Below are 144,179 nucleotides of genomic sequence, written 5' to 3' on the forward strand. Positions count from 1 at the left end.
GTACACTCATATTAAACACAGCCTACATGTGAATTACATGCAACAAATAAGCAATAAAAATACAGCTTTGAGTATGTTATTAATTTTAGTGGGGTTCAGTACATTGCAATTAGATGCTTGAGTTATGTGACCTTGCTAGTTACAAAGATATGCTTTACTAGTACTACTGGTCCTTGAACAAATGAACACTGATCCTATTCATTATTTTGATGTGTTTTAACTTTTACCCATTCATTGGCAAGCTGATATATTGCTTATAACAGCAAGCACTTATTCTTTTCATCCTGGGTAAGGTAATGATGAAAAATAAAATGATGTGGTGACATGGCATCAAACAAACATGCAGTCTGCTCATGGAAATAAATCACTATCAAGCTCTACTGGCTATACTGAAATCATTGGCTTTTGCCTGGGTATGGCTTTCTTTTATGTCTGATTTTCTTTCTTCATCATACTACAACAACTACACATCTGCAGTCTGCACTGATATTAATCCAGTTAAAACTTTACCTCAAGCATTGATATTTACATATACTACAGTATATATAACAGGGTACATTCAACTTCCTGTTGTTTGATTATTTTTACATTTGTGTTTTGTTACTTTGCTCATATACTTCACCACCCAGGCAACTCATCACTTATATGTGACTGTTGCAAGTGTATGCTTCATTCTTTGTCATCAAAATACAAATAAATAAAACGAGACAATGAGAACACCACAATTAGAGGATTTGTAAAGAAAAACACATAGGCCTACAAATGAAACAACAACTGTGACGACTAAAAGTCAAACAACATCAACAACTGGTAGTAATAACCATGGGGCCCTGTTGCAGTGCATGACAGCAAGCGTTGTTTCTGCCCAAAAAAAAGTACCTGTACTCATATTATCCTTTGTAGTCATTTCAACAAGGTTGAATTAAATTTACAAATGTATGTTACAAAAATTTCAGTGTATGGATCTGTCACACTTTGATCACCTTTTGTAGAGATAAATGCAATCAATCGATAGCTTTGTTTTTCGGAAACAAAACCAAGCATGCTTTAAACATGAAAAATATATACAAATCTGTAGCATATTCTCAAGGCATGTACTGCACACCTTAATCAAATGAATAAAAATTTTCATTAGACATTATAAACAATTATTTGATTCATGTCTGCAGTGCATGCCTAGAGAATACACTTGTCATCGTGCATACTACATTACTACAAAGATAAGCAAGTTCTCATACAAGCAGAAAAGCAATAAGACAACCATATGATTTGCTACTTAATCGCCCTCCTGTGATATTGATGAATTTATTGTCTAAAATAAAGGAGAAAATACGAGAAATTGAACAACACAGTAAAAATACTGATAATAATCTCAGAGCTGGGTACAAGTCTCCATCCTGGTAAAAAATACCATGACATCATAGACAGAAATCGACTTAGACACATGGGTTGAAGTGTGTGAACAGTAAAGCAAAGGTAAAGTAGTTTCACCCTATATGTTTAGTCGATTCCTGTCTATGATGTCAATGTCATGGTATTTTACCAGGGCGGAGACTTGTATACCAGCTCCACAATCTTATTAAAAATATGTAACTGAATAGCAAAATTAAACCTATAGGTCTTGTAGCATGATTTGTAGTAACCATCAAGTTTCTTTTTCTTATTAAAAAATACTGATTCTGACCACATTGAAGCATGATAGAAGCTTTCTTTGTGTGATGTTGTCTTGCATAACTGCGATTTACCATCTATAACATCCATTTTACATGCCAATAGGCCTACTATCTTCTCTAAACAATCAATGTGACACATTCTAACTGCTCTGGGTATTTAAAAATCAGTTTATGATGAGCAGTACGGTAACTTACCAGGAGTATGCAAATTCGTAAAAACATAACCTTACCTCACAATTAATACCGTAGGCTTGTTCTTTCTAAAACAAGACAAGATCAAGTCTTTACAGTCGTTGTCTCACAGGTGTAATAAACTGCCAGAGCAATGACCTTCGCAAACTTAGATGCCAATTTTCACTGGCTTACCGCGCCCACACTTTACGACGGTTGAACACGCGAGCGATTCGTAACACTGTCCACCGCGCAGTGGCGAAAATATTTTTTTAAAAGATTAGTGAAGACAGCCAAAAATTGACGTGTGGACTTGCGTTAGTATGTTTTTATTTCCAAAACTGCCTTTCCTCTCCTGACTGGCGTCGCTAAGAAAAAAAGCATTTTTGGGACTTCATAGCCTCTATTGTGTCATAGAGTGTCATAGTAAATTTGTTTGTAAATAACAAAAAATTGATGCAAAATAGGCAAACGCTGTGGGAATCACTGCTCTGTTGCACCAGAAAAACCTTCTTTTCTAACTTAAATTGGTCTTTTCAGGATTTGTTCATTTCCAGTTGCCTACTTGTTCCAAGAAATGAAAAAGTTTTTAAAGGACTGTCGATGTTCAAACGCCGTATTAAAAGATGCCTCACAAACCTTTATAGATCGTGCAAGGCCCAGTGCGTTTTTCAGTAGTCAAATTATTTTTATCTGCCTCGTTCATCTTGAATAATGTAGGCTACACAATTTCATTTAAAAAGATTTTTTCCTTTAATTCCGTACTAAAGTCGATTTTTTCTCTCATGTAATATTTCTTAAAACTTGGCCCAAACAGTAGGCTAGTTTTAATGGATAGGCTGCAAAAATACATTAGGCTACATTTACCAATTTCATGACGAGCCACCACTGAGCCCAACTATTCTTTCTCTTCTTGTCATTTATCAGGTCACCCACAAAAGGTAGGCCTAGTTTGCCACTTAGTGGTGTACGCAAGCAGGGCCGGTGAGAGGATATTTTGGATCGAGTAGCCTACCAATAAAATCCTTGATTGCGACCAAAACCAAGACATTTATAAAACGCATTCAAACAGCATCCAAACAATACGCTGTGTTTCTTCATGTTTTCGGGCCCTTTAAAGAGGTTCCGGGCCCTGGTCCAAAAGTAGCTCCTGTCAACGCTACTGTAGGCTACCCAAGTGGAGAGGTCGTCGTCGTTCGTACGAAGCAGAAAGTTTGTGGTCAACTCAGCCGAAAGGAAGGACTTGGAGCCAACTTTTCGTCGGATCGTCGAGACCTGTTATTCCATTGGGATTGTTGTTTTCGACGCATTCAGTTTGAGCCTCCACTTGTCCAGATAGTCAGCCACCAGTTTCAGGTCAGTTTCAAGTTTTCTTTCCACCTCATGCCAGTTCCTGTGAGCATATAGAAGAGCTAGATCATCCGCATAGCCATACTGTAGCGATGTAGTGCATGGGAGGTCACTTATATAGATATTAAATAGGAGTGGCGATAGTGTTGACCCTTGGGGGACGCCATTTTTCAGGCGGCGTGGTCTGCTGGGTTTTCCCTCGTTGGTGTGCAGTATGAAGGTACGGTTCGAGATGGTCTCTACCAGAAACTTAACCATGTGTCGGTCAGGAATGAGTTGTAATAGTTTCATAGTAAGACCACGGTGCCACACAGTGTCATAGGCTGCTGTAAGATCCACTAGGACAACACCCACCTTCTCACGGGCTTCAAAACCACTTTCGATGTCATCAGTAAGCTTGACAACCTGGTCAGTTGTGCATCGGCCGCGTCGGAATCCAGCTTGTTCTTCTGGCAGTTTTGGGTCAACGATTGGCTCGAGTCTGCTCAGTAAGAGACGCTCAAGTAACTTGTATGGCACACAGAGCAGGGAAATGGGCCTGTAACTTTTAGGGTTATCAGCTGGCTTGTTGGGCTTTCTAATGGCTATGATGTTAGCTTTCCTCCAGATCTTTGGGAGGAGCAACTTCTGCGTCGAAAACAGGAGCAAACTGGGGAGCAACAGGAGGAGGAACAAACAGGAGTTGTTTCTCTGGGCAAGAAACTTAACGGTAATTGCCTCTACCCAGTGATCGATTTCGAGTAATGGGTAGTACCAAATTTAAGTCATAAGTATAGTAGACAACCGGAAACAGACATTGCCGTCGGCTGCAGCGTGGGTCAGGTGTATGTCGGAAGGCGTACACCGATGCATAGCGCTCAAGTCCGCTTTCCCGCAATGCAGGATAAAGATAAACAAACAAACAAACAGGAGGAGCAAACTGAATGCGTCGAAAACAACAATCTCTGCTTTCCATCTAAATAATCGGGAATCTCAGCGTCAACTGTCTGTCTCGCTAAAAGGAAATCCTTTACCATACACAGCAAACCCAACTTACCTTGGAGTAAAACTTGACCGGCAGTTGACCTACAGACCCCACATCGAGTCACTCCGTGCCAAGGTTACCTCGCGAAATAACCTCTTGAGAAGCCTAGCAGGAACAGGATGGGGAGCCCGAGCATCAACCTTGCGTACAAGTGCACTAGCCTTGGTCTACAGCTCAGCCGAATATGCCTCAGCTGTGTGGAACCGCAGCAGACACACAAAAAAGATGGATGTATGCATTAACGACACCTTGCGCATCATCACTGGCTGTCTCCGCCCCACACCTACTGCTTATCTGCCAACTTTGGCTGGCATTGCTCCTGCTCATGTCCGTAGGGAAGAAGCCTCTCACAAACTGGCTCTACATGCGAGACTCGATCCTCAACACCTTCTCCACAGTCACTCCCAAACAAATGGACCAGTCAGACCTCAACGCCTATCATCAAGGCGCCCATTCCATCGATATGCTACACAACTTGTGGATAAGAACTTCAGCTGCATGGAAACATGGGCCCAAGAATGGAACGAGCTGCCACATATCCCTCCCCAGTTTTCAGTTATGCCAGCACTCTCCATCCCTCCTGGAGCAGACCTCTCAAGAAAGGCATGGGTCACATTGAACAGGATCAGATGTGACGTTGGCTGTACTGGAGCTAATCTGTTTAGGTGGGGGTTGCATAATTCGCCGATATGTGTCTGCGGAGCGGTAGAACAAACAATGCAACACATACTCCACGAATGTTCCATCTTACGGCCCCCAAGTGGAATCACTGGTATTCGACAACTGGACCCAACTACCGTATCTTGGCTGCACGAGGAGGCATTGCCAATCTAAGCTACTACAAGTCAAACGAGAGAAGAAGAAGAAGAAGATTCCATTGGGAAGGGAATAGATTGATTGTAATCGTTATCCTCGGACTGGGAAAGCTTCTTGCAGAACTTAATTCTGGCAGTTTCGCATACTTGTAGGCAGGCGCAAATCTAAGAGTTTTTTTCGGGGGGGGTCAGAAAATTTGAAAATCAATTAAAAAGAAAGAAAAAGCTAAACAGATATGAACAATGATACTACGACATATAGCCTACGATATGCTAGAAAATAGACATTAAAACAACCATTTTCATCAATTGTGATCCCGAGGGACTAATAGCAGCTGTTTAGAAGCATATCAAACCATTTGATGCGAAAACATACAATTTTTCACAAAATTTCGGGGGGGGCCCGGGCCCCCCCCATAAATCCGCGCCTGCTTGTAGGCTTTGAATCACTGATGCAAGCCCGGTCACCGAGATTGACAGAGTGAAGTTTCCGATTGTTGAAGTCTTGTTGCCGGGGAACTATTCCATCCATTAGATGCCGCTGAATGGAGAGCAGTCCTCAACGTGCGTTGCTCAAGCGCACACCCCGAGAGTCGAATCAGCGCCGCTTGATCTTGAAGCTTCTTCGTTTCAGAAGTCACGCGCTAACCAATTGAGCTATCGGGGCGGACTGGTAGGAAACCCTAAAATGTTGTGGTTAGCTGTTTGCTCCGTCGCACTGCACTGACACGCAGCAGTTCCTAATGCCCCAGCGTGTCAAACAAGCATTGAAACAGCCAACTCCCGTTCTTAATCGGTTCAGTGTCACCCACTCCCATCTCTGAAGATCAGAACCAAGTGGGAGTAAGGAAAGATATCAAATGGAGCGAAACGGGATTTTATTTTTGATGCAGTGCTCAATTCCTCGAACCAGGCATCTGGCATGCTGAAATCAGCAAGCTGGAGTTTTGCAGAACTGTATGCTTTACAAAGGGCGCCGTGATTGTAGGCGATGTATGATTGGGATATTGAGAGTGGATGCACGATCGTGTGGTAGGCTATGTGGTTCGGATCAGCACAGGCTACCCAAGAAGTTATCTGTGACAAAAAAGTTGAAAAATGGATTACCTGGCATTCATATCCCGAATATTTTGCTTGCTTTTTAGATTACTGTATGCTTTTGTTGGTTATAAGCTTAGTGGGCTAGGGCAGTTTGAAGCAAACACTTCATCATCATCATAATCCATCGTCGGTTTGTTCCCCACTAGTGGGGGTGGCCGTCACCAAGTAGAAATTGATTGGTGAAAAATCCTCTACATCAGTTGTTCAAAACCTTTTTCCTGGGATGCCTTTTTCCTGGCAGCACATTAAAATCACCAACTGGTTTTAGCAGCCTCTTCTGAAATGGTTAAAATGTAGTTATCAGGTAGGCTACCATAGGCCTATAATCTTGAACACGCAGGTAAAAATCTCGGCAAAAAGCCCTCCTTCAAAGGACGAGGTGTATATTGTCGGTCGGTATAAATAGAATGCACGAAAGCACAAATTTCTCTCAAAAAAAAGTTTTCATTTTCGGTGGATAAAATTATTTGTTGTGCTTTCATTTCGACTTTAAACTCTCATTTCATGCCGTTGCAACGTCTTATAATGTAAAACTAGCAAGTTCAGCAGACTGGACAATGCTTTTCATCGAGATTACTTCCACAATTCAGCACTGCTGAAACAATTAGTAAAATTTAGCAAGCAGAAATCAAAGACCAAGTGAATTTCGCCATCATTGCATTGGCTGAACACATGGGCGCACGAACAAGTTTTCACTTGCGCACGATATTGATGTCTAATGAGCATTTTTTTACTAATTTTAAAAGTAAACAGGTCTAACTAAAAACGCGTTGACTCAAACCTGTCACAACCAGGTCGTCACAGTTAACAAAGCAGTATCCAGGTTCCTCACATTCGATCAGATTACTACTTTTTTCCAATCAAAGTTATGTCTGAAATGCTGTGACTTTCCCTTTAGGCTAACGTCCACAAGTCTCCAGTTTGCCAAAAATTTCATCATGACTAATTCTTCTACTACTGTACAGCAAGAACATCGATTATCAGACAACACATGATGATAAATATGAACGATTAAAGATTTAATTCGGCAATTATAAACAATGTGAATTTCTGAACAAAATCATCAAACCAAAGACGTTTGGAAACAACCGGAATCTTCCATGTGTTTAACAGACCATGGTCTGCCAATGCATGCTATCGTTACAAGTGTTTGCAAAATTTACTGACGTCGGCAAATCGTCAAAAAATAGTTTAGCACAGCTAAAAGATTCAAGTTGCCATATTTGTGATGTGTGTAAATAGGGTAAAGTCAAGCTAACAGTGGCCAATTTTAGCATTGATCGTGCCAGGGCAAATGGAACAATGCTGCCCCCTAACGGTTGAACATATATCTGTTGCAACCAGTTAGCAGTCGCTCGTTTTTAATTAGTTAGCTCGATGCAATCGTGTTTGGCATTTGCTATGAACGAGATACAAGATCCGGCGCTTGTATTTCCATAGGCGTCCGATTTTGTTGACGCCACTTCGTTCTGACAACGAGTTAGAAGTGACAACATTGCAATTTTTAAATAAGAAAAAAAATCAAGTGCTTTTTACACATGAAACCGCTTATAATACAGTCCGACCTAGTTAATCCAACTTCGTTAAATCTTTGCAAGGAAGCAGGGGTAAGTAAACGAGGTCTGACTGTACAGAATTACCACGTATTTGTTCATCTATGGCAAAAGAATGGGTGTGTTTCGAGACAGCACAATCTTTGTTTTTATCACATGAACACAGCTGAAAAATTAAAGGAAGTTTCGGTTATTTTGGTTTGATTTTTTTCAATTAAAAAATGATTCTTTAATTGAATTATTGTGGAAAAGCATGTGGCTTGCAATGACGATGTTCTTCCATGCGTTTTACACAGTTCAGTTTTACACATCACACAAAAGAAAAAATATATAACATTTTAACAAACCAGAACAACATCTGGTTCTACACATGAGCACTGAAAGATCATAAAACATAAACAATATAAAATCTGATTCTCGTGGCGTAATCGTCTTCGAGCTACAAGATTCTTTTGAGAGCTTGGCACAGGCTCACTACGCCCTCGTCATCCCATGCTACCTTTGCATGCGTCACAGTTCGTGATAAAGCCTACATCATCAGTAATGACATAGCAAGCCTAGGTTAGTTGTTCGTGCTCTTGATGTCGACGGCCAGACCGTGGCTTCGTAATGTCTGGTGAAGAATTAAGTTCTCTTGCTTCTTTTCTTCGAGCTGCAAAGCAGACACAACAACAGTGAAAAAACAACACAAATGCAATGTAAAATTTTTACCTCAGCTTCCTGGGATTTTACAATAGTTGCTTAATTTTTGAGTACGATGGTAAGAGATATGCTATAAACCCAGTGCTTTAATTTCCGCTTCAGACATCTCATAAGTGCTGGAGTAGTAGAAGCAACTTAGTACATAAAAATTAAATTTAAAGCGAAAAATTGGTAAAAGAAATTTTTGTTGCGTTAAAAAGTATGTTCATTATTTACGTATGCATGATGGCATAGCTAACCTGCAACCTCAAAACCTCCATATCCAGCTGCAACCGTTCAAATTCCTTCATGTGCTCGGCGTATTGTTGGTTGTTAGTTTGAAGTTCCAGGATATACTCGCAAGTCTTTGCCAAGATGCCACCTTTGCTCTGAAAGTGTGACTGTGAATGAATATAGCGCCAAAGTAGAACACAGCTACCGCTCCAGAAAGATGCTTTCTCAACTCAATAAAGAAAACAATTTTGTAAAATAAAAAACTGTGCAAGCATGTTTACCAAGTTTTAAAAAGTTAAACATTTTCACATGTGGTGAAACACAATCCTTTGCAACGGCATAATTGGGAGTCGTGGTAAATTAGCAGCATCTACGCACGTAGGACAAAACAAACACAAAATCGCTTTAGTTTGTAAGATTCAGATAAACGAACGTTTTCCGACATTTAATTGAACGCATGGTGGCGCCATTGTTGCATGAAATAGAACGCACCTGGCCTTGCTTGCTCTGGTCTCCCGCGCAGTCGGGAACCAACTTGGATAACTTGACAATCCAGTTGTTTATTTTATCGCGCCTCCTCCTTTCAACTGCAAGAAGACAAGAGATAACGCATTGACATGCCAACTGTGTCATGCCATGACTGGCACGATTTGCTGACGTTGGATCAACGCCAACCAACGTAAAGCACCATCTCGCCGCAATAGCACGTGACTGCTTATTGTCCGCCAAACTAACGGTACATGGGACGAGGCTGATACACTAATATGTCAGCATTGTATTGGCACAAGGAAATGAAAAACTCCAAGCACCTTCAGATAACGATGATTTCCATCGATTTCACATACATTAAACGTTAACTAATTGATTATAATTATTAGTCATTACATGTTGCAATGTGATCCAAGAAGAACTGCAAACTGTAGAAAAAGCTTGTGAAGCATGAGCACAATAGAACCAACCTTCGTTATGCTGAACTCTTCTCGTAGTATCTCGCACCACAACTGTGTTACGGCCATTGTCCACTTTTCTAAGAAAAATAATGGATTTTATTTTTAATACTAACTTCACAAACCAGTTATAACTAGGTGTTTTTTGCTTCATAAAAACGTCGTTGGAGCAAACTAAAAACTATACAATGAAAATATTGATTTCACTTCTTGTCAGCATAAAGCTTGGTGAGTGGTGACACATCAAGCTAGGGTTCCAAGACTACAATACAAGTACACGTCTACACGACTTAAGGAATAATATCAAGCGTAGTCATCTCTCAATTTACATGATTCTTGGGTGACTAAAGCTTAGTAAATCCATGGGATTGCCGACGGCAACGATCAAGGGATCTTACATTGCTGTACAACACTTTGCACGTCACGCAATCACCAACTTACTGGATGCCAAACTGGCTCCTGGGCGCAATCTGGTGTTTGGATGACTGTGCACTCTGCAGCATATCTTGCGGCGACATCATCACATAGAATTGACCTGAGAGGGGAATTGTCTTAACATTTCATAACAACGTGTTAATTAAACCAAAGACATGTGAGCATAGAGATGACAAGCTAATTTATTTAACCCTGAAATAAACAGATATCATCTTCGTCGTGTGAGCCTCTGGCGCCGAGGGTAATCTTTTAACCACCCTACATTTTCCCTGACAACACTAGAATCTTTGGAATCACCATCGTAGACACACAGACCTTCCACTCCGTCAAGTGGCTTGAAGATGGTATAATCGTTGATGATGTGGTCTGCGGGGCAGGTCTGTTTTTCAGCACAAATGAAGATGGCTTTCTGTGGAAAAGCATACGGCTGTGCTCATGGCAAGCTTATAGGACGATTCCCTTTCATTTAGCTATGATGCGACGACCAAATGAACCACAAGCCAACTTTCCACCAACCTTGGGGTACACCTTGTTGTTCTTGATCGGCCTGAGCAGTAAGATCTTGCCCAGTTGTGGATGATCCACTGACAGACGGGAAGTAAGCGAACTTGGTGGACTGGCCCTCTGACACCGTGTTGGCAGTGGAGCTTTCCCCGCCGTCGTTAAAAGGACTAGTTACAATCGCAACCTGCAAAGCGAAACATGGGGAGTCAAGTTGAGTCTTTGATTTTTCAAGAGAGCTTAAAACGTTGTCAGTTTTCCGTGAGTGAATGCTATAGTTTTTTACTAACATTTTTTACTACAATTATTACGTAATGCGGCATGACACTTAATTCAAATGCAACAAACCAACGTACGTGTTTGGGTAAGATGGTCAGATGTGCAATGTAACACGCTCAGTGGAAGAACCACACGGCTTACCTGCGGCGTGCCGTTTCCGCTGGTTCCTTGCGTTAAAATGTTTGGAAGTCCGTTCGCGCTGACAATGCTTAAAGTCGCTTGCTGGTTATCATCTGAACCTCCAACTTGTACAACTCTGTAAGTGACCTGGAAAACAAAAGTGGCTGCAATTCATCAAGTCATATAAATACAACTGCATAACAGGGAAGAATGGCAAAAGAGCTGCAAAAACTGGCGGACCCCACTAGCGGGGACAAACGCCAGGTCCCATTTACTAAAGAAGGGACAAATGAATGATGGTGATGCACAATGCATTCTAAGAGTATAGAAACTGCCGTTCTGCAGACGTACCTGGCCGTTGTCATTGGAAGGAAATGGATAAGCTTCTAATGGTGCTTGTTGGCCTTCCCCTGTCAAATGAAACAAGTGACAGGTTAGAGTTTGAGAGCACATCAGTATCTTTACCTACAAGCTTTCTTTGATAAATAATAATTAACACTCGTATTAATTTATAGCAGAGTGGCAATAGATAATAATATACAGATATAGAAAATTATGCAATGAATGCCTTAACAATGATTTTAACTTCAGCCGGTGATTCTGATGACTCCAACAGAGCAAATAGCAAAGCGACCTTGCTGCTAGAGAAGTTGATTCGGTCTTTCGGTCACGAAGTTTTGTCGGCAAAATTAGCAAGATTAGTTAAAGATTAAAGAATCATTTACGATTTGTTAAATTTGAACTGTCAGATGAAAGCTCACCAGCTCAGTGGCCTAGTGATTATCGTCTAGGACTCTAGTGCTGGTAGGTCTGGGTGCGATCCCAGGGACGGGTCATACAAGACTTTAAAAACAGTATCGATAATGTTCTTTTTCGCATTACACGTGGAGGTGCAGTAATGTTGCGACATTGATTGTAAATATGATGTAAAAAGTAAAAAACAGCACTGTTGCTAAACGGAATGGCCCGTTTCGGTGAATCCGATTCAGTGAGCCCGATCCCTTAACGGGGGATTTTTTCAATTTTTTTTTTAAATTATCGGGACCGTAACCTAATTATCATTGCCGTTTTAGGGTTAGGGGTTAGAGGTTAGGAACTCACCGAATCAGACTCACCGAATCGGACTCACCGAATCGGACTCACCGAATAGTAGCAGACCCGTTGCTAAAGACTTTGCTTTTTTGTTTAATAATAAATCATAGTGCTAGATGAAAATTCAATGTTACATATTGTTCTAATGTCAGTGAACACATCGGCACAGTAGCTTTCCACCTTCTTCCATCACAATAAAATGGCACTATGACGTCAACGGAGAAGAGAATTGATAGTCCCAAGTTGCATAAGATTGCAGTTGATATTTTTGATGATAACCATGAGACAGGGAAGTGCACCACCATGCAACAACACAATGAAAGGCACCAGCAAACCAACATTTCATCATTAACCAGCTAACATCATTTCCAAAGATCGCAGTAAGAAAAATCACAAACGAAACTGATATATATATTTATATATATATAATCAATTTAGAATTTATCAAGTCTTCCAAAGTGCAACACTTCTGGGTTAAAAAAGTAAGTGGAACAGCACCGTATATCAATGAAAATAAAACTAGCAAGCATATATACTTTACAAGCCACAACCACACACAAAAAGAAATTTAAACTAACAAAATATAAGCAGTTGACTTTGTTGTACCCATAAGTTTATAACGTGTAAAAAACATTGGATTATATATATGGCATGTATTTATTAAACACGCAAAACCATCTTTTAATAGCCAAATTTGATCATCAAATCATCAATTACCGGTACCTTGTGTTAATTCATTTGACGTCTCATCTTCCAAACCATCTCGATGCTTGTCACTGCAATATCAATTCATATAGTTTGTGATAAAAGAAATGTTAAAAGCTACATAGTACATATATACACATTTCTGTAACATATGATGTGAGCAACTCTCACATGCATTGGCAATCGCTTGATATACACTCTCTCTGTGCCATTAACATACCTTTCTTGCTCTGCTAAAATTAACGTTCCAGCAATGTGCACAATAGGGTGTTGCAAATTTTACAACCTATGTTGAAAATATGATTTTCTGACCGGAAATAGCGTGAAACAACACCAAAAAAAATTTTTCGAAAAATTTTAAGGGTTAGGTGCCCCACGCTCAGTCGCTCACCCCGAAAATTTTGCATTTTGCCGCAAATGAACATATTTTTAAACGCATGCAATTTCTACATTTTACATCATAACCACACCATGTTGGGTATCATTTTGATCAGAATTTTATGGAGAACAATCACTAAACTATCAAAAGTTAATTTTCTGCAAGAATGTAAACATTGAAAATTTGGCCTGGCATAATATTTTGACAAAAATCCATTCGAAAAAGGTGGAAAAATTGGAAAATTAGACACAATATGTTTTGAAACATACGGTATATATACACAATACTACGATAGTCTTATCAGTTAAATGCCAAACAGTGTCAAAAGTCATTGGGCTTGTCAATCATCCTTGAAAATCACCATCTCATCCGAAATTTTGAAGCTATCCAACTCTTGTATCATGGGCCAATCTAAATGATGTTTGCTGGTAGCCTACACCTTCTCTTTTTCTTTGAAGTGTCAACTGCACAAGTCTAAAAACATTTTATAGTGGCCCAAAGCATTTTTTCAATAGCTATTAAAAGACCACTGCGTTTCACACTACTGGACAAAACAATTAATTATTATACAACTTAGTTTTAATCTGGTGATATCCCGTTGCCGAGGGTAGCCGATTCACCTCCATCAAAGGCTATGACTGGGGGTCCACGTCTTTTAGGCGCTGACAGTTAGGCGCTGGTCTAATAGGCGCGCACACTGTGGCGTCTGGATATTTAGGTGCGGAGCACTGTGGCGACCGGTTATTTAAGTGCTATTCCTAGTGAAGTCTGTAGATTGTATCAGCTTGGCAGGGAGGGGCGTAGGGCAATGCTTTTCACACAAAATATTATATTGAACAGGAAAATATATTGTTTTGTTAATGCGTGTGCGTTGTTGGTCATGGCTTCAGTGAGTGAAGCTGCTTACACCGGCAATGCTTTTTCCCAAAAAACATTATAGTATAATTTAAGGCAAAAAGGTTACGTAATTTAGCCTACAGTCTTTTCATCGAGAAATTCCAAAGTAAGGGGTTGCCTAGTCAGTTTTGACTGCCAATTCCAATAAGTAAAAGAAAAAAAATCTACTGCGTCCCCATCTTTAAGAAGTCCTCATCTGATAACTGCACTGCCAAAATATTTTTTTTTTAATTAGCCAAAAAAGGACAGGCAAAGACTATGGATCTGCCATCATTTACATTTTTTTGCTTGAAATAAGCTACCTTTTAACCTTGGACGTAGAGATACTTCCTTGGTCATCATGGCAAAAATCCCAAGGCGTGTGTATCGTCCGTGGTCGCAAAAGAGTTAACTAAAAATGAACTCAATAATGTTCGGAAGCTTGAATAATTTATTGATAAAGCTTTCACCAACACAAACTTGGACTAACAACAAACAAAACAATAATAAATCAATAAAACAACAATATATTTTTCTGTTCAATATAACATTTTGTGTGAAAAGCATTGCCGGTTTAAGCAGCTTCACACACGGCAGCCATGATATAATTTTCTGCCAAGCTGATACAATCTACAGACTTTACTAGGAATAGCACTTAAATGACCGCACGCCACATTGCTCCGCACCTAAATATCCAGACGCCACAGTGTGCGCGCCTATTAGACCAGCACCTAACAGTCAGCGCCTAAAAGACTTGCTCCCATGACTGGTATCATGAATGGTATGGTAGCCATGGCAACTGCAAATGTGCTAAACTCATATAGAAAAACCAGGTGTTTACAACAGTGCTTCTTAACCTCTCAACACTGTCGGACCAGCTAAAATATGAAAAACTTTGTGCAAATCATTAACTAGTCAAAGGCACAATTATTTTAAAAGATGTGGGCTGGAAAATTAAAAAGAAAACTGATACAAAACTAATATTCAGTAAGGTCTACGCAAATATTTTAGTGTGTGCTGGAAATAAGTTTACTTTAAAATTGCTCTTTTAGTTTTAAAATAAAGTATTTGCCTAAACCCTTAATGATCTTTGCCTAAAGTGGTTTTGTCGCAAGTGTGAAACAATAATGGCCAAAACTCTCAAGAACATTAGTTAATACATAATTGTTTGGTCCCACACACAAATATGAACACCTGAACAAACAAGATGAACTCCTTGAATTCAGAGCTGATATAATTGCTCTGGTGGAAGCAAAACATGGGGCTACTTAAGCATTTTACATAGTCACTACATACACACAGTCTATAGTCTGATGGGAAACACAGTAGTGGGCCGCAGACCAAGCTGATTCTGTGTATTTGGCCTAGCGGGTCTGCTACTATTCGGCTAGTTCCCTATTCGGCTACAGTCCAATTCGGCTAATCTGATTAGGCCCTATTTTAAATCATAAAATATGACTTCATCTTTGCTTTAAAATACAAAGATTGAACCCGAGTAACTTTGTAAATGCAGTTCAAACAGCTGCTGTAGACATTGAAATTTGATAATTTGTCAATATAGAAGGTAATGAGAGTTCTCACGCTTGAGTCTCATGAAGCATTGGAAGCAATATTTTTATTACTTTCTGTAGCCTAGTATTAGCGCTTGCTGTTTGATGTTAATTTGCATTGTGATATCATCTTGACACATTATTTTGCAACACACAATTTAACACAATAGTTTGCATTGTGTACTAATCGATTTCTCTGCCATGATAAAGTAACAAGTAACGCCGAAACCCAGGTTTATTCTAAACTGCCACTTACGTTTTAACTTCATCTTTTATGTCAAACACTATTTGGCAACTGTCTACAACTGCAACTGTCTTAATTAATTCAACTGTCTTAATTTCAACTCTTTTCAATCCAAGCTGAACGCCACGCATTTGTTGATCCAAACTAATCATTATAACTATTCAATAGTACTAACTTACTTTGGTCACAAGCACGTTTTAAAGTTCGTGTTTTGTCGCTTCTACCTTAAAAACAACTGAACGGACATGACAAATTCAAGCACGTTTTAGCGTTCGTATTTTGTCGCTTCTACCTTTGCTATGTTGACGTGTCTTGTTTTTGATATGATGGTCAGAAATAAAAACAACTGAACTGACATGACGAATTTTAATTTAATAGTTCAAACAGTTTATTTTTATTCCTTTCTGCACGTTCAGCGACGTTAAAACGATGTGAAAACAGTTAGGCTACGGTACCAGATAATTCCCTTTCAAAAACTCGCCGAATAGTAGCAGACCCTTGTTTTCCGCAGGTGCCTCCTATCTTCTAAATGACTTCATTTTGCATAATTGATTTGTGTTTTTTCTCAGGCAATTACGTGTCATGTGATTTTGCCTATCCTCTGCCATGCTATTTCATTTTGACGTGTTTGTTTTTTTCGATTTTGTGAACTGGATGCAATATGCATTATGCATATCAGTTTTGTAAATTGTAATTTCAATTTTTGAAGATTATCAGTCAGTTGGTTAGCCCACTTAAAAAGAGCTAGGTTTGGTTTTTGAATCTTTATCTTTGGACTGACAAAGCCTTGATAGGTTTTTCCTGGTAGTTTCGCATTCTTGTACATCACTGTGTATGGCTGAAAACGTTTAAAATTTTTAGTTTATTTCCATGTTATTATAGACTATTATGTTAAATGTCGTTTGGTTGTTAGGTTTTACTTATACAATTAATCTTTTAACAGCAAATAGCTGTAAGAAAATCAAATCCTTTTTTTTTTGGAAGTTGCTGTTCGTTTTTAATTTAGCATCCCATACAATTTTATGAGATTGGTTTTGACAAATATAATCACTATTATAGGCCTCGAAATTTGTTTTTGCTGTCAGCGGACAAACGTGTCTGGTCTGAGCAGCTATCTCGGCAGACAAATTAAGTCTTACGGCAGACACACCAGTTTTAGCGTCAATCGTCCTGCATTGCTTAATCATTTTATCTTAATAATTCTTCACCATTTGAGAACTATAGGCTACAGTAGATACGGTTTAGAAGGCTTAAAATTTCAGCGAAGTCACTTTGAAAGGCTTTCATCAGACAAATGACGTGCGCTTGAAGAGTCAAAGCGCCGTGTAGCTGCTTAATACACCACATAATTGATTAGCTACCACCGAAAGAGGTCATGTGTCTTCTTGCATCACAATGCTCTGGGCACGAGTCGGAAAACTTCTACACTAACGCTACTATTTTCTGCTGTGCAAAGTTTCACTAGGTATATTTTTGCGTGTCATGCGAGCTGGGTTTTTTTTTTCTCTGAGACTTTTCGGTCATTTGTCCGAAATGACTTGAAAAAATTCAGTCAATTTTAATTGTTTTAGCCATTTTTAGTCAATTCGGTCAAAATGACCGAAAAAATATATAGTCAATTGACTATATAGTTTTTCGGACATTTTGACCGAATTGACTATATTTTTTTCGAACATTTTGCTAAAAAATTGGTCAATGACCGATAAATGACCCAAAAAAAAAACAGCATGCAAGCGAAAGTGAATTTTCCCTGGGCCTTTTCTTTCTTACTGAAATACCAAAACTTAACAAATTTTGCTATAATAGCCTACCGTACTCGTGGTAATCTAATTTTGTAACCAACCTTACCGTACCTTATCAATATTGCTCAGAGATCAAAGCCAGACATTGTGACATAAGACTTAAACTAAGTTGCGCGTGATTACAGTAGTGTAGAAGTAGCCTACCGGTACTACCACCGATTCTTAGTGAAGAATTCACCTTTGTTACGCTGGTTATCAATTGTTGAAGCAACGCAACAACCGAAAGTTTTCTTGCTTGAATGGAAGCTAAGGGATACAGTATTCACATTTTCTAGATGCGCGCTAGAATGCGCAGGAAATTACATTCTCGCAACAATTATTGTTTGTGCTATGCAATGACGATTTGTATCGCTACCGGTAGTTCCTGTGTTATTTCTCGGCGGACAAATATGACCGATGTAGATGGTAGCCTACTTCTCGTGGACATCACATGCTGAGACGGCGGACATGTCCGTCGTGAGTTTCGAGGCCTGCCATTATCCTCAGAATGTCACATTTCTTAGCAAAAGTAGTCAAAAAGTCAATTGCTAACATTATTTCCAGTTAAAGTGGAAATCAGCCTATTTATGGTTGTACCAGTTCAGCAACTTTCACAAATTACAAATTTTGGGTTTAACAAAACCTCCACTAGCAATACATGCAAAAAAACCAAAAGGTTGCAATGATGCATATGCAAAGCCAGAAGTAGGCTATTGTCATTTGCAGGAAAAGTTTCATCAGGTTGAAACTCAATTTGTACTTCACTATGAATCCCTTACAAAGCAAGTACAAATTCAATGTAAGCAGGCAGTAAACATAAAAAACGACAAAACATAATATTCATACCTGTTTTCTAAAGTGTGATCTAACGAAATATCCATTTACAGGTCAAGGCATTTAAATTTCACGCAACTAAATCACGGGGTTAAGTCACGGGTACAAACAAAATCATGTGATTTGCAGCACATTTGATATTCAGGCCTAAAAAAAATATTCATATTCATCCGCCATATAAAACACACATATATTTTTGTCAAATAGAAAATAACGGTAATTAAGTATGATTTTGTCAATCTGTATTTTAAGGTTCATCAAAAAATCTTCAGAAGAATAAAATTTACTTCAAAATTTTGAAAACAATTACTAAATAACTATTTATTATGAGAAAGAAGGCAAATTTAACATTGCTCTGAAATAAAAATAAATGGAAAGGGGAAAGGCGAAACAGCACTACCAAAGTGATAACGTGGTATGGTACTTTACAACTAAAAACGTGATAAAATGAGGTGAGACTGGTGTCGAACTTCAACTAATAAAGCTAATCGTTTTTACTGAAAAGTTAGGCCGAATAAAATTATTTGAACAGCAATGAAATTGACGAAACGAAGCGTTTCGGCGTCGGACTGCCACTGGCGGCTCGTTTATGAAGGTAAAAATCCTACAGTCTACCCTCGCTTTCGATCAATAAATGAGAAAACACGTCAAAATCAATAACTTTCAGTCAGTGGTTTTACATAACTTTTCAACATTAGTTATGGGATGGACGACAAGTGGCTCCTCGTGCCCCATTCATGTGAGTAACATCTGCACCCAAGCAGATGCCGAATCAACCTTGTCAACCAAGAGCCTCCACCCGGACGGCACAGCTGCAAGGGGCAATGGACAAGCAGACGCCCCACCATTTTGCAGCTCAACATAGAAAGCTATACACAACAACCAAGGTCAAAGTTGTTGAGCAGCTTGCCCATAGCCTACCAACCGGCACACTATCGTCATCCTCCTCCAGGAGACCCACTGCACCTCTGCAGATAGGCTAGCTATTCCCAACTACACGCTAACCGGGTCTACCTTAAGCAGGAAGCACGGCATAGCCACGTTTGTGCATGAGAGCCTGAAGTGGACCTTTGTCGACCAATCTCCAACTGATGCCGAGATTGAGTGGGCGTGCATTTGTATCTCAGACTACAACATCGTCAACATCTACAACTACAAGCCCCACCCTTGTGAATGTTGCCACCATCCCTTCCAACGTTCCCCTCCCCCAGTCTCTACGCTGGCGATTCCAACTGCTAGCACATCGACTGGGGCTACAACAACACAAGCAGCGACGGAGAATTGCTGGCTGACTGGGCCTCTACAAACCATCTTGCCCTCTTATTCAATCCAAATTAAGAAACCAGCCAGTTTCCACACCGGCCGCTAGGAAACAGGGACAAACCCTGACTTGGCCTTCACGAGTGTCGACAGCTCTCTTCCAGACAGACGTGTGCTTGAGAAGATCCCGCGGTCCCAACACCGGCCGTCTCTCACCACAGCCCCAAAACTTATGGCTCCTGTCCCGAGTTTACCGGTGAAGCGATGGAACTTCAAAAATGCCGATTGAAATCAATACAGCCTCCCGGCCAATGAGTCTGCTGCAAAATTACTATCGCTTAAAACATGCAACGCAGACGAGGCATAGCCTAGGCCTACCAGGACTTCTGCAATGCCATAATAACTGCGGCAAAGGCCACAAAACCACGTGGCCATCGAACCAACTATGCACCATGCTGGGACTTTGAGTGTGAGGATCTCTATCGCTCATAGGCCTACCTAGGCGCCACACCTGGTGCTGCTTCTAACACCGCCGCCGCCAGACTACTTGCGCGGCTAAACACAAAGAAGCTTGAGCGACAGAACGAAGCTGTCCAAACCATCGACTTCTCGCACTCAAACCGCAAAGCATGGAACATCATCAACAACCTCACTAGGCGCTCAGCAAACTCCCCTCGCCAGTGCCCCGTTTCTGCTAATTCGTGCCAGCCGCTCAACTTCTGATCAACGAAACTGATGAACAAGACATCTCTGCGGCTACTTGGGCGGACCATAAATGGAATTCTGAATGGAAGTCAAGCACCACCAGACCCTATTCGTTCGTCCCCGACGCCGACACACGCCCCATCGGCCTGACACTACCAAGACAGGCATGGGTGCGCCTCAACCGTCTCCGTACGGGCGTCGGACTTTTCCGCTCAACCATGCGCCAATGGGGAATGGCCTCTTCCTCCTCCTGTGAATGTGGTGCCGTGGAGCAGACCGCAGACCACATCATCAATGACTACACTATCTTCAAGCCACCTAACGGAGTGGAAGGTTTGCGTGTTATGGATGATGAAACCAAAGATTGGCTGCTCTCTAGTAGCCTTCCAGTGTAGTCCGGGAACATCGTGAATCTCGTGAATCTGGGGGGGGGTGAAAGGATAAACCCTCTGCCCCAGAGGCTCTCACGACGACGAACATTGGTTTTGCATAGTTTTTCCGTTGTGAGATTATCCTACTTTCTTGTTCTTTTTTTGTCCACCTTGAGCTTCTTCGTGGTGAGCTCACGCATCAAAAGTATTCTCCTCACAACCAGAACCGTGTGAGCACCATCTTGCCTTTCCTTCCCAAAATCCACAAGTGGGTCCTTATGTTTAGTAATGGTTCTTAAAAAATAGGACAAAAAACCGTTTGGTGGTGGGCGCAAATTCGTTTAATGTAGGAAAAAATTCACATTCACCATTTCAGCAGAGTAAACTACGATACCGGTACTACTTTAAGATTTCTTAGAAAACAAAAGTAATTAGTCGAAAATTTAGTACCGGTAGCTGATGAGTAGCCTATAAATACAATAGCCGACAATGCAATCACAATGCACACTTTATATGCAATCATACGTCGCTTTGTATGTAACCAAATTCATCAAATTAAAATTGGATTAGGGATGAGGCGAATGCCCTCCTGCACTCATTTTTTCTGTGGATAGGGGGCAGAGGAAAAATGGTGTCTTTTTGAGGTCATGTAGAAGCTACTGCACATGTTGCAACAAAACAATTTCTGCTATTCGTTTTTAGCCTAATTAAGTTAAGTTATAATCTTTTTTCTTTTTTGCCTCAAAATAATATTCACGACACAAAATTCTGTATCACAGTAGGTTAGGCCTACATCAATATAACAAAGTATGATGCCCTTTCGTGCCATTGTTCTTTGTAAACCGGACACTTTTATCATTACTCGATAATGAGCTGATGATGGCGTATGAGCGATCTTTCCAGGCTAGATTGGAGGGCAGGAAATCTTCAGCCACTCAGCAGTCTCGTCGTCCAGGACCCTCAGACCATGTGCACCGTGTGGAGGCAGGTGGGTTAGGCAGTGGTGGATGACATGGTCTGCTGTCTGTTCCGTGGCACCACACTTGCATTCTGATGAAGGAGCCAGGCCCCACTTGTGCATGTCCGAACGAAAGCGGCCGATGCCAGTTCGCAGGCGCTTAAGCCTGACCCACGCAAGCCTTGCGAGGGACATCCCTGGTGGACGGGGATCGGCGTCGGGTATGAAGTCACGGAGCGTTGAGGTGTGATTTTGCCACTCCGTGTTCCAGATGTGGTTCGTCTAGTGTGCCGCACTTAAACCAAGTTTTTCTGCGTTCTTAAGTAGTTGTTGTGCGGCAGGCACAAAGGGGCGTCTTGATTTCAACCGCTGCTTTATAGGTGGTGGTCGCTTGAATGTTGCATGGAGGAGATGGTCGGGGTCCAAAGCGCGGCGAGCGAGAGAAATCATGGCTCCTTTACGGCGTAGCTCAGCGGGTTGGATGCCTGCTAGGATGGGTAGGCTGTCCGTTGGAGTGGGACGCAGACATCCAGTCACAGTACGCAGTGCGCCGTTGATGGCTGTATCAATCTGGTGAGTGTGAGAACTACGACACCAGACCGGCGCGCAGTACTCAGCGGTGGAATAAACAAGGGCTAGGGTAGCTGTACGAAGAGTTTTAGCACCAGCTACCCAGCCGGAACCCGCCAATCGCCTCAAAAGTGCGACGCGTGTAGATAGTTTTTTTGTGCAGTGACTTCAAGTGCCGGCGGTACGTGAGTGACCTGTCTAGGGTTATGCCGAGGTATGTAGGTTCGGCACAGTAGGGCAAGCGTTCCCCATCAATGTTGATGTTTATCTCACGCTTTGCCTCCCGGTTGTTCAGGTGGAAGGCCACCGACACTGTGACTTGCTGAGCTGTAGCTTCCATTTCTGGAGGTATGCTGATAATGTTTGCATGTCTTGGCTGAGGTTCCTCTCCACTGACTGCCAGTTTCCTGCTGAGTGCAGGAGTGCCAGGTCGTCTGCGTAAGCATATTTCCTGGAGATGGTGGGTGGCAAGTCGTAGGTGTATATGTTGAACAGGAGAGGAGCCAAGACTGAGCCCTGTGGGACGCCGTTTTTAAGTCGGCGTAGTCTGCTTTGACGACCGCTACCGGTTGTGAGGGTAAAACTGCGGTTTCGCACAAGTTCCATCATCATATGGACCATGTGTCTGTCAGGGAGCAGACGGAGTAACTTGCAGGTAAGGCCGCTATGCCATACGGTATCATAGGCAGCCGCGAGATCAACAAACACGGCGCCAGCCTTCTTCTTAACCGAGAAGCTGTCCTCAATGTCTGGGTCATACTGTAAGTGTGACCTGATCTTCGGTTGATCGTCCGTGTCGGAAACCAGCTTGTTCACGGGGGAGCTGCGGATCTATTATTGGTTCGACACGGGCGTAGATGAGTCTCTCGAGGATCTTGAAGGGGATGCAGAGCAGTGAGATTGGACGGTAGCTCTTTGGGTTCCCTGGGGGCTTCTTCGGCTTAGGAACTGCAACCACAAGGGCTCTTTTCCAGATTCTTGGAATTCTTAGGTGGCGCAAACAGCAGGAAAGGAAGTCTTTTAACCTGAGCAGATAATGAGCTGATAGATGAGCATTATCGCTATATCTTATATTAAAACTTAAAAAGAGATCTTTCAGCAATAAGAGTGCCCTTTTTTCATAATCCTGCACCTAGCCAAAAATTGTTCCAGCGCCCCTGAGTAAAGTAGTAGGCCTAGGCTTCGAGTATGGATAGCTTGTTTTTAGTTTTCGTTTAAATTAAACCTTTCAATGGTATCACAAACGTATATATTTCGCACTGTTTATTCTTTTAATCGTAAAGGGTCGCGGAAAACTTTAGGAGATAAAAAGGGGTTGCAAACAAAAAAGTTTGGGAAGCCCTGGCCTAGACTAGGCCTACTTGTCTATCTACTGCGGAGTTGCCTATCATTTATTAACTTACTTCATTAGGCCTACCGTACGTAAGGAGTCTCATCAGGACCGTTGAGAGAACAATTTGGGCCTAATGCGGATAAATAGCCTTCCCACGTATAAACAAAATATTTCTAAAGAAAACAATAGAATTCTCAAGCATCAGTGGTGTTTTCTTCATTCTAAGGCCCCCTGAAAAAGTATATAGAAGTAAGCCTAAGTAACCTATTGTCCGTGCATCACCCAATGGCCTACCTGACCGAGGCGGTTCTAAAAGATAAAGGCTAAATCTTGTCCCAAATTACAATATAGCCGTTTATCAGAAAAACATTAATCGAGAAAGAATTATCCTACGTGCATTAGGTAAGTGTCGAACCGATTGCCATTCGATTGCCGTCAGTGGAGTTCTCCTTTCTTATCCGCGCAGCCAACTCTATCGGTAAAACTTTATTTCAAGTTTCCAAGGTAGGCCTATACACAACTCGAAAATGAGGTAGCTAATCCAGCTTGTAACATTCGACATTCTTTGCAATCGACATAATTAGCTTTTGCATTTTTGCCCTTTAGTTGCTGAAAAAATACATTTCGTAGAAAAATCTTCAGCCCAGCTGATTCAAAAGTACAGACGTTCTCAATAGTTTCATTCAGTCAATTAACTAGTAGGAAATTATCCTAAATTCAATTCACTGACAATGCAGCAGTCAAACAGTTCTACTTGCTTAAGTTGCTTGTTTAAGGCAGATAGACGTAGCCTACGGATCCCAGTTCAATATTGCTCAACCGACATATCAACCTTTAATGCGTTTTCAGAAGCTGAGCATGATCCTGAAGAGGCTTACAATAGGTTACACTGATGGTTCAGTAACCGCACCTGTAGGTCTACAGCAGTTTTTAGTAATTTTTTAAAGTAACAATAGCCTACATGTGAAGAAACTGGAACGAATAGGCGTGGTTGACAGGGACAAAGGCAGTAAAATGCCCTCCCTCAAAAACTGCACAAGCTGGCATCCCCAGCGTTTGTTTATAAATTAGGCTACGTTTAAAAAGTCAAAGATATTTGCAAAAATGATTTGAAGTGCCTCTTTCAGCTATTTCAGTACCTTGAGGGAGCAGTCACCTGGATAAGTTTAGGCAGCCAACTATTTAACAATCCTACCCTAGGCCTACGTCTCTGAGTGAAATCTATTAAAAATGAGAAACAATATTTATTTTTAAATTAACATTTGTTTTTCTACTTTAGATTGAAAGTGTAAGGGATGAATGATTCATCCGATCAGACGATACTTTCCATCATTTATAGATTTGCCAGAGAAAACAATTTGAAAAAAAGTCAACATGAACTTGGAAAACTGTTAACAGCAGAACAAAAAAACAAAAAATATCCGGATTTGCGCGAGATAGTCAACACGTGGACTGGTTGTAGGAACTGCGATGCCAATGAAATTGTTGAAAACGATACCGCCGACAATTTTTCAGCCAAGAAAATAAAGGTGTCGAAACTAAAAAAGCGTAAGCGCGAACAGCGATTGGAATGTTGCACGTCTCCAGCAACTAGTTCCACTTCTGTGTCGCTTCTCCCTAAATCTACTTCCCGAAAAGATAAGTTGACCTTGAATCGCAGACAAAAGATCGTGGCAAATAAAATAAAACAAAAATATGAGAAAGCACCTGATAAAATTCTTGCATCAAAAAAAACAAATTTTGACACATTGTTTGCTCGGAATATGGAATCAACAACTGCTTTGAAAGATTCTTCTACTCCACAGAAGAAAACTAGAGCAAGTACAAACACAGAAATGACCTATTTTTCATCGCCACTGATTGGTGATTCTGGAATAGAAAGTACTGATACCTTTGATGCCGAAGACTTTGGCCTTACCATAAACATCAACCACCAAGACTCATCCAGGCCTACGCACGAAACATCAAATTTAAACCACTTAAAGAAGCGCCTTGACAAGGTCATACGGATGAGAAAAAATTTGCAACTTGAAGCAAGAATCTTCAAGAAGAAAACTCTAAGGCTAGATACGGAATTGCACTCCATTCATGCGGAAATAAAATTCCACACCAAAGTTGTCGATGAATGGCACCGAGACCGACTTAGAGACTTGCAACAGATGACTCAAATGGTGGATAGCATTTGTCTGATCCCATCAGCTGACTAGTAGATCGTGCTGAATTGGCAATTTTTTGTGATAACAAATTTAGTTCTTAGTTCATTTTCTATATTTATGTTGCGGTGACGAATCTGTTTGTTCGTTGTTATTAAAATTCGAAAAACGATTTAATTGTGTAAAGAACAATAGGCCTATGATGTGAAATGGACTTTGGTTGGCTATGCCGGTTGGCAATTGGCATACAAATTTAAAAATCAATAAAATATTGGGGACAGCAACAGGAAAAGGCTTATGAGGAGATGAAGATTTGTTTAATTAGCACAAAGAACCAAGCGTTGATAGCCTAATATCTTTTACGTACGGTAGCCTAGAACCATATTGACAATAAAGTATGAAGCTTAAAATGGTTAGGGCATTCAATTTTGATTTTGCGTCATCAGCTGGGTCATTACGTGACATGTTTTGTTGATGGCACTAATGGTCAAAGCAGTCATCAGTTCAGGAACAGTAGCTTGCACTTGGCAACCCTAACTACTTGCGGACAAGATGTTTGTGGGTAGCCACTTTAACAAGTCGAAATTCTGCCACTAAACTTGACTAGAATGAAACCGCCAACCAATCATAAGCCACGGTTTAAGTGACGTAAAAAATGGCGAAAAGAAGATGATAGAAAGCAAATTAAGTGATGGTTTTTTTGTCAGCTGGTTGGCTTAGGGCTAGAAAGTACTCATTTCATTGACGCGGGTTCGATTTCCACCACTGCTACTGCTCTTTTTCTTCTGTAATTACCAAATAAACTTCAAAACAAGCATCAACTCTCTGGATGAGTGCTAGAAGGGTCACAATTGGACGGTAGCCTCTTATAACATGTTCTGATTGGTTGGCGGTTGCATTGTAGTCATTCGCAGTGGCAGAATTTCGACTTGTTAAAGTGGCTACCATGTTTGTGCTCAGCTTAAAGTGGTTTCAGCCACAACTTGCTTTTCACGTAAGTTCTTTTACCAGCCTGCAAATAAGCACTTAACATCTATTTACATTGATTCAACGTCTGCGGACATTTTGTTCGCTGGATAAATAGGTTTCCCACAAAAAAATTTTAGAGTTATAACCGGTGTAAAAAATCGCATTCAACTTATTGCTGAATCTTAGAAGTCAAAATTCGTGCATAGCTCGCATACGATATCTACGAGTCATCCATGTTCTAGATTCTAGAATCTAGATTCAGAAACTATTTTGCGGCTACAGATATCCAGTCACAAGTGGATGGAAAACGTCAAATCTGAAGGCTAAGATTCACAGCTGTGTGTTCTTTGCTCGGCTAGCCAATCACAACCAACTGTTTCATAATAACTGAACTTCAACAGATTTAGATAATGGTAAAATATTTTTATTGGCAAGTTGCAACAAAACTTAAAAAGGCAAAGTACAAATCTGAAAGCGTAACAAGCAACATTGGTGGGCTTCAAAAGAATGTTGTCATTTATTATTTAATGTCAGCGTTTCTCATTGCGCAGGAAGCAGCTAAAATAGAAAACAATGACAAAAGATCAAAATGTCATGATTTTAAAAATGAATATGCTGCATATGTTACAGTAACATTATTTTTCGTTTAGCAATTCAGTCTTACGGGTTACATCATCAACTTGCAGTTGTACCGTGCATATCATGCATTTTTTTCTAGCAGCAACCAATAAACATCTATCCATGATATTTTCAGCCAGTAAAAGTTATTGATTTGGCCTTGTTTCAACTTTACATGACGTTGAAAGGCGACAAAAAAAAAAAAAAACTTTTGCTGGCGGGGTCCGGGTTTCTTCGAAATGTATTGCAAACACCGGCATGCTCGTATGTTGTAAGGTATGATATTGTCAGTCTGATAAAACTGAATTAAAAGTAATCTCTTGAAGAAATAGGATCAAAATTGCAGCTTACCATGGCACGACACAAGATGCTGGATTGTTTACCGGTTAGAAAATCTTGTAACAGGTTCTTATTCATTGATTCTTCTGTGCGAGCCACGTGAAACACGCCTTTCGAGAAGCATAAAAACTACATTGTTGTTTCGGCGTAGGTAAGATAATTTAAACCAGCACGTTAAGTTGGGCAATAACCACATACATTCTGCGTAGGTTTTCATATACTCAGTTCTCCGCGTATTGGAAAATGTGTTCCAATCGCAGCGTGGTTTCATCAGCAGCAGTACATTAGCTGAGCGGCGAATTGGAGTAAAACAGCAGCTTTTGGCAACCCTAGTATTCACTCAAACGTTTTCATGTACTCTCGGTAACCTTCCGCACCAGTGACGATCGTATCCATCCATATGCGCATGGACTCCGCGGAGGGGGCGACAAAGTAATAGACTCGGTCGTAACATTTCACGCAGAATGTCAACGTAGGATTGGGGCTCTGTAAGTCAAAGTTAATGTTGTTATGAAAAAGAAATACAAATCCACTTTGAAATTATAAGTCCGACATTAACGGGAAACGCTCTTCGACTTTTTCGAAATGCTCTTCTGACAGCAAATCCGTCGTTTTTTATACTGATTTAACATTTGTAGACGTTGAAATCAATGTAAAAAACGGTTTATTTGCTGTCTGGGCCGACTCTAAGAATAAGAAGAAAGTCTGTCAGACTACACCATGTGCATTGTACAATGGCCTACTACATAGTATAGCCTACAGAAGCTGATACTTCCTTAGTTCATGGAATGACATGTTTTGGATTTATAAAAAAATAAAACGAACAGAGAACTTACTTTTTGTGATTTAAGATGATCAAAGAAAACGTCTTCTATGGCTTGAAAGTAAATCATTCCTTTTATTTTCGTTTCATGTTTGTCTGAAAAGTTGCAGACGACTTATTAACCACGCAGGTTTTAAAAAAGCTTCCTTGGTGAAATTTCCATCAGATTACGGTTATAACAATTCTTAAAGCACTACAAATGATCCAGATAGCAAATCCCACTATTTTGTCATAGATTCTACAGACGTTGAATCAGTGTAAAAGAGACGGAGTTTGCTGTCTGGGGTGCAGTGACGATGTCAACGATTGACGTCACTCGTCTGTTGCCGTTGATTTGTAAAGGAACCAGAGAAAGAAAAAGTTAACGAAAAAATGTTAAAATGCGGAGTGATTGCACAAAGCTAACTGAAGAGCAGCTTAATCAAACGCATGAACCTGAAAAGCAAACTAATCCTTTTTAGATTGATTCAACATCTTCAGACGCTGAATCAATGTAAAAATTGACCGATTTGCTAACTGGAAACACCATGCAAAGGTTTGTAGCAAACTTACCACTGTAATAAGTTAAGTTTCTTTTGATTCGATCAAACACAAACCAACGTTTTCTCCAGGTTTTAATTTTTCCTCCCATTTTCGTTAAATAACCTCTGAAAAAAGACATGCTACGTTAGAATAAATCTCGTGATAACACAAATTGAAAAAGAGCTAATTTTTGAAATTGTTTTTTTTTTCATTTTGCATCAGGAGACAACTCCCGATGCAAAATGCAAACATGCCACCTGGTGATGAAAATAGGTTTAAATTTCACCGAAATTTGAAGTGGGAAAATTGAGAGGATGTCTGTTTCTTTGTAACTTGTGTTAATTTACTTTTCTTTCGTAGTTTCGAATTTGCTCGTTGTATGTCCCTAACCAGACTGCAAAATCCATCATTTTGCTGTCTGGGTAATCATTGCATTTTGACAAATATCAGGTAAAGCGGAAATGTGTTAAGCACTTTGTTTTAATAGCTTTGTAAAAACTTTCCCATGAAATTCAACAACTACCTCGCTAATAAAAGTAATTTGCGTTCTTCTGGTGAATATTTACTAGGTTACCTCCTGATGTTAAAGATGATAACTAGCTTTTGTATTTCCGACGTTTCGTCATGTATGTTTTTGTGTTGTGCCATCGTTGCTGAACAGGTTGTGTTAACCTGTTTTAGCCACCTTGAAAAAGTCAGTCGTGCTGACTGACGAAACGTTGGAAATACAAAAGCTAGTTATCATCTTTAACATCAGGAGGTAACCTAGTAAATATTCACCAGAAGAACGCAAATTACTTTTATTATCAAATGCCTGGTAAACAGTCTCTCTCTGTTTTTAACTACCTCGCTAGTTAGGTAAAAGTTTAAAAACGACACCTTTCATTTTAAGTTGAGTTTACAGACAAAGTACTCTATTTAAGCTACTGAAAAAAAGCATCAGCAAATGACAACATAATGCTATGAATACTAACAGATAAAATTTTATTGAAGTCGAAGCTGTATGTTGGCCAGGAGATGCAAAAAACATTTTGCTTCGCTTTACCTACACAATTCAAACGATGTTTCTGTTTCTTTCAAAAATCAATGTAAAAATAACGGATTTTGCTGTCTGGGTATGTACCTGCAAGATGTTGCTTTGAGTGACGTGTACCGACATGAGTCAGGATGGTGGCCACAGGTCTCAATGTGATGTCGCAAGTCGAATTCGTTAGAGCGAACTGGAAGGTATCGTGTCATTGGACGAGTCTGAAAACACAAACAGTCGTAACTTCGTCGTCGTGAACTTCGATGTCATGGGATCCGTTTTGTATGAAAAAAACATGATTTCAATCTCACAAAACAATTTTTAGCATAAGCAGCCCACCTGTCGCTTTTCTCCGTTATTTGAACGCAATTGAACAGAATTGGCCGAATCATCTTTTGATGAAGACGAATCGTCTTTACTACCAACCGTTTGATTGGTGGAATCATTTCTGGAGTTACGGGCTTCCTGTAAACAAGACACAATTTGAAATACAGTACCGCAGCAAGAAAGCTTGGAAATATATACTGTACTATATTATCTATTTAAAAACGCATTACAAGCTACTAGATACAAACTCAAACTGCGTTTGCAAAACAAGTCAGACAAATACGCATTAAGTGCACCGTGCATAAATTCTTTTTCACTTTAATTTTTTTTTATAAAACGCACCAGTCGTTTGGGTTGTAACAATTTTCCAATGAATTATGTGGAATAAACTCAGTATCAAAATCACTCTGCAAATGGCAGTACACCTGTCTACAAGTGCAACCACAATCTAGGCCTACCACCAACCATGTCAGCCAGTAGACGCTTCTTACGAGCTTTGGCTTCAGAAAGTAGCCTTTCCATTTCCAGTACTTTCCCCATGTCAGCACTACAATAAAAATGATTTGGTTGAAGCAGCGACCCCAACAGCAATAAGCATTGATTCAACGTCTGCAGATGTTGAAACGTCTGCAGATGTTGATTCAATGTCTGCAGATGTTGAATCAACGTTAAAAACGGCTGATTTGTTGTCCGGAGAGATCTCTCTTCCAACTTTTTACCCCCCAAAAACGTCAATAAGAAATGTTTAACTTTCTTATTTAATAGCAACAAGGTTTCTTTGTAGCCGAGTGGTTCAAACGTATGGACGACGCTAGAAAAGACACAGGTTCGATACCCCTCAGAGCAAGCTAAGAAGGTTATTTTTTTAATGATATGTTTGAAGATTGAAGGAGAGATTGGGTTTATTGCCTTTCCCTGCACGTCATCTAAATCTTTTAGCTTTTGAAAGGTTTAATGAAAGATTTAAGCTTTTCTGCTATAAACAATAAATTCAGTCACCTATCGTGATTGCTGATTGACCACGCAGAGAATGAAGTATCTCCACTGTCCATTGAGCATATACTCAGGCTGTCTGTAGCTTTCCACCTGCAAGAGAAAGTGTGATCGAAATCGGTTATTTGCATGTTAAAACATGAACTTTTTCCAGGCCTGGCATATATCACCTGAACCCAAACCATATGAATAAACTTTTGCAGTTTTGTCTAATTTAATGCTTCCAAGTGTACCGAACAAGAGTTCAAATACAAAGTGTGAGTAATCTGAAAGTCTAATGTTATGACGGAAACAGTAACCCGTCTTCAGTTTTCAAAAATACATTGTTTGGTAATTCTAATCATTGAAATCCACTTTTCAGAAAACATACTTTGAATTAAAAACTTCAGGCTCACCTTGACGATTCAAGCTCTTCGTTAGGACTCGCTGGCGACTTCGAGTGTCCAGGCACGTTGTTTGTCATTGGGTGGTTAGATGGCGCTAAAGCAACAACTTTTCCATTATTCCTTTGATGAGAATTGGAGGAAACGGGGCCGGAAGTTGACCGAAGATCGAGCGATCTGATGCGTTCTTGTAATGCATCCAATTGATCCGTGTTTCCGTTGATACCGGGAGATTTTGTTACGTTCGAAAAAGAAGATTCTAAAACAGTTGCAACATGCAGATGAATCCAATTATTCGCACAAGTAATTGTGCAATCCGGTTAATTTCATATTTAACTTTTTATTCTGAAAACGCTGACAATCAGCTATTAAGAAAACCAAAAAGAAGCAGTATCTAGCGGTTAAATACATAAAAAGTTCAGAAAATTAATAATGCGATTAACCGAACTTGTCAATGAAGTTTGACTAAATCAATCAAAAACGTTTTGCAATAATCGGAGAAGCCTGACAAATGGTAACGTTCATAAACACTCGGACGAGTCACATATGACATTACTGCATAGCTCAGTATTGTTCATAATGTTCAAGTTGTGGCGAGAGACCGGAAAGGATTCAAGTGGGCTTTTTGTTTGTTTTACCGCAGCAATACAAATACGCAACCTCAAATACTTCACAAACATTAATGGTACAAACAAAATTAAGGAACATGTTAAACACCAATTAAAATAATGGTGATGATAAAATCTTTTGAATAAGGACCTTCTGATGAACCCCCTTTTGGTGTGAAACAGGCTGTAGGTAGAGTGTAGAGGTTTTAGAAGGTAATAACTGTATTTGATGTAATTTGCTCTGCCTGGCTTTTTGCTTGGCATTGAGCAATTTTTGTAGTATTAAAATTATTTATTGTTTAGCCTACATTTTTATGTGTTTCGGTGATTGTACTTGAATGTAAAGCTTCGCTGTTTTAGGATTGTTTACGGATTACACATTATTTCATGCAAAAACAGTTTCATCACATTTCCATGCCTTTTGTGCTCCATATTGCCCACAAAAAAGCGAACACGATGATATAGATGCTCAAACAGCCAAACCGACACAAAATTCCTTTAACCAATACCCATGACCATTGACTATCATAAAAATGCCAATGTATTTTATTTAATAACTAAACACCATCTCTTGTTTGTGCACACTGCACAGTGAGATAAAAAGGATGCATAACCTGCACAACAGCGTGTGAAGTTGCATGGTCAGCAAAAACAACCCACAGAGAAATCGGTCTTTTTTATATTGATTCATCGTTTATAAACTTTGAATTAATGTAAAAAGAGGTATGATTTACCGGCTGGGAAGAAACTGATAAGGTTACACATCAAACTACGCCAATCAAATATATTATGATTAATGACGCAACGTGAATGATGATCGTGATGCAAAACCATGCACCACCGTGAGATTCTACCTTGGCGTCGTTTGTGTGCTGACGTACGCAACGTGCTATAATGCGTGGCTGCTTGGCTCGACACAGCCAGGGCCGCAATACGCGGCCTATATGATAGGATGCCGTCATCTGTGTAATGAATTCCTATAAAATAGGATTAATTTCTTTGAAAAAAAAAACAAGTTTAAAATTAGTAGCTCACTACGCGACAATGGTAAAAGGTTGTGCGAAAACTGTACACCAAGTGGGTAAACAGGGTGATTTCAGGAAGACAAAAAGATCGTGAAACATAGATTGTCAAAACTACTCCTCCAACTCACCTAAGGAAGTGTGGCTTGTTTTGGGTGAACTCGGTTGGACTCGACAGGAGGAAAGGCTCGAAGTGTTCGGGAAACGATGTGACTTGTCTGATTGTGGGCTGGTCTAAAGGTATTCAAAGTAGGCCTACTGTTAAAAACGCAATTCAAATTCAGTTGCAATATATCAGAAAACTCGCTTAGACATTTGAAAGCAATGTTTTCTATTGGAAGAACGTACGTTCAGGCAACATTACTAAACGCATGCTGGTGTGTAGAGACGCAGCCAGTACTTCGTGTGTTAACCTATGGCCAAGGTAAATAAAAATCAAAATGTTGAGTTTGATTAGAATTATGGAAGTCAAATTTGTCTAATACAGTGCTGCAATTTGTCCAACTTGCATAATCAGAAAGAAAACTGCTGATGACTCGATCTTGACTTTCCTTGGACCGCGATACCCAACGTACCATTTTATCCACAAGTCCATCTGGGGATCTTGATGTGTCATTGCTCACTATTCGAGACGGAGATGTAGGAGACAACTGGTCGGAGTTCGACGGGGAACGAGGAGTGTCTTGTGTGGGAATGCCACGATGGGACAGAGATACAGATGCCGGAGATTTGACTGGAGGAGCGTCTTCACCAGTCAGTTGATAATATTTTCTCTCTAAGAAAGTGGCTTCTTCCCGTTGCTAAAACGCAATAAGACAAACCAATTTAGTAAAACGAAGCTTCTATAAGATGGTTGCAGTCTACCTCAAAGGTACGACCTTTGCATTGTATATCATTTTTGAATCTAAGTTATAGTGCCCATGTTGTCAGAAGCAAATTTCATCCGAGTAAGGCTGGACTTATATACTGGTATAGAATGCGAAAATGCATGTTTTTTAGTCATCACAAACTATTAGATATGTGGAGGATTAGCAAGTTGGTCCTTACAAGCATAACAGGTATAATGTCATAGTAAGTGATGACAATGTTTGAGATGAAGATGTTATCATTCAAAAAAGCATACACATTCAATCGTTATATCCCTAGCATAATCTGTACCTCTTGTAGCATTCCTATTGCATTGTCACGTTCTTTGTTCAGCCTCTGATTTTCTAGCCTTTGTTGTTCAATTATCTCAGTTAACTGGCCATCGAGAGTCGTCACTCGACCCTGAAAAAGTGCATGAAAAGTTTTGCTATAATGTCAGAAGAATATGTTATTAGGTAGGCTACAAAGTACAAGCAGAGGTGGAATACAGCAACGTCGACTTGACAAGAGATGGTGCTTTAGACAGGTCGATATGAAAGCAGGGTGTGAAGGCAGTTGCGGCACGTGGAGGTAGACCCGACCACCATCGGTAACGAGGACATCACCGGATTAAAACTGGACTACTACTCCTACAAAGCAAAACTGAGTGATAGGAAAGGACAGTAATACAAAACAAGAGGAATACCGATATGAACTCGATCAACTGACCTTTCTTGTGTCAATTTGAATTTCTAGCTTTTTCTTTTTTCGAATCAACGATCTTTGTATTTGCTCTTTATCCTCATCCAACTTGCTCATCACTTCTAATGCTTGAAATTCCGCGTCTTCAAACTTCTTCGTCTCCTGTTCCATTTCCTCCTGTTGCTGATGAAGAAATACAGACTCGAATGTTTGGCTACTACACAACACAACAAATTTTATAAAAAGGAAAAGAAAACATTACAATCAACAATATTTTCATTTCTTCACTGACGTTTTATAGACTTGAACCATGCACCTTCTGTTTAAATGTTGTGCATTGTTTCCGCGTCACTCCGTATCCAATGCATTTTTTACCTTGTATAGTTTTTCCTCCATAGATCCTCTCATACTCTCTGGACACTTGTCGATTTGCTTCTTCGTTTCGGTGATGTACTTCTCAATTTGACGTAATTTCATTTTCTCTTTCTCAACGATCCCTTGTTGCTGCAAAAGCGGAAAATCAAAACACTCATGTTTTCCTTGGAGACGTTCAACTTGGGCGTTATGGTCGGGGTAACGTCTTTTATGTTTTGTCGCGACTGTGTGGCTGAGTAGCCAAGAACGCCTGCATGATGCTCAAAAAGACACAGGGTATGGTGGGACCCAGTAATGCGCTGAACTTTATCGTGTTTACACCACCCGGATAGCTCAATTAGATAGCTCAACAAAAGTGGAAATGAAAAGATTGGAGAAAAACTCCTGCTTCGTGAGCCACTTTTATACAGTAAACACTTACTAGAGTAGGTTGGCTGCGTTTCTGATTCACGATTCAAAGTTATAGCAAAACCTTAACACCCAAAATATTTCTATTTTACATCTGCATTTGATTGCAGTACCGTGAGAATTCGAAAAACGAGTTCACGAATTCCATGCGTCGCACATTCATAGAACATTTTAAAATTCAGTATCAGTTATAAGGTTACATGACATGAGAAAAGTCTGCCATGGATAGAAAAGCCTGCATCAGTTCCTTAGTGGTTTTACTGAAAAGGTAACCGCAACGGTACTATCGTGCTAACTAATGCAATTGACTTGAATAGCGTACATGGTAATGTGACTGCAATTGAATAGGCTACACAATGACATGGTAGTGTACGTCTAAGTTTTGACGTAGGCTACATAGCAATACAACAACATTTAAAACATGTAAAAAATATAATGAATGACGTAGTTACCAACAAAATTTCCTTGCTAAAAGTTTTGAAATTCTAAATTCAACGCTTTCATTTAATTGGCTTTGTTGTAAAGCATCATCACTTCAATTTGGAGGGGAAAATTTCAAAGATAAGGATAATACAAAATTATAAGGGAGAGGTTACTAACTGGTCATTGTATTGTTAGTGTTTGGTACTTAAATGTTAACGTCCCTGTTAGGAAATTAGTCCTTGTTTACCATGATTCAACGTTTGCAGACGTTTGATCAAAATAAAATGAAGTATTGTTTTGGCTGGGTGATATTCCAAGTTTATAAAAAAACTTACTTTTTCTCTTTGCATCATGTATTCTTCCTCGAGTTGAATGATACGGTCCTTCATGTCCTCGCATTCCTTCTCGTCTCGCAACAAAAGATCTCTCTCCGAACCCAGTTCTCCATCTATGAGTGCTCGCTCCATTTCCAACTGCAATACATGAGCTGTACTAAAAAATGCCAATTTTTGGTGCTTTGCTAAGTTGGTGCATATAAATTAAATGATGTTTAACTTATTCTACAATGCTCGTGAAATGTCGTGCTTTTGACGGTAACGGGGACATCACCGGATTAAAACTGGACTACTACTACTAAATGAACACAAAGAGTCGTTTTTCTTTCAATGTGTTGTCGAGGAAGTTTTCCTAAAAGTCTTTACAAATTAAAATTAGTAGCTACTTTGGTGTGCCACAAGGTTGGAAGTAGGAAAGATTAAAAATATGATAATCAAAAACCTAATATATTTTTTTGAACGACAACACCCAATACCAAGCATCTAGTAAAGTGGCTAGTGAATGTTGAACTTATCCTAGCTGGGTAGTAGATCTATTTGCGGTCTTTGCTGAAGGAGTCTAAAATGACATCATTTTCTCACTAACTGCTATCGGTAGTGACTTGTGAATCGAGTGGCACTCAAGAAACAACAGCAATGTAGGCTATACGATGGTAGATAAAGCGAAAGTGACATTTCTATAAAGTTCTTGTGTTCATACAGATGAAGTCAAGCGTTACGGATAACGGAGAGAACTTCTTCAACTGCCTTGCCTGAACCAGGCATCGACGGCCTCAGATGAATAATTTTAGACCCAATATTCCTATTATATCTTGCATGGATGATTGTGTCTGAAAGCGACCAACAAACAATCATTTTGAGATCTGACAAGCGCTATTTCCGCTCCACAGTAAATGTGGGCTATACGCCGGTAGATAAAGCGCAAGTGACATTTCTATAAAGTTGTTGTGTTCATACCATGGTTCATACAGATGAAGTCAAGCGTTACAGATAACGGAGAAAGCAATCAACAAACAATAATTTTGAGATCTGACAAGCGCTACTTTCGCTTCACAGTAGCAAAGCGACCCAAACAGCAAGCGTCTGCAGACATTGAATCAATGTAAAAATGATGGATTTTGTTGTCTGGTGATGTGTTGTGTGGGAAGAGAAGTCGTTAATATATATAACAGAATTGCAACTAGCCAAATTGTCAGATACAGGGCTGTCGAAAGAATGTGAAAAATAATAAAACTAAAAAGACATTGCGAGACTTCCGTTTTCTTTTTGTGTGTTGGATCCTCCATGTTAACTACGGTGATGGCTGATGGCAACCCTCGTCTATGAGGATGATGGTCATCGCAATAAAAAAAATTGCTAACAATGAGTTCTTGAATGGCTAATAAGGCGATGTGAAAATCAAAAAATTTAAAAAAATCAAAAATCGAATTATCACACAGGGTGACTATTGCTATGTAGAGTATTTCTGTAAAATTTCACGCAAAAATATTCAGTAACCTTAAACATGTAGTCGATTTTGTCTTTGACATTTGTTGCCAGCACAGAGTTGCCAGGTACAATTTTTTTGAAGAAAAAACTTTGTTTATCTTTTTTAAATTGTAAAAATTTCCAACTTTAACAACCACAACAACAATTACATATGATGCGACTGCTAGTTGCCCTTTTAGGTAAAGTCTGGCGGTGTACGGTAAGATATTAAACAATCACCTGGCAACCCTATTTTTGCTTGGTCAGCAAAAACTGATGATATTAAAGCCTTTTTCACTTCCATGGCAAGAGTAGGAATGCACTGTGCATAAGATGACACTTTGGTTTGTTGTAGTAATATGTATTACATAATCACACAACGCACTGCATTAATATTGGATTGTTTTCGCCGATTTACATTTGTTTTTTGACAGATATAGTAACTGCAACTCTCCAATGGTAGCTTACACATCAACCAACTAACTTTATATGTGCTTGTAAAACGTGCACAAACGAATGAAGAATAAAGACAATGAACAAGAAACAGTGGTGAATATCAAAATATTATACTGCAGCCAATGAAAGAAAGTCAGATTTCGTGTCTGCTTTCGGCAAGACCCTACGCGAAGCAATTCTCGCCCGAATGAAACCATCCCGTCGTTGATGGCCAGCAATACTTCCACAGTCGTTAGTGACTTCCCAAATGAGACGCTGCACAGTCTGAGTATGGGCAGGAAAATGAGGGTATTCAAACTTTGTGTTTATCAAACCCTTTAGTTCATCCATGGTCAAGTGTGAAGTAAGGATAGACTCAGTAAGCGTGGCATGGTCCCAATCAAAGAGAACAGTGAGCTGGCATCCAAATTTAATTTTGGTTGGGTAAAAGTGCGGACAGAAACATCACAAGAGTTACTGCCTTTGCGAATATTTTCTAACATGTTCACAGAAAAAGATCGCAGAGCAGGATCATCATTGAATACCGGGGCATTGTCACATTCAGATGTACCAAGTGCAGCTGGTTCGAAAGGAGAGTCAATTTCTTCATCAATTGCTGCAGAAAACTGCTGTTTTTTCCAGTTCTCTTCCTCTATCACTTGTGACTTCTTTGCTGCAGCGAAATCATCTCCTCGCTGTTGTTTGAGGCTCTTGAAAAACAAGTTTTTTGTGTGATTGATAAATGTAAAGAACACAAAATAATCCATGTAAATCAGTTCAGTTTGTTTTTATTTCTGACTGTCACAACGAAAAACAATATATGCCAAACATAACAATTAATACTCTTTCGGACAAATGGCAGTAAAAATCAGTGATAGTCAAGAAAAATCTTCTCGCCATAGCACGACTAGCTTTAGTGAAAGCACAAGCCTGCCTTTACAGACATAGAAATCAGAACATCTGAATCACTTTCCCACGAGGAAATGCTTTAGGAAATCGAAAAATCCTTAAACCACCTACTATCTAGAGTTGGTTGAACTACATCTGCAATGGTGAAGTGGGGTTGTAGAATTGGCAGTAACCCATTCTCCTTCTCATATGGCTCCATTCAACAAATATAACAACAGACCAACCCCAGTACACAACATGGGACATGTCTATGCATGACCCTGTTATCAAAGAATATACTTATAAAAGCCTTACATTTCATAGAAAATTACTAGACAAAAAAGTTTGAAAAGATACCGTATGTAAGAACTTACCTTTTTGTTCACTCTCTTTTGAAGCGTTTTCGTTGTCCTTTTGTCAAGAGGCCCAATTTGGTATAACGGTGCTTCTACTCTACTATAACGTTGGGAGAGGAGAAACCTCCATTGTTTTAGGAATGCGATCTTCATTTGAAAAGAGAATAGTTAGCTTTTTTCCAGCTTCCTGAAAAATTAATTCCTTATGAGTGCTCTGTCTCTGTAAACGTGCAATTAATTATTTCAACACATTAAGGTTTTGAAAAGTGTCTTCTAGTTGGTTATTGTAGCCTACGTGTACTGTTCATTCATGCAAGCCATATATATTATTATTTTTAACAACTACCCTTCATCCATACGAAGATATACGAGTTGGTCTATGTTTTATGTCACTACCAAGCTTAATTAAAACCAGTCAGAGAAAAACTTGCAGTAATAAAGTACTTGAGTATCACCTTTAACAAAGTACAGAATGCAAGAACATATCGTAGTGTTGGTAAATCAGCAGTGAGAAGCTCCTTGGAGGGTCCAATGACAGAAGAGCTTTCCATGCTTCTTACTTTCTTTTTAAAACTTTTAAGGCATGATTTAACAGTTAACAATGCTACCCACAACAAGGTCAGCTTTATGAACTAAAGATAATATGTGAAGAGATTAATGCATTTTTTGAAGAAAAAAAACATAGCCCACTTACAGTACGGTACACAGAACTAACAATTTAAGTGCTGAAAACTTAGTTGTCTGAGCCTTCCGTAATACTATGAACTTTATTAGTGTCATTCTCAAAGCTACATATAAAATATACAGAACCACAAACAGCAACTTCACCTGAATAAGCAGTTCTTATTCCAGAAGACCTGATAATTACAGACACTGCCTCTTAGGCCTACTGTACACAATTTGGAAAACCTAGCCTAAACTAACTTTGAACCGAAGCCTGAATGATTATTTAACAACCAAGCATAAAATCATAGCAAACATTTCGGCTGAACACAACTTCTTATCTGAATTTTGCAGCCTTATCCTCAATAATAATAATCAGCAATTCAGCATCTCAAGGTATAAATCTCTCAGCAGCAGACAGCAATCGCTCGCGCGCGCGTGTGTGCGGCACACAACGCGTTTTCCCTAACTAGCCATTCAGAGCGCGCTATCTGGATCACGTGGATTGATGCGTTGTGATAGTATTTTTTGTGGAATCACCTTGCAAGAATTAGAAAATACTAACCTTAAAACGCTTACATGTTTACGGATACTGGATTTTATTGCATAAAACTTCACAAAAATACTCTACACAACAGTAGTCACCCTGTGTGATAATTCGATTTTGTCCATTCAAATTTCACATCGCCTTAATGGCTAATGAGCCCAATCCTGGGTTTAAAAGTTCGGTTACATTTGGGGCATTTGAGATCCTTTGGGAGAGTTGATTGTGGAATGTGGATGTATTTGACGTTCTTTTCTTTGTATTCTTTTAACCTTTGAGATCTGCTCTTCTCAAACGTAACAGTAATGACTCGAATAGTTCATGGAATGATTTTGTTTGTCTATCCATTTGTTCATTAAATATGACTTTTCTTCCAAAATTTCCAAAACGGGAAGGGAACAGTTTCACAGTAGTTTTCTTCGGAGAGTTTACACTAAATTGTTTTTGGATTAGCAACTTCGTTTTTTACAAACTGTCGCACTATAGTTCTGGCCAATCACAACCAAGTCTCAATAGTAACTAGTAAGATAGACTTTGTGCAATATGCATCGCACGATCGCAGTTTCTCGTGTGACACTCACAATGGAACTGGACGGTAGTTACCCTCCTTACGCATGAAACGCACAAAACAAGAAATCTCACGAAGATTAGGCTGTAAAGAAATAGACCACAGACAAATCACAGGCATTCAATCTCTTGCTATACTTGATCAAATACCTTTGTTTGGTTTACTCTAAATAAAAACTAGGTGACTCCAAAATTATCATTTATGCGAAATGAATTTTGTTTCGTGCGACAACGTCATACTGATGGAAAAATATGCAAAAATTGACCAGATAGTTTAACATCGTCTCCCACTTGTGAAATAAAATGGGAAATCGCTTTGTATGCATTTGTTGGACAATTGCAGCTGAAGAAAAAAGAGCTTCGACAAAAACCACTGTCAATGAATTACTGCGCAATAATGATGACTTTCTAATGCCAGTCTCCAAAACTATGAGATTTTTTTAGACAGATTAATTGCAAACAAATACGCCTGTTTTCTACAATATGCATCTCTACATGACATGATCCACTTGCCAATAAATACAAGTTAGCTTGTACCATGGACTTCTAAATAGTAGAATCTGGACTGGAAACGCAGTGTACAACAGTTAGCCAAACAGGTGGTACAACAGTTGGCCAACAGCCAAGTTTAGGGTTAGTTACTAAGGTATCAAAAAACCTCCCTTAGCGAATAACCCTAACTCGTACAGTGCTGGTACTGTACGAGAAGGGGTGGGTCAACAACTGAAAAAGCAGTAAAGCACTAAAATAAGAACTGGTAACTTTTTGGCCAACTGTTGTACACTGCGTTTCCAGTCCAGATTCTACTATTTAGAAGTCCATGCTTGTACCTATGAAAGGGCAAACATTCGAATATCTTGAAGCACATTCAGCAGTCAGCACCATATTGTTTGGGCTGATGGCCTTGCGGCCTGTTCTTCGAGGAGTTAGGAATTTGTCAAGTTGACGAGCACTGTTTGAAACCAAAACCTTCGGAGGGTGTTTGGTGCCTAGCCTAGTCATCACTACACCAATAAGATCTAGAACAGTGGTTCTCAACCTTATTGTCTTGGTGGACCCCTTTTGGTGTCTTCGAAGCGGTCGCGGACCCCTAAACATTCCAATTTGAAATTTTGGTATATCGCGTTTCCTTATGGAATCATATGTTACATAAGTTTCAAAGCAACACACTTAAAAGAATTTGCTGAATTCGCAACGCACTTGACGATTGATGAGATTGACGAAATTATGTTATGACTTATGAGCTATATGTTGGCACACAGGATCAAACATCGGTAAGCTATATGCTCATTTGATGTTTTTCTATAACTTTTATCAAAAGTTAATAGAATACTTGCGACTGTTACAAAGAATTTCTCCCTTTTTTCATTTGAAATCAATATTAATTCGTTATAATCGCAGTCATTGCAAAACTGTGAGTGGTGATAGACTGCTGACCAACGTTTGCATTTCCAAGATAATCATTGATCAACAATCTGTTGTCTTAAAAGAATTTAGTTGAACATAGCCAACATAGCCTTATTAAAAGGTTTAAGTAATTTATATGATATTTTAGTTCAGAAACCAAACCTTTGTGCAATGTCCTTTGCAATTTCAAACGACGCACCAGTGCGTTGCGACTTACAGTTTAAGAATCACTATAGGCTAATACATAAACAAAGCACAAACAATTTTTAAATTTCTTAATTTATCCGTCATGTTGAAAACTCGGAAACTTTCGCGGACCCCCGGAAATCGCTTCACGGACCCCTTGGGGTCCGCGGACCCCCGGTTGAGAACCACTGATCTAGAAAGACAAACCAGAGGCTCCAGTTTAGTTCTAAAATAAAACGAAATTAGTCTCTCAATATTGTTTTTGTATGGCATTTCGTCTCTTTTCGAAAAAATAACATCCTTACATGTCCTGTCATCACTGCTCTAAATAGCAAATTACAATGAAATATATATAATCAAGTATCGTGAATTGAATTACGTTGTTGTTGCTGCATGGGCTCTACACTTTGAAGAATGACATTTCTAAACCACAAAACACCCACGCCTCTCTTCACAACCACGGTTACGACCAAGTTGGATGATTTCAACTGAAGCAAAACCAAAACATGAAGACGCAATCACACAATTCTTAGACGTAGACAAACATATAGATTTCTCGACACCGCCCTTGCTATAAGAACTCAGCACAGATAGTTAAGCAAATATGCCAAGGCAGCCAAGCAAACATGATTCTTGATCTCACACAAGTGAGTTCTCGTGGTTATGAAATGACTAACTTGTCTAAACAAATCTCATACTTTTTAGTAAATCGCTACAAGCTTTGTCATGTTTATTGCAGCGAGGAGTGTTTTACTTCATAGTTATGCTTTCAGTATCATCGCTACTAGGCATAGCCTTTCAGTCAGTTAAGTATTGTGAGAAGGTTCAGTGAAATAATCGGTCTGAATAAAGTCTTACTTTGCATCACTGAAATTTCCGTTGTTTTTTCCAGAATTATTGTTGGGTTCAACTTCTACTGAAACATTTTTGATCGTTTGCATTGTTTTTCTGCACATTGTATTTCTAAACGTGCAACTGACATTCAGGCTAATAGAGTAATAGCTAATCACAAGGTCACTAGCCTTTCTTCATCAACCGCAACTTGAGCTAAGAAAGACGTTTATAACAAATACGTTTTGCTAGAAAACAAATGCCATTTGTTGAAGAATGAAGTAAGGTGTATTTGTTCACAAACTACACAATACACATCCTTCTCAACCAGCTAATATTGTCGTATTTACATCATTCAAACAACCTTTTTTCTGATTGGGTTGTTTAAAAATTAACAGCTATTGAAATCTATCTTCGTACAAGGTATAGGCTTTCAACGACTGCAAATTTCTAACAAACGCGTAAACGACGGGTTTTACTAGGTATAGACTGAGAAAGATAAGTGAACTGTTGGGAATTAAAGACAATCTGGCTTCACTTTCTAGTCTACGCACTTACCCATGTTACATAGCACTGCATCCTTTTCAGATGAAATCTCACTTGACCACATAAATCACAACTTCAACTAGACAACTCACACTTTCAACAACTTGCTAGCAGACAGACAAAATCGAAATGATGAGAGAATGGCAAACACACTAACGGAGCGAAAAAGTTTGTGTGACAAATGAGTCATCGAGTTCACACGGAAGTGGATCTAATCTACAACAAAGAACTGTCAACCACCTGTGTGCGCGGCATTAATATACGATAAAACAACGTCACTTTGATTAAAAAAATTAACCACTTTGCAGGTCACTTGAAGTTGTGGGAAGCGCAGTGAAATATCATACAAATATAAAATAATTAGCGCCTTGAAATGAAGGCCGTAATTTAATCTTATTTGTTACGCAGATGATAATAAGTTGGCCGTAACAAGTTAACAGACAGAAAAACAGCATTAATACTATGAAGATGTTTTAAAAAATGTAGTTTGAAAACAGATTATGATTCTTTTCACAACCAAAGCAAACTTCACAATCTGCTCTCTAACATTATATCTGTTCGTATCCAATACAATTCAAAAACGTTTTTCTGTACAACTCAAAACGCCAAGTCCTACTGTAAATAGTAGACTAGAAATAATATTCCTATTTATGTTTTAATATGTAACGATTTGCTCAATTCAATCTTCAATTCTACTACTGTAGATTGAATTTCATCCTTTTGAGTGCTATGACAACCCGTATACACAAAAGTGCTTGCCACAAACTGCTCTGGTCGATTTCGGGTTGGAACAAAGCGTAGTTCGTTAATCACAAAATAATTTTCAATCCAATAGCGTTGTAAATCGAAAACGAATAACCGAATAACCCGGTTAAACGTAGAACAGTAGATACCAAAGCGAATAACCGGGTTATTTGTATATTCTTCACAAAGAAATAAAAATTAAATAAACCACGCTCAGGTCTTTGAAGATAAACGCAGGGTGTGCTGGTAACATTAATATATTTTTTTAATTTCCCACTGAAATGCATTTTTGGAAAAATATTGTCCCGTCCTTTCTTGCATTCATTTGTTGCCTGCAAACGTTTAATCAATATAAAATTGACGTTTACGATAAGTGGTATTGATACCACAAACGAGTGTTTAATGCCAAGCGCAATGCTAAGCAGAGCTGGTTCAAGAAGATAGAATCACTATTATCACAGTAACCTTTACAGCCTGTTTCACCCTTTGCGAGATCGTCAGAAAGTTCTTATTGAAATAGAATAAGCACTTTTTGACGAACCCGCAAGGGGTGAAACAGGCCGTAAAGGTTAGTTTGATAATAGTGACTCAATTTACTTAAAAATGAGTTATTTACTGGCTGCGGTATGTAACTTACCTCGCCAACGCATTCGCTCAGCTGCACTTCGATCTCGCAGATTTGTCGTTGGATGGATTCGATTCGGGAGAGAACTTCTTCTAGAAGTTGTTTTATTTCTGCTTCGTCTGCCTGCAATGCAAAGCAAAGGTCACTACATAGCAGATACAAACTTAGGAAAAGACTGGATGAACTATTCACAAGAACTACATCCAGTAAGTAACATTTTTGAAGGGTCACACAGCATCCTTTTACCAGTCACCTATGTTTTTCTTTATTTTATTTTTGATGACCAACACTTGCCCCCCTGGATCGTGATGAGTGGAAGCTGAGGATGTGCCTTACCAGACTCCGTCCTACCCCGACATCTGGGAAATGAGACGGGGAAAAACAGAAAGAAAAATTTCATTAAAAATTCTAACTGACTGGAGTGCAACTAATAAAGAAAAAATTAAAAGTTTGTACGGTATGCGGCAAAGTCTGCGTTACCCAGAAACGTTTTGTATCGATGTTTATGACCATATGGGTACGAAAATGGCAACACGGAAAAAGAGCTGTAGACTTTAAAAACTATATCCTAGTATATACAAGGAGAATGAAACGGTTCCCAGATAAGCAAAGCATCTGTTCAATAGCAACAGTTAGCAAAGTTTTCCATACAACACAAGAACTTGCAAAAAACATCACAATAAAAAATGTAGCATTATGACGTCATAATTTCATCATAAACAGTAGATGATATTCCGGAGGCAAAATTATTTTATTTTTTTGAATTGTAGGTAGCTGTCATTGTCAACAGTGATATAGTAAATGACATGTTCTTTAGGATAAGGCTTTTGGGTCTTTATACGTGGCATACACGCTATGGAAGTTTGGGAAAAAACAGTATAACATTCTGAAAACGGTGAAAAAATAAAACAAAAAAAGAAATCCAAGCAAATTCTGTATCCGTTTATTGTACAAGGTTCTCTAACAAAAAGGAATATAGCAATCCAACCAAGTTGGCTATACGAAACAAAGTGTTATCAGATCAACCCTTAAAGCAAGTCTTCTATAAGCTATCTTGGTTGGATAGCTTAATATACAAAGGTGGGTTTGATAGCAGTTAAAAAGTAACAAGATTCTTTTCCTCCATATCGCCGCAGCATGTTCGTGCTCTATTGAAATGCGAGAATTCTCACGAAAGGTTTCAAATGTATCCCTTTAATAATCTGGTTCAAACTATGTTTTTGTGTTAACAGTAAACAATAGATTTGCAGACAGGTACCTTGTTATATATTTAGTTTTTGAAGTAAAACATGTTGCAGAAGATTGTTTTTGCTTTTAAATGTTCATTTTATTTGAACATTTTTTTTAATTTTTTGTATACGTTTAAGTTAAATACGTTCAAGTAAAAGTATCAAACATAGAAGGGTGACCTGATGTCTAACTATATAATATTACATTTATGTCTTACATTGATTGATGGTAGAGCATTATCTGGTACGGTATATGCTAATGCTGACCAGCTAAAATTTTCTTACAATTTTAAATTGAACATTTGATTTGGTAGAACAACTTGAAGACTGATGAACAGACCGTCTCTTTATACAAAGCGAAACTACACCACCAAAAGGTAATGAATATCAGGTTTTATTAGCTTTCGATAAAACATGATTTCTGAAATGGTTTGTTCCTACATGAAATGTAACCTATTTAAAATGAATTTTTATAAGTTTTAAAAATCGAACTGGGTGAGCCAAATTAGTTACAGTTGCAAACAAAACTGGTTCATTTTTTTAGCCTACTCATTTTCCGTTGTTTTGATCGAATATCTTTGAATGTGATATTATTGTCGCATACTTCAATGGTAGAGTAGGCTACAACATGTTTAAAATGAGTAAAAAAAAAAAAACAATTCTTTCTGTATTTCCAGAGTTTTCGGGTTATGCAGAAGACCCCCGCTGTGTTTGAAAATAAGGATCAGCTTTATCCGATAATATACAACTTTGCTCATATTTGTAAGTTACGCAAAGCAAAGAAGGAAATCGCGAAACTGCTCACGTCCGAGCAGAGATGTAGAAACTACCCAAGTCTTTTCGAAATATACACTCCGTGGGCAAATGAAAACCCACAGCACAAAATGGTCATGCAAACAAGAAGTAGTGCGCGTAAAAGCCACTACATGGAACCCAGTAGTAGTAAAAAGCGCAATCAGGCACACAGCAGTTACAAAGTAGATAAAAACAATAAAGGATGCAGGAAGGATCAAAGCAAAAGCAGATGTCATTCTGCTTGTCCCTTACCAAAACGAAAACAAAAGTCTGCTTACGACTGTGAAGAAAGCGCTGATTGTCACAACGCCACAGCAAACAATTGCTTAAAAAGCGACAGATTTTACAAAGATGATCATGATAACCGCTGCTCGCTGACACCTAAAAGCTATAGAAACAATTACAGAGGAATGTCGACAACGGACGATTGGGTGTTACCGGGACAATCCGACTCTGACAGCCTTGATGACTCAGATGAGGAGAAACCTTGTAGTTTTCGCGATAAAAGCTGCAAGAATAAAGCCACTGGTGGAGGAGGGGGTTGTTCGAGTTCTGTGGAATCAGCATGCGACATAGAAGCGTTACGTCGGATCAATGAAAGTCTTATAAAGCAAAACGAAGCTCTCACAGCGTGCCCGTACAAGACAGCACACGACCTTGATCCAGACCACGGCTTGAGCAAAAAGTACTACGAGGAACGCTGCAAACGCTTGAAGGAAATGATCGCCGAGATGCACGAACTTAAAGAAGAAGCAGTGGCGGAAGCTAGAAGATTAAAAGGAGAGATAAAGAAACTTGAAGATTCGGAAGAAACAGCCACGAGTCGATACAAAGCGATGAAGGCAGACAACCGCAAGTTGAAATGCAAAGTTCAAGCAATGAAAGAAGAACTGCGGTTTCAAATTCATACCAACAATGAAGAAATTAAACGTCTCAATCTACAGATCATTGAAGCCCACAGAAGGGAAACTGAAGCAACGAAGAGGAAAGACAATATACCTTTGTTGCTGGAGAGGGTACGTAATGAATTTGAGGACACGCAGGAAGACATCAAGGAATTGGAAAAGAAACTGAACGAACAATAAAATTTTACGTCTTTTTGTATAATGTTAAACTGTTTGTGCAATTTGCTTGCTAGCGTGAGCCATTTGCCAAAAGAAGCAAAGCGCTATTTGTCCCATCTTTAGGTTTAACGCTTGAAGAAATGTGCAAGTGAGTTCAATGGCAGCCTTTTTTCCTTGCGGTAACGATCTAGCGTTGTTACGACATGGAGTGTACATTGAACAATGTGAACTTAAAGTTTGAGCAACAATTCCGTTTTGTGTTCATTTAACCACTGCAGATGTTTATCTTTGCTATAAAAATACAGGCATTCGCAGTTACACAAATTTTGTGGTGACTGAAACCGGAGTGAAGTTTTCTTTTCTTTTAAAAGCACGACGAACTTCCATCAAAAACAAATACTTTGAAGTTTTTTTTTTAAATAAGGCTGTCTTCAAAACCTTGCTACAGTCGCACCGATCATTGGAGGTCATTGGTAAGATGTAAAGCTATTAATCAATGAACAGTTGATAGCATAGAGCCATGAAGACTGCTTTGAGTTCTCTGAACAATGAAAAAAGTTCATTCATTAAACTTTATATGCACGTGAATGGCTGATGTAACTTTTTGCTGAGAGGGGTTACAAATAGGGTTGATGGAATAAATAAACGAAAAACGGGCAAATAAAAAATGTTATCCAATAAATCAACTCACTGCTGGTAAACGACGTATCTTTGTTTTCGCATCACTGCTGAAAGGATTGGCATTATAAAGAGACTGCAATGTACGCTCCGATTCGATCATGGCTTTCAAAGTTCGTTCTGTTATTCCTACTTGTGACGTTTTTAATCGATTTTCATTCAGCTGGGTTGTGGTGTCGGGTAAAGCTTGCCGGAGAAGGTCATCTTCGAAGGAGGCAAGGCGCCGAAATGTGGATTGTTTCAAATGATCACCAAGTCCGTGCGGTAGTGCTAGAGAGTCATTAATGAGGACATCTTTCTGTTCAGCTGTGTGTCCTGTAGCAAAACGAAACGTTCTTTTTTAACCATAACAACGTCGATGTGGACTTTACAAGCAGATTGAAAGTAGTGCTGCAGCATCCAGATCCCCTGACAGCAAAATCCGTCATTTTTACATTGATTCAACGTCTGAAGACGTTCGGATTTGGCGGTCTGGATCATTCCTTAGGGAAATTAGCAATATGTTTCAAATAGAACAAAATCAAATCTCTAAGCAAATAGTAGCTCATCAAAACAAAACGATGAGTTTCATGGAAAAGAAAACGCTGAACAAAATTGTAATGCCACTTAAGTAAGTGGCATTTTTTAAAGCAACTTTCCAGTGTTTTTTTTTTCACACGCAAGCTGTGCAAGTGATAAGAATATTGAATGAACGGTTTTAATGACATTTAATAATAATTTTTAACTAACAATGAAAAAGACAATCCCAAATCAGAAAACATAACTGTTTTTTCACGTTGATTCAACGTCGACAGACAGTGAATCCATAGGAATAGTATGATTTTTCTGGCTGGGATAAACTATAGGGTTGACATTTGCCAACAGCTTGTCACACACCGCTGTACATCTTAAACTTCAGCTCCGATCGTAAAAGGCAAGAAAAAATATAATTTGACACAAACCTTTCATAGAATGAGTTTCTTTTTTGTCGCTTGTGTCATTGAGAAAGTCTGAGCACATATCCAATATGCTTTTCAATCTATCTTTTTCCTGCAGTAAAAATTAAGTTTTTTTTGTTGCTGACAATTGTCACAAGTATTGTCACTTCTTCGGCCTACAATACACTGCAGAAAATGCAGTAAGATGCTTTTAAACTTCGTACACTTTTCAGAAACATACCGTAGCTATTAAAAAAACAGCTGTTTGAAACACCACGTCAACTGTATTATGTATTTTTGCCATATTGTAAGGCAAATATTTAATACCAAAGACAGGCAAAACACAACAATACCACAGGGTTGAGCATTACAACAATATATTTTACATATTTACAAATAGTTTAACAGTCAAACGTTTTCGGCTTAACTAAAGCCCTCATCAGGAATCTAAAAATATTTATAACATTGCAATAAATCTTGCCTGTCTTTGGTACAAAAAAGCAAACTCTCTCCCGAAACTATAAAATATCTAATAAGTTTAACTTTGGCTTTTAATTGAAAACAAGAAAATGTCTTGCTTTATGTTACTTCTCTTATACTGTGTAATACACTTTTCACTAAGAAATTTCTAAACAAATCCTTAAACTCAATAACAACACTTCTACTACATCAGCTGATGAACTTATAAAAGTTTACTTAGCGGATTGCACAGGTATGACGTCAAAATAACAAACGATAGTGTTGACTGACTCAGCAATCTGACTATGAGCAAAGCTGACTCAAGTAAATTGGCGTCTTGCAAAACCAGAATAATTCGCCCTTTTCTGCTGTCCATTGTGACAGATTAGTCTATATATTGTGATCAATTATTAACAGACAGACCTTGTGCCTGTTTATACCAGCACAAAGTAACATTCCAAACTCCTGTTGTTAAAATTTTATGTATATTTTGCATTTCCAGACGTTAAGTCCTCAATGCCAACAAAACGTCTGACTTTAGACCATTTTTTTTACTCTATTCAAAAGTTAGACTGAAAATAGAACACACGTGTTACAAACGCTCCAAAAATAGCACAGATGTCACAAAGAAGGTCACTCTGATTGCAAGTTTATTGCTAAGCTCTCTCACAAGAATACACAAACAAAAAATAGTGGAATGGTGCAAAAAGCTTTGACGCTCATGTGAGACAGTTGAAGCAACTACGTCACAAAATACAGAACGTAATCAGTTTAAATAAACTTTTAGCTATAGCGAAGTCAAACCACTTGGAAATAACCAAACTGGGGCATTTGAGAAGCAGTTTGTCACATTGCAAAAACAAAAACAATAATAATACAGTAGTTCTGTAAATCTTAAATAGACCATCAGTTATAGTTATCACGCGTAACTAGACCGTAAAAACAAGCTTGTCTGAAATTAAAAATAAAGTTTAGAGCAATCTATTTTTGTACAGTAACTATCGCATTTCATGCAACGCTTAAAGGTTATAAAAAAGTTAATATGGTTTTAATTTGTCTGATTCTAAAAAAGATGAATAAACGAAAATCAATAAAAAATAAGGTTTTTTTCGGTTTACCACGCATGTGGGGAATGTACAGTTTCTTTTTTAATCAAAGTAACACATAAAGACTCACAGCCCATGCAGCGGCTTGGTCTTTCTTCCTGTTCTTTACAGCTTCATCTCTAAGTTCCTTCAAATCCTCTTCATACATTTCAGAATCAAGAGAACTGAGAGATATCGAGCTTCCACGATGATATGCTCTCAAAGAGCGCACAGACACTGCACATATACAGTATACATTCACCTGACATATAGTTTTAGCTTGACATTCGAGTGGCAATGGATTGGAGATGTACTATAAGCACACTGGGAGTTGCATTGAGGAAAGTAATAAAACAAAAACTGGGTAGGCTACGCTCAGGAGAATTAAAGCGAGGAGCAAAAACAGGAGCATCAAATTGACAGCGTAGAAGTATACATTAAAAAATGAAATTTCTTTCAGGGACGTAGCCACGAAGGAAGGGTGGGCCTGGGGACTCCCAAAAACTATCTTACTCCCAAAAATATGTTATTAATACTATTACAAGGTTTCTATGACATTGTATTAAATGTTTAATAGCGTTTCATAAATGTTTGGCTGCATATTGTAGCTATATTTTTAAACAGCCTATTAAAAAGCCTATTAAACAGCTCTTTATTTCAAACATTAAAATGTTTGCATCCCCCAGCAGTTCCTTTTGCCCCCTTAACATTTTCTTTCTAGCTATCACTGTTTTGTTGAAAATCATGCACAAGACGACGGCACGAATAAGTTGCAAAATGAAATCAAACGATTGCAATTGCATACGAAACGACCATCGACCAGCTGCAAATGCTCGAGGCTCTGGTTGTCAGGATAAAAATTCTAGCTAGTGATTTCTACAACCTTTAGTGAGAGTTTGTGGCAGTACGAAAATACGCAGTTGCTTCATACGAGGTTAGTGGCTGCACAGCAGGTCACTTCGAATCAAAACTGATGCAAGTAAAAATTTACAAGAACGTTGATTCATTAATTTGTATACCTTGAGAAGCAAATCGATGCGCAAAATAAGCTTGGTAAACAAACACGGTTTCTTTGGCAGCCTAGACCAAATATCAACTCACGTGATTTTTTTAATTCGCCTTCTACATCAGCTGGAAGTGTAGATGATGACAAACTTCTAGTGTAAAACTTCGACAGTGGCATCGCGACTTCGCTTCTATCAACAAAATACACAAATCAGCAATCAATATCACCACAACTTTACAAATAATAAGCTGTTGCTGTTGATTTTTTTTCTGGATTGCTTCAAAACAACAAACGTAAATCTCATTTAAAGGCATTTGAAAAGGGCGCTAGAAAAAGGTTGATCACTTGTCAGATGAGTTTTTCATGTTAAAACAAGCCAAGATATTACACTAGACGTGACACAATCAGTTTTCAAAGCATCGTTCTCCTGCAATATTGCAGCGAAAGCGTGTAGGTAGTGGATCGTGCCATGAACTTCCGGCACAATCCTATACTCTGTGACGCAGGCGTAAAGATTTTAGCTTAGGTCAGACAAGATTTGTGAAATTCATGTCATCTCGCTGCACATATCGTTTTGATTTTATGAATTAATCATTAACCAACAACATCAGTCAGTGGCGTACGCAGGGGGGGGGGCATTGGGCCATGCCCCCCCCCCCTAAAAATGTTTTAGTAGTTATCGACGTAGATTGAGGCATTTAATATGTTTTACATTGCTCTGTCAAAGCAATTACTGTAACAATGTTGTTTTATAGACTAAGCCAATACGAAATACATGGCCCAATCCGCCTACCCCACCCCAGGTATGCCAATGTAGCATAGTGTTCTGTAAGCCTATTATAGTGATTAGTGAGAGAGAAATGGATATAGTCTAAACTAAAACCATACTGGGATATCATGAAGACGTCTGAGATATCAATGGCCAGTGGCGTAGCCAAGGGGGGGGGGGGGTTACAACCCCACTTGGCACGCGTGTGACGTCACGATATTGAGAATGATGCTTTCAGTCTCTTTATGCTTGGGAATGATGCTTTCAGTCTAAAAAAAACTAGCCTAATTTTAAACAAAACTGCATTAAAAGAGCGAGTTTTGCCAATACCAAACATTCAAACATCTCAGCCAGGAATTAACAACAAGAAAACATAGAGACTTAGCTTTATTTCCGAAAAATGCCGAAGAAAACATGATCTTATCCTTTTGCTATGCCACCTGACAGCGCCATTTTACAGGAATATTCATACCCACATTTTTGTTGAAAATGCTCTCAGAATGCACCAAATTCAAAGTAATTTTTCAAAATTTTCTGGGGGAGGCCCCCCAGACCCCCCGCCGCTGGGTGTCGTCTTAAGTGAAAACGCCGTCGGGCTTCGCCCGCCGGTCGTCAACCCCCCCCCTTTCAAAATTCCTGGCTACGCTACTCTCAATGGCCCCCCCCCCCCCCTTGAGAAAATCCTGCGTACGCCACTGACATCAGTTATATCAAGGTCAATAAATTACCAATTATTACACGTCAGTACTCAGCAGTAAGCTATTTTCTAATCACAAAAACCTCGTTTTATTTTCATTGAAATTAATCATCCTCTCAGCCTTGTTCGTACATTCTGTAGACTGCGAGTGGGCGAAGATTTCTATTTACTGTAGTATTGAAACAAACCATAAAAAAACTTAAAATCTTTAGGCACCACGTTAAAATTAACTTCCACAAATCTTTTCAGTAGCCACAAGGGCGTTGCAATGTTTCAGTTTCACTCACCTGGATGGAGATGGGCTGCGACACCTCAAATTTTTCGAGCTGTTGTCTTTGGTTCGACTTCGAGCAAGTGATGACGTAGAATATTGGCTTCGTTCTGAGCGAGAGCGGACAGACAATCCTGAAGAAAAAATTTGCCATTACAACATCGAAAAAGATTGTGATAAAAATTCAAACAGTGTAGACGTTGCCGAAAAAAAGGTTGAAGTAGTGAGTTATTCTACCTTCCACTTTACATCTATCTACTAGTGCAAGTAGGCTACCACCCTAAACCTAATGCCCTCCCAAAAAATAATAATTGAGGCGTAATAGGCTTATTGGTAAACCATCTCCATTCTCCATCTAAAGAGGAACCCAGTACTCAGCACCAAGGTAGCCAATACCAAAAGCCGAACACTTGTAATTTTTGTATCAGCGTCTCCTTTTCGGCGGTCGGAAGAAGCATAGGCCTACTGCAGAACCGTTAGATACAGTAGTGTGTATGTCGTTAGAGATGTTAGAGGAAAATTTGGGCCGATACCAATGAAATCCCGGGACCCCAAATTAAGGAGAAAAACATAAACATGAATATATTTCTTACGAAATCGATACAAAGCTGTCATGCAAATAGTCAGTTACAATGTAATAATTTGTACACTTAGAAGTCACAAAAACAATGTCAGTAGAACTTAGAAACGGGACGAATCGTGCCCCATTAATCTTGCATATTGTTGACAGCACGTAGGATGGTAATTTTAGATGCGAAATTTGGTTTTGTTTGATGTGTTCGTTGTTGCAAAAACAAATGCACCAACGATTGCCTCAATGCAGATCTTCAAATAAAACTTAATTAATTATTAATGGCTCGTTCTGGCTTTGGTTGATACAACAGAAGTGTGCACGAAAGCTTTTAAAAGCATTTGCGTGTAGAAACATCATTAAGCAACTCATAAGTGCGAATTAGGTTTTTCTTTCATCGATCTCTGACTAATGCCCTGTCGTTATCGCGGCAATGCCACAGGTCATGACAGAGAAAAACTCAACAAAGGTATCGCAATCTTAGCAAAACGCTCTCCAAACACCAATGTATTGTATAATCGCATGTTATTGTTTCAAAGATGTGGAACTTTCAGAAAAGTATCTGGCCCAATGCGTAGCAAACAAACCTTGTCCATGTTTCCGAGGCATGGATGGACTGGAAGGTGCGCTCAAAGACCTTGACTTAGATTTTCCTCTTCTCAGAGCAAGAAGTTCTTGATGCTTTTTTCTCAACTGCTCCGTTGCCATAGCGATAGCGGACCGAGTTGGTTTAACACGACTCGGAGATGGAGTCATCGAGGCCTGGACATTCGGAGAGAGATTGTCGTAAGGCCCGGTGGTATTGACCTATTTGAAAATACAGAAGGGTAGTGTTCGGATTACAACAATGTAATATTATCAATTTACCATAAAAGCAAAACGAAACTACACGATAGAGTCTTACATAACTTTGCCTTTGAAGTTTAAACCAATGAGATTGGAATTCATGTTCAAATCAGATAAAGCCAACTTCACTGGTAGCTAGTCACTAGCCTATAATTTTTGTTTTATTGCGTGTTGTATTCATCGCTACATTCTTAATTCTCATGCCACATCTAAACTTGTAGCGTGCATCGTTCGTTTTATCATAATAGTTGAAATTTATCACGAGCCCGAATTACCATTAAGACGCAGAGACCAGAGTAGTCGCCTGTCACGTTATTCTACAGTATTTTGCGTCCAGTGTGACAATAAACAATACAATGAATTGCAGATGCAATACAGTAAACAGCTGGAAGCAATAAAACACAACTGTAGCCAGAGATGCTTTAACACCATAAGCTCATTAAGTTAATTGCTCTCATTTTGGCATAAGCGTCATGCCAAGACACGGGCGAGTGCTTTTCAAGAGATGCGAACCAAATCGGTCACACAAAAAAGAAGCAAAATACAGTAGAGTCCCTCGCATTTCACAAACCAATCACTTAATAAAAATAAATTTGTTCACTAACAGTGAACAGAAATCAACGCGTCAGTTCAGGCACGAGAGCACTTGTTTATCAGAAGCAAACAATGTTACCAACACATACCAATTCATAATTGGACGAGACTTTTGGTGAGAATGGTTCTTTAGCTTTTGTGTTTTTTGAGGAAGTTGACGCTTCAGGATTTCTGCGGCAAGAAATAAAAGCAAGTTGATTGGAAGAAAATCTACAGTAATCAAAATAAAGGAAAATAGCAAGAGAATATGAGCAGCTGCTCTATAACAGTTACCAGTCATGTGGTCGAAGGAATTCGCCTTCGGCTCTAGTGCTGGTAGATCTTGAGACCGATTCCAGGTCGGGCCATACCAAAGACTTTAAAAACAGTACCGATAGTGTTCTTTTTTGCCTAACGTGGTGAAAATAAGTCGAGTAATAATGTGATGACATCGTAAATCTGATGTAAAAATTAAAAAATAAGCCCTATCGTCAAAAGACCATAGCAGTTGCAGAGCGACAATAAATAAAACCATAACATTATAAACAGTAAAGGATTGGGTTTAAAGTAAAGGTTCTAGCTAAGAACTAAGTTGCATCAATATCGTTATGTGGTATCAAATAGATTTTCAAGTGGTAAACTGAGTAACGCGGAGTTAAGCCACCTTGGTAAAATCCTGGCTGTTTCAGATTGATAAACGCTGTTCGACGTGGAAGGAAATTTTCCTGGACTGGTTACAGTTCTTTCTTGAGTTGTTGCTTTCTTTGCAAAGGACGGTTGTAATCCATTGGGTGGCAGGGAAGAAGCATTGCAGGGATTGGTACATCTTTCTGGCAAACTTTTCTAATAGAAACAAAATTGTCAGTTGATTGAGAAATGCTCCTTCACGCTGGCTGTTAATTTGAAGAAGATTAACGTTTAATTTTTATCAACGATAATCTAAACATACTGGAAATTCCTTGATTTAAATTATATTTTTGTTTTAAGGTCTGCTATTATTGTATAGGAGTAAGAGCTTGCGCAGACATCGAATCAATGCAAAAATTGACTGATTTGCTTTAGGTTATAAGGTTATAAGAAAAAACAACCATTCTGTTTCCAATCTTACAAACGTTTAGCTTTGTCCAAATTCAACATATAATTTGCCTTTACATTAGCAGAAGCATGAGATGATGAAGATGAATTGGTTGCTGTAGACCTTGGAGACGCAGGATTGGACAAAATTGGTACATCGCTTGTGCCATACTCAGATGTTGGACTCCTTGTGAAGACTGCAAAGCAAGAGCGAAATGCATTATCATACGTCATCCATTCGGGAGTGCCCGGACATATGTACATATACTGCAATATACTATCACGTTGTATGCACGGTGTAACCTAATGGTGAATAAAATGTAGCAAAAATAAATATAGTCATAATGTAAACAGAATTGCTAATGCAAATCAAACAGTTTCCAAACAAGCAAAGAAACAGGTTAACAATAAATACGCACGAGGTTTTGAAATGGAATCTTTGTAGTCCGGTGATTTATTTTCATCAAATCCATTTGTAATGAACTTGATATTATTTTGATTATTTGAATTCTTGACTTCATTATTTCCATATCGAAAGGTACCACTGGTTGGCGTTTTACGTGTATTAGCCGGCCTTATTTTAATAGAGGACTTGTGCAATATCACAGGAGTCAAGCAAGCGGTATCATCGGCATTATCATCAACAGCATTGGCCATTCCATTTGGAATCCGGGTGTTTCGGTCACGACTGTCAACGCTAGTCATTGTTCTGTTACTCATCCGTTTTTCCGTTTTATGACCACGCAGGTCAGGCGCCAATCCTCCACTTTCAAATTCAGTGCTTTCAATTCTTAGACTTTGTGAATTTACGTCAAATGGAAAATCAAAGAAATTTTTCCGACCATTGTCATGGGAGTCTATAAAGCAACGCAATGGTTAGTAGAATGCCATGCCACACGGATAGTAATGTAGCCATACATGGTAAACTTTAGCGGCATATGTAACAAGCTAAATATTGCAAAACTACATATTTCTATGTATGTCGCACATTCAAATCATGAAACAAAGCAAGATATATTTTCAACCGTTGATCATTCTACGAATTTACGAGATTTTCAACAGTTTTTTTAACCGATTTTTTTGTGTCTCCATTTCAATGGGAAATTTTTAATATGCAGTAAGAAAAACTAAGAAATTTACATCAATTTTACGTCTTCACACGTTAGGTAGCACGAACCTTTTCTTACAGTGAGTAAACGAGAATTATTCATTTTTCTCCCCACAATTGCACACGAAGAAAAGGTAAATCTGTAGGCTACTGTTTTACATGGCGCAATGCCAATCAAAACAGACTCCCACAAGGACAAGCAAGAATTTACTGTACCTGGTAGAGGGAAGGATTGTTTCTCCGTGTACGGGAAACAATACCGAATATCACTTCTCACTTTTCTAGCCTCGTTATCAGCAACTAAATCATCACAGCGTACTGATGTTGCAGTCAATGTTGGTGGAGTTTCTATTTTTCTAAAACAAGCATCAAATGTTAAGTATCTCCTTCTCAGCTAATAAAATTTCCATTTTTAAATAGCTTTAACGTTTGGCGACGTCGAAACGACATCAAGATAGCAGCTTTTGCTAGCTGGGTTTTAAAATGTTTCCTAAGCAAGGTTGCATGCTTCGCTTTGGTTTTGCATGGAGGACATGCACAATCTTTCCATGCTTCAGGGTTTGCAAATTCAAATTTTGTTCGATATTGAAGTGCAGGTTACAACAAAACTACTTGAATGATGGGAATCTAGTCTTGTCAGATCTATAACTCAGTGGCGAGTAGTACTTGATAAGTAGGCAACGTCTACAGACGTTGAATTAATGTAAAGTTTACGGATTTTGATGTCTGAAAATATGTTGGATGGAACTTATCATGATCAACATCTTTTTCCAGTAAAACAAAGCTAGCTGGATAAGAGACTTGACTACTGCAGATTACCGACACATTTAAAGGATCGTTTTATATCCTGCACTTCTAATAAATATCTGATATAATCTTTGATTGCTAAACCAAGTATAAATTTATTTTTAATGCTTTTATGCATCAATCTTACATATTGAAGCAGTACTCTTGTCAGCATGAAAGATTTATACATAATACAATATTTTTCAACAGGATAATCTCAGCTCAGTACTTATATGGAACTCAATATCTAGCTTTCTAGAAGTACGAATATTGAGAAAATCATAACATTTCCCCGCAGGCACTAATCAAATACTATGTGACACTTGGTGTTTCCTGTGCACTGTGCAGCTCATATACATGCTGAAATTGGGTTGCTGAGTTTCCATTGTATAACATCTGACTTCAACCACAGTAATATGACTGCAACTACCGCAACAGAAATTAGGAAATGCTTTCCATAAGGTCCGATATTTGAGCATTTAAGGGCAAAAGAATGTATTTCAATAGATATAAATATTTAATGAACTTGATGGCAAGATCTCAACGAGACATTTTTGCGTTGTACAGAAGATAATAATTTTCTAATTTTACAATATTGCTGACGAATGCCCAAATAACTACATCTGCATCTTTGTGAATACAACTCGACAATTAGGTATGTTAATATATTTCAAGAATTACCGTTGCGGACAGTTTTAAAACTTTCAATTTGCATTGTTTCACGACTAAAAATTACAATTTGTCTGCTGAACTTACAACTGCTACGTTTCTACCACACTAACTTCAAACTGGGCAACTTTAACATTGTAAACCTGCACTATCTGTTGTTGCGAAAGCAAACATCCGGCTTTGTTGATGACTTCATTTACCCGAACGACGCTTTTAATTTAAAACCGAAAAATCAAACACAATTTCTCACAAGGAAACCAGCAGATGTCTGTTGGTAAAGCTTCAACCAGACAATCTTTCAAACACGAGATAAATGGCAGAGGCGGCTTTTGTTGTCTTAATGGTTATTCAATGCGAAAGATCAGCAGACATGCTTGGCGTGGCACAGCTGTGATCTCATTGTGCAGTGAGATGTTGATTGAACGCATACAAAAACATAGAAATCGTCCCTGCCACCAAGATACTAGTCACATTACACTGAAACACTTATTAAAGGGCATGACGTCATCGCATGACCATGACGCTTCAGCCAACTAGCGTTATAATTTGGTTGCCAAGTCAATATATAGTATCACTATTATTTCCTGTCTACAAATCTAGCCTACTGGTTGGGGAAAATTCTTACGCTACTGCAGTCAATCTATTCACAGATTCTACTTTAATAAGTCAGATTTCTAAGCATTCAATATTCCTGAAATAACTATCAATCACTGAACGCATTGTCACCACTACAGGTTTTTGATCGACTATCAGACCAGACCTAAAAAAAGACTAACTTCAAGCACCTTGCTTGGAAAGGCAGCTGCTTCTTGCACAACGAAATTAAGTGCGACCTACTGAGGCGAAACGTCACGCGCTTTGAGCAATGAAAACCACTCAAAGCCAACCCAGCATACCTAGCGACGTAATTGACGCTGTAACGTGACGAGCTAAGGGAAACCACCTGAAAAGTTTCTGTACAATCGTAAAAATCTAGTTTATTGATAACAAGTTGTTCAAAAAGAATCATTGCAAGTTTACTATTCGCTTGTTTGTGCAATGGATACGTTGTATCGACGTAGTTTAAGCATAAGCGTGTATCACAGGAAAATAATTTACTGTCTGAACAGCTGTTACTTGTGTCATTGCTTTTCCCAAAGGATGAAACTTTCATCGGATTGTCACTGATTGGACTAAACAAATGAAAAATTTAGGTTGCTTGCATAGCTGATTAAAATCCAATATAAAATTATTTATTGATTTCAACTCCAGTCTCAGACTGAATCTGCTTTATTCTTGCATGAAGATATTACATTTTTTTTACAATTTATTTAAAGTATCAAAACGCAAATCGGAGAAATAATGAAGAAAGTTCAGATTTGAGTTTTATGTTTTATTTCCGACGATCTCAGCAAAAAAATATCACTTGCCAATTATATCATATCATAGCAGGGGTCTTGGAAAAAGGTGGAAGCGACAAAACGCGAAAGTTAAAGCGTGTTCGAGACGTTAATGATTTACTAAATGCAAGGATGATTAAAGCTCTGTAAGTGAATTGACAAATATTGTACTTCACTATTCGTATTTCATACGTTGCTTTAGTGTTTGTTTGTAAATTATTCATTTTTTAAGCACTTACTAACGTTTAAAATTTTCTGCCTTTTCTGTTTTATACAAGAAGCACTTTGACTAGAATATACCGCAAAGTTCGTTGGTGCCTTGCAATATTGAAAGGTAGGCTAAATAAACAATCTCTCTCTCTCTCGCTTGTTTCGGTTGATTAAAGCTTGGTCTAACTCTGAAGTTATTCTATATATCCTCAAATTTTGGGCTATGCGATACCAATAAGCCCAGCCTCACGGGTGAAGTACGTGTCTATCGCTGTGAATTCTTGCTACACGCGACTGCTGAGAAGCACATTAAAATACCATGTATTGTACGGTGTTTTTTTAAAAAAAGCATGTAACAACAATTTTTCTAAAAGCACACCCTTCTTGGTGGGCAACAAGGTTTTTGAATCCTTTTGAATCCCAAGATAATTGTTATCACTACTGTATACAGTAGTTGACCGTTTACAAAGTAGGGCTTACAAATGACTCATACTTTTAACCCTTGTATTTACTTAGTAGTTTACTCTCGCAACACAGTAGCAACTTATGTACAACTGCTTTCGATCTAGTAGTTGGGGAAAGCTGACTTGAATCTTTTTTTTATTGAGGTTTGATATGCAGCAAGGTTCTGTACTGCAAACACAAAATAGATTTTCATGATCACTTACCGAAGAGAATTCTTCATTGCATTCTCATGTGACTTCTCTTGAGCTTCTGCAAAAGGATTCACAAAACCATTTTTTCCGCTTGATACGGGCTTATCTCCTGACGATTTGGAGCCAAATTCTTCAATAGTGACCAACAAACTTTCTAAATCGTTCTCTATCGCCCTCATGAGAGAACAACTTTGCGTTGACAGTTGACTGGCGTTGTCTCCTTGCATAGTTTAGTTGAGGCAATTGTTTGCAAGGAATAAAGAGTTAGATTTAATTTTTACTTGCTATTCAAACATCTGCAAAAATATACAAAATTGAGCTGCTTTTGTTACTTGTTACTTCATCGTCAACGCACACCAAATTTACTACCTTTAGCTATTATAATTTCTTAACTGTAGCGTAAACCTGGGCTGAGAACTCCAGCTGACACTTTAAGTGATAAAAAAATAATTAAGAAGTTCAGAAAGATAATAAAGAATATTTTGTATTTCCTGTACCAGGATTTCTGGTCCAGAAATAGCACCAGTAGTGGAAAGAACGAGAATTCCTTATTGCATTTGAAACAACTTTTTAAAACTGATCGTGAAAACTTCACGTTTTGCTAAATATAAAGTTGGAATACCAACAGTACATCAAAAAGTGCAGAGCTAATACTTTTATAACAAACTGAAAATAAAAAATCTGAGCTTGATACAGGCTTGCAAAAACTCAGTGAACATATAAACTCGAATAAATTCTGTTAAAGTTTGGAGCCCTGCCCCTGGGAAAAGTACAAAAGATCAAATAATTAACCCGACTTGTTATGACTACTCAGTGGCGTAGCCAAGGGGGGTTTTGGGGGTTACAACCCCCCCCCCTTTGGCACGCGTGTGACGTCACGATATTGAGAATGATGCTTTCAGTCTAATAAAAAATTGCCTAGTTTTAAACAAAATTGCATTAAAAGAGCGAGTTTTGCCAATACCAAACATTTAAACATCTCAGCCAGGAATTAGCAACAAGAAAACACAGAGACTTAGCTTTATTTCCAAAAACTGCCCAAGAAAACATGATCTTATCCTTTTGCTATGCTACCAGACAGCACCATTTTACAGGAATATTCGTACCCACATTTTTGTTGAAAATGCTCTCAGAATGCACCAAATTCAAAGTAATTTTTCAAAATTTTTTGGGGGAGGCCCCTCAGACCCCCCGCCGCTGGGTGGTCAAACCCCCCCCATTCAAAATTCCTGGCTACGCTACTGTGACTACTTGTTTACTCATTAGTTCGGCCAAGGTTCACTTGTTCAACCATGTAGAAGGTTTAGACTACCTACATGGAAATGCAAGTCTTTTTGTTGCATAAACAACTCCTTTGTAAGCTATATTGGTTTTGTTTCACTTGACAGCACAAAGTGCTTCTATTTGTTTGGAACTGATATAGCAATCTCTGTTAATTTCAATGCATTTTAAGTCTAAGACTCATTCTCAGTAGCGTAGCCAGTAATTTTGAAAGGGGGGGGGGTTTTGACGACCCAGCGGCGGGGGGTCTGGGGGGCCTCCCCCAGAACATTTTGAAAAATTACTTTGAATTTGGTGCATTCTGAGAGCATTTTCAACAAAAATGTGGTTACGAATATTTCTGTAAAATGGTGGTGTCTGGTGGCATAGCAAAAGGATAAGATCATGTTTTCTTCGGCATTTTTCGGAAATAAAGCTAAGTCTCTATGTTTTCTTGTTGCTAATTCCTGGCTGAGATGTTTGGTATTGGCAAAACTTGCTCTTTTAATGTAATTTTGTTTAAAATTAGGCAATTTTTTTAGACTGAAAGCATCATTCTCAATATCGTGACGTCACACGCGTGCCAAAGGGGGGGGTTGTAACCCCCAAAACCCCCCCCCTTGGCTACGCCACTGCTCATTCTTACTGGTTTACTCATGTTCTGCATTTTCTTTCACAATTGTAATTGAGAGTTACATTTTAACTTTACCACCTTTTGATCACGTAAAGTGGAAGACACAATTTTCGTAGAAAGACAACCATGCTGCCCCACTACAGTCGACAGAGCAAATTAAAGTTGATCGATCCAGCGAAAAGTTGTTACAAATACATTACCAGCGAAGAAATAAAAATTGACCAATTTGTCATCGATACAACTGTCATATTTTGTTGATTCTACCTTTATTAACAGTTAATCACGCCAGCTATTTTTTTAAAAGTTTACCCATGGAATATCATATAAACATTTCAAAACGTTTACTTAATGTAGCGCAATTCGTTTTAAACCTACCCTCCAAACAGTGACATTGATTGACATAAAACCGACTGACATGGGAAATCTTTCATATTCGCACTTCCACCAAGAATGAACATTATTCTCCGACTTATCGTTTGTTAGAATGTAGGCTGGCATGTACGCAACATCGTTAGTATTGTTTTTTTGCGGAGCATGTTGCGAAGCATGTTGCGGAGCCTTCTTGACTTGCGCAGCCTTGGCTTTATCACAAGCCTTATCGTCAATACAATCAGCCTACATTTCTTATCGCAGAGCCCAACGCCAACATAAAGCGTTTTCGTCTATTACTCAGCATATAGTAATGTAACTTGTAATGTTCTACAACTAGTAAAAACAGAGTGAGACTGTTCACCAGGCATTTGATAATTAAAAACAACTAGATTGCTTGTGGATCACTATGCCTGCTTTTGTTTCAAACATAGTGATTCAAAATACGATTAGCTGCTGCATTTAACTGTCAAACAAGTTTATCTTTGGGAGCTTGAAAATTTTGCATTGATGCTCTCGAGCCGCCATGGTCTCATAAATTAGTCTCAACTGGTTTAACTCTGAAAGCGAACGTGAGAGAACTAGTTAGTTCAACTAAACAACTGAAGCAAAAACAATTAGCTCACAACAGTAAGAATTACAGAATCGCTGACACTGTATCTGGCACAAACCAATCAGCAACCAACCGAAAACGACTGCTTTCTCCCATTGGGTTTGAATTAAACTCGGGTTTATCATGTTTTTTAGATTTTATGTTGTGTGACATACGGTAATAAATCAACGTTAAAATTCTAATATCAATAAGACTGAATGTGTGACATATGGAAGAAAACCTATACATCAGTTGCAAATAGAACCATGACATTAGGCTAACCACTTTTCCCTCAAGAGCAGTGAACCTTGTAACCTGAACTCTGACACTGCACAACAAATATGTTCTACACATATGTTGCGTAATTTACTGCTATTGGGCGTAATACTAGTAGAAACATTGCCCAGATAGCAAAATTGCCCCTTTTCATTATTTAAACGTCTGCAGATGTTCAATGAAAAAAAATATCAATATAATTTTGCTGGCTGGACAGTGGACAATAATATTGGACATGCAACATGTCATAAAGCTGCCATCAATGAATGAGACAACAAAAACAAAAAAAGCGGCGTTAAAATTACTGTTTATCTTCATGACTCCCCAGCTGTTCCATATTCGTTCTTTTTTTATTTTTGTAAAGGAGAAACTTGAACAAACAAAATGACGTCGATGAAACAAAATTGAACTCAAAACATCGACCGAAACAGAGCAATGATGACCTTCGCGACAGATCAAACAAAGTGGTACTGCTGGTGGAACTGTCAGCGTCATTTCTACGTTAATTTCAATTGAACACCTGCTGAATTTATCGACAAAAGCGAAAGGTTTGTCGGTTCTGAACAGAAATAATATTAGACGATCTCACTTACCTAGAAAAACATAAAATATATCATTACCTAAGCGTAGCGTCTGGCATGTTAGCATCAAAGAGGGGCAGAATGTGCTATTTTTGCCAAACCAGACGATTTTCCCTCTGCTATTGAATCGTTTTCAATCGATATTATTACATTTTTAACGCCAGTCCCATACAGGATTGTGAAGATGGTTTTCAAAAATATGTCGTCACCGTCTAAGTCGAACTGTATGGTAATTTGAAAATTGAAATGTATAAATGCATTTGTTCACTGCAACTTCCCTTAAAAATAAACGCAATTTTCTCATTTTTTTACTGCAACAAAACTTCTCCTGTGACTGTAAAGAACTAGGTAAATAACAGCAAAAGCATTACAATGCTTACAAACTAGAGCTGTTTGAAATGAACTACTCTGGTCGAAACAATAATAATTTTTGCATCAAAAAATATTAACTCCAAACGAAATAGACTTAAGACACAAATATCGTTTGAAAACGTCCCACAGTGCTTTAAAATTGTAAAGTATTTTATTTCAAACAGTGCCAGTATAAACAATGCGCGCATTCCAAGTTTGTTGTAGAGCTGTTCAAAACATAAATATTTTGTAGAAATATTTCATTTGTCGCAACGTATTTTCGTTTCGGATACATTTCGTTTCAAATTATGATGTTTTGAAAAGAGTTTCATTTTATATCCTTTCATGACTTAATAACATCAAATTGACTGAAAAAATATCGATTCCAAAAACCCCAATTTGCACAAGCTGGCTTCCTTCTCATTGTGATACAGTAGACTAGGCTGCATGCCCGGCTTGCCAGCATCCATGGAAATGCACATTACTCTTACATAAACACTTCAGCAATTAATGCGGCTTTCTTGTCTGATTAGTCTATTATTATTCAAGACTTAGTGCGTGGCAAATGGAACTAGGATGGGTTTTACGAAAAAAATTATTGTCGTACCATGCCCAAGGTTAAACCGTGAAAGCAATTGCAAAGAACAACACAATTGCGTTATTGTTGCTCGCCTACTTAATTTAATAACACCGATTTATCATTTCCAAATGGCGCAAATGCAGCACTCTGTGCAAATGTCCTCACACAACCTCGCAAATAAGCAACTTGCTACGATGAAATATCTTGAAAAACATTAGCAACAGCATAAAGTTACGTTAAACTTTGCATCTATAATCTTACAACAGCAGCACCCAATACGGTTTTCATTGCTAGAATTAGTATCCATTTCAAGCCAAAGCCTTTTAGTAACTTAATCCCACTTTATGAAATGCACGCTAAGCTCCCGTAGAAAAGCTAGAGTTTGGTAGAACATTTCGTATTATTATGGCAGCCAATAAACTGCATAGCGAGTATGTGTGAGTGTGATAAACTCAAACAACGTTGCCATATCATATAGCCTCATCTCTAGAGAGAACCCTTATCAATCTACTAAAAACTATTAATCAAAAGCTCGCAAGATTGTATGATATTAATAGTATTCTGAAGTGGCACTTCATGCCGTACGTGGAACTTTACCGGTTGTGCTTAAAATATGGCCTTGAAATTATTCATATTCTAGATAAAGCATGTTACGTACTGTAGCCTATACTACGATATAAAAAACGTTCTTTTAGAAATATGTTTTATCTAAACAGGGGTCGGCAACCTTTTCCCAGACGAGGGCCAAAACACAACCTAACAATATCTTGGAGGAACAAATTAATTTTTCATTAACAATTATCTCACTGTTTCTGATTTTATTAAAACTCGCGAGCTGATGAAGTTTAGATCAGATTAGCAGTTTATAATGAAAGCAGGTATAAAACAACCTGCATTTTCTAGTGCCATACGATAAATGTGATTTTTCATGTTGTGTCAGTGAAAGTTTTCGAACTTCGGGTAGTGGGTTGGACGAATCTTGCGAGTAGTGATCGGGAAGTTCTACTCTACTGCCTACTTCCTCTGGAGATTTTTATTGACAAAATTAGTTGTAGCTTACACACAAATAAAATGCTCCCAAATGCTAAGCAAATGTCATCTGCTCGAGAGCATTCAAGATATCCTTTTATGAAAGTCAAGCTATACCTGTGATCAACTCGTCGTTTGAAATTTTGATTTGAACTGGGCAGGCTACTGTTCTAATCGTAAATCAACTACTTCTGCTCGACACTTCTCTTGGCAGCAACTGCATCTCCCTGCTATATACATCGAATGAAGTGGGCATTCTGGACAATTTGATAGGCCTAGCATTTTCAACAAAAGTAATGACACGAAAGCGGAATAAAAATTAAACTTTTAAATGTCGTATCACAAAAGCAAATGAAACACTTCTGACAAATTTGTCTTCTTGCAGTGTACCAAGGGCACAACTTGCATTTTAAGTTTCTTCAGCTGCTATTGCCATCATAATATTGTTGTTGATAGAATCAAATTTATCACACAATACTGCATAGGCTGCCATCAGGCGGCTGAATGACGACCACAATGTTTCAACAAGTTATTGACAAAATGTCTGGGGACGTTGAATCAATAAAAAAAAAAAAATTGGTAGTCTGGGGATGGGTAAGGCAAAAGAAGTATGCGGCCACCATCTTTATCTCTCATCTAGTGCAAAGTAAACACCAACATCTCTACTCTACTGTATTATGAATGCATCATGAAAAGAGATAAGGATAACAAACCGAGGTTTTAAAATTTAAAACGTATGCGAGACTAGGCCTACTACTTAATAATGTATATCCAAAGTATACTGTATATAAAATGCTTTCTCTGACCTAACCTTCTGGTAAGCGATAGCTACTGAAATGAACGTAAGCATTTCTGAAACTCTCGTAGGTCATAATTATTACGTGTTTGTGATAGGCCTACTATGCTAACCTTTCATCAAGCCAATGGTTTTCTCTTGCAGCAGCCGTGCTGGTAATTCTGCATCGGTCTTCCATCTGAGTCCGACTCACTACTCAGCTTAATTTAAACTGGGTATTTTCAAAAAGAACAAAAAAGCAACAATAAAGAACAAAAAAACAACAAATAGAGTGAAACAAACACTTCATTGTCTGTCTTGCCGCGTTGCTTGCGCGGTACGTCACTGCTAGAACTGTGAACCATGCAAGGCATTGATGGACGACTCTGGTAAACATGGCTGTTAAGCATCAGTCTTTCTAACGTTAATAGCAGTTGAATCCATGTCAAATATTGCTTGAGTTTTGCAATCGGCCACAGTGTAATTGCACTCTAGATCCAGATAATCAATTGTTTTGTTTTATTGCACTGGACTGGTCATGGTTAACAAATTTACGAGCAGGGTCGCGGTGATAAAGTATATCACTGATTTAAAAAGTTACAATCAGTCTGGATACTTAAAACACGGAGAACCTGGACCAAGAAATTAGGCTATCAATTATATGAACCAAACAAAAAATTTTTTTGGTAGTGCTGCTCAAGTGGAAACCAAATATTTCGAAGCGTTTCATTTTGACACAAAATTTGTTGTCTTTATTTCGTTTCATATACATGGGTTTCCTAAAACCTTCTTTAGCTTTCCAAAATATATACTTTTCAAAAATATCAGTTCATTCATTAAAATATTTTTTCATTTATATTCATGCTTACCGCACGAGCTTTCAGTTGCCAGTAGGCTACAAGTAGGCTACAATCCTCTAGTCTAGGCTCTACACCACAGTCGTTCTACACGGTGCTTTTCAACCCGCGGGATGACACGCACTTGTGCGGATGAAACAAATTGTAATGCGATGTGGTGCGGATGAAAATGCCTACGATTTCTACTTTTGCTTAAATAATATGTGCAATAAGTCAAATAAGCCGTATTGTAATTGACAATAGCCGCTATTCCTTCAGGCCAATTCAGTCTTTTCATGTGGTTGACTTTGTTAGGCCTACAAGGTCGCAAGTTCAGTAGTTTTTCCGCAGAATTGGCTACATAGTTTTGAATCTAAATTACGGAAAAAATCGGTAGCGGCGAGTTGTGGATTTTGGACTACAGTTTTTTTTTTGGTTGCGGTTTATAGTTTGAAATTTAAAAGTGCTACTTGTTCAAGTTTCCACTAGAAAACAACGTGTAGACTGTTTTGCAACACGTTTGCTTGTTTGATCCAAGTGGCTAATGATGTTTTAATCTTGGAAAACACGCGGAATTTTGGGTAGGAGTTCTTGATTGATTTTAAAAAGACTTGGCGATCCAGGCATAAAGCTCTTGTAAAAAATCCAACTGCCTACTTAGCTGAAAAGGGATTTATTGCACTATTTCATACTTGATGAGTGATGACCGAATGCGGGTGGCTTGGCAGCAAAAAATTGTGCCTAACTGGTCTCAAATTTTCTGACATATTCATCAGCAAACAAGTCATTAATATACTTAGGTTTAAATAAAAAATGTTCATGCTCTTAATGGATAGTAATTTTCGTTGTTGCTGTCAACAAAAACAAAATTTCTTTGTATCTCGAGACTCGAGCAAGTAGCCTAGCGAGTGAATTAGGTTAAATTACTTGAATTCAGATCAATCCATTGTAGGCTACTTAAATTAAGCTGTCGATTTAAAAATCAATCGATTAAAGCATTATTGAATAAACCCTTCCATTGTTATTGTACCAACTGAGAAAGCAAATAGCTGCAAACTAACTACTTTTGGTTTGTGCAGATGAACATTGTTGCGAAATGAAAAAGTGCGTACCGTTGTTTTAAAGGTTTTAAAACACTGCTTTTCGAAATGTTTGGTTGTAGGCCTACCATGTTTTCTCTTAGCTCAGTTATGGTGATGTGGATCTTATTTAAAACTGCATCCAGTTCCACGTAACGCAGAAAAGCGCAGATTAGAAGTGGATTATGAACTTCGATAAATGCTCAACTTCCGATTTATCTCTTTGTTCCTAGTTTTTTCATTTCAGTGCGGATTTATAAGCATTAAATACAAATGGCAACGAAAAAAAAAACGGATTTTGCTGCGTCATGCATGGATGCAGACGCAGTAGCATATTGCTTTTGAAGTAACTTTTAACATGTTTTAAATAGGAATGTTTTTTTTTAGGGAGGTAGGCCTGGGGTAGCATCTACAGCACAGGAGTTAAAAATGCTTAAAAACATGCTCCATTGAATTTATTCTGATAACGGGAGATAGTTGGAGAAACTACAATTTTTGTTCTTCTCACTCTTTTTTTATATCTTAGTGGTCAGTCTCTGCTAAGGCTGTATTCTTTTCGAAACAAAAATACCATCCTGGCACAAAGCGTATGTTTTTGTTGCCGTAATATCTATAAAAACTGTAGTAATCGTAAAATCTATCTATAAGTGTTAGGGACTATTTGAAGGTTCAAGACGCTAGAGCGAGTTAGAGCTCTTAAGGCTACGTTTACATGACGTTTCATTGCGTCCGAAACGAAAGATTTCCGTTTCGGTTCTTTTGGCGTACGTGTAATCTGTTTACACGCGGCGACCGAAGTGAGATTCATGGCGGTCTGGATTTCACATCGGTAGTTTTGACAGAAATGAAACCGCTGTCAAGTGGTTGCGGCTATGTAAGCACGCCGCAATGAGATCCTAGCAATGAGATTAGCCCTAGTAGTTTGATATAGTCACAGTTAACTGGTAGCCTACCGTACTGTATTTGCAGTGTAGCACGTAAAAAGAACTTGAACATAACATAAATAAAATAGTCTTGTTTTTGAAGTCATAATAATAGAATTTTTCCACTGGTCTAGAATGTTGGTTGTGCTTTAGCGAGTAATTAGCAATTATGAACCACTGAACCAGCCATCTGCAACCAATGCTTCCCATTTCTGAAAGATATGCTGCAAAATGTATTACGTTATTTAACTCACAAAAATTGTGTAAGTTAAGACAAAACACGAGTAAATTAATGTGGGAACAAAGTCAGTGTCAACATCGATAATTTTATGTAGAATTACATTCAATTTGATTTCTGACTGCTCTTAAATGACGGTTAAACACAAGTTCCTTTGGATTTTTAACATTGGGATATTCTTTCATTAATCAGAGAGATGGTTATTTATTTCTTGTTGGTTGGTTAATTAGAAATCTTTATCTTCGGACTGTCTTGATAGGTGATTTCTGGTAGTTTCACATTCTTGTAGAGGCTTTTAAGGCAGGGCCGGCCTTTTGTGCAGTGCATCCAAGTGATCAAAACTAAGCAGTGCTAGTTATCTTAACGGTGATTTTGGTTCTGGTCCGAAAGGAAAGGTTTCGCAGTTGCCTATGCAACAATTAGTTGTTAAAACAACAAAAATATGAAAAGTTCATGAATGATCCGTTATCATTGTCACGACGTCATTGGAAAAAAAAAATTTGAGTAAAGTTTGACCTTTCACAATTTTGTATTTTAAAAAGGCGTAGCATGGGCGTAGTTATACTGAGCAGTACAAGCGATGAAACAGTGAATAAAAGATAAAATAAAAACTTTGGGATTGCACAGTTACTCTTTATATCATATTACATCAGTTTATTTTTATGCGATCTAAATAGCTATTGAGAAAACGGTAAACTTAATGTGTGTTTAAAGCCTGCTGATGAAATAATGTTTTTTTTTGCTATGTATAAGTATAACCACAAGTTCTAAGCCAACAATGCTTTTAGAGGTCTGTGGAAAGTGTGAACCTGAAATAAGGTATTAAATCTGGAATATTGCTAATCAGCCTCCCCAACAACTTACGTACTTAGTGAAGACTTTCAACTAGTTTTATCTATATATAGCTGGACATTTTAGATGCATACTTTTACTATTACAGTCAACCAAAATTTTAAAAACATGTTTAGAAAGTTAAAATTGCGTATTTAAATGAATGATCGTGGCATTTCTTGGAAAATTTCATTCATTAAGGAAATACAAAAAATAAAAGGAAGGTTCAGCTGTGGATGATGTTGTTGAACCACTATAATGGACCACACTATAATGGACCACGCCCACGGTAATGGATCACTTTTTTACAGCTCAATTTGTTCAAGCAAGAAGGCTTGAAAGTTGTTTATAAATCTTGTTTTGGTAAATAGTTTAAAAATCTACCAAAAATTTAACAAGCTTCAATTAAATTAGAAGAAATTTAGAAGCTCTGCCACTACCATATCTAAAACAAGAAGAGGATTTCGAAACAAAGCAGAGTTATCAAAGTTAGCGTTACCACTACCTTTACCATGTAAGAAACACTTAAAACACTCGGTAATTAAATTGGTGTCTATATATTAGCTGGGTACGACAGCTGAACATAATATTTTTTTTATCTTGTAGTCTACCGCTATCAGGTCATTTTTTTAATGTGTGTATTTTGGATATGTGTCTAATAGTTGCATCCATGTTGTGGTTGCTCAGCTCTGAAAAGCAGCATTGTATTGTGGAATGACTTGAACAGTCTTTTTCTGTGTTTACTATTATTGAAAGGGCAACACTAATAGGCCCTAGTACTTTTAACTGTATAGGCCGATTTAATTCGTCACCATTATATCCAAAATGTTTGAATAGGTCCTATTAAATTTTCCAGCAGCAGATGGAGCGTTTTTTATACAACTGACTATCGATTTGGTATCAAAATTAAATACAGCACTGATGTGTATTGTGTATGCACTTTTCGTCAGTAGTAACTATCTCTCATATTGCTAATGTAGCCCTCGCTGCTGTATGTTTAGACTCTTCAAACACATTCAACGGAGTGTAATTTTCAAAAAATCTTTAATGATGCAATACTATGGGTAGGCCATGATTGTATTTAGTGTACTGCATAGTGTATATGTAAAAATATATGATTGTTTATTCTTTTGTGTTTAAATATAGCTTATATAGTGTGACACATGAGTAGGTAGTAAGGCACACTTTTTACAAAGGCTAATACTTTACATTTTATACATAAGCTACAACTAATCATGCAAATTAAATAGTGTTTTGTACCTGCTCTATATAGGCGATAAATTTTTTCACCAAGCTGTGTATGCTGTGGACGTGCGTTGCATCGCCCCAAGTATTAAGTTTCTTTTCTAAAGTTTGCCATTTTTTCAGAATAATATATAAAAGTCTTGTGTATTTATACCTAACTTTTTAAAATTTGTTTATACCTGTGGGAAAGATGATAGTTAACGCTGTTTATGAAGCTTTTTAAAGCTAAAAGTTGTGAAAGGGCATTTCAGGCCTCAACGACGATCATACAAGATCGTTTTACGAGTGTCATTGCATTTTAAAGGTTTGGGAGTCCGGATTTTTGCTTAATATCGGGCCCGAAATGTTCTCTCAACGGCCCTGATGCCAGACAGTGATTTTTTGGGCTTTGTCGGTCTAAAAATATGATGCTTAACTTTGGTAGAAAGTCAAGCAAGTGCTTAGCAAGTTTCACGCTGACCATTTCTTTACAGAAGTGATGGATTGAAACTGTAGGTACAGACGTACAGAGTACATAAATGAACTAAGCAGAAGAGCATAATAAACAACCCCCTAAAAAAACAATTTACTTCACGTTTTAATTTTACAAAGCGTTTTCACTGTCTGCTGCATTCTCAAAATAATGATTATCTACATTGAGTTAAATCTTGATACGACTTCTTGTGTATTCAGACTGCATAGAAGAATGTTTTCCGCCGTACAAAATTTAGATATTGCAGATGATTGCATTTTGGATACATCCAGTCAGCAAATCAGTATTTTTTACATTGACTCTACGTCTGCATGTAAAAAGAATCGATTTGCAGTCTGGGAATTCATTTATGCACAAGTAAGATTCAGACAGCAAATCAGTCGTTGTTTTCATTGATTCAACGTCTGCAGGCGACAACGAACTGATCACAATTTGAAACACTGATGGCATAAATTTGAAAAAAAAAAACAAAAAAAAACAGTAGTTTCTGATAAAAAGTAAGTCACAGCCTCGCAGCTTATCTTATCCCATATATAAAAAAGATTTGCAACAGCGCTACTATGCAACCATCTTGGAGACTGAATATGGTGAAAAACGTCAAGAACAATAATGAACACACTGTCAACCTCCTCATCAAGGTCGGTAACGTTGACAAGGGATACTTTTGGACCTGGGGTGATTTCAAAGGGTCCGTAGCCTTCCCAGGGAGCGCATTGATGGAAAGCCTGATTTATCCTCTCAACGATCTTAATCAGGGTAAATTATTCGGTAGCGATTTATTGCGTGCATTCATTTCGCACCAACAAGTAGGTTTGTGAGCTGATTGATTATACATTTGATGCCAGTCATGAATAAAATTTTCGTCAGTATAACCATTTTTAAATCCCTCGTAATGTTTAGCAACTGGCGGCATTGCCGGCACTACCATCTCTACCGGCATTCCAATTTTCTCCCTCAATATTCCTGTTGTCCAGACATCTTCAAGAAAAATTATATCTGATGTTCTTGATGCCTCCCAAATTTGTCGTACCACATTTATGCTGAGAGTGTACATTCCTCCGTTGCAGAATTTTGGCCATGTTGGCCATTTGTAACGTTTCTCTGAGATGTAATATTTACTATCACGATTTCGGAATGGAATTCCAGGTTCATCCCAAAGGCTATACATGCAAACTACAGGAAATTCTAGCCAGCTATTTTGCGACGTAAATTCTTGATACAGTTCGACGACTGCTTCCAAACGCCACAAATCGATTAACATGTCATCATCTGCATTTGAAAAGAAATTGTCCGAACGTAATTTCTCAGAAGCCCATTGCAATCCAGCCAATGTCTTTAACACAAGATTTCTGAAAAAGATACAAAATAGGAAAATAAACTGGACCTGAAAATATAGAAACCAACTTGATTCCGCAGTTCAGCAAACATTTCCAACTGCAGCATTATTATGGCTAGGTTATACACGCTGAGATCCAAAAGTGAGGCACTTTCATAAAGCGAAAAATTTAGCCCAACCGGTTGGATAACTAACTTTTTTATGGTGTCTTGTGAAAATAGTACATCTACAGGTAGACTACATATGGAAAAACCTAAAAACGTGAAAAAAATGGCATAATATAATTGTTGCCTAATTTTTTTTTAAAGAGCATTGATATTCATTTAATCATAGAAGTGCTATTAAAATGTGCAATATTCCGAGATACACTGAACAAAAATGTTTCATCTTGCATTATTATGCAAAATGACCTATAAGGCCCCTTGTCCCGACAACATCTGCCCCGAACTTGTACTCCATGCTGTCACCGCCACGAAGTCTTGGCTGCCCAAATTCCTGTCTTTCTTCTTATGCCAACTCAAAATCCCCAAAATCTTGAGACGAGCCACAGTAGTCGCGATCCCTAAGCCTCATAAGCCACAAGAGAATCCGAAAAGACACTCGAGTCGAACCAATTAATTATAGATCCACTCTTGCGTGGGAGCAAGCTGGTTTCCGACGTGGAAGATCTACTGTAGAACAAGTCACTCTTATGACAAGACATCGAAGACTGCTTTAAGGCAAAAAAGAAGGCTGGTGCTGTTTTTCTTGACCTTACAACCGCATACGATATTGTTTGGAACCAAGGCCTCACCTGCAAACTCCTCCGTCTGCTCCCGGACAGGCACATGATCTGCATGATCATGGAGCTCGTTTACAATAGAAGCTTTATCCTCACCACCGGAAGTGTTAAAGCAAGTAGGTTACGGCGTCTTAAAAATGGCGTCCCTCAGAGATCATTCTGTCTTGCCCCCCTTCTGTTTAACATCTACAGTCTACCCACGACTTGCTAAACACAATATCCTCAAAGTACGCCTATGCTGATGATGTAGCCATTCTACACCTGTCGAATCATTGGGAAACATTAAAAGGGACTCTAAACCAGGACATGTCGACACTTTCGACATACCTTCAGAGATGGGGACTGAAGCTCAGCGAAACCAAAAGAGTGAGGAAAGCTTTCCACTTAAACAACCGGGAAGCGAAAAGTAAGCTCAAGATCGACACCGATAGTAAAACCCTGTCTTTTTGCCCAAACCCTAAATGTCTAGGGATAGTCTTGGGCAGGTCGCTCACTTACCGTCAACATTTGGAGTCACTACACAGAAAGATCTTAACACGCACAGCTTTGCTAAGGCGTCTGGTCGGTTCAGGCTGGGGTTGATAGGGGAGCAGGAGTTGGGGTTGATACGCTTTGCATTGCCACTATTGCGCTAGTTCACGCTCCAGCAGAATACTGAGCACCTGTCTGGAGTAACAGTGCCCACTGCCATCAAATTGACACTGCCATAAATGACGCCTTGCGTATCGTCAGGACAAGATTCCTGCGACTTACACTATCGGACAATCTTCCTGTCCATGCAAGCATCCAACCAGCTGAGCTTCGTCGCAAAGAAGCCATGCTGTCTTTTTCTCGTCGCACTACGAACGCCAGCCACTTGCTCCACTAAAATCTCTACGAGTCTGTGAGCGAGCAACCCCGGCGACTGAAATCGAGACACCCATTAGTACGTGCCGCACAACTCCTGATGAAAACCATTGAAGATCAAGATCAATCCATCAGTGCAGCTACCGGGCCATCCACTAATGGAGCTCGTAGTGGAAGAAGAACCTCTCTCAAGACTCCAAAGTTTCATCTCCGACACCGGCCTCCACACAACCGGAATGCATTTGCCAAGGAAGGCCTGACTGTGGCTCAACCGCTTGAGTACTGGCGTCGGACAACTCCGCTCCAACATGCACAAATGGGAGATGGCTCTATCCGCCTTTTGTGAGTGTGGCAAGGAGGAACAAACCACAGACCATACCATATGTAACTGCTCCATTTACCATGCGCCAACTGGTGTGCGTGGTCTACGTAAACTAGATGACGAATCAATTTAATAGCTGTTCGACACCTGCCCAAACATCTATCTAGACCGAGTCGCCGCCACTGCCCAAGGGTGGCAAAAGGCAAAGCCTCTCGACCCCTGGAGTAGCGAAGAAGGCTCAAGCGAAGAAGAAGATATGCAAAACTTAGTTGCCTACAAGATCTAACGTTCGTTAATGTCGTCATGCCAGAGACTTTTTGGGGGTCAATTTCAATTATAACAAATGTGTTTTCACTGCTTGGAGGTTTTAAGAGCGCATCAGGCCATCGAGACTTTAGAAATTCTCCCGTTGCGCCGCTTGAATCTGGCTTGGTCAGGCAGTCACTGTAGAGGGGTAACTTGATGAAGACAGCTTTACAGGCACGAGCATATTTAACCAAAATATGCGCATTTTCATAACAAGAAGTAGATATTTTTTAGAGTTCCGAGCATGTAAAAACAATTTTTATTTTTTGCAAAATGTAAAAATTGTTTCCTTTACTTCTATATTCCTAGGACACTTCCCTTTTTGATCTGCTTTTGCAGATTAGTTATTTGGTGTTTGGCAATCTTTCAAGGAAGCGTTGATCAAATTTTAAATCACCTGAGGAACGAGAAAGAACACATGGTAGATTCAGGATTAGAGGTCCAGGGCGTTAATAGTTTCTACTTGGGAGAAAGGGTTAGGCTACATAGTACATTTGTGTTTGCAAAGTAGAAAATTAGTTATCAAGAAAAACATTTTGGAGACAGAATACATGAAGTACAGTGCACCATTGATACAAGATCATCTGTTATCAAGCCAAGGGCAATCAGATCTCCACAAAACAAATCTAGATGGTCATTTTTACCCAACGCTTAGCGAGGCTACATTCTGAAATCTCACTCAAGTAGGCTATTTCAGTTGGGATCGTATTAGCAACCTTGCGTGTTTCGATTCGTTTTAAGCGCTGTAGCAATAACTTGAATGAAAGATTTCAAAAATGTACAAGTTGGATACATTTTCTATATTTCCAGTTTTTGTCATACTTGCTTGGGAAATACCGCTTATTAGTATTCGTAGACTACATAAATGGATCATTGCTACATCTACGTTATCAAAACCTTCAAATCTTTATCCCACTGATTTACGTTTCAAAGCGAAGACTTATGAATGGAAGAGCAAAGCTGTTGGACGAACTTTCTGTAACTATGTTGAGCGCGTACAACTTACAAGGAAACCCTTGTGGAAAAATTAAATTATTCCTAAATTGTTAGATTGAAATTATTTTTTTTAACAAAACTGATAAAACTCGTACACAATATACTTGTTCATTTTGATAGATTAAACACATAAATAATAAACAAAACTTAAGCAAGAAGTCAGTGCCATACGGGTAATCGTCAGGAGCATCTATTTGCAAGATGTCTTGATACTTTTTGTGTTCTTTATTCAACGATTCTTGCGACAGCTTGTTATTTTTTCCAACTACAAACACCACTTGGAAGGTACCGTTCCCAACAGATCGTACAGACCCCCATGTGCTGCGAATCTGTGATCTCCGAAGCGTGTTGCCCATTGCAGATTTGACAAAAATTACCATTTTCCAATTGGTTTCTATAAAGTAGGAAAGATGTATTAATAACATAATAGCTGGTAACTTATTTCATAATCAAATGATTTTTAGATGCACTCCTGCCTGAAAATGGTAGGCTACCTAAGTCTCTAAATGTATTTTTTCTGGTGTAGATATCTTGCCGGTGTAAAGGTAGGCCTACGCATCAATTTATTGCACATTTACTTACACAGTGCTCTGAACTTATTTTATTCAAACGTGACTTGTAGGATATATTTTGAAATCAGCTTTAAACCAAAACTTTTAAATTTACCTACAAAATGTAGCTTTGATTTTATGGTTATGGTTGAAAAATTGCGCAACGTGCAACAAAAAACCCTACTGGGCTTAAAAACGCAAAAATCGACCCAAATAACGTAAAAATTTGAAAAAACATTCTGAAAAAGTCGCCATGATCTTTTTTAAAGTATTGCATCTTCATTCTTCAAAGTAACGTTTATATAGTGCCAATTTTTTGATTGAATTTTTGCTTCGTTGGAAATTTAGAGCCCTTATTTTTTCTTGATCCGTTACTGAGGCTATAACGTATAAAAAGGTTTTCCAGCAATAAAACTCATATTTTATAGACAACAAGTAATGCCAAACTTGCACTTTAATAATAATTGTACCTTTAAAACATTTTCTAGTCAAACAAGTTCTTTTTCTCCCGATATTTGGAATCTTTAAGTATTTTATTTTGTCTCTTTGCACAACAGACAAAACACTTTTTGTTTCGAGCACTTTTACATTCCTTTGTATATCAAAATTGATTCCTGATTGCTTGTTTGAAACTAAAGTTTTTTTCCGTTTTCTTTGTGGATCAATAAGTTTCTTCCACGCTTTACCGATGTAGTGTTTGCTATCCCTAAACAGAACAAAGAAACAGTTTTATTGCTGACTTATTTCGAAATGTTTCTGCTCTGTTATTCAAAGTTATGCCGATCTGTTTATTGTAAGCTACATTGATTGAATTTGTACATTATTTTACTGATTTAATGCGAAAAGGGGTTACTTTCTCAGTTGTGATAGGTCAGTGCTCTTCAATTTGTCTGGTTGGTATCAGATCAATGCATATGATACCCTTCAAACTAAAATCTTAGAACCACTAAAGAATACTGACGCAAAAACAATTAAATAACTGTGCGTAGGGCCACAGTTAGGCCTACTGAGAAAACAATATACCATAATTTAGCCAAATGGATAGTTATAGTTTCTACTAACGTTGTATTAAGAACCATCAGGAAGACCCTGTTGTTAGACTACTAGACTCCCATAAAGAACATTCCAAAGAGCTTCAAACTTTCTACATTTTAGATGAAATTTCCCAATAACAACTACATGTCAGAAGTGTACAAAGTCATTTTCTGGACTCTCTTCCCCCACTCTATATAACTCCAAAGCTTGTGACACCAAACTCCACTTTTTTTCAAAATATTTTGGAAACATTGACTCCACTCCCACTCCAAATGCAATCATGAACTACGACCAGACTTATTATACTATCACTTTGTCTACACCTTCCCTACCCCTGTGAAACAGGTCTTGCACCTTCAATAAAACAAACCCAGTATATTTTTTGTCAGCATTGCGTAATATAGCTTTGAGAGAAAAGTAATTTAAGAATACCACAGACAGGTAATTGGCAACAGCCTGATTGAATGACATTAATCAAAAACAATACAAAGAACTAACAACTTAACATACACTTTGTGACCTGGAATGTTTTCGGCAAAACTCTATGCCCTAATCAGAGCTTACTTTTATAAATTTCAAAAAGTTTGTATAAACCTTTATGAATTGAAGGTGCGCTTAAAACTTCGAACTATTTTTAATCGTTAGGTTACGTAAAAGTTGGTAATGCTTCAAATGAATAGTTGGCATCCTACTTCTGATTTATCCCCAGCAGTTTTTCAGAGGAAACTTGTGAGTTGCGATGTTTTTCTTCTTCTCTTAGCATTGTGGTTTTCCAAAGGTGTCTATAAATACAAAACCACAATTGTGGAGAAACGCCTTGCAATTGTAACTATCTAGTCCACCCAATCGACGATTTACCGCTTAGTGCAGAACTGCAGAAAATTCCAGAACGACTGCATTGATGATTAGATTGTACAATTGATTGAGTTTCGCTTTTAGCAGCATGATCGTTGCTTACTTCACAAGGTAGATTTAAACGATCTGTCTTAGCCTGATGCTGCGAGTTTGCTGTGGCAATAGTAAGTTGCGCTAGCTTTCGGAACACAGTTCCCTAGTAATGTGCTTTGATGAATGGTGTTGAAGTCAGTGAGTGGTTCTTTACTGTGGTTCTTTTGTTTAGCTTGAGGCTGCTGGTTGTTGAGTTTCTGTGTTAGGCGTTTTTTGTTGCAAAATTTTTTCAGTTGATTAGTAGATAAGATGACGTAGTTCTTCCCTTTCGGCACGGTTGTTGATTTTAGGATTTTGTCTGCTGATGAATATGGCCTCTTTGAAACGTAATTTTACCGCGTCATTTTCTCGGGCAATTATTGTAAATTCAAAGTCGGTGTGACACTGTTGTTGATGATTAAAGACCGAACTTTTATCTGAACTGAGGTGTTCTTTGATGCGGGAGTGGAGTGGTCGAATCGTGCTGCCTATGTAGCTTTCCCTGCATTTCTTGCATGCGATCTTGTAGACACAGTTCTTGGTGGTACATATGTCATCGTTCCGTAGTGGGCAGTTTTGCAGCCGGCAAGGTTCGGGTTTTTTGAAGGGCGTTTCTGAGGGTTCGTAAGCGTCGAAAAAGGCGGACTGGCAGATCCAGGTCTTTGAAAACTTTCTTTGCTTTACGGTCCGCGTCGTCGCTCATATATGGAAATTCAAAATGTATTGCTGGGTTATATGGTGTCTGGGGGTTTGTCTGTTTTGCTGGTGCCGTCGTCGTCTGGGTGGTTGTTTAAGAAAGTCCTTGGGGTATCCGTTTTCTTCGATTGTCTTCTCAAATTACGTCAAGTGTGGTGTTGTTTTATTGGGCGAGGAACATCTATCCCTTTTTCTCTGTGTTTCGTTTAAGAGTATGGTCTTCTTAGTACTTGTGGGTAGGGCCGAGTTGAAGTGTGGGAGTAGATTTGCCTTTGCTTTTTTCTGGTAGAATTCGTGGTGGATTGTACCGTCTTTATCGATTTTTATGGTGAAGTCCAGTAGTGAGATGGCGTTGTCTGTTGTTGGTAGTTCTATTTCAAAGTTAATAGCTGGGTGCGCTTGGTTGAGAGCGTTTTGGATAGCTAGGGCTTCTTTGTTGTTGACTGTCAGCAAGAATGTGTCGTCAACGTATCGTCTGTAGAGTGTGAAGTTTGCCTGGTTCCGCAGTGTCTGTTTTTCTAGGGTGTCCATGAAGAGGATGGCGAGGACTCCAGATACGGCGTTTCCCATTGGTAGACCGCCGACTTGGCTATAGAACTTCTCCTTGAAAGTGAAGACGTTGTTCTGAAGGATAATCTCGAGGAGGGAACCGATCTCTTCAGGGTGGAACGTCACGAACGCTCACGAACCCTCAGAAACGACCTTCAAAAACAAAAAAAAAAACCGAACCTTGCCGGCTACAAAACTGCCCACTACGGAACGATGACATATGTACCACCAAGAACTGTGTCTACAAGATCGCATGCAAGAAATGCAGGGAAAGCTACATAGGCAGCACGATTCGACCACTCCACTCCCGCATCAAAGAACACCTCAGTTCAGACAAAAGTTCGGTCTTTAATCATCAACAACAGTGTCACACCGACTTTGAATTTACAATAATTGCCCGAGAAAATGACGCGGTAAAATTACGTTTCAAAGAGGCCATATTCATCAGCAGACAAAATCCTAAAATCAACAACCGTGCCGAAAGGGAAGAACTACGTCACCTAATCTACTAATCAACTGAAAAAATTTTGCAACAAAAAACGCCTAACAACACAGAAACTCAACAACCAGCAGCCTCAAGCTAAACGAAAGAACCACAGTAAAGAACCACTCACTGACTTCAACACCATTCATCAAAGCACATGACTAGGGAACTGTGTTCCGAAAGCTAGCGCAACTTACTATTGCCACAGCAAACTCGCAGCATCAGGCTAAGACAGATCGTTTAAATCTACCTTGTGAAGATCATTAGATTGATTGAGAATAAAATACTTTAGTTTGATAACAATTACAACAACACATGGTGCAAAAACGTGTGGAACTAAAAATAAAGCATTCAGAGTAACCTACAACGAGCCAGCTGCGGTCTAACAATGTCGCTATGATATATACCATGCAGTTTGTATGAATAAATGTACTGAAATAAATGTGATGTCTTCAAAAAAATGTTATGTTTTTTTGTATGTTTTGGTCAGGGATATCTAAAGAAGGCTTTTATTACGTCTGACAACACAAGGGCTTCTGTTTATCGTAAATAATCTCTGCTTATCGTAAAATGACAATCAGCATTGATAGTAATTTAATAAACCTTGTTGTGATACTCCAAAACAAAACTTCGTTCCTAAACTTTTCATCAAACTTTCTTATAATTCAACTGATGATCCACCAGGCTGCGCATTGCGCAATGTGACAAAACATTTGAAATAAAGTAAAAATTATCACACCAAATCATAAAAATCAATTCGCTAAAATAAAGAGTTTTCGTCACACAAATATGGCTTCTTCAGTATATTTTGAGAACAATAATAAAGAATGCAATACTAGTGAGATGGTTTATGGCCACCATGGCCAATCTTTAGGCAGCCATGGATGGTTATAAAATTTAATGAAAGTGTTAAAAGATTTAAAAGTAGGTACGGTAATAGGCTACTGTGTAAAAAAATCATAGAAAAGATCAAATATTAAACATAACTATAAGACTGTAGGCCAATAAATAAGATAATAAGATGATTAACGTGTAAAAAAAGCAAATCTAATAAAATTGTAACTAAAGAGAACTTTCAAATATATTTGCTTTGCACCTAGCCTACTGCAAAGGCTTTGTTAAGAATAACAGATTACTGGCAACCTTTCGACTGTCTTTCCAAACAAGTAGGACGGTAGCCTATATGCTTTGAATATGTTCTACTCTACATAACATTTGCTAACTGTCTTCTGTAGCTGACTGTACTAGCTGCACTGCAAAACTTTTGCAATTTTAAAATTACTCGCATGTTTAACGCGATACCAACTACCGCCCTTCTAGTGTCATGAGAATAAAGCAATCGCTGTGAGCCTTCGTATTCCCTTCTTTAGCTAAACATAGGGTTTTGCCCAGGGGCGGATCCAGGTATTAACGTTAGGGGGGGCGATGTCATTGGCATTTAGGAAAGTGATCAGCCCGGCACAAACAATGACGGAGGTTTCCCCTAGAAAATTTAGATCGAATTTGGTGCGTTCTGAGAGCATTTCGAACACAAATTATGAGAAATTTTATAACTTAAAAAACCCTCAACAATGCTGTTGTTGACAAAGGGAGGGATGAAGAGCTGATGTGCCCTTGCCATGTCAAGTTGAAGTCTGAACAACCTTGCGGCATTTATAGTTGAGACTGAAGGTTTCACTCTTGATTGTTTCACGGCAATTTAAAAATTGACCTCGGAAAGATAATCACAGGTTCTGTCTTCGCAACGTTGATGCAAACATTGAGGTTATAGACTTACTGTATAACTTCGAGGTTTTATTCCTCTGACAAGTTTTGAATTGTTACAAAGAGCAATGAGGAAAAATTATGCATGCATTCAACAGAATGAGCAACAAAAGTGAGGGCCAGGTCAAAACACTAGGAGTCTGTGTCAATTAAAATGTCCCGATGCTGGAATAGTAAGGCCAATCCATCCAGTCTTTCCTCGCCGATGTTGTTCCCCAGCCAGGTCTTCAACGACAGAAGAAATGAAAAGCTTCTTTCGGCTGATGCTATACGCTGACTGGCAAGGTTATTAGTATTTTTAGAAGAGAGTGTATGATTGTGTACACATCTTCATCACACTGTTGTAAACCTTCTTCCGCAATCATCCGTAAGACTGCAGCAGTCGCCGGAGCAGTTATATTTGCCCACTTCTCCTTCCATAGTTGGATCTCTGAACATAGAGCAGATTCCACTGATTCCACACTATATATATGACGTAACAAGACATTGTAGGCATTGCAAATGACTTTTGTCAATGCTATCGGGTCGATACTTGAGCAATTTCGTGGTAGCAATGATGTTAGGTGACAAGATGCTAAAGTCTCATTGATAAACATTGAACTTTGCTGTTTCTAGATGCAATTTCAAGGTAGAATTCCAATGGTTTTAGTTCCACGTCTGACCGCCAAAGTTGCCAATAACCTGCTTTGACAATCAGCTTATTTAGGTTATAGGCTAACGGATTTATCGCTTTGCTCTACAGCAGTGGTTCCCAACCGGGGTGCCGCGGCACCCTGGGGTGCCAATAGCAATGCTCAAGGGTGCCGCGAGATATTGAGATATTGCAATACTGCGGCCCATTCTTTATTTTAACTTTAACTCGTTAAGTGCAGAATTTATTTTTTTCTAACCGAGTTTCAGTGCGTATTAAGTTTTGCGTCTCCCAGTTATTGACGGCTCCTTTCTGGGCAGTCACTTAGTGGGGAAGTCGCTGGCGGCAAGTAGATAATCCGTGGTATGCCTTTGTTTTTTCGTCCAGAAAAAACAGCGCGTAAAAGAGATTTTGACTAGTTGCTGTTCTTTCCATAAAAACGTTTGAAACGCATCATTATTGCCAGGTTTCATGATTTTATTTTGCTTCAAATTAGCGTATTTAGTTAGCGTAATTAGCGTATTTAGATTTTATTTTGCTTCAATTAAGTCTTCAAATTAGCGTATTTAGTAGATATCTTCGACCATTTAAATAACGTGAATGGCAAAAATGAAACTCTCTCAACTTCAACCGATAAAATAAAAGCACTGAGAGAAAAACTGCAAATGTGGTCCTTAAAAGTGGAGAACGGAAACTTTGACATGCTTTCACATTTCTTTGAAATGAAGAATAAAGAAATTGTCTCATTAATTACTCAGCACCTAAAATCATTGGAAGAGTATTTTCCCTGCTTGTTCACGGAAAATTACGCATGGGTAAGAGATCCATTTTTACTGGACTTTGATATTGTTTTGAATCTTAAAGAAGGAGAAGAATAAATTGACATTCGTAGCGATGGAAATTTTAAGCTTATGCACAAGCCGATGCCTCTTGACGAGTTCTGGATAAAAATTCAAAATGAATATCCTTGCGCTGGAAAGAAAGCTATTGTGCTTTTGCTGCAGTTTTCCACGTCATACCTATGTGAGAGTGGATTTTCCGTATTATCGAAGATAAAACTAAACAACGAGAACGACTGCTTATAGTTGAGGAAGAAATGCGGGTGGCTTTATCGAATATGCCCCCAAATATTAAGGGACTTTGTGCAAAAAGTCAAGCCCAAATTTCACACTGACTTTTGAATAAATACATTTATTTACACGCGCTAGACTGTACAACTCATTCTGTGTTATTTCATACAGTTATTTTTAATACAGAAACCTCATAAAATTGATCCAGTTTTTCCAGGGTGCCGCAAATTATTTGTCTCTTTGATAGGGTGCCGCAAGGTCAAAAAGGTTGGGAACCACTGCTCTACAGTCTACAGTGCCGGTGTAACGGTCCAGGAGTTACTGCGGTCCAAAAGTTACCGCGATGCTGCAGCGTGGCAGTCTAGAAATGACGTCAGACCACAAATGACCAAAGCTGCCCGGCGCATCCGAAAGCAATACAAAAACAAAAACTTTGCAACTAAGTTTAATTGAGTAGTTGCTCTCAAACTAATGGACACCTTTTCATTTAAGATTAATCAATGCTTAAAATTGTCAATGTAACTTTTTGAGCAGTAAGAATTTCAATAATTTTTATAAAAAAAAATAATTAATTATATTTGGCAACCCTGGTAACTCTTGGACTGCGGTCACTCCTGGACCGTTACACCGGCAAAAAGTTTAGAAACTTTTTAAATTTTAGTACAGTAATTTCGTTAGGTAATTAGACTCTGTGACGAAATAATAGCCTTATAGGCTACTATGTTATTATTATAGCCTTCCTTAGCCTAACCTAATCTTTGAAATGGCGAAAGACTTATTCAGCATTGCTTTCGATATGTTGTTTTCCAAATCGTATAGGCTACATATAAATTAGGAATAAAGCTACTTTCTTAGGTTTTAGGGGGGCAATCGCCCCAATCGCCCCCTCTGGATCCGCCCCTGGTTTTGCCTTGGTAATCAAACAGCCATGTCAACTTAGTAAAATCAACTGTTTTGATGTTTTTAAGTTGATGTGCTCGCGTATTCATTCAGAACCTTCGGCGGACTCATGTGAGTTCATGGAATCGGGATTCTCCTCAACATTTACTAGATGTATCACGTACCCTATGGTACAAATTCTTTTGTAGTTAGGTAATTGCTTTTTGCTAATGCAATTTGTTTTCCGTCTGTCTGTTTGTTTTTCACACTATTGCTTTTAATCGCTGCGTATTTCACGATGCTTAGTCAGTTAGCTAGTTAGACTATCTTCAAGAGATTGAAATTTATTGCATTTTTACAAATATTTTCAGATTCCTGATGAGTGATGAGGGCTTGAGTTAAGCCGAAAACGTTCGACTGTTAAAGCTATTTGTAATTATATATAACTTAATAAATTAATATCTAACTTCAGTACAACAATATTGTGGGTAAGTTTGAAGTTCTGGTTGTACGAAAATTGCCGCGCATGTCTAATGTGCAGTTGCGAGTATGTGGAAGAAAATTTAACAAGTTGTAGCCTACAATAATGAAATTTTGAATGAGTTGGTACTGCTGAAAGTAAGCTTCCCAGCAAACTTCAGCTGCCAACCTGAACGCATCACCTCACGATTTCTATTCAAGGAAACCCTTCAATGCAACTTTCCAGATCGTGATTCCAATGCACTGAAACTTTTAAAGAAATGTTTGGGCTTCACTATGAGTGAAAACCGACTTGGCAAATTTTTCATGCATAGGCTATGCTTATTATTTGATGCTGGGATCAGTAACTTTGCATTGCAAAAGGTCCGGAAATATAGTTGTTTTGAATACTTTGTTGAGCTATTTTTGTTGCCTGCATTGGGTGTTTACAAATTCGCCAAGGCAAAATAGTTAGCAACAATGGCACTTTTTCTGCAAGTGTAACCCTAGTCGGGTGATTTTTGTTGGATTTCGCATTGAAACAAGTTTCTTTTTCATATCGATACGTTGATAAAACTGAAAGTTTAAAAGAATTTAAATGCACGCTGAAAAAACACACTTCACCTTACCTTAAACGCACATTGCTGAATCAGTAGTAGAACATTTTGCGTATATTACTATACTGTATGTTACGCATAACATCATTTCTTGCGTTCTTCCCGTGACTGCAGACTAGACTAGTGCTACTCAAACTTTTTAATGCAGCGTACCGGCAGAGGTATTACAGTATTGTCATTCGGCGTAATGGTCACAAATTTCAAACGAAAAAAAATTGACACTAATGAAGGCCAATCTTGGTTTTACAAGTTTTTGACAATGAACAAGTTCACAGTTTTTCACATAGATTTCACTAACGGTCTGTGGTTTTACAATCCCCAAGTTACAATCCCTAGCGCTACTTCATAAGATGCACGTAATGAGTAAATATTTACATGAGAGTGTATGTATACCTGTTTTTGCGAAGCTTTCAATTCGGTTCGTTGCATTTCAAAAAAATCTTTTAGCTTGGGTTGATTTTTTTTTTTATGAGCAGAAGGAAAGGTTTGACCATCATTCCTGTTACACATGTGCCTGAAAATAATGTTTTTGTGTCGTTCTTTTCAGCTTTACAAAAAGGTCTAAACTTCACCATGTCTCCAAAATCCATTATAAAACTGAACAGTATTGCAGCAACGGAAACAGGTTTAAAAGGCAATCGTGACCCATCAGCAATTGATATGGCCAGACCAAAAAGATCACTCAAATTTAAAAACAGCAAAACCTCCACTAGGCAATCACCACATTATCAGCAAGCATTGAAAACCCTGCGGTCTAATAAGTCGATCAAAATTTTGAAAGCGGACAAGGGAAATACAATAGTCGTCATGGACAGTAAGAAGTATGATTTAATAAGTCGAATCCTCCTCTCCAGAAAATCTTGCGTACGTGATTGGATCATATACCCTCTCAGTACCCATCTAAATAATAACGTGATGCGTATAATGAATTAATGATAGATTGCTTGCGTCCAACCAGAGCGACTTACGAAGTATAAATCTTGGATTCTTCACAAGCAGTTCAACTGTTGAATCTTTTGCAAATCCGCTCTGCTTTGCATTTCTTATTTTTTTTCGCAATGTCAGTCGATTAAATTACCCAATATTGTATTCATATCTAAAGGAGGCCGCTACACTCGACGACCTTAAAAGGTCACTTTTTCGCTTCCAGCAGCTGCCTATTTTCTATTGCTGTTTATGTATGATGATTTAGTTACACGTTCTCTGCTGCGTATGATGCCCTGTGTATTGTTTCACTTTTCTTTGCAGCAATGAATAATTTACGATTAAACTGAAATATAATAATACAAATTACGATCATTAGGCTACGATTTATTAGTTGCACAGCGAGCGTTGAGAGCACCAAGACCTTTGTTGGAAGCTTATTCAAAGCACACGCTTGTGTCTTGTTGACATTTCTAATATGCGTAGAAGTATAGACTGGTTGACTTTTCTACCTTCCAATTCACTGAAAATAAATCTCCATGTTCCAGGTATACCCTCGAGACAACACAAAAATAAGATATATTCTTGAATTAACGAATCTTGAAATATAACTTTTTTTGCTTCAAAACTTTCAGACTCTCTACATGCCGAATCAGGGGCGCCGGAAGCAGGGCCGCCCCCCTGCCCTCAATTTTTCTGCAGATAGAGGGGTATGGGGGGCAATGGTGCCCTTTCAAATTCATGTAAGCTACTGCACATTTTGCAATATAACAATTTCTGCTATTCGCTTTTAGCCTAATTATAATCTTTCATTTTTGCCTCAAAATAGTATATAGGCGGCTAGGCCTACGGCACAAATTTTTGCAACACAGTACAGGCCTTAAAACTCGTTTTTTTTCCGCAACCATCGTGGTCTACCGAGAGCTTCTTCTCGGCGGCCAAATCTGCGTGCTTGGAGGTCAAAATACAAAATAAAAATAACAATAGCACAAGTAAATAGAATTAAACTTGAAACAATGCAAAAATGATCACTTAGCGTTGTTGAAGTCTGGGCCTGGGCGACGTCCTACAATAGAATCGTTGCACCACGCAATAACTGTTTTATCGGGATTGTAATCCAGTGCTGCGGGACCATCTAACGACACTCGCACGAGTGTCTCCAATGTGGCTGATTTTAAAGAAGTTCGCCACTCCCCTAGAATTCTGTTTAGCAACGAAAAATAACGTTCGACATGTGTTGACGATGACGGCAAGGTAATAAAATAAGTATTTCAATGATGTGAAGGACATTACTAAAAGAAGCATAATTTTTGCAAAATATGATCAAAAAATGTTTTCTCCTCGAATGTCAACTAACCTAGTTCTCCTTTTTAATGTCCGACAACATCGAATCGACATAAAAACGACAATATTGCCAGCTGATGTAATTAGCAGTTCGGATTAAGACTTTGTTAAAATAAACGTCGGAAATTACAAGCAAGACTTACAACGCTGGTGATCGCAGATGGATATATTCCATCTAGGGATCTAATTCCATCAATAACAAATATTCCCGCACAATGCAACAGTGGCGATTATGACGCGCTGACCTAATTTTGAGTCACTCTTTGATACTACATATTTTCGACATTCCACGATCATTCTATTGCGAAATTAAATAATTGGCTAGAAGAGACCGGCGGCCAAACTTGGCCGATTGAGGACGTAGCACCGGCGGTCATTCAAGCACTACTTAGCGGCCATGGCCGCAGGCTGCTTTAAGGCTTGACAGTAGGTTACATCATTACAACATAGCATGATGCCCTTCTTTGTATACCGGACACTTGTAGGCTATCATTACTCAATACATAGTGAGCTGATAGATTAGGATTGTCGCTATATCTTATCTTAAAACTTGAAAAAAATTGGCCTTTTAGTAAACAAAAGTGCCCTTTTTTCGTAATCTTGCCCCCCCAGTCAAAAATCGTTCCGGCGCCCCTGTGCCGAATTGTCCCTAGACTTGATCTTTGGACTGATGCATAAACTAAATAAGTGTTACTTGTTTTTGCTATTTCTGGACTTTACCGATTACGTGCAGTAATTAACAAATAAAATGATAAAACACATTTCACTTACTGTCGCTTCACGTCTTCAGTTTGCCGAAACATGGAAAGCACAAAGAAGATTCCACAAATTAAGATTCCAACGAAAGTTGCTCTTACTGTTAACATTTTTGAAGCAGCTCCAAAACGTATCATGGTTTCAATAAAGACTTTCCGTTGCAGTAACGAAATTTTCTGTGAAAAGCAACAAAACATCATTTAAAAAAACAGCAGTCAACGTTTGTTTGCTTTAAATAGATGCAAACTGTAGGACTGAGCTGTGAAGTGAAAAGCCCAGTAGGTTGCTGCGTTGACATTTATCCAGAGCTCGCGATTGTAGCCTGGCAAAATGCTTAAATGACTCGCGACAATGACAGAAGCACCCACGAACATTGTATAGTTCTTCCTGCCTCCTGCCAATTATGTAAATGCGCTGTCATTGCAAAGTACGTATGTAAATAAATTATACAGTGCATGTCATAACTAACGCAAAAAACAAAAGTAAGTCAGATATTTGTCATTGCGCTCAAATAATAAACAACAACATGGTTAAATCTGTTGTTCCGTTTGAATACATCAACTTCACATTAGCTATTTCCCCGTCGGACATAGATGACACGAAACTGTTGGCTCATGCCATGAAGTTGGGATGTCATCATATTATTACCCGACTTATTCTCACTACGTTATGTAAGGAAGAACACAATTGGTACCGTTTTTAAAGTCTACAGCATGATCAGACCTGGAATCTATATAAGATCTATCAGGGCTGAAACCGAAAACGAATGTCAGTTTAAAGGTGCACTGCAACGAAAATATATGGCTTTTGTATTTGTAGATCCTCTGAAATAAAACGTTTTTCCAAAATTTATTTTTTATTTTTATGTTGCCATTAATTAAAAAGCCTAAAAAAAAATTTTTTGATTTGAATGATTGTGATTGGTCAAAAATTTGAATGACGTCATCGAGTGGCAACGCCATGTCCAAGGTATACTGTTTTGCGTGCAAACACAAGTAACAAATCGCGTAGGCTTGGTTGATTGGTTGGGTTGGTTTTGAATCTTTATCCTCGGACTGATAAAGCCTTGATAGTAGTTTTGCAATGCCTACTTGTAGAGGCTCTTGACACAGGGCCGGTTACCAAGATTGGCAAAGTGAAGTTTTCCGATTGTTGAAGTGTTGTTGCCGGGGAATTATTCCATTCACTAGGTGCCGCTGAATGGAGAGCAATCCTGAAAATGCGTTGCTCAAGCGCACACCCCGAGAGTCGAACTTGCGACGCGTGATCTGGAGCCAGGTGCGTAACCACTGAGCTAACGGGGCGGACACTGCTAACGAAACAGCAAATAATTTTGTGCAAAGGGAGTTTTTACGGCCTTAAAATGGTGGTTACTTGTATGGCTTCCAGTTGTACTAACCGGAGAATCGTCAAAGGGGTATCCTTTCATCGTTTACCTCTAAAAAATGACGATAAGCTGAAAAAATGGATCACGGCGATGCGACTCAAAGACCCACCTGTAAACAAGCACTGCCGTGTGTAGGCTACAGCGAGCATTTTCTGGCGACCAATTACCAGCGTGATCTACAGGCAAAGCTACAGGGCACCAAACCCAGACACCGGCTCATCCCTGAAACTGTTCCTTCTGTCTTTGATTTTTCAAGATATGTGAAAGCCACTGTCAATGCAGTGCCTACAAAACTCGATCGACCTAGGTACAGTTCTGTGAGTACGATCGGGCGTTTGGATCGAATAGCAAAGCGAGAAGACAACAAGACTTTGAAACAGGTCAGTGGGATAGTAAAACACTGGCAGGGTAGGCAACTCTGAATACTGCAGATAGGTTACTTTTGGTTCATATAAACCACTCGGTTCAAGCAAATTATTTTCCTGCATTTTTTCCAGATTCACCAGGCAGTGAATGAACAATTCAAATCTAAACCAGACCCTCAACCATCTATCCATGCAGAACCTGAACTACCCACCCTTGCGGAAGTTTCAGAAACTACACAAGAATCCCCAAAGTTGTCATCCATAGGCACACAAACAGATCATCTTCCCTCTTCACCTTGCTCAGCTCCGTGTTGCCAGGCAACTACGACCAGCACACCCATAAAACATCCAGAGATGGGTCCCATCACAGCGAGAAAGTCCCGGACCATGTCCAACATGAATTGCTCATTTTTTAGTGATATATCACTTGATGCAGATTGACTCAATGAGACGTATGAACCATCTGAATGCAGCAATAATAGTGTACATAAGAAAGATAAGGAAGAGATCGCCTGTTCAACAAACACTGCCAAACTGTTGATTTTTAAAAATAAACTAGACCTATTGTTCGAAAAGTGCCAGACCATGCCCTCATGCTACTCACCCATACGCGCCGACTTCCGGGGGGGCCGGGGGGCCCGTAAATTTATGGTTGAGGGGCAACAAAAATGGTGATGACAAGCAGGGATGGAGGAACCACGTGGGCCTGGGCCCACCTACTTTATTTTCTGGGTGGGCCTGGCCCACCCACTTGTGAAAGCCAAATATTTTTGTAAAAGTAGCGAAAGATTTGACCAAGATAACCGGCAGTTTTATTGTGATAGGCCTGTAGAGAAAGTAATTTTAGTTGCAACTTTGTCTCTAAAAGTAGGCACTTAAACCAGGCTAGATGGAGATATTGATGTTAATTCTCTCAAAAACGAACTCAAGCTGTTAAAATAGATAAAACATTTACATAAATCAATCAAAACTGATACAGTTTTACCTGGAAATCCCTATGTTTAATGCTACTGCAAAAAGGTCTTTTTCGTACCACAGACTGGTGAAAAATTACTTAAAAGCAAATTAACCGAAGAGCACTTGAACCATAGGATGAACAGTTGAACACATTAACAAAAACTTGATCGATCAGGTTGATCTCACCTCAATTTGCCAAGAATTTATTGCTTTCAATGATCGTATTACTTTTTTAGGAAAAAATTTCAAGTGTAATACAGTAGCAGTCACCTACATAATACCTATTGACAGTTGAAGGAACCTTGTTGTTGTTTGATACCAGTAGGCCTATTATATTTGTATATTGGTGGTGCAGCGCTGCTGTGTATGCACATAATACTGCAGGCTGTTACTCCCTGATAACTTTGGTAACTGTTAAATATAAGTATATACCAGTACCGGTACTCCTGGTATTGACACTTTGAGGTAATTAGCTGTGCATTGTTGGTGCCAGTATTATATTTGCATATTGGTGCTGCGGCTGTTAGGCTACATATGCGCACAGCCTACTGTATAATGCTACAGATTATTTATTCCAGGTTGTATTATAACTGTGTGTGTATTGTTTCTTTTTTATTTGTGTGTTCATCGCCATATTTTGTACAGCACTATAAAGCATAGAGAAAGAAAACATAGTAACCTTAGCGGGTTTAACATACTTTATTACACACAAAAAATATAACATAATTAAAATGAACTCAAACGTCTTCCACACGTATGTGTGTTCTATAAAATGTATAAATGATATAAAGTATTTGAAATGCAGTAATGCTAAGGGGGGTCTGAGGGGCGAAGCCCCCCAGAAGTTGGATTGACTTTGACTGCTGCGCCTCTGGGCCCACCTACTTTTAAAATGGTTCCTCCATCCCTGATGACAAGTGGTGTTTCAAAGATAAAACACTTCGCGAAAGAGATTTAGATAATTTAAACGGACTTAAAGAATGCCGAAAGCAAGAAAAGCCTACGTTGCTCTTGCCCGCAAAACAGCCGCTGATCGCATGGCTATTGGCTATCTCATACGGTATGGAAATTTCAAAGTAGATTGTAGAGTAACTTGCACTGCTGGAATAGTCACGTAACTATTCACTGCAATATTAAGTAAACCAGCTAAATTAGACGCGCTATTTTCAACGAGGTCTTCCCGCTGTGAGACAATTATATGATTCAACAGAACGCATTGTTTTCTTCGCAATGTGTGAGAATTAAATCGAAAACCGGTAAAAGAAAAGGTGTTTAATGGTCTTGGTCGCAGGTATTGCCTGCATTAACGACGTCTCTTACCGCTATTATCACCTAGCTAACCTGACATCATTGTTTTATGCGGCCGCTAAGGTTTGACATCGACTTTAACGATCATGGAATGTTACGTAATAATAGGAACGATTATATCGTACACGCAAAAATAAAAAAAAATGATCTCCTCTTTCTGTTTTGTCTCGTGAGCTTTGCATATTGCTCAACAAGTGCATAAAGTTTAGAATTGACAAGAAATCATTGAATTTCAAAATTAAGTTTGAATCACTGCAAATAAACGTATTCAAAACTTTTACTTAGGCCGACGCGATTTCACACTCCGTAATCTACGTCGACAATGATTTTTAGTGCGTTCATTTTTAAAATTGCTGAGCTGGAGACAACAGCTTGTCCCGTGTTAGTTGAACTTGTCTTTTTGAGGTGGAAATCACTTGCGAACATCTCGACCTTTACTCGAGTATATAGCCTACTGTATTCAATAAAAGACTATAAAGACTTTCGATAAAAAACAGAAGAGAAAGCACTTCGCCGTTGTCAACGCTTTGAAAGTAAGTAATTAGCGAAACGAGGTTAATAAAACTGATAGCGGGTTTTCACTCTGCTTGAGATCATGATTTTTTGCGTTTTATTTCGATAACTTCACTGTCTTGATCGTTGTTATTCGCTCGCACGAAAAGGAAATGAATCGGCTTGTTTTCCAACAGTTCCAATTATGAGCTAACAATATCAAAATTTTTACGACTAAGGCGTACTGCATGCTTAAAACTAATCCTTTCAAGCAGCGCTTCTAATAAATTCGGTTTGCGACCTATCTGTTAATATAAACAAAACACTAAGCTTAATCAAAGACTATTTTAATTGAGTAAAATAGCGTTATGGTTATGACGTCATCACCTTTCTCGCCCCCCCAAGGTTTTTTGAAAAGTCGGCGCCTATGTACTCACCTGTAGATAACATTGTAAGATCATACATAGGATCCATGATCACAGTGACGGCTACATGCAATGAACACTATGCATACACATGGTGATCCCAGTCATTAGTGAATCGAACCCCAGTGGGAAGTGTTTTACTAGCAGCTTCTACCCTCTACACAGGCAACACCTACACCACACTACAGTAGCTGAAATTTCAGACTGTTTGAAGCTCAGCATATTCTGTGAGAGAGACTTCTATTACATTCAGATTTTCCATGACAACGAAAAATGAAGCATAGAGCGTGACGCTTAAATTCGGCAAAATAGTTGACGGCGCTATTACTTCCGTCAACTAAAAAATAAACTGACGGCGCTAGCCTCAGCGTCAACAAAAAATTGACGCAGTCAACGTGCAACACTGCAGGTACCAAATTAGAGTTAAAGGCAAGTAACGAGTGCCGGGCACCTGTGAGAAGGAAACTGCCCGATGTGCTTATATTTTTGTGGTCACCTCGGCATAACCGATTAGAAAACAACACTACCGTTTCATTGATGTAGTCCTAATAAATAAGTGCTTCTGTCTATCCTCTTGTCTAAAGCCTTCATGTATCGGTATACAGTTCTGCTACTGTACGTCTAATGTTACACACCTCGTTAAAGCAAATAAGAATAGTATGGTTCCTTTTTGTCGCTTAACAACTGCTAACGCGTTTTAGCGACTGTGTTTTCTAATTAGTAACATAGCTACTTTCAATGTGATCTCACATGGCCCGACTTTTTTTCATTGCTTTACGCAAGAAACAACACAATCAGTAGGCCTACTTTGTTAACAATAATAATCGGTGTGATGTAACCCGACCTGCAATCGAGCTGAGGCAGTAATAAAAAAGAGCGCGCAGAAAATCGAAAGAGTCATTCGTTAGCTTTGCCGATGGCTAGTTCGTGCATTTTTGTCGGACTCGGACAGCAAGCTTAACGCTGTTAGATTACCGCAGCAAAATACTGTTACAAAATTGTCCCGCACTTCTGCCTTTATTGCCATAATTTTTTGTGCTTAGTTCAGTGCTTCTCAAACTTTTTGTCTTGGCGGACCCCTTTTGGTGCCATCGAAGCGGTCACGTGCCCCTAAAAAAATTGTATCTAAAGTTTTAGTATATCGCGTTTCTTAATGAAAACAAATGCTTCATAAGTTTCGAAGCGACACACATAGAAAAATTTGTTGAAGTTGACGCATTTTCAGTATGGCAGTTGATGACATTGACGAAATTATGAGCTATATTTTGGCACGACAAGATCAAAAATCAGTAGCCTAATTTATATATTGATTTAATGCTTTCCTATGAATTTTATCGAAAATTGATAGAATTTTTAAGACCTTTGCAAAGAACCCAGACAGCAAATTCTGTCATGTCTAGATTGATTCAATATCTGCAAACGTTGAATCAACGTAGAAATGACGGATTTTGCTGTCTGGGAATATTTTTTTTTCTTTTTTTTTTGTGGTCAATAGTTTGTTCCGATCAGTCATGGCAAAACTCTGCGTGCTAATATACTGCTGACTAACGTTTGCATTTCTAAATTAAGCATTAATCAACAATCTTCTGTCTCGAAAGAATTAAGTTGGACATACATAGGTTACTGTAGCTTTATAAAAAGATTCAAATCTAAAGATATCTGACATTCTTTTAATAATCAAGGAGATGTGGGAATTTGTAAAGTTGTAACATGCAGCCTACCATGTTTCTAACTGATAAATCCCAATTATCAGATCATTTGGTCAAAACCTATGAGAATTGCAAATGCATCGCAACTGTACAAATTAAAAACCTAAAATCTGCTCACATTGAATTTAGCTCACCACGTCCCTGTTTTGGAAGAGACTTGACAGTGTAACTTTGCTACTTTCATAAATCTCACATAAATCTTTCATAAGTGATGTTACTGTTAAAAAAGCACTACATTATGAAATAAGGCGGGGAATTGAAAGTACTCTTAACGTATATAAACCGAAAGAATTTCCATTTTTTGAAAGAAGAAGGAACGACTTTCGAACAGGCCTAGTTGAGTGACCAAATTGAAAATAAACCTCACGACGGGAGAATGTCGCTTTTCTGGCAACTGTCCCAATGAACTAAATTGGATGGACAAAAAGGACATTTCTTAATATCCGGAGTGGGAGCTTGTAACCTTGATTATTTTAAAATACATTTAACTTCAATATACCGGACTTGTTTAAATTCTAAGTTATCATACCTCAGACTAAAACAGCCTAAATTAACCTCAACTAGAAACTCAGAGTCTCCCAACGAGCAAAAAGCCTACACAGGCACTCTTCCGGGATAAAAAGGAAACAATTATTTGAATGAAAGGCAGAAGCAGCAAAAAGCCTCCCAAGTCATTAAGATCGAACGATCAAGCATGGCGTCTGTTTTCGTTAGATCCGGCCTTTATGACATTTTTTTAGTTAGGAAACCTTCACCTTCGTGCGACGCCCTTTGAAATTTTAAACAACGCATCATGCAGGGCTTCGCAAGGCACAGTTGAAGAATCATTAAAATGCACAAATAAAGCACAACCAATTTTTAAATGCTGTAATTTAGTAAAGGTGAAGGTCCCATACTCAGTTTGATCTTTGGGGAATGAGAAGATAAGGTTCTCATTATAGCCTACTCAGCTACTCAGAGAGTTGGGGTGGCCAGTTCCTATCTCTCGGCCACCTTTCCTTCAGCAACTACGACCGCTCAATTTATTACACCCTGGGTAGAGATGAGCGGTGTTTATTAAAAACCAGTTTAATCCGAGAGTAGAACCAGGTTCGCATAATTGGAAAGCCAACCTTATCCGCTGGGCCATCGAATGCATTAATATGCTGCAAGTTCAGAAACGTTCAATGACCTCTTAAAAAACGCTTCGGAGATGGGGTCCTTGGTCCCGGTTGAGAAACGCTGGTGTAGGTTCCCACACATCGACAGTAGCTCATTTTTAAGTCAGCGTCTACGTCAACGTCTGATTTAACGTCTGCAGACGTTGATTTAATGTAAAAATGACGGATTTTGCGGTCTGGGTCAATGGTGGAGAGATAACTGTTTTTGCTAGTGGTTGTGAAAGGCGTTGGTTCGAATCTACCTTGGAAAATTCCAAAGAATTTACAAGCAACACTGGTTTTGTCAGGACCGGATTTAGCTGATGGGGGGCCCGGGGCACTTTTAGATCGGGGGGCCCAGCGCAAAAAAAATTTTCTCGCCTACGGCGCGGAAAACCACCTCTACGTCTACAGTAGTATTAATCCAGCACTGCACAACATTTTGCAGAAACTTCAAAGGCTGAAAGAAAAAAAAATAATAATAACATAAAATTACATTTTTTTCACGTAGGGGGCCCTTCTATAGTCGGGGGCCCGGGGCACCTGCACCCTCTGCCCCTCCTAAATCCGGGCCTGGGTTTTGTTGTGAAGAAAGGACCATTCTTTCTTGGCGCTTGCTGGTTTTGCTGGCTCTTTTCTTTTCAGAAAGATAAGAGTTAAACTGACTGGTAAAAGCGGCGGTCGATTACCCTTGTGACAGGAATTAATGGTGCGATACTGACAAGCCCAGACTCATGGGCGAAACACGGTGTCTATCGCTGTTCAGTTCTTGCTACAATCGGCTGCCGAGAAACTGATTGTGTTGTTTATATAAAGTAGGCTATAAAAATGTTTTCGTGAAGCAGTAAGAAGTCGGATCAATATTGCGGTTGGACTGTATGATACAAATAAGAAAGAGCAATCATTAAAGGATGAAGTAGAAACTCATCACACCACTCTTGTTGGTGATGAAGGCTTCGTACCTTGAGAACCTTATCTTAGCATTCCCAACGCTCAGTGACATGAGTAAGGAACTAGCTTTACTTTTATCATTATCGTGAATGAGCAATAGCCAAACTACTTAATTATTACTAATAAGTTACCTTGAAGTGTTTCCGTTTCTTCACGTTCTTGACTGTTATCCAGCTTTGTGAAATCCATGCAACAGATCTGCTACAAAGTGGTTGAAAAAAGTAGGCAAGGTTATAAGGTAGAAGCGGCCTCGTCTGTAAAACGCAGACAAAAATAATCTTAAGCGTTTTTTCGCTGATGTTGCTAACGCATTTTCACGCAAGCATGTTCTAATAAGCAGCGGCGTAGCTAGGGAATGTGCCGCCCGGAGCGGATTCAGATTTTGTCGCCCCTTCAAGAAGAAGCATGTGAAAATGAAATTTTTTTAATTGACTTAAAGTGGAATTATTGTATGTTTTGAACCAGTAGTGTAGCCAGTAATTTTGAAAGGGGGGGTTTTAAGGGCCGGCGGGCGAAGCCCGTCGGCGTCCTCGCCAAAGACGACACCCAGCGGCGGGGGGTCTGGGGGGCCTCCCCCAGAAAATTTTAAAAAATTGCTTTGGATTTGGTGCATTCTGAGAGCATTTTCAACAAAAATGTGGGTATAAACCCCCTAGTATATATATTCCTGTAAAATGGTGCTGTCCGGTGGCATAGCAAAAGGATAAGATCATGTTTTCTTCGGCATTTTTCGGTAACTTAATAAAGCTAAGTCTCTAAGTTTTCTTGTTGCTAATTCCTGGCTGAGATATTAGAATGTTTGGTATTGGCAAAACTCGCTCTTTTAATGGAGTTTTGTTTAAAATTAGGCAAACTTTGTTTTAGAGACATAGAGACTAAAAGCATCATTCTCAATATCGTGACGTCACATGCGTGCTAAAGGGGGGTTGTAACCCCCAAACCCCTCCTCTCCCTTGGCTACGCCATTATTTTGAACGTTGCCATTCTATTTGCTTTTATTTTCCGTGTACTTTTGCATTATCAACAAAAAAAACAAAACGTCCTGTCTGAAAGTGCCGCCCTCCTGACGTGCCGCCCAGGGCGGTCCACCCCCCCGCCCCCCTAGCTACGCCACTGCTAATAAGAAATGCGTTTTAAGAAACCCATCAAATAGATGTTGGCATAAGTAGGAGTGTTGCGTTAAAGGAGGGAGTGTGAAAATAGACTTTTTCTTAATAATGACCAACTACAGAAATTTCCAAAAAACAACAAATTTCAGAAGATCGATTCTCAACAATCCGTTACTTCAGAATGAAGGAATTAGATCGGTGTTGAGGGAATAGGACAATGGGTGCTGCGGAACGATTAACCTATAGGTTGAAAACTTCAGGATAGGGTTAAAAAGAATGGATTGGCGTAATAATGCACTCATCGGCTATACCTTTTTAGTTTGTACGTTGCACTGCCACGGGTCGTGCTGTGTAAATCATTGAGAGCAACCGATATCTGTGATGGATACAGAACTACACGAAACATATCTATTATGTAAATATGTAGTTTATTCATTTACTCATTGCCTAATACTTCGTTTTACTCCATGCAACGATTCTATAAAAGCAGTCCAAACACAAAGTTGTTAATCGAAAAGCGCAGTTGCCAGTTTTTCTAACACAGTAATTTTCAAACTTTTTTGAACCACGGCAAGTCAACGAATTTCAGAATCTAGCCTGCACATTGACTTGCTCGGTCAATCTTTTCGAAGTTTTGCTTTTTGCTAACTGTTTGATCGAAACTGCAACGTTGAATGAACTATGTATGATAGAAGATATTTAACGCTCGCTTTTCTTCGTGTCCCATGCCTGTCCCAGGCCTAGGCGTTCATGCATAGTTCTTTCCATTAATCCTGGTATTTGACTGCATTACAAATTGTTCTAGTTATAACCAGCAGTGCTGTATTGGTAAAAAAGCACAGGGTGTAGGCTACTGCCAGATTTAGCAAAATGATAAATAATACACAACTTGTAAAATACTAATCTTTATTCTACCATACCATGAATTATCAACATCAAAATTGGACTAGAGATACAAAATTGTTTATTTTTCTATGAACAACTTACATTCCAAACAGTCTGCCGAGAGGAATCTACATCTTTATCCTCTTTACAAATTTGGAATCTAGAAGTTGTCAAGATTCAGTAAAGATAGCATAGCCACTCTCTTTGGAAAACCAGAGGGTATACTATTAGTTCCTCGAAAAAGCAGAGAGTATACTGCGTGTACCGCCGTATACCCTCGAATACAGCACTGGTTATAACATCATAAACCAGTAAAAGCATTTACTTTCTTTTGTTTCTAGGCTTGACATGTGGTGGGAGGCGGGAGCGGTCTGATGATCAAGCGATTGACTCAGCTAATGTCGGTCTACAACTGTAATACCGTACATAAGAAAATGCTCCCTTCTAAACAAGTAGTTTGACACTTCGTAACTTTGCGCTCGGGCTGCAACATTTAAATCACCAAACTTTCGCGGCACACTTGCGAGACTCTTGTGGCACGCCAGTGTGCCGCGACACAAAGTTTAGGAATTCCTGCTCTAACAAACACAAACTTTGCATTTTATGAGTTGTTGACGATAAGCAATGCACGCAGTGCGACGTAGCCTATAGCTGATCAGCTGGCCTGGTGCATGTTTTGGGCTTTCAAGTAACGGAAGTTAAAGCGAATACGTGTAGATTGTAGAGCTTCGTCTTTTTTATGCAGCTTTTGCACTTTTCAATGCATCGCAATTTTCAAACCAGTCATGTGAAACGCTTTCCTTTCAGGAATTAAACGCTTGGTCTAATTCGTGTGATGACGCTTCACTTCAAGCATGGGGTAATCGACGAATGAAAGTCTGGTTTGTTACAAGAAAGAGTTGATTTCAAAACTATTTCTAAAATAAACTCTGTCAGTGTCTTTTTTTTTGACTGAATAGTTGAGTAAAAGAGTAAAAGTAAAAGACTTGATTTCAAAACTATTTCTAAAATAAACTCTGTCAGTGTCTTTTTTTTGACTGAATAGTTGAGTAAAAGTAAAAGACTTCAAGATGATTTAAAAAAAAGTAAAAGACTTCATAAGCTTTATGAGTGTTGTTGGTTGGTTTTGAATCTTTATCCTCGCACTGACAAAGCCTTGATAGGTTATTCCTGGTAGTTTCGCACACTTGTAGAGGCTCTTGGCGCAGGACGCCAGGACCGGTTACTGAGATTGGCAGAGTGAAGTTTTCCGATTGTTGAAGTCTTGGTGCCGGGGAATTATTTCATTCACCAGGTGCCGCTGAATGGAGAGCAGTCCTTAGAATACGTTGCTCAAGCGCACATCCCTAGAGTCGAACCAGCGCGGCGTGAGTTTACGGGGCGGACTGTTTGATTGGTTGTCTATCGAAATGCCAAACGATGCCTGCTGCTTTTTCATTCATTGTCGGTCTTTTATTCGTTAATGCAACTCAAAATTTTTGAATAATAGTTGTTGTGGTTGTAATCTCTCGACTCAACTTGCACATTAAAAAATTGATCTCACTTTTCCCTTATGTTAATTTTGAAGCAAATTTCAGAATGTCTTGTGCTTATTATCTCAGCAAAAGTAGGTATAAGAAAGAAAAAACCTTTTGCTAAACTTTGTTTCACCTTAGTAAACCTCATTTCGAACATTCCGAGACCGAAAGAAGTTTACACTGGCATAAAACTTTTTTTTTCAGTTGCCTAATAAAGCGACGTGAAAGCTGTGAAGCAGTGCTTCCACAACTTAATTTTTAATTTCCTCACAAGCAAGTAAAATTGGCTAAAAATTTCCTTACAATTTCCTTGCACAGAGCTTTAATTTCCTTACAAATTTCCTCACAAAATATAGTCGTATAAGCACTAGTAGCCTACAGTAGCCTAGGTAGCCTACTGTTTGCCAGTATGTGCTGAAAGTCGTGCTTGAACCTAATTGTCCATGCAGTGCATGTGCTCTCCATTCTCCAACAACGTTTTCCAATTTTGCCACTTTACTTAAAAATGGCAACTTTTCATAAACAGCAGACAATAAAGCTACTTCCAGATTAAATGCAACAGTTGGAGATAAGCATGAAAGAAAAGAAAACTCGTTTACACTAGCAAATCTTCTTAAAACTTGCTTCACTGCTTTAATAAGAAAATCACAGCAGTGAGTTAAGAACAACTTCACGTCTTTGTGGTCTTTTCCTACGTCATTTTCAATACTCTAGTCTAAATAGTGCATTTTGCTTTTGTACCTACATACACTTTGTCTAATAAAACGAAAGTGTGTGCATTTGTTACATATACGAGCAATGGATCAATGCTTCGCACGTATGCCAATTCCAGAAAATCTTCACACAAAGACCTGATTAGTGATTAATGATTTTACTTCGTCTTCTAGGTTATGAACTATTATAGCAAATTATTATTGAATGTACGGTATGCTTCTTTTCTATAAAATAAATCAAAATAGGCTTTAAGTTTCATTAAACATTCAAAATGCAAGATTTCCTCACAAATTTCCTTACTTTTCACATTTCCTCACAAATTTCCCTCACTTGTGGAAACACTGCTGTGAAGTGTGGTCAAGCATCTGGAACTCTATCTGCGAGTGCAATCACCCAGAACGAACGTGTTCCAGACGTGATTAGTCTTGCAGAACACGTTTTCGAGCATTGCATCGCATGAACGAGCACAGCACGAGCATTTCATGATGATTTGGAAATAGGAAAAAAACAAAAACACTTTGCCTAGTAGACCTAATAATGTGCAATTACTATTATTGTTTATTAACATGTTTTTATTTTATGCAATGCACACTTAGTAAGATACAGCAAACTCATACACCAATAACAACCCATAGTCACTTTTTGGCATCGAATTACCCGGAGAACCAAACGTATTCTTAGTTGTTTCAAGGAAAAAGATTTTATAACTTTTGCAATCTTTCAGATTTTCCAAAAATCTATCGCTTTGCTCAATCTCAATCCCGTAACGGGAAGCATAGACTCCACAGAGCAAGTCGTGTGAGTTTCAGATCAAAGTTTTAGAAAACAGGAAATTGGTTATTTTGGTTATGTGTGCCTATCAAATCTCAAAAGTGATACAGTCTTTCAAAGTATAAATTTTGCTCATTCAACTACATCAACTTTTACAGCCAATTAATTTCCTGTAGCCGGCTGCATAGCGGAGTGGTGAGAGCCCTGGTACAGAGTCGAAAGGGCACGGTTCGACACCGCTCAAGAGCATATGGCAGTGTTTTGATTCTTGACTTATGATTTTGTTGCACCAGTGCAAGCGTACGTTGACAAAACACTGGCACTTCACCAAGTGAAACCATGATTAGGCTACTACCATATCACTTCAGAGAAAAGGGTGTTATTTTCTGTGCCAAGTGCCCTTCTAGATCCGCTACTGTGGTGATTTGATATGTAGGCTATTGTTTTTGTGTGGTATATTTTTGTAAGGTTTGTGTGCACTGCCATACACAAGGGGAGAGCATTAGGCCATGGTTTTCCCCCTTTTAAAAATGTTTCAGTATTTTAAGAAAGTAGATTATGGCATTTAATATGTTTTGGATAGCACTTCCAAAGCAATTAACAATCTTGCTATGGATTGAGAAAATACTAAATCCATGGTCTAATAATAATAGTAGCCTAATAATAATAAGTCAACTACGTTGTCTCCGTAAAGCATTATTATACATCATGAGTGTTGTTTTCAATGCAAAATCTATTTAAATGAGTTAACCTAGCTACTGCAAACTAAGAAATTATCGACAATGCAAGCTGAGTAACCTATGGTAGCCTACTATGCCAATCTTATACAATATAACTCACTGGTTATTATTAGCAATGGAAGATTTTTTAAATTCGTTTTATTTCGTTTTGAAATGCATTTCGAATGCTCCCGCTCCTTAAGGAAATTTTGTATACTCAACACTTCCGCGCGTGATGTATTCAGGGGCGCCGGAACGATTTTTGACTGGGGGGCAGGATTATGAAAAAAGGGCACTTTTGTTGCTGAAAAGTCAATTTTTTTTAGTTTTAAGATAAGATATAGCGATAATGCTCATCTTTCAGCTCATTATCGAGTATTAGTAATGATACAAGAACTACATACCGGTAGCATATACAAAGAACAATGGCACGGAAGGGCATCATGCTATGTTATAATGATGTAACCTCCTGTGATACAGACTTTTGTGTCGAGAATATTATTTTGAGGCAAAGTGAAAGATTATAATTAGACTAAAAGCGAATAGCAGAAATTGTTATATTGCAAAATATTCAGTAGCTTACATGACCTTAAGAGGGCACCATTGTCCCCCTTGTCCCCCCATCCACAGTAAAATTGAGGGCAGGGGGAGCATCCGCTTCCCTGCCCCCCGCTTCCGGTGCCCCTGGATGTATTGTTACTTTGTTGTGTGGCCTGCTGCACTTTAAGGAAAAAAAAACATTTGGTCCCTGCCCCCTATTAAAGGAAAATTTAATTGTTTTTGATGGCGGGTTATGAACTGATTCTACCGTGTTCATTTTTAATGTCGTTCATATGACAAAGCCAAGGCTTGGAAGGCGATGAAAATGTGTTGAAAAGCCAATTGCTCAGTGTGTGTAATGAATAATGTGGACACAACCTATTATAGTGTTGATCACTCATCGAAGAAAAATCACCAGTAATTTGTAGCCGAAAATGCAATACAATATCATCTTAACAACAAGAAGCTTTTTTACAATATTTTTCACAAACTTTACGCGATTTCTTTGATGTGTAAATGTGTAATTTCTCTATCTACATTTTGTGTAACTTGCAAATTTGAGTTACTTTTACTCTAGGTTTTCATGCAATAACGAACGAAAGCTTGAAACATGCGCAGCAACTTAATTTGCATTTGTCGAACAAAGTCGGAAGAACAATTTTAAGAAAGAATATCTCAATTCAAAACTTACTTCAAAAGGGAACACTAAATACTAAAGAAAACAATTTTCTTACGTCTATTCGACGTAGGATTGGAGAGATAAACGTAGTACAGAAATGGAAGTCACCTCTGATTGATTAAACCTTTATCCTTGGACTGGGAAACCTTCTTGCAGAGCTTAATTCTATCAGTTTCGCATACTTGTAGAGGCTTTGAATCACTGACGCAGGCCCGTTCACCGAGATTGACAAAGTGAAGTTTCCAATTGTTGAAGTGTTGTTGCCAAGAATTATTCTATCCATTAGATGCCGCAGAATAGAGAGTAGCCTAGCTCTCAACGTGCGTTGCTCAAGTGCACACCCCGAGAGTCCAACCAGCGCCGCTTGATCTTCAAGCTTTTTCGTTCCAGAAGTCACGCGCTAACCAACTGAGTGCATTTACAATAAAACGTAGTTAAACTACTTTTAACAATTATTTTATCGTACAATAAATTCTTGATATTCGTGAAAAAAGTAGCCTACCTCTAGGCTAACTATAAAACAAACAATTATGGTTTGCGCATCTTAAGCTCAAACTAGGGCAGAGTGAATCACACGGTTTCTGTAAAAATTAGAAAAAGTACGAATGCGGACCGATTTAACCATGTCTGGCATCTTTTCTGTTGATGCTCGAAAAGCACAAGACTGGATTTTAAAAGCCCGCCTTGACAAATGCCTAATAACTCAGCCGCTGAATACCCCACATTTGAGAAAATTGAGATGCACATTGTCAAATGATTTTGTTGGTTTTGGTAATCGTTTATTTTCAAAATAATTGTGGAGTTTGTGTATTCTGATTACATATGTTGCAAAAAAATCTAAAAACACCAATTTTGCAGGCATTTCGTCATTAGTCATTTTATTGCCGAATGTGTTCATTCTTTTGTTTTTGATGATTTGTGAATATTCAGAAAGATTATTTAAAAACAGATTTTTTTTACTACAAATACAGTATTTTTCAAATTCGTACCACATAAAGCAGTTTTAACGTTGTTCGGATAAATTGCACTAATCGCTTCTCCATGAGTGGCCATCCAGGCTTGGTGCGTACAGTATCGCTCAAGACAGATAAAGATGAATAAAAGCATACTCTCACCTCTGGCTAACCTAGCAATCAAACTAATTTTACACGGATTTAACGTTCGCAGATTGACTTTCTAGTTAAAAAAATAGTTTTATCACATTCTTTAGAACAGTCAGTTGTTTTGTCAGTCGTTTCATGAAGTGTAGCTCTCAACCTCCTGAAATTCTTTTAGCCTACAACTAGAAAAAGTTCTTTTTTTATTACCTTTCAATGTACCCCGATAGAAAAATCTGTCATTTTAACATTGATTCAACTGCAAAATGACGGATTTTACTGCCTTGGCAGGTAAACGTTGAAACGACATAAAAGCCAGATTTTGAATCGTAACTTTTGAAACTTCTGAAAGCCAACTTTTCAAACTTATGAAAGCCAACTTTTGAAACTTATGAAAGCCAACGTTGAAACGATATATAAGCCAACTTTTGAAACGTATGAAAGCCAACGTTGAAACGATATATAAGCCAACTTTTGAAACGTATGAAAGCCAACGTTGAAACGATATATAAGCCAACTTTTGAAACTTATGAAAGCCAACGTTGAAACGATATATAAGCCAACTTTTGAAACGTATGAAAGCCAACGTTGAAACGATATATAAGCCAACTTTTGAAACGTATGAAAGCCAACGTTGAAACGATATATAAGCCAACTTTTGAAACGTATGAAAGCCAACGTTGAAACGATATATAAGCCAACTTTTGAAACGTATGAAAGCCAACGTTGAAACGATATATAAGCCAACTTTTGAAACGTATGAAAGCCAACGTTGAAACGATATATAAGCCAACTTTTGAAACTTATGAAAGCCAACGTTGAAACGATATATAAGCCAACTTTTGAAACTTCTGAAAGCCAACGTTGAAACGATATATAAGCCAACTTTTGCAACTTATGAAAGCCAACGTTGAAACGATATATAAGCCAACTTTTGAAACTTATGAAAGCCAACGTTGAAACGATATATAAGCCAACTTTTGAAACGTATGAAAGCCAACGTTGAAACGATATATAGGCCAACTTTTGAAACTTATGAAAGCCAACGTTGAAACGATATATAAGCCAACTTTTGAAACTTCTGAAAGCCAACTTTTCAAACTTATGAAAGCCAACTTTTGAAACTTATGAAAGCCAACGTTGAAACGATATATAAGCCAACTTTTGAAACGTATGAAAGCCAACGTTGAAACGATATATAAGCCAACTTTTGCAACTTATGAAAGCCAACGTTGAAACGATATATAAGCCAACTTTTGAAACGTATGAAAGCCAACGTTGAAACGATATATAAGTCACCTTTTGAAACTTCTGAAAGCCAACGTTGAAACGATATATAAGCCAACTTTTGAAACTTATGAAAACCAACGTTGAAACGATATATAAGCCAACTTTTGAAACTTATGAAAGCCAACGTTGAAACGATATATAAGCCAACTTTTGAAACTTATGAAAGCCAACGTTGAAACGATATATAAGCCAACTTTTGAAACTTATGAAAGCCAACGTTGAAACGATATATAAGCCAACTTTTGAAACTTCTGAAAGCCAACGTTGAAACGATAGATAAGCCAACTTTTGAAACTTATGAAAGCCAACGTTGAAACGATATATAAGTCAACTTTTAAAACTGATTTGTCACTTCTTTGTCGCATGTTCCCTTCTCATGGACTGCCGAACCAAGATATTTAAACTCTTTTACTTGTTTCATCATTTCTCCTTGTCGCTTAACTTTTCAAAGCTAAGAGAAAAATAAAGAAAATCTGAAGGCATAAGAGACAGACTGTACAAAAAGTGGAAAACTTGGCAATGTTATACAAGAAACTAAAAAAAATAAACATCAACATCTTTGGTTTGGCTGATATGCATCGGAACGAAAGTGAGCAAATAAGAAAGAATGGTTACAATGCATTTACTCAGAAAATAAAACCACTCAAATAACGTTAGAGTGATGCTATATAGCCTACATATTGAAGTTTGCCGGGATTCTGAGCAACCATGGATTGTGTTTTTTTTTTTTTGAAAAATTTAAAGAATCTACAACGAGATATTGACATGATACAACCCGAAACTTAAAACAAAATGAAGTAACCAGAGCATTTAAAATGTGATGCTTCTGAAGAATACAACATAGCCTAAGTTACAGTTTGCCAAAGACATTTTGCACACAGTACAGGCTACTAACTAAGACCCCTATTGAAAACACTAAAACATGTAAAGCAGTGGTTCTCAACCGGGGGTCCGCGGACCAGAAGGGGTCCGTGAAGCGATTTCAGGGGACTCGTAAAAGTTTCTGAGGTTTCAGCATGATTGATAAATTGCGAAATTTAAAAATTGTTTGTGCTTTTTTTCTGTATTAGCCTACGGTGATTCTCAAACAGTAAATCACAACTCACTGGTGAGTCGTTTGAAATTGTAACGGACATTGCACAAAAGTTTGTTTTTTTAACTAAAAAATACCATATAAATTACTTAAACCTTTTAATAAGGCTATGTTGGCTATCTGCAACTTACTTCTTTTGGGACAGCGGATTGTTGATCAATGTTTAACGTGGAAATGCAAACGTTAGTCAGCTGTTTTTCACCACTCACAGTTTTGCAATGACTGTGATTATACCGAATTAATATTCTTTGCAAACGAAAAAAAAAGAGAGAAGTTTTTTTAACGGTCGCAAGTATTCTATTAACTTTTGACAAAATTTATAGAAAAAGATCAAATGAGCATATAGATTACTGATGTTTGATCCTGTGTGCCAACATATACCGTAGCTCATAACTAGGGCGATGTTTTGTCACTAAAGTTACTTTTCTTTAATTGTAGCCTAACAATTAACAAAAGAACAGTAGAATCAAAATTTCATGGTTGTGGGGTCAATATTTAAGAAGTTGTAAAGTTACCAAATGTCACTTTTTGTGTTTTTAGGTTACTTTTCATTTGTTAGGTCATTTTATTTTGCCTACTTTTTGCCTAATTCCCCCATCTATTTATCTTTCATTGCTACTGGAGAGATGAACTTACATTCTATGTAGGCCTAATGCCAAGACTTTTAATATATCTTCTACTACGGTACCGTACGGATGTTAGGTTTGCAGGCGCCCATGCTTGTTCGTATCGCGTGTATTACCGAAAACCCGTTCGTTATTTTTTCCATGAAACAAATTGTGTTAACTGTATTTAACCACTTGTTTTCCCTGTAACAGCTAAAGTGTTTGATTGACAAAGACAAAAAGGTTGAGAACCACTGATGTAAAGCCTTTGTTTCAACTGTATTTGAATTAGCGTGCTACAGATATGTTACTTTGAATAGTGCGTAATAGCCTATATGTCAATAAAAGCAATTATTGTGTCAGCGACTATCACTACAACATACACAAAATGTCGCCAAATCAAGACACCTCATCAACATGGTTTTATCTCACGCTGTCCCGGCTTCCTTTACCTGTTTCTTTTCTCTTTTGCGCAATGTATTTTATGTTTGCAAAGTTTGCATTGACGAAACGTCACGAAAGTAGCATGCCCTTCACAAACATGTTTATACTGTAGATTTGTGACTGATTGAAATAGTCAACACGCATTACGCAAGCCAGGGTTTATTTCTCAATTCTAACACAACTTACAAGTTACAATAACCTCAAACTCTTCTGCTGTTATTTTCTCTGCAATAACCATTATTATTACCATTTTTTGGCCATGTTGAATTTAAAATGCCTTGTCAAGCAGGCCTAGCCTCCCAATCACAATTTATCTACAACAACTGCACTTTTGAACAGTTGGTCCTACAGCATAGGCTAAATTTTACAAAAATTGTTGTACAGGAAACAAACAGATACGTATTAAAATAATATTGACAATATCTTTGACAAATATTGACAATATCTAACACTGGACAATATCTTCAAAATGTCACCGCTTACTTTTAGCAACATCACGTAGATTGCCGCATGACATGAACAAGATCAAATGCAAATCAATTCTGCAGACGCTTAACCTTAACCTATACTAAATTTCTATCAATCGCTCAAACTTTGCTTTGCTCATGTATGACCAGTTGTAGACTAACTTTTTCACTCCCGTTCGTTGATTACATCTGTCATGTATATTGGCTAGTTAGAGCAAAAGACAAAGATAAGCTACATATGAAACATATGTTCCTACGACCAACGCAGAGAAAAATGAGAATGCACAGTCTTACAAGACACACAAAAGATTTTTCAGTGTAGGCAAATGTAAACTTGAGCCTAATATTGACCGAAATTTCACCTAACACCGAAATATCAAACTATAGACTTTTTAAAAATTATAAAAACTTACTGCATTATAGACCTACTAAGTGTAGGCTATTCTTTTATTGTAGATTTTTTTTTGTTTCCTAAACCACATTATTGAAACATTAAAGAAAACAGGAGGCCAGTAAATGTATTGTGAGCTTTAGCAGCTACTTTCGGCATATTGAGCCACCCTTTCCTGCATGCTGAAAGCAAGCGCATAGTTCTTCATTTTGAACTAGCAGCTGGCTTTTCATAAACTTGACGTGACTAGGGCTACGGTGCTTTCCCCGGAAGCACTTCGTGCTAGCTCGTGAACAGTAACGTTGACAGGGGGGGTTTAGGGGGTACCTTTGAACCCAGGCCAGTGTATTGTGAACGTATTTGATGAAAAACTAGATAAAAATAAAATTATTAACTTGGGACTGTAACCTTGAAAATTTCATAAAAAATACGCTCAGAATGGACCAAATTTAATGTGCTTTTTAATTTTTTCTGGCGAAGGCCTCCCAACCCCAACCCCCCCGCTGTGTACAAACTTTGTTGTAAGTTGCTTGTTCTTGAAGTGTCTTTGCCCTAAAATCTAAAAAAATTTCCAATCCATTGATGCCGCGGAAAGGAAAGCTGTCTGCTGCTCTAGCGCACATCCCAAAACTTGAACAATCGTTATGTGATCTTGCAATTTCTTCTGCTAGAAATTTGGTCGCTTGAATCGATTATGAAGTTGCGCCTCTTAAACTTTCGCAACCACAGATTTCTATCAGCAGATGATTGGTCCTATTAGCTTTCCCGCGGCTTAGCCTACTGAAAACATGACCCGGCGTTTTTATCGCTTTAAAGTGAGGATAGTTTTAGCAAGTCATGAAATTCAGTAGGCTACATGCAACAAAGTTTTCCTGCAGGCAAAAATTGTTAAGAAAAGTGTGGTTAGCCCTACCTACTTTCTTCTCCATATCTCTTTACTCCTTTATGCAGAAGTTCACAATGGACGTTGGCAGTGGTGCCGAAGTTAGTTGAGGATTGGGGGGGGGGGGATAAATCAACATTTTATCAAGTTTTCAACAATTTTGAACATTGGGGGGGATGCATACTTTTATACAAAATTTTAGTAGTAGGCTACCGGTAGATTACGTTTATTAAACTATCACGGGACCTCGGTAAATTAGCTGCTAACAGCATAATATCGGCTACAGATAAGAAATCATGGAGATAAAAGTGCTACCAGTGCTCTTGTGAATGACTGCTGCAAGATTGATTGATTGGTTGATTGAATCTTTATCCTCGGACTGGAAAAGCTTCTTGTAGAGCTTAATCCTGGCAGTTTTGCATACTTCTAGAGGCTTTGAATCACTGACGCAGGCCTGGTTACCGAGATTGACAGAGGGAAGTTTCCGATTGTTGAAGTCTTGTTGCCGGAGAATTATTCCATCCACTAGATGCCGCTGAATGGAGAGCAGTCCTTAACGTGCGTTGATCAAGCGCACACCCCGAGAGTCGAACCAGCGCGGCTTGATCTTGATGCTTGTTCGTTCCAGAAATCACGCGATAACCAACTGAGCTATAGAAGATTAAGAAACAAGCAAGAAAAAATTGGTACCTCCAGCGGAATTCAAACCTATGACCTTCCAATGAATACTTAGTTTTTCAAAAAAACAAAAAACAACAGAAGTTATACTTTTCTTCTTGTCCTCTCCTTCACTAGAATCACTACACTTAGTGCACTATAGGACAAAGCCGCTAGTCAGGAGACTGAAAACAATCGAAGCTACAGAACATCTGCAAACTTATGACAAAAATAATAACTTTCAAACACATCACAAGAACTTGTTACAACCGAACACATTGCGTCTTACGGTAGTGCGCATTGAAAACTCATTAGTAATGTCATTTATGCTGACGTCATTAAGAATATTTTGGTGTATGTTGCAAACAATGCTAGCATTCAACCTTTCCTGTCCCAAAGTATTTCTCAGCCAGGTTTTCAATCTACGAAGATTGGAAAACGACCTCTCACAAGCAGCCGAGTTTACCGGGCAAACTAAGAGGATCTTAATCAGCTGGAATACTTGAGAATAGAGAGGTTTTCCAACTGGGACAATGCCTGGTAAGCTCTTTCGTACAGAGATTTTACTCCTGTTGCCTTTCTGAATGAATCTATTTGATAACTCATCGATTGTCTATTCAGCTCTGAATAATCTTTGACCATTTCAGAAACTAAGCCGGTCTTGAAAATTTGTGCAAGTTCTTTATACTTTGCCTAATCGGAATTCAGGCTACTTTCAAATCGTTTGGTCAGTTCAGAGATAACTCTATCTACCTATGAACTTATTGTAAAGTATTTTATAATGCAGTTGAGTGTCTGCAGTAGCTGCCATCGAGCCTCCATCGAACTGTGATCAAACATCAATAAAAGAAAAACAACAGCATTTTGAGATGCTGGCAAACAACTAAATCGAAGTACAACTTCATAACAAATAATTTTTTCTAAATTATTCGGGGAGATGCTGCCAAAATATTGGGAGGGATATATCCTCCCCACCCCCTCCTACTTCGGCACCACTGGACGTTGGAAAGTCTGCAGAAGTTTTCTACATTTACGACCTGTCTTGCACCGTTTTTCTTGGCATGGTTCCAGTAGCCTAACCTATCTGTCAAGCTCACAAAACAGTAATTGGGCAAAGGATAGGCAGGGCGCGCCGGAACAATTTTTGACTGGGGGGGGTGGGGGGCAAGATTACGAAAAAATGGCACTTTTTTTTACTAAAAGGCAAATTTTTTGTCAAGTTTTAAGATAAGATATAGCGATAATGCTAATCTATCAGCTCACTATGTATTGAGTAACGATAGCCTACAAGTGTCCAGTATACAAAGAAGGGCATCATGCTATGTTATAATGATGTAACCTACCTTAAAGCTTTAAAGCAGCCTGCGGCCATGGCCGCTAAGTAGTGCTTGAATGACCGCCGGTGCTACCTCCTCAATCGGCCAAGTTTGGCCGCCGGTCTCTTCTAACCAATTATTTAATTTCGCAATAGAATGATCGTGGATTAACTGTCGAAAATATGTAGTATCAAAGAGTGACGCAAAATTAGGTCAGCGCGTCAAAATCGCCACTGTTGCATTGTGCGGGGATATTTGTTATTGATGGAATATATCCATCTGCGATCACCAGCGCTGTAAGTCTTGTTTGTAATTCTCGACGTTTATTTTAACAAAGTCTTAATCCGAAGTGCTAATTTACATCGGCTGGCAATATTGTCGTTTTTATGTCAATTTGATGTTGTCGGATATTGAATCGTTGTTAAAAAGGAGAACTAGGTTGGTTGACATCCAAGGGAAAACATTTTTTGATCATATTTTGCAAAAATTATGCTTCTTTTAGTAATGTCCTTCACATCATTGAAATACTTATTTTATTACCTTGCCGTCATCGTCAACACAATCATGTCGAGCGTTGTTTTTCGTTGCTAAAAAGAATTCTAGAGGAGTAGCGAACTTCTTTAAAATCAGCCACATTGGAGACACTCGTGCGAATGTCGTTAGAATAAGTTAGATGGTCTCACAGTACTGGATTACAATCCCGATAAAACAGTTATTGCGTGGTGCAACGATTCTATTGTAGGACGTCGCCTAGCAGGCCCAGACTTCAACAACCCTAAGTGATCATTTTAGCATTGTTGCAAGTTTAATTCTATTTACTTGCGCTATTGTTATTTTTATTTTGTATTTTGGCCTCCAAGCACACAGATTTGGCCGCCGAGAAGGAGCTCCCGAAAAAAAACGAGTTTTAAGGCCTGTACTGTGTTGCAAAATTTTCTGCCGTAAATATTATTTTGAGACAAAAATGAAAGATTACACAATACACAGGCCAACAAAAAAGATAAAAAAATTTGTGTCTGCAATGTAAGATGTGATTTGGGGTATATTGAGGCTGCTGATTTCAAAAATCACATCAGATTTTATCCATCACATCAGGTTTTTGAGATTTTTGCATGATACTTTTTCTCATAATATTGGCTTTTTGGCCGAATTTTCTCTTACTGTTACCGTTTTATAAAGACCTTATGAGCCAAAAGTGTTTCAAAATTTGTCATATTCATGGAAATGACTTTATTTTGTAACATTTGGAGATGTATGATGACACCATGACCATTGGGGTGACCGACCTATCTTCAGAAGATACACTAGTCAGAAGACCCCCTAGCTAGATAGTCCACTGGTCAAAAACGTCACATAGACCGTCTGGCTAGTGGACCATCTGTCTATGGTAGACCATCCAACTTATGTACCTTCTGAGAACTGTCCATAAACCACCCCTTACAGGCAGGGTTACATTCACTTTCGCCTGAATGCTTAGTACCATTCTATTTTTTGATAAATAACATCGGTTTTATCTTTTTCGCTGAACGTGGAGATTTAAGCGCATGTGAAACTTGTCTATGACTCATTCTTATTTGAATTTTCATGTATTCAGATTTTTTCATATTAGCAAGGTGTTAATTCTGTTTGTGGTGTGAATAAGTAGCAGAATGACATCTTCAAAAAAGTGTGAAAATGACCCTGATGTTCTTTGTTACATATGTAGCAGCTATAGGCTACTGTTCCTAACCAAAGGCAAACCATAACAAGTTTTGTGAAACAAGCATATTTTACATACTTTAAAATTCGCCTGGGTGATCAGGACAAATCATGGGCTCCACACATGCTGCATGTAAACCTTGTGTGGAAAACCTAAGACGATAGATCAATGGAAATCTTATTTAAATCCACTCACAACATTCACAAAAATTATGCAAACGAAAGTTTGTCCAGAGTAACGTTTCCCAAATGTGCATGTGAATTTTCTTTTTTCTGTAGAATTGAACCTATTTTTAAGTGTCTATTCTATTCAATTTCTACAATTTTATTTTTCTTTGCTGGCGCACATAATAACGAAGGACATTACAAACACACAACTGTAGCACCAACAAAAGGAAAAGATGGCAAAACCAAAAGGTTTAAAATATATATTGGGGATTTGCACAGCCATCAAACCTACTTCTTAACACGAAAAAAGTAACAATGTAGCCAGGGGCGCCGGAAGCGGGGGGGGGGGGGGCAGGGGAGGCGATCGCCCCCCTGCCCTTCAATTTTCTCTGGATGGGGGGACAAGGGGGGCAAAGGTGCCCTTTCAAGGTCATGTCAGCTACTGCACATTTTTCAATGTAACAATTTCTGCAATTCACTTTTAGCCAAACTACCATCTTTCATTTTTGCCTCAAAATAATATTCACACACAAAATTTTGTATCACAGTAGGTTACATCATTATAACATAACATTATGCCTTTCCGAGCCGTTGTTCTTTGTATACCGGTATGTAGTTCTTGTATCGTTACTCGATAATGAGCTATTGTGTAAGTCACAAACATAATTTAATGAAATTCTACCACTCCTTTGCTTCTTCAAAGACGGTTATGTCACAACCATGTTTGATGTTACGACCAGCTGTGAAAATCAAACGCCAATGATTCGAGGCACCTCTAAGGACCGTTTTGCATTGCATAGGACCAGTCCAAAGGTAGGGCCGGATGACCGGGTATTATTGATGGCTGACTTATGGGAAAAGAAATGTTCCTCGTGGTCTTGGGTTTAGTTAGAAAAAAGATCTGAGTGATAGGTCTGACCATAGATCTGACCTACAGAATTGTAGGAAAGTTAAGAAATGGTGCCCTATAAACGTCTTAGAGTAGCAAACAGTGTGAGAACCTGGAAGTCAAAATTTTTTAGAAAGAAAACTGTAAGTGAAGCCGTTATGACATAGGGTCAAATTAGGAAAGGTGAATGTTGAACGCAGTTTTACCGCCATGAGGAGAGTAAAAATATGGCTTCGTACCACAATGACAGACAACAGTTTAACAACTGAATGTTTGCGATTATTCACAAACAGGTGATGGACATCATTGACTTAGAAGCTGTTGCAAATGAGCTCATTCGAGCAACCGACGCGCGTAAATGGTACTTTGGATTGGTTTGATATTTGTCTATATACACATAGCCTACAGTACTTACAGTAGGCTATACAAATTATCCCGTGGACACATTTTATACTTTACAGCAGATTGTGATGCTATGAACGTGAAATTTATCTTTCGTTTCTTCTTGTTCAAGCTATTTCAAGATACTTATTCAATTATCTTCATCTGTCTCACATTTCGTAATCCGTAATCTTGTCCGTAATCCTTGTCCGTGATCCTTGCTGACGGTGCACGGTCGATTGGTCGACAGACATTTGGTCGACAGGACAATTGGTCGACAAGACAGTTGGTCGACAGGACGTTAGGTCGACAGGTTAGGGTTAAGTGCGTAGGGTTAGGGTTAGAGTTAGAGTTAGGTTAGTTAACTAACCCTAACCCTAAAATGAATCGTTCTGTCGACCTAACGTCCTGTCGACCAACTGTCTTGTCGACCAATTGTCTGTCGACCAATTGTCCTGTCGACCAACTGACCGGGTACCTTGCTGACAGGGTTGCCAACCTTGTGGTTTTCACGCCCAATTGGGCTGGTTTTCGTCCTGAGTTGTGGGATTTTTTTGAAGGTTGCGGTTTTTTGGGCTGGATTGGGTAATGTGTCTCAAACCAACATGAGATTGCTAAAACTTGTTAAAAGGACAGAATTTAGTCCAGATTCAAATGTAGGCTACTGTAGTTAGGTTGAGATAAGTTGTAGGCCTAAAGAATGCTGTAAGTTGCTGCTCTAGCGCTGTCATGTCAGCCATTAGATTGGTCTCATAAAGAAGGCAAGTTTATTTTGTGCGTGTGAGATGCATAAATTAAAGTTTTATTATTTTTCTATTTTCATTAAGAAAGTTTACATAAAAGTTCAGTTGGCTTACAAAGCTTTACTTAACGCTGTTGTGTTTGTGGCGCCCGAGAGCTCTGACGTAACGCACGTCATATACTGACGTCACATGGAATTCTAGCACCTTCGTTTCCAATCAACAAATACCGCATACGTTCGGAATGCAATCCTGTTACCAATCTTTGCATTGCGCCTGAATCGCAGTACCACTGTATTTCATCGACTAGTGAATCCACCGTTGTATTACGTTAGATGATCGCATGTAGAATAGGGCAGGTCGATTTTAAAATTTGATATGGAATAAGGTACCGGTAGTTGCCAATAAGTGAAAAACATCTTTCGCAAGTAAAAAAAATAAGTAAAGTGCAACGATCGCTTGCGGAAATACGATTAAATTCTTAAAAGTTGCTCCCCGCGTTTTCTTTGAAAAGCGCGAATATGTAGCGCCGTTAGCGGAAGTCGTCATAACAGCCGCAAACGCGCGATGACTTTCTCCATACTTTATAGATGATGTAGGCCTACCTAATCACAGTAAGTTAACGGAATTTTATAAGAATAGGAGACCTGAACAGTGAAAAAATTGTTGTTTAGCTCGAATGGAAATTAAGCACTTAATTCAGTGATAGACTGTAGGCCTAGTGCTTGTTATAAGCCTGACGCGTCTCTATATACTTGGTCACAGCGGTAAACCATAATCTCTTTGTGGGAAAATTGTAACATAAGATTCCCGAATCCGTTCGTCTGAATGTAATGACCGAACAAGAAACACTCCTTTGAAACGTCTATTCAAACTTGTATTTCTGTAAAATTAGCCCGCGGCTATCGAAATCGAGATGCAACGTCGTACACCTCTAAAAAACTTGTCACTACAGAACAAACTACTTAGATAAAAGACGGAAAATTTGTCCAGCTAGCAAGCACCAAGCAAACAGTTAAATATGCGACTGACTTCCAACAAACAATTTTACGAATGACTAGAATAATTTGCGATATCTCAAATGCACGTACACAGTAACTGTGACGCAATAATGAAAGACATTGTCACGCAATTCAAACCCGTGTTCAAAGCGGCTGATGCAATATTTCATCAGGTCTTACGACCGATGGTGCAATATTTGGACATTTTCTAGCAATTTCCATGACGTAAGATGCCAGCTAGGTTAAGTAGACCATAACGGTTTTTATATGACGTTTGATTTGGTGAAAATTGTCGGGAACATAGCAGCCCCTAGTTATGACAGTCTGACATGGCATAACTAAAAAAGAATTGACGACAATTGTGAGCCAATGAATAAAAACACACGATACACAAATTGTTTGAATCACTCACGTTTAAGTTAATACGTAAATACAAAGGGCATGCAAAGAATGAACAACAATAAGAATAATACACGACGATACATGAAATTGGTACCATAGGTAGTAGGTACACGCAAAAAATGACGCTATATACAATGGTTGCGATAATAACCGACTGTTCTTGGGCTCAGACAAGTGTCGGCCACCGCAGACAGAACCAGGCTCAAACCCTAACACTTAAGTGTTCTTTACGGGGGAGAGGCACGAAATATCCCTCAACACGTAGTCTACTTTCACTTTCCCCGTACTCTCAACATGGTTGCAGACGGCAACTTTGGCTCTACGAACCACAGGCTTCCCTTTCCTAATTTGTGGAACTACCTCATGCATCCTACCAAGTTGATACTTCCCACGTTTACCAATGTCTTGGAGAGAACCTACCACTACAAGTTGACCAGGCTCCAAGTTCTCGGCCATTTTTAGCCATTTTTTCCGGCCCTGAAGACCTGGCAAGTAAAAATCGATCCATTTACTCCAAAACTGCTGAGAAAGTGACAAATTGAACCGATAATCCCTTCTTAGTTGGTCACGATCATGTGGTTGCCCAACAGCACAGTATGGGTCTAAGTATGGGGTCAAAAGTGAGGCAGGGGTGATGACAGTAAAATCCCTAGGGTCGTCACTCAAAGGTACCAAAGGGCGTTCGTTCACGATCCGAACGGCACTGCCTGTGTACGTAAGCAGTTCAATAAAATTGGGCTTACGTATTGAAGAGTCTAAAATGTGAAAAAAGTATTTGGTCACATCAGCCATGAAACCAAATCTTTCAAGCCGAAATCTAGCCAAGACATCTACCAAAGGGTTCAACAAGTCAGACAAGTCAAGACAAGAAGACATTACATCATTAACACAAGTTCCTGGAAATTCAGACTTTCCATCGTAGACAATGCGCTTTTTTAATTGTGACGTCACAAAGTATGGTAAATACCATTCAAATCCCTTGACATTTCCTGCTTCACCAGCACGCTCAATATAGCCATTAGATTTAAGATCCTTCATGGTGTCAGTAAGGAAATCACAAAGTTCAGGTTGTTTTAAAGCCTTCTTCCTTAAAGCAGCAGCTCTATCTGACGCCAACACAAAATTGTTAGGTAAATCAATATCTTCCTTCAACGGTACAGGTATCTCAAATCGACCATCTTTCAACTCAATATTCGGTTCGACAAGTTTTCTAGCCAAAATATCATTGCGAGACAATTCACAGGTTTCATTTTGCAAAGTCAAATCCTGAATGACTTTATTCAGGTCTGCTATTTCGAAATCACGAGACTCAATTTTACGCTGAAAGCCAGAGATGACATCCGACTCTGAAGACGTCTGCACTCTGCACACTTTAGCAACGCTTTCAACTAAGGGTGACTTACCACCACAAGCCAACCAACCGAGAGGAGTGAGTAAAGCATGCGGTTCACTACGATTTTCACCAACACGTTCTTCTTTGGCCCACATCAAATAAGCGTTGTCGTTGCCAATCAGTACATCTACAGTACTACAATCATTCAAATGAAACATATTCACGTCATGAAAATGACGAAAACCACTTAAATCCTGCTTATGTGGTAAAGTTTTAACATCGTCAGCCCAAGCTGGGTTAACCACCGAAGTTATATCACAAAACAGTTCATCTGTCTCTAACGACTGGATGCTGAGTTTAACAAGGTCAGCACAAGTAGCTTTCTGACCAGCCAGGGTATCCATTTTAAACGACGCTTTATCGTACGGTTTAAGATCAAGTTCACACACCAAATCACTCGAAACAAACGTCAACTGCGAACCAGGATCATGCTGACAATACACCAACTTTGATTTGCCAGTCATTGGATTCAAAACACGAGCAGCAGTAACGCGGTTAAAAGCTGCTTTAACATTTCCAATCTTAACATTACGCACAGGAACTCTGGCACCAACATCATCTTTGCTGATCGAATCCAGAGAATCACGTGACGTCACATAAAAATCATGCAGAAGAAAATAGTGTTTCCTATCGTTGTTAGGCCCACACTGACGACAGTTATTTGCATGATTACAGTCCCTAACCATATGCTGGCGCAAACAATTCAGGCATTTGCCAGCTTTTACAATGACATCTCTCCGATCTTTGGGTGGCAAGCGCAAAAATTCTTTACAATTAGACAAAAAATGATATTCAACTTGACCACGTGACGAACAATAAATACATGCCGGCAGGTCTTTACGTCTAGCCTCACCACCGCGCGGTGCGCCAACAGCAGTCGAGTACTGCGAACTACCTGAAATCACATTATCATGGGGTTTTACCGACGTCTGCCTAACCGGACATGAAGGCAATTTTTCTTTGCCAAACTTTTTAAAATGCTGCGACTCACCAGAATCGCCCATTAGCATAATGCTAAAATCAGTCGACTTGCGCGTTTCCTCCCGTACTACAAATTCAAACAAACTCTGAAAAGTAGGCTCATCAGTAGGCTACCACCATACTGATCACCTAAAAAGTCAAGATAACGCTGCTTAGCGTCAAACGGGAGTCGCTTAGCCAAATCCAAAACAAAACGTCGTTCCAATTTGTCGCGCTGACCATAAACTTGCGCGTAAAGTAAACACTGCGACAATTCATCTTTAAACTCTTTCAAATCACTGGAAGAGATTGAATTCAATTTGCTACCATAGCGATACTTTCTAATTTCCGGTTCGGCGAAAAAACCTCCACGAACCCCAAAACGCTGGGACAAGCGAGCTAACGACATTTCTATCCTGTCTTTTTCTGACAAGCCAGGAGTGTCAGAAACCAAATTAGCAATCGTTTGCGCAGCTGTTCTAACACAAGCTGCTTGTAACAAAGTCAAACGAGTTCCTTTAAAGGGTGAAGCTGCCATTAAGGCCGTAACACGATTTTTAAAGAAGATAAATGGCATATTATTACCATCGTAACCAATCAAGGCCGCCTTATCGAAAAACGTCCTACTATTTTGGTATTCAAAAAAGCAATCCTGCTGTTGAGAACTCGATTTAGCGGGAGAAGACAAGCTATATCCCTTAATGGGCTGAGTGGGCTCAGTCACATGCACAGCCCGATCACGATCCTCACACACGTTAAAATCAGGAGACACGATACGCCTCTCACAACCACCCAAATTACGTGTAGCTGGGCGATCAAAAACTAGCGGCGCAGAAAACTGTGAAGGGGGCAAAGCATTACTGCTAATGGCGGCCCCGTGACCTGTACGCTCTGGGGGAGGAGTTCGGTTGTAATTTGCAGACCTTGGCTCTACAGCATTCGGAAGACCCTTAGCCGCGGCCTCGAGACCTCCTGAAACAGCTGGAAAACATGTGGATTGTACAGGTCCACGTACGGATTCAACAGGCGTCTGGAAAAGGTTAGGTAAATTAAACTGCGATTGATGTTCACTTCTGGAATGCCTAGAAGAGCCCTTCCTAGAGCTACGCCGGGAGCCCAACTCAGAACGATATTCAGCTAAAACTACCTCTTTACGTTGTTCAGCCCTCAACTGAGCGTCTTTGAGTGCGAACTCAGCAGCTCTAGCTTCAGCTTTCGCGGCGGCCTCAGCAGCTCTCGCTTCGGCCTCGGCTTGGATCTGGAGCTCCTCTCGTCTTAGCTGTAGGTTAATTTGTGCAATTATTCGAGACGAAGTCCTAGATATCCTAGTGCTTACATTTGAGGCGCTATCCTCAGGATGTATGTCAGCATCCAACATATCTGAGAACTCATTTACTTTTTGTTCGAATTTATTTTTTAACGAGTGAAATTCGGGATCTACCCTATCACGAAGTTCTGCCAAGATTGCAGAGTTAAAAATTTCAGTCAAATGCCCCCCGGCTGGCTACGGGCCTGGCAACATGTGTCAAATGCGCAACACCTACAACAACGTAAAACTACATATGTAAAATCAAACCCTGATAAGTGGTGAAAATTCCGAGGAAACGCCCTAATTTTCAGCCAGCGTTTCAAATTCCTACCAAGCACAAATTTCACAACGGCAATTAGACTGTCTAAAGCAAACATGAAAAAAGACCGCAGGCGCTAGGCCTAGACCTCCTAAGAAAATTTTCCATGGATTTTTCTTGTATTATTTTGGCATTAAGACCTTTTCACAGTCTGACAACCCTGATTACAATGCTTATTTTATCTTGTTTAAGTTTGGCTTATTTTTGGCCTTTTTTCTACCTATTTGGCCTCAATTTGGCCTATTTTCTTGTTGAGTTTGGCCTTTTTTTCAAATTTCAGTCTGGCAACCCTTCTCTTGCTTGTCTGCTCAGTGCTGAGGGTTTGTTTATTGCTGAAATACTTTAATCGACTAATGGTGTATGCTACACCATGAGTACAAATTCGTACAACTTTTTATGATTTGCAATGGAGTTGTCATATCAGATTACACGTGAAAGAACTTCAATTCTTCTATGTATGAGGGTGGGGTCAAATGAGTAAAATTCTTTATGTCAAAAGTTAAGGTCCTAGAGATGATGTTTTGGCTGTTGCACACTTGCACTGCCTTTATTGGAAGAACAATTGAATGTTATTTTGTTTGAAAAACTATTTTTATATTTATGTTCTAGCTTTTCCACCTAACTATCATACTATTGGCTGTGTTGTACAACAAACTGTGATTTTCGTTCTTTGCTATGTAAGTTTTTGTTATTTCCATTACTTTTTTAACACTTCTGTATTTTTAGGAGTATATTGAGGGGATTGGTGTAATTCTAGGTGAAATGGTGTAATTTGGAGGTTGAAATGGTGTAGTGACCAATGAGCAAACTGATGTCTGGCAACACTTCACTACAGTATTTGCTACTGTTTTTTTTTTTATCATGGGCTCAACGCAGTAAGTTGTTTATTTCAGAACGGGGTAGTTTCGATTTTTAGTGGAGGACTTGTTTCTGAAAATGCATATTATCGAAATATAGGCCCACTATGTATTATATCCAAACAGGCACTGATAGGCCTACTAGTTTGTTAAGTAAGCTAACATTGACTAACCCACTACTATAGCCAGGCTAACTGGTTAGCGAGTTCCGGAACCACTGTATTAGTTTGAATCAGGAATGTAAAGAAGTAAGGGGGTGCCATGTCACTGCCAAAGCAAAGAAAGGTGCGTTAATCACAAGTGTTGCCAGACCTTCTTTTGAATTATCAGAAATGTTATATATAGGAATGAAATATGCAGAAGTGCTTTTGGCTACTGATATATCTACGGGTAACCAAAAGTTTGAAAGTTTAAATCTAATTTAAAGTTTTTGCTAAACACAATTACTTTAAATCGATTCTTTGTCAATTCACCACCTCAGTTTTTAGCCTTGTTGTTAAATTAGATTGTTAGCTTGCAAGTTTTTCGATTGATTATTGTATTTGAAGTAGACTCATGATATATATCTTTCTTGTCGATGCGTTTTCAAGGTTTGAGCCATATTTAAACGGGTAATTTTACCTAGGTCAGTTGTACTTTAAAGTAGCTATTCTAAGCTGGAAAGAACATCTGGCAACATTTGTTTTAAGCCTCTATGGTGAGTATGTGGTCTGTGATTGACCAGTTGTTCAGTTGTTTTTATTTCTGACCATCACATCAAAACGGGTCTGCTACTATTCGGTGAGTCCGATTCGGTGAGTTCCTAACCTCTAACCCCTAACCCTAAAACGGCAATGATTGCCGTTTTAGGGTTAGGGGTAGGGTAGCCTGCAATTGCGCTTCAGCTAGGCCATTTTCATAAGCAGACCAAATCCAAATACCAACGACCGTGCCGAAAAGGAAGAAATATACTGTATGTCACTTAATCAATCAATCAACTGATTCAACAAAATTTCACAGCAGCAACGCCTAACAACACAGAAACTCAACAGACAGCAGCCTCAAGCCAAACAAAAGAGCCTTATAAAACAACGATTTACTGACATCAACACCATTCGTCATAGCAATCAGCTCAGTGGCGGAGTGGTTTGCCTTCGGCTCTGCTGCTGGTAGATCTGAGATCGATTCCAGGTCGGGTCAAACCGAAGACTTTAAAACGGTATTGAATGTGTTCTATCCAGGGATATCTAGAACAACGGGATTGCTGACTCTGTTTTGAAGTGGACAATAGGAGGGTTACTGCATCATTACTGCACAAACTAAAATGTGGATTTCACAACATACAACCCATTTCTTGTTTTTAAAATGATGCTTGAAGATAAAATAATTTAAAAAAAGCAAAAAAAAATTGAAAATATGGCCGTTTTTCCCCAAACCGCCACCAGGTGGTGAAAAATACACAAATTTTAAACACAAATATTTTTAATACCACTTACTGGATTGGAATGAAATTTTAAAAGAATGTTTATAAATATCAAGACTGAAGCTCTATGGAAGGAAATGAAGGTATTTTGAGAAAATAAAAAGTTATTCAAACTGTTGCATTTTTTCAAAAATTTTTGATCCTCGGACATGAAACAAATGGGTGCCGACAGCATCATGGACAAAATTTCCAAAATTCTTTGACCAGAGGCTTTGCATGTTTACTCTGTCTAATGGTGCTAAAAATTTGAAAGCGATTGGCAAATAAATGAAAGAGATATTTGGGATAAAAATTTGGTAGGCTACTTGGTCAAAAATCACATTTTACAAAAAACCACAATAAACATTTTCAACACCTTAAAGCCTCCTTTATCATAAGTACACCCTTTTTTTGCGTCTGCTTGGATTTGTAATTTTTTCTTAAGTGCTTTTAATGTTTTTCTCCTGGCCTTGGATGTGTCAAAGCTTCTTTTTCTTGATTTGTCAAGTCAAAACTTGTCGAGCATTTGGCAGATTTCTGAATATGCAGAGATTTTGCCACTGTCTTGTTTTCCTAAATTTTTTTGCTGAAGTAGAAGGTTGGCAAAAAGGGCTTTGATCTTCTGTTGTTGAATGGCTTTCTGGTGTTACAGGAAAGGTTACACTTGTGTTACAGTAACAGTTCATCAAGTCTACCACCATTGTTAGACTTACAACCAACCTTATCCAACTTTCTTTGTTTAGCAATACCACGAAATTGAATTTTCTTAACATGTTTTTTTTTTATTTCCTATTTTTGATGACTAAAACTTGCCCAAAAGTGATGCAATAATCAATTAAATATGAAAACTAAAGCTGTGTTCAATACTCAATAGTCTTGGATGACTAACAGCAAAAGTTTGCTTTAAAATGATGATCTTAAGTTATAGACAAGGCCAGCCATTAGTTTTTGCTATGGGCGTTGCTAAGGAAGATGCCTAGGAGTGCCCACTTTCAAGACCTTATTTTAGCTTCACAGCAAGGATATCTAGAAAAGGCGACTTCTCAACAGCGTAATTGACACGCGCTTTCGTCTTTTTCATTTTCGGGCGTTAACAGCGCTGACCCTTCTAGTGTACATCGCTTTATCGATATTCGCAAAGTCAGCAATCCCGTTGTTCTAGATATCCCTGGTTCTATCCTGCAAAGCGCAGTGAGAATGAGTCGGGTAATAATGTGATAACATCGTAAACCTGATATAAATTAAAAATAATCCCTGTCGCTAAAAGACCTTAGCTGTTGTAGAGCGACAATAAATAAAACCATAACATTATTATTATTCGTCATAGCACATGACTAGGGAACTGTGTTCCGAAACCTAGTGCAATTCGCTATTACCACTGCGAACTTGCAGCATCAGGCTGAAACAGGTCGTTAATATCTAGGCTACATTGTGAAGTCAAGTAAGCAACGATCATGCAGCTAAATGCGAAATTCAATCTATTGCACTCACTTTTTGTATCAATTTGATTACAAATGAAAACGTGAGAAATGATTTGTGAAGGTTATAAAAATTCTATTAATTTTTGATAAAATTTATAAAAAACTATAAAATCAGCGTATAAATTACTGATTTTTGATCCTGTGTGCCAACATAGCCTACTGTATATAGCTCAAGTAAAGTCAATAAAGTTAAGTTTTTTTTATGACTGATCGCGGTGCGGTTTTGAAAAAGAGTTCTGGGCACAAGGAGTAGGTTTCAAAATTTTAGTTTTATAGGTCAATAAACAGTCAATTTTTTATCGTTTGGTCAATTTTTCAATTTTAGGACATTAAAGTCAAAATTACGTAATTGACACACGTCCAGCCAAATGTTTTTTTTTCATCGATCTCAATCTGTGCTTCGTTTAGCTCCTTCACATTAAAAACACTGCAAAACAGTGACGACATTTCTAGAATAATGATGTGGCCGAGTGGTTAGTGCGCTGGGCTCGCAGTCGAGAGCCTGCATGTTCGACTCCAGCCACCCGCACTTGCTGTTGTTTCTCTGGGCAAGAAACTTTACGATAATTGCCTCTACCCAGTGATCGATTTCGAGTAATGAGTAGTACCAAATTTAAGTCATAAGTAGAGTAGACAATCGGAAACAGGCATTGCCGTCGGCTGCAGCGTGGGTCAGGTGTACGTCGGAAGGCGTAGCCTACACCGATGCATAGCGCTCAAATCCGCTTTCCCGCAATGCAGGATAAAGATAATAAAACAAAACAAATGAACATTAAAAGACCAGAAAGTTGATTGAACGCCGGTTGCTATGTTGCTATACTAGCTTTTGATTTCTTTCATGAGTATGAACAATTGAACATTACGCTGCTCTAGGGAAAAATTCCTACAGCCCTTCTAATGTTTTTTCGTTGGTTTATATTTTTTTTTGTTCAAGTAACCTTATTTTAAATATCAATTGCAAGAAATAATGTTTTAATTTTTTTAATTTTAAAGTCAATCTTTTTGGATTTTTAGGTCAATATAAACTTGCCCTACTGATAACATAACTTCGTCAATGTCATCTATCGCGATAAGTATGTCGCTGGTTCAGCAAATTTTTCTAAGTGTGTCAACTCAAAAGTTACAAAACATTTGTTTCTGAGATGCGATCTAGTAAGATTTTAAATAAAAGTTTAATATTGGTCTGTGACTGCTTCGACGCACCAAAAATGATCAATACAGAATACATTCGTTTCACTCTACCTAATCCTTTATCGTCATCATCGGCCCTGCCTGAATAAGGCGTTGGCTACCATGATTTTCCACAACGATCGATCGTGAACTGTTCTTATTAAATTTACAAAGTCTTTATTTGTCCATGTTAAAAGATTTTTAGAAAATTCCAGACGTGGACGCCCGCTGTACCTCTGACCGGGAGATCACTTCATCATTACCGTGTGTTCAATTCCGTGCTTGCGATGGACATGCCCGATAAACGTTATTTGATATTTTATAACAGTTTTTATGAAGACGTCAGGAATACACACAGAACGTCTCTGCACTTCTTCGTTGGTGATCTTATCAATTCAGTTGATTCTCATCATTCTTCGTATGAATCAAATTTCAGCCCTTTTTTATCTGCGGGCATATAGGCTACTGTAGTCTAGGATTCACAACGATGTAGCAGAACTGGCCAAACGTACGCCCATAATGTAGATCAATCATTGTGTTGGTTTAAATGTAGCTATCGTTGAAGAGCTTGCCTGTTCTGTAGGCTACTGTTGTATTGAGACATTACAGAGAAAAATAATCTAATACCTACAGAAACCAGACTAAAAGTAGTAGCCATAAACAGACATAACTAAGCAACAACACTACATTTAACATTATAAAAACAAAAAACAACAAGCGAACGTTTTCGGCTAGTCATATAGCCCTTTTCAAGCCTATAAGAAAAATACATGATTGAAAGAAATGCTAAAGAATCATATAGTATCACAGCAAAAATATGGTCAAATCTAAACATTTGAGAAACTGCCTCGCTCACACAAAATGATAACTGAAAATTACACAGCGCAACGGGTCAAGTATTTCAGAGGTAAAAATAATTGATTGTTCAGACAAGGACTCAGGCAGATTACGCAAGAAAGACAGAAGCACAAGAGATAGTGGCACAAAACAAAGTAATGCGAAAAGCACAAGACGTGATAATTTAATCAAAAAACTGTTAAAAGGTAAGAAGCTCCGCAAGCAGTTTTTAACAGTTTTTTGATTAAATTATCACGTCTTGTGCTTTTCGCATTATTTTGTTTTGTGCCACTATCTCTTGTGCTTCTGTCTTTCTTGCGTAATCTGCCTGAGTCCTTGTCTGAACAATCAATTATTTTTACCTCTGAAATACTTGACCCGTTGCGCTGTGTAATTTTCAGTTATCATTTTGTGTGAGCGAGGCAGTTTCTCAAATGTTTAGATTTGACCATATTTTTGCTGTGATACTATATGATTCTTTAGCATTTCTTTCAATCATGTATTTTTCTTATAGGCTTGAAAAGGGCTATATGACTAGCCGAAAACGTTCGCTTGTTGTTTTTTGTTTTTATAATGTTAAATGTAGTGTTGTTGCTTAGTTATGTCTGTTTATGGTTTAAAAGAGTTACCTCTCTACCCAAATTGTATTAAAAAGTAGTAGCTAACACAAATCGTGTTGTAATTAATTGAAGGTAATATATTTTAGTGTTGTTATTTTGTAAATATCATGACAAAATTGGTAGATTTATTGTATGTTATTGTAGTTTTTCTCCTCCTTTTGTGGCTTCCATCGCTACTTGTGACACACACGGAGGATGAAAGGTATGACTAATTTTTTTTTTGTTAAAAGTATTGCTTTGTCTTAATTTTTCACAAAATGGTGCAGTTTGTTATTATAGTTCGTTACGCTTTCTAGAATGAAGTTCGTCTCCGTTCAAGCTGACTTATCCTCTGTATTCTTTCTTGTAAGTTGCAACGCCTAGGCCTATTTGGGGCCAAGGTATAGTGCAGGGCTAATCAACTGGCGGACCGCGGTCCGAATCCGGACCTTCTGATGGTTGATGGTGGACCTTGAACTTTCGGAAGAATAACCTCATTGCCACGTTTCAGGGCTTCTTTAAACACATTTCTACTGGAAGGAATCAATTTTTACTGTGATTATCCTAGTTGCTTGGGGGCTTCGACTCTCAGACTCCCCAACACTTTCTCAGAAATCAAATTGTAGTTACATTTTACCTAAAAGAGTGGTTTGGTACAGATAATTTAACTTTCGTGGTTGCGTGGGAAATAACTTATTTACCGGACCGCTAAAAATATTCAATTTGTTAAACTGGACTTTTGTTAACATTATTTGAGTAACTCTGGTGTAGTGCTTGCTGGTAGTTTTGTACAATACATCAGCTACTGAATTTGTATCTCTGTGTCTACCTATCAGAGGTGTACGGAGTCAGGTTTTCTGGATTCCTGCTCTACTCCGATGTGTATGACTTCAAATTCCACTTCTGCTCCAAATCTGTTCGGGATATTGACTCCAAACTCTATTCCTACTCGAAGCGCAAATCATAAACCACAATCCATTTTTTTATACAATATAACTGATATTAAACATACTTTTAAATAAACAAATGACTGCTTGGAAAATAAAATCATAAAGTACACGAAATAACAACTGGACCAAATTCGGCGTAAATAGTTGTTTGCTGAAAGCTGGCTAGCGGTATCAACAGGCGAAAGATCAGACTCCTGCTCTTGTTTTTGCAAAGAATTTCAGATTCCAGCTCCACTCAGACTCCGGCTTCTGTAGGCTACATCTCTTTCTATGAAAAACGTGGTCTCAAAAGTCTCGAATACAATGTTAGAGTGATGCGTTCATCTAATCCAATAGGACACTGTTTTTAGAAGGCGAAGTCGCCAAACTAAATAATTTTTGCTTTTCAGAAAAGTTCCAATTTTTAGCACTACAGTCAAGTCGGAAGATGCGAAATTGCCACGAGCTAAACAAAAGTTTTTCAAGAAACCTATCTTAAATGTAGAGCCAAGTTGCTCCCATCAATCCTGCTACAGTGAGATGCTAATTGCAAACCATTTTTTGACATATCTGCTGAGTTGTGAATACTTAAATTTTGTTTTAGGTTAATTTCTTAACGATAATATTGTTTAAATTTTCTGTAGTGTAGGCCACTCGGCTACGCCTTCACACGACTGCGCTAGCTCTGCCGGCTGTGTAAAGCTCTGGGTGCACAACGCATATTCGTGTCGTCTTATTTGGCACGTACAAACCATGTGCACTGTGCAGGCTCAACTGATGATAAGCAATTTCGCTTTCGTAGTGCTATGCGCATCTTGTATCAACATCATTGCTATTTGCAAAAGTCACATATTCAAAGCCAAAGTTTGTTTTTGAATCTATTGTTCAATTTTATTATAGAGATTTTAAGGTACTTGATTTTCTGGTTTTCTTATTTAATTCTAGTTGTTTTTTCAGTAATTCCTGTGGAAATGCGCACATGTGTAACGTACTCAAGGTCTGTGAATTAAAATAAGGTTAAGTTGAATGATTGTTACTTTTTGTCTCGTTTAGTAGGCTGCGTTATGAATTGCGATGTCGTGCATGGTTTTCGACAGCAGAATTGCAACATCCAACTTTCTGATTTCAGTTTATGCGACAAAGTAATATGGTGTTAAGGTAATTGTTATTGACTGTGCATTTGCCTGTATGTTACCTACCGCAGGTCCAAATTGGAAAATGGTAACGTTGATCAAATCTTCAGCAAGCAATCATAAGCGTCGAAAGCTAATTCGTGAGACTTGGGGTTCCTTAAAGTATTTCAATGGAATGGAATTGCGCACCATTTTTGTAGTTGGAAAATCTGATCCTGGAACTCAAAGTTTTCTCAGGGCAGAACACCGTACCAACAAGGACATGCTTATATTAGATAACGAGGACATTTATCGGTAAGAAATAGCCTACCTTGACCGTAGCTTTATTTATTTGGTATATGCTGCTTTCAATATAAAAATGACGATGACGATAATACCATATGCTACATACAGCAAGTAATACCAAAACTACAGCTTTCTGCAGAGACCAGGGAAAAAGGTCGAGTTGGACAAAACGTCGATTTAGCCGGTGTTGAGTAAGGCGGATTCTACTGTATGCGCGATAACAGTCATGTCATCTATATTAACAAGGTATAGAATATTTGATATTTTACAGCTTTGTTCTGTTTTTGCTTAAAAACTGGTTTGTTTTTTCAGAAACGTAGTTCTGAAGACTTTAGGGAGCATGCAATGGGCATCTGACGAATTGCCCTCCGATTATCTTGTATCTACTGCTGATGACGACGTTTTCATAGACTTAGCTAAAGTGGAAAATGCATTGTCATTGTACAAGCAAGTAAATGCTGAAGAGTTCCCAATCATTTGTATGTACGAGTTGAGAAACGACCCTGGGTCACCTGATCGTTGGCGACCAAGCAAATATTTTGTATCTAAAGAAGAATATGCAGCAGATGTATATCCACCATACTGTCCCGGCGCAATGTATACCATGAGCCTATCTGTCACTAAAAAACTGTGGGAAGCTTCGAGAACCGTTGGTACAATTCCTGTTGATGACGTGTTAGTAACAGGAATACTTAGGCAAAAAGTAGAACTCCCTCATTTCACACTTGTCGAAGTGAGACCTTCTGTGGTCACGCATTATGAAGGATTTTACGGTTCCTTGAATCCTAGAAAGTTTAGAAAACAATGGAACGATTTTCTTGTCGATATTAACACCACCAATAACTGCTTTTGCTAAAGACGTAGGTGCCAAACATAATTGTGCGTCCAGTCTCCACTCTCCAGTGCAACAAGTCTTTTCATGCACACATGGGCTACAAGCTTGGTAAATAAATTCTTCGGATTTACTTATTTTTGTTATTTCATTTTAATTGTGGTTATTATAACGAAAGAAACGAAATAAAGACCAATCGAAATTTGAATACCATCGAGCCCAAAGTTCATCAAAATTTTTAGATAGTCCTGTCGACAAAGGGATGACGGCATCCGGGATGAACAGAAATATGGATTGTTCCATATTTCTGTTACTGCAAGTTCAATTGTAATAGAGTAAATAGAATTTGTCATAAGGCAAACATCGTTTTGAACACCTCTAGTAACGCTAGCCTATAATATTTTAATAAACTTTTGTATTGTTTTTGCAGCACTCTTATAAACACGCTGTGTTAAATCTTCGTTGCTGAATGTAATGCAATTGTGACTGGAAAACGTCAGATTTGTACGTTAGAAACGTTACTATATTACTACTGCTTTTTGAAATAAAAGTAGTTTGTCTTGATAAGACAAACTAGGCTACTTAACATAACTGGCCAATTATTCAGGCATAGGCTTTCAGTATTCTAAACCAGCGGTTCCCAACCTTTTTTCACTCACAGACCGGTTTTGAAATGAAGATAGCTTCGCGAACCGGCAATTGGTTTGGTTTTTGACTGATAAAGCCTTTGATATTTTATTCCTGACAGTTTCGCGTAGCTACTTGTGGAGGTTTTTTGATGCAGAACCGGTTATCGAGATTGACAGAGTGAAGTTTTCTGATTGCTGTTAAAATGTTGCTGGGGAACTATTCCTTCCACTAGTAGCCCTTCAATGGAGAGCAGTTCTGAAATGCGTTGCTCAAGTGCACACTCCGAGAGTCGAACCAGCACCGTGTGATCTTGATTCTAGCGCTTAACCACTGAGCTGACGGGGCGGAAAAAAACAAGTGTAACAACTAGCTACTTATTGGTCTAATTTTTGACAGCGTTTTAACACACTTCACGCTGCCGGTCCCCTGCTACAGTAGTAGGTTTTCAGAAGCACAAAAACAATAGGCCTGCTGTTCTTCATCAAAGGTGAAGAATAACTAGGCTACTGGGTAGGCTAATCTACACATACTGTAGTAGAATAAAAAATATTTAAGACAATATTGTCCTACATAAAACCGCTGGGTTTGTTGGAAACAAGATGGTTCAACGCCGGTGATGTCAAATAAGGAGACATGCAGCTACGGTGTTTTTACCTTCTTTTTGCTTCTCAACTTTGTTTTAGTTGTTGCCACTGCTGAAAAACCAGCTTTACAGAGATAGGAAAGGTGTGGTTGTCTTCTTCGTTCAAAATGTTTCTGAGTTCATCTTTCAAAGTGAAGTGTTTTGTTTCGAGATGCCGAAGTAGTTTTAATGATTTTATTCTCGATAGCGAGTTTAGGTCTCTCTCTGTAAATCCAACACATTAGAATTGGTGCATATTGTTCAGTGTTCACCTGTAGCAACGAAACTAAACTTGATAATAAAATTCATCCTATTTTCAATTAAAAGCTCGCTGCAAGCATAAATGTCTACATTTTCTTTATTTGTTCTTATGCTTACTTCCTTTGAAGTAAAAGCGAAACTCGGGACATGATTCGAAAGTTTTTGCAGCAGATCAAAAGTTGAAAACAACGTAGGCCTAGCCCATAAAATTATCCAGGACCTAACCAGATTTTATGACATGAAATGAGCTGTAATTCCAGTGTGCACTGTGAATTTCAGTGTACAGTGTGAATTCTAAATCACATTGACATGTCATTTAGAATTCCTTCAATCAAATGTCTAAGGATTGAGGGTTGCGAGGAAGCCGAGATGTTTATAGAATTATTGAAAATTGGCAGGATCTGGACAGGATCTTTTAGATTTCCAAAACCATCAGATCAGGATTCTGGAAAAGGTCGATCTGAACATCTCTGCTAAGTATTCGCACACTTGTCATGTTTTCTGCAGCGTGTGTAGGCCTATATATTTTGTCCATGATGCTATTTCCATACGCTATTTCATTATGTAAAAGTTGAAAAAAATGCTAGGTTTGTATTTGAACTTTTTCTGCAATTTTCAATCATTTACAGGAATTTTTTGTGCAAAGTGAAGTTCATGCGGTTCTTTCTTCGCATAACGCAGAAACGTCATCTTGACAACGTTTGTGTGGAGAGCGTAACAGTTGCCTGACACCCACCGGTAAAGTTTACCGCAGTTTGAAGATGTTTTTTAGATATCTAAACGGAAACGAAAGAAAAATCAAAAAATCGCAAAATTTTTGTATTTTGTCAGAAATTTTAGTCATTTAAGGTATTTAAAAAAAAATACACAAAATTTGTAAACATATTTCTAAAGGCTGTTGAAAATGCAACACATATATTGATTTTTTTTCTGGCAGTCACCGTTCTCAAAGTAGCCTACAGCAGTTCAAAATCAAAGTCTTGCTCAAACTAAATTCTGAAAAATGCATCAAAAAGCGTGGCAGTTAAAGGGTTTTAGTCTTTGGTTTAACCTGACCTTAAATCGATCTCAGATCTACCAGCACTGTAGCCGAAAGCGAAACCCCTCGACCACTGAGCTGGTTATGCGCAAATACTTACTTTTTCTATGGCAGCACAATCAGTGAAAAATTCTACCATTTTGTTAAAAGCGACTTATCAATCATGCGCTTTTTTGTCGTTGTGTTGTCTTGCTTGGACAATTTAGTAGTTTTTCAAAGTTTAACTTCGATGTCATCATCCGTTGAATCAACACGAAAATTATGTTCACGAGGAATTCAACAAACGCATTGCAAATTACAGTGCTGGTGTTGAACACTGTTGTGTGTTTGGGAAACTATCGTGAATGTTTGTAGTAAAACCAGGGAGAAATTGAATCTACTTTTATTAAAACAATTAGTCATTAGAAAGGACAGGAGGAGAAAAATAAGTTGTGAGATTTGACGTCTCAGCTGAAACTTGGAACATAAATTATAAAAATCTTGAAGTGCAGCCTAGCCTTCTGCTGTTTGTCATGTCAAAGTCGCCTCAAAATTTCATAGTTGCATTTCGAAAGCTTTTACCTTTCCTTCTGGTAATACTTTTGCTTGTTTCTGCCGCAACCCATATTCTTTACTTTCAAGCTGCTTTTCAGAAAAGGTAAGAACTAGGCTAAGTGGCTAACCAACTCAGTGATGGCTGAGTGACTGTAGCTAGTAGCAAATCAAAAGAAAAAATAGATGCCTATAAGGGGCACTACGGGGCCTCTTTAAGGAAAAAGTAGGGGGAGAATTGCCCAAAAAATTCTGCTTTTTTTTTTAATTTCTAGATCTTGTTTTGAGGCGACCATATCTAAAGATCACGAAGTACAATACAAAACTAAACGACAGAAAATCACATATTTGAAAACTCCACGCTGCAAAGACTATGGTGACTGCGGAGAAAATATTTGCTCACACCGACGTAAGTAGCTACCGTACTTTACTGCAGGCCCATATGAAACAAGTTTTTTTTTTATTAAGTAGCCCACTGTTCAAAAGAATTCGGAACAGTACAGTACTGTATTAGCAAGTAGCCTACCGCACTGTAGTAGACCTACACACAGTATAGGCAGGGCCCGATTAACCATGAGGCACAGGCCTCAGGCCTCCTGGTTTTGGGGGGCCCCAATTTTTTTACATTAGTACCGTAGGCGTAGCTAGTGAAAGTTGTTGTGCCAGTAAAACATGTAAAACGTTGCACAGAGGTGGGTTTGTTTTAACATTCTATTACTGATACCACAATGAAATGGAACTAGTTTTAGTTACATAGGCAATTAATAATTTCTGGAATAGCCTGCCATAATATTTTTATGAATAGGCTACTTTGTATTTTTTCTTGTACTATCCTGGAATTCTGCTGTCAACCAGCTCACATTTCAAAAACAGTAAATTGTAATAAAGTGATCAAGAGTTATGATGACTGAACAGTTTACGTAATAGGGCCTAGCACAATTATTCTGTGAAAACAATTGTTTTTTATTTCTCTAATGACTACCGCTTTTACTTTGTAATTTGTTAGCTTGTTTATATTACTATTAGATATTACTGGTGTTAGTAATTTAAGTGTTGTTTTATACCAAACCCGATAACCATAATTAATATAGAAGCTACTTGCTACAGCATTTTATGCCAATCTTCCATCGTATGTAAAAAAAGTCAATACTTTCATAGGTTTCAAGAAACCATTAATAAACTCTGCTAGTTCAAATTCAAGTGTGTATTTTGCTGGTGTTTTTAGTATGAATTGCGATCATTTTCCAATCTGTTAGATTTTTCATCCAATAATTTTTGTAACAAGTAGCTATCATCATCATTCTTAAGTTCCTTCCTTTCGCCGAGGGTTGGAGGCAATCAGGCGCCAAGTTTTTCTGTTGTGAGATTTTTTTACTGCAGTTTTGTAGTCAAGTTTTGTCCAGTCTTCGATATCATTAGTCCAAATTCTTGGTGGTCTGCCCCTATTTCGCTTGCCGTTTATTTTTGCTTCTAATAGTTGTCTTTGAATAGAATTATTGCGAATCATGTGACTAAAATATTTTAGCTTTCTTGATTTAATTGTTTGTAAAATTTCCATGTTGGTTTGTATTCTAGATCGTACATCTTTGTTTGTGATTCTATCCTTCCATGAAATGTTAAGCATTCTTCTATAAATAAACATTTCAAATGCCTCAAGTCGTTTAACCATTTGTGATGATAGTGTCCATGTTTCTGCATTGTAAAGTAACGTAGTCCAGATAAAGAATTTCATAATTCGTTTTCGAGTGTTGATATTAATTTTGCGAGTTGTTCTTTTTCATTTTTACGAAGTTGTTTCTTGCTATTTCTATTCGTCTCAATATTTTCGTATTGCATCTGCCGTTTTCAGTTATTGTGTGTCCTAGATAGGTAAAGCTTTTAACTTGTTCGACCAGCATTCCGTCAATAGTAATATTTAAACTTGGTACAGTTTCTTGTAATAATTATCGTTTTCGTCTTGTTTGTGTTGATTTTCATGTTATATTCCTTTCCAATATTGTTCACTTTTTCTATTATTGATTGGAGAGCTTCTGCTGATTCAGCAAACAAAACAGTATCGTCTGCATACCGTAGGTTGGTTATATTCATATAAGTAACAAGTATAAGAGTGTTCATACTGTTAGAAAGTTGTAGGTAAACTGGTTAAATTAATATTTATGAAGTTATAGTTTTGCTTGAACTATTTGTTAGCCCATATTTCATCATTCGCAGAGACTACATGGCATTGCATCGAAGGCGATTGCCAATAGGGGCCCCTAAACTTAGATGTGCCTCGGGCCCCCATGAGCCTTAATCAGGCCCTGAGTATAGGTTACAATAGCGCGTCAAAACTAAACCATAGCGAACTAGCCTAGGTCGCCACTAGCCATGGACTAACCAGTATCCACCATTACAGTATAAGATGTAAGCTAAAAACAATGCAAGCCTCGAAATTCACGGCGGACATGTCCGCCGTCACAGCATGTGATGTCCGCGGGAAGTACCATCTAGATCGGTCATATTTGTCCGCTGAGAAATAACACAGGAACTAGCGATACAAATCGTCATTACATAGCACGAACAATTTGTTGCGAGAATATAATTTCCCGCACATCTAGAAAACGTGAACACTGCATCGTATTCCTTAGTGTCCATTCAAGCAGGAAAACTTTCGATTTTTACGTTGCTTCAACGATTGATGACATTGAATCAGCGTAACAAAGGTGAATTCTTCGCCCAGAAACGATGGGAGTTCTGGTACTTCTGCACTAATCACGCACAACTTAGCTCTTACGTCACAATGTCTGGCTTTGATCTCTGAGTAATATTGATAAGGCAAGGTTAGTTACAAAATTTGTTAAGCTTTGGTATTGCAGTAAAAAAGAAAAGGCTCAGGAAAAATTCACTTTCGCTCACATGACACGCAAAAATAAACCTAAAAAAAGCCTATTGAAACTTTGCATAGCAAAAAATAGTAGCGTTAGTGTGGAAGTTTTCCGACTCGTGCCCAGAGCATTGTGACGCAATAAGCCACACGACCTCGTTCGGCGGAAGTTAATCAGTTATCCGGCGTAAGCAGCTTCACGGCGCTTTGACTGTTCAAGCTAACTTCGTTGGTCTGATGAAAGCCTTTCAGAGTGACTTCTCTGAAATTTTAAAAAGCCTTCTAAACCGTAGCTATAGTTCTGAAATGGTGAAAAATTATCAAGATAAAGTGATTAAAACATGACGATTGACGCTAAAACTGGTGTGTCCGTCCGCCGTGAGACTTAATTTGTCCGCCGAGATGGCTGCTCAGACCGGACACGTTTGTCCGCCGTCAACACAAACGAATTTCGAGGCCAGCAATGGTAGCCTATAGTCTACGCAGAAAAATTTCGTATAGGGTAGTTAAAACTTCGTCATGTTAGTGAGATGAAGGTATACGTTCAGTAAATTATAGGAACCTACTTTTGATGTCTGCGGGATACGTGAAAGTAGGCTACAACTATAGCAGTGGTATAGGCAGAACAATTCTATCGCAATGGGGTGAGAAAAGGGGTTTTGTAATGTTTCATGTTATAGCGTCCGTACTTTGATTAACTGTGTTTTTGGTGATGCTGAACGAGTAAACTTCATCATTGGTTCAAACTTAGCAGATGCTTTCTACTGACTGAGTACAAAATGAAGTTGAACTAGGCTACAATGATCAACGATTTGGCGAGATTGGATTTGGAACAAATAAAGACATATATTTTTGTTTTTTCGCTAAGTGATCAAATCGTTATAAATAAGAAGTAAACGTATAGACAATTGAACCAACAAGTTTTGTCAGCTAAATCAAAACCAGCAGGTCAAGGCTATCACTGTAGCCTATGTAATCTATCAAAATATTGTTTTGGAAATATTTTTGCCGCTCTTGCCTTTGTTTTGACAGCAGTAGGCTACAGTAAAAGGGCCACGCACTGTAGCTTGCAGCTTATTTTTTTACCTTTTTTAGGTTACTAATTTCATAACTCACTGTGTGAATGAGCTTTATTTTGACAGCTCTGAAATGGACTATGATGACGTTTGTGAAGTCGGCTGCAGCAAACTTCGAACGCAGAAAACTAATCCGACAAACTTGGGGTACTGTTAATTACGTCAGCGGAGCAAGATTTAACGTCATTTTTATATTGGGTAAAGCAGAAGAAAAAGTTCAAAAACTGGTGAACGAAGAACATGACAGAAATGGCGACATTTTGCAAGCAAACGTGCCTGACAATTACAGGTGGGCTACAATATTGGAAATATGCTATTACAATGAAGAAAATAATAACGTCTGGATTTGTGTAAATTGTCGCTCCTCAAAAGTAAAGGTTTTCAGCGACTGTGAAGTTTAAGTTTAGTAGTCTACTTTTTTTTAGCCATGGCAGTACCGCCTTCCAATTGTTACTCCAACTCATTCTTGCCGCTTTATACAAGGATACTATTGGTTTTAATTGGAAGTCTTTTGTATAAACTGGTCTGGATTGAACTTAGGTCTGCAAAGACGCCATGACCAGTAGCGTTGACAAAGGGGTCCAGAGGGAACTTTCGGTCCCTGCCAGGGGTGATTTTAGGGGTTAGTCACTTTTCCAAAGGGCCCGGTAACGAAGAAACTATTTCGTATTTGGTAGATGCAATGCGTTTTTCTTAAAAATGTCTCAGTTTTGTGCCCGAGGATCTCATTGGTACCGGCCCAAATTGTCCCCTCAACAGTCGTGGTCATGACTTTCTCACAATGGTATGATATCAACACAAACTGTGATTTGCATTAATGGAATCACTTTCGTCTTAACAATTTACTTACAAACCTTAAACGAAGCAACAGATTTAAATTATAAATATTAGTTTGTTTTTACATTAACACTTTCGATGACATTTATAATATTACTTTATTTTTTAGCAACATCGCTTTAAAGACATTAGCTGGAATGCAATGGGCTTCCGAAAACCTTCCTGACAATTACTTCTATTCGACAGCAGATGACGATTTCATATTGAACATGGGAAGAGTCTTTGACCTGGTTGTGAAATATCGAAAAGTAGTTGCCTACCAAAAATGGCCGACATTTCCTATTTTATGCATGTTTTGTACCACGTCTGGCGCACCACAACGCAATACGACCCACAAGAACTTTGTTTCCAAAATCGAATACATCTGGCCCTATTTTCCAAAGTATTGCCTGGGTGGCATGTACACAACAACAGTCCGGGTGGCTGGCCGTTTGTTATATCAAGCAAGAATCAATCCCATGAACAGGAATGATGACGTTTGGATAACTGGAGTTCTCCGTCATCAACTTGGCATGCCTGATGAGATGGTAATTGATGTGCCACCAAACACCACAGCAATACACCATCAAGACTTACAAGCTGAAAACTATAACTACACTGAATGGGTTGACATACTCAGTTATACATTTAGTGGTAGATTCGTTTGCTTAACTCAAGTTGATCCAAAACACAGACCTGTAATGATGTAGTGACATCAAAAGGCCAAATAAACTTAATTTGTGAATGGCTGGAAAGCGTAGGCTATGCCGCTGGGTGCAAAGCAAACATTTTAATATTTCGAACACTGACTCTTTGAAGATTATAATTACGCGTTTAGGCGTTTTTTTATTATTCTTTTTGCATATGACTTTTTTCATAAATCTGCACGAATGAGTTTAAACGAGCCAATACGGTGTAGTTAAAAACTTTTTGTTAAATAGACTTATAAATTATATTGCGATAACAAGAGATGATTGAGAATGGGCATCTTTTGCAAAAAAAAAAAACGTTCTTCAATGGGGTGTATACTGTATATCTGCAAACACTTAAACATCTTTTTCCCAGCAGGCTGAGGAAAGATGGTTGGCTATGTTCACAGGAAGTTACGATGTTTGAATTTTATTTTAATGCCACTTTTTACTAACTGAATCCGAGTATCCATCTATCATCCCACGTCTGTCGTGGTGTCAGCTTTCTAATTACTTATGAACAATTTCGGTTTGATGGAGCCAAAGCAGAAGGCAGAAGTCTGTTGCTCAGACGTGACGTAACGATTAGCCTGGTGATCAAACGTCAGTTTTGTGAGGAAAGCAAAAATAGTTCAGTCAAGCTCATACGCTTCCTACGACTCGATTGGAACCAAATCTCACCAGTGAATATCGCGTTACTGTATTGCTAAGCTATAATGAACATGTGTATAATAATTAATTAACGTGAGTAGCTTATTCGGTTCCAAAATCGTAGAAGTTTTCACAAGCTGCTATGTGCGCTGGATTCATATTACGGTACCTAATGGTTATTTTTGCATTGATATATCGTTTTCTGGCATTGAACCCTCAAAAGATTGATTTCCTGGCTAGGTAAAGACTGTTCAAAATAGAATGACTGCACTGTGAGACCTGAAATTGAAAATACAATCTACGAGACTAGTAGTAGGCCTATGGGATGGTCATGTCACGTTACTGGAACTCAAGAATGTAGGTTATTATAGATTTGTTACGTGACCTGCTTGCAGCTTGCTAGTCTT

General features: G+C 38.5%; 6 protein-coding genes across 6 annotated transcripts; 3 read left to right on the plus strand and 3 right to left on the minus strand.

Moving 5' to 3' along the window:
* Positions 1 to 7,132: 7,132 nt before the first annotated feature.
* Positions 7,133 to 18,447, minus strand: LOC145784407 (upstream stimulatory factor-like). The gene is made up of 10 exons (XM_082596218.1): positions 18,358 to 18,447; positions 12,700 to 12,752; positions 11,236 to 11,294; positions 10,906 to 11,031; positions 10,501 to 10,672; positions 9,991 to 10,084; positions 9,562 to 9,629; positions 9,095 to 9,189; positions 8,629 to 8,757; positions 7,133 to 8,339 (listed from the first exon to the last, which is right to left on the minus strand). Exons 1-10 carry the CDS (start codon positions 18,390 to 18,392, stop codon positions 8,250 to 8,252), a joined length of 921 nt encoding a protein of 306 aa, XP_082452344.1. The 5' UTR covers positions 18,393 to 18,447; the 3' UTR covers positions 7,133 to 8,249.
* An 8,625-nt stretch (positions 18,448 to 27,072) lies between these two features.
* Positions 27,073 to 62,743, minus strand: LOC145783959 (uncharacterized). The gene is made up of 27 exons (XM_082595720.1): positions 62,529 to 62,743; positions 59,033 to 59,172; positions 58,128 to 58,565; positions 57,787 to 57,905; positions 57,299 to 57,477; positions 56,745 to 56,826; positions 55,803 to 56,022; positions 54,661 to 54,778; positions 53,003 to 53,097; positions 51,993 to 52,138; positions 50,382 to 50,469; positions 49,454 to 49,755; positions 45,687 to 45,797; positions 36,416 to 36,553; positions 35,250 to 35,378; positions 34,902 to 35,057; positions 34,485 to 34,595; positions 33,902 to 34,126; positions 33,458 to 33,560; positions 31,709 to 31,955; positions 31,320 to 31,406; positions 30,786 to 30,867; positions 30,333 to 30,458; positions 30,090 to 30,214; positions 28,997 to 29,091; positions 28,458 to 28,540; positions 27,073 to 28,107 (listed from the first exon to the last, which is right to left on the minus strand). Exons 1-27 carry the CDS (start codon positions 62,741 to 62,743, stop codon positions 27,958 to 27,960), a joined length of 4,110 nt encoding a protein of 1,369 aa, XP_082451846.1. The 3' UTR covers positions 27,073 to 27,957.
* Positions 46,444 to 49,107, plus strand: LOC145784173 (uncharacterized). The gene is made up of 3 exons (XM_082595939.1): positions 46,444 to 46,754; positions 47,218 to 47,280; positions 47,581 to 49,107. Exon 3 carries the CDS (start codon positions 47,593 to 47,595, stop codon positions 48,781 to 48,783), a length of 1,191 nt encoding a protein of 396 aa, XP_082452065.1. The 5' UTR covers positions 46,444 to 46,754; positions 47,218 to 47,280; positions 47,581 to 47,592; the 3' UTR covers positions 48,784 to 49,107.
* Positions 62,744 to 74,327: 11,584 nt separating the features above from the next.
* On the minus strand, positions 74,328 to 100,843 carry LOC145784629 (beta-1,3-galactosyltransferase 5-like). Its single transcript, XM_082596497.1, has 6 exons — positions 100,725 to 100,843; positions 91,876 to 92,036; positions 81,453 to 81,542; positions 80,196 to 80,431; positions 79,346 to 79,568; positions 74,328 to 75,936 (listed from the first exon to the last, which is right to left on the minus strand). Exons 2-6 carry the CDS (start codon positions 91,995 to 91,997, stop codon positions 75,339 to 75,341), a joined length of 1,269 nt encoding a protein of 422 aa, XP_082452623.1. The 5' UTR covers positions 91,998 to 92,036; positions 100,725 to 100,843; the 3' UTR covers positions 74,328 to 75,338.
* Positions 100,844 to 131,515: 30,672 nt separating this feature from the next.
* LOC145784806 (lactosylceramide 1,3-N-acetyl-beta-D-glucosaminyltransferase-like) lies at positions 131,516 to 135,126 on the plus strand. The gene is made up of 4 exons (XM_082596650.1): positions 131,516 to 131,638; positions 132,755 to 132,879; positions 133,549 to 133,771; positions 134,075 to 135,126. The coding sequence occupies exons 1-4, from the start codon at positions 131,544 to 131,546 to the stop codon at positions 134,616 to 134,618; spliced, it is 987 nt and encodes a 328-aa protein (XP_082452776.1). The 5' UTR covers positions 131,516 to 131,543; the 3' UTR covers positions 134,619 to 135,126.
* Positions 135,127 to 140,881: 5,755 nt separating this feature from the next.
* LOC145783960 (beta-1,3-galactosyltransferase 5-like) lies at positions 140,882 to 143,142 on the plus strand. Its single transcript, XM_082595721.1, has 3 exons — positions 140,882 to 140,903; positions 141,683 to 141,905; positions 142,563 to 143,142. The coding sequence occupies exons 1-3, from the start codon at positions 140,882 to 140,884 to the stop codon at positions 143,140 to 143,142; spliced, it is 825 nt and encodes a 274-aa protein (XP_082451847.1).
* The last annotated feature ends 1,037 nt before the right edge of the window (positions 143,143 to 144,179 follow it).

This window comes from Aplidium turbinatum, chromosome 15, assembly GCF_918807975.1.
Source record: "Aplidium turbinatum chromosome 15, kaAplTurb1.1, whole genome shotgun sequence".
NCBI lineage: Eukaryota > Metazoa > Chordata > Ascidiacea > Aplousobranchia > Polyclinidae > Aplidium > Aplidium turbinatum.

Bases quoted from the DNA above. Each gene is read 5' to 3' on its own strand.
- LOC145784806 (XM_082596650.1), top strand. From the start codon at position 131,544: ATGACAAAATTGGTAGATTTATTGTATGTTATTGTAGTTTTTCTCCTC. The intron at 131,639-132,754 runs GTATGACTAATT...TTTGCTTTTCAG, and splicing joins ACACACACGGAGGATGAAAG to AAAAGTTCCAATTTTTAGCA. The intron at 133,772-134,074 runs GTAAGAAATAGC...TTGTTTTTTCAG, and splicing joins GATAACGAGGACATTTATCG to AAACGTAGTTCTGAAGACTT.
- LOC145784173 (XM_082595939.1), top strand. From the start codon at position 47,593: ATGCAGAAGACCCCCGCTGTGTTTGAAAATAAGGATCAGCTTTATCCG.
- LOC145783960 (XM_082595721.1), top strand. From the start codon at position 140,882: ATGACGATTGACGCTAAAACTG. The intron at 140,904-141,682 runs GTGTGTCCGTCC...TTATTTTGACAG, and splicing joins GACGATTGACGCTAAAACTG to CTCTGAAATGGACTATGATG. The intron at 141,906-142,562 runs GTGGGCTACAAT...TTTATTTTTTAG, and splicing joins AACGTGCCTGACAATTACAG to CAACATCGCTTTAAAGACAT.
- LOC145784629 (XM_082596497.1), bottom strand. From the start codon at position 91,997: ATGATACGTTTTGGAGCTGCTTCAAAAATGTTAACAGTAAGAGCAACT. The intron at 81,543-91,875 runs GTAAGTGAAATG...TTGTATTTATAG, and splicing joins ACTGAAGACGTGAAGCGACA to ACACCTTTGGAAAACCACAA. The intron at 79,569-80,195 runs GTACAATTATTA...CCTACTTTATAG, and splicing joins GACTAGAAAATGTTTTAAAG to AAACCAATTGGAAAATGGTA.
- LOC145783959 (XM_082595720.1), bottom strand. From the start codon at position 62,743: ATGCAAGGAGACAACGCCAGTCAACTGTCAACGCAAAGTTGTTCTCTC. The intron at 54,779-55,802 runs GTTTGTTTGCTA...TTTTTTCTTCAG, and splicing joins GCCTCGGAAACATGGACAAG to GATTGTCTGTCCGCTCTCGC. The intron at 34,596-34,901 runs GTCAGTTGATCG...GCACTTTTTCAG, and splicing joins TTCAAATTGACACAAGAAAG to GGTCGAGTGACGACTCTCGA.
- LOC145784407 (XM_082596218.1), bottom strand. From the start codon at position 18,392: ATGGATATTTCGTTAGATCACACTTTAGAAAACAG. The intron at 9,630-9,990 runs GTAAGTTGGTGA...TATTTTTCTTAG, and splicing joins AGGAGCCAGTTTGGCATCCA to AAAAGTGGACAATGGCCGTA. The intron at 9,190-9,561 runs GTTGGTTCTATT...GTCTTCTTGCAG, and splicing joins AAGAGTTCAGCATAACGAAG to TTGAAAGGAGGAGGCGCGAT.